Below are 133412 nucleotides of genomic sequence, written 5' to 3'. Positions count from 1 at the left end.
TCATGTACCTGAGTCATAAGGAAAGGTATCATACGTTCACAAGTGCAGTTATGGAGTACCTCAGGCTCAGTACAGGGCCGTACTCTTCACGCCTTAACATGTTGACCCTGGGGAATATCATAAGGAAACACGGTATTGCTTTCACTGTTTGTTGATGATACTTAGCTCTCTATTTCTCCTCGTCGGTCCCGGCGAAACATACCAATTAGAAAAAATTACGGAATGCATATTCGAGATCATAAACCAAAGGATGACGAGTCAATTTCTTACTGCTAAAATTCTGAAAAAAAAAACAGAGTTGTTAACTTCAGGACCTAAAGCTCTGCATGTAATGACCTAGAACGCTGTCTACGATTTGATCTAACCTGTATTGCTCTCCTGGGTGGGTTGTTCGGCATGCTTAGTAAAACAAACACCAGTTTCGTTCAAAATGCATCAGCTAGAGTTCTTACTAGAACCCAGAAGGATGATCATATGGAGCCCTGGCCGGTCCAACACTGTTAAAATCTTGCTTATTATTACTTATAAAGCCTGAATGGTTTAGCACCTCTCAGTATTTGAATGAGCCTCTGTTACATAGTAGTCCTCCACGTCTGCTGCTGTTTCTCAAAACTCTGGCAACTTGATAATACCTAGAATATCAAAGTCAACTGCGGCAGCAGATCCTTTCTCCCTATTTAGCACCCAAACTCTGGAATAACTACCTACCTAACATTGTTCGGGAGGTAGACACACTCTTGCAGTTTAAATCTAGATTAAAGACTCCCATCTCTTTAACCTGGCTTTACACATAACATACTAATACACTCTTTAATATCCAAATCCTTTAAAGGATTTTAGGCTGCATTAATTAGGTAAAACCGGAACCGGGAACACTTCATAACACCTGATGTACTTGCTACATCGTTAGAAGAATGGCATCTACGCCATATTAGTCTGTTTCTCTCTTATTCCGAGGTCACCGTGAGTCACCAGATCCAGTCTGTATCTAAGTCAGAGGGTCACTGCAGTCACCCGGATCCAGTATGTATCCAGCCCAGATGGTGGATCAGCACCTAGAAAGGACCTCTACTGCCCAGAAAGACAGCGGAGACCAGGACAACTAGAGCCCCAGAGACAGATCCCCTGTAAAGACCTTGTCTCAGAGGACCACCAGGACAAGACCACAGGAAACAGATGATTCTTCTGCACAATCTGACTTTGCTGCAGCCTGAATTAAACTACTGGTTTCGTTCTGGTCAGAGGAGAACTGGCCCCCCGACTGAGCCTGGTTTCTCCCAAGGTTTTTTTCTCCATTCTGTCACCGGATGGAGTTTTTGGTTCCTGTGCCGCTGTCGCTTCTGGCTTGCTTTAGTTGGGGACACTTCATTTACAGCTTATATCAAGCGTTGACTTGATTGCAAATTATTGCACAGATACTATTTAAACTGAACTGAGCTGCATGATGACATCACTGAATCTCAATGATGAACTGCCTTTTAACTGTCATTTTCTGCATTATTGATACACTGTTTTCCTAATTAATTACTGTTCAGCTAGCTTTGGACGCAACCTTTTTGTGTTAAAATCGCTATATAAATAAAGGTGACTTTTGACTTTGACTTGAGCTAAATTGACCTGTTTAAACCTTACATGGTCATTGTTGGTTAATTAACTCTTTTGAATGCCTATGCACCAAACGAAGATTGTCCACAATTTTCAACAAAAAAAAAAAAAAAAGCTTGCACATTTTGTAGCAGATCATTGGGAAGGCTTTTTTTAATGGGTGGGGATTAAATTGCGTACTGAATAATGAATAGATAAATTACCATCATCCTCAAAACCTCAAAGCAGAATGTCGAAAAGTCTTAATGATATATGATGAAGGAATTAGGATTGATAGATGCTTGGCGCACCTTCATCCAAAAGAGAGAGACTTCACCGTTTATGTCACAGTGCATGGAAGCTATTCCACGGTTGGAGATCATTTTTTGGTGTCCACAAAGGACACATACCGAGTTTAAAAACGGTGCTATTGAGTCATAACCTCTCAGATCATAGCCCAGTACAAATGACACTTTTGATTTGGGATTGGGGTCGGGTATGAAGTATGAAGAATTAATGTCTTTCCATATTGACAGATGTTAATATAAGAGAGGAAATAGGGTCAGCGATAATGGAATATTTGCTGTTTAAACGACAATGGAATGGGTCTCACCTACAAGTTTATGGGATGCAGGAAAAAGCCACAATAAGGGGGAAAAATAATATCTATAGGATCAAAGATAAGAAAGGCAGACTTAGAAAACAAGTAGAATTAAAACTGAAATCAAGAGATTAGAAATGAAACATAAACGAAGCGGGGAAACAAGAAGTTTTTAATAAACGTAAAGAGAATAGAGCCACGTTAGATGAGATTCGACCTATAAGGCAGAGGTGCCCTTAGGTTTATTGATAGAAAATACCATGAATTGGCAAACAAGGCTAGCAGGTTATTCATCATTTCACTACAGAAAGCACAAGCTAGTCGAGCAATTCCTAAAATTAAACAACCTCATTCCAACGATGTCGAAACTAGTCCAAAAGCAGTAGCAAATACCTTTGCCAGATACTATGAACAACTATATAAGGGTCAACATCAGGAATCGAAAGAAGAAAAAATACATGATTTCTTTAAAAATCTTAAATTGGACAAGCTGACGGCGGATGAAGCCTCTGCGTTAGTTAGAGCCATTAGAGAAGAGGAGGTGAAGAAACAATTATCAAATTAAAAATAACAAATGCCAGGAATAGACAGGTTCGCAGGAGTGTTTGTGATGACCTCACTCCTAGTACTATGTAAGTTATATAATTATGTGCTTAAATTCAGGGAACCCCCAGAGTCATGGTCTGAGGGCTATCATCACAGTCCTACATAAGGAAGGAAAAGATCTGTTTGCAGTGTTCTAGTTATCATCCTATTAGCCTCCTGTGGTGTGGATTATAAAATAGTTAAATCTATTTTAGGCAACTAGAGTACAAAAAAATATATTAGGAAATTAGTTAAAAGCAGATCAGACGGGGTCATCTCAGGTTGCCAAGGACAAATAATATAAGGAGAGCATTAAAACCTTCAGTCACTCATGGCAAAGGGGACTCACAATGTCAATTGCCTCTCAGCTTACATGCTGAGAAAGCACTTTGATCAGGTAGATTTTTTTGTTTTTTTTTTTTTGGCCAATTTTTAGAACAAACATTAACTGAGATGGGCTTCAGTGAAAAATTTTCCTTCTGGTTTCGGCTGTTGTACAAGAATCCCAAATCAAAAATTAGAGTTAACGGACATTGCTCTGATTTTTTTGATATAGAGAGAGGTGTAAGACAGGGTGATTCTCTCTTAACGCATGTCTCCGATTGCTCTCAGTACTCGAGGCCTCTAACGGAGGCAATACGACAGGATGTCCAGATTGAGGTAGTTGAGGATGGGGTTGGGGGGGGGTGGAGTTCATAAAATTTCCCTTTTCGCTGACGTATCCTACTTTTATAAGACATCCCCTTACTTCAATACCTCGACTAATGCAATGCTTAAAATATTATGGAGATATTACTGGATACAAATAATCAAAATTAAATCAGAGGAAAATGATGATATCAGGAAATATGGCCCAAACAACTAAATGAGATGGTGTCATTTCACTGGTCTAACAAGGATTTTTTTTTAGCACCTGAAACTACAAGACTTTTCGAGGGCAAACTATAATAAGCTGATTTAATCAAATAAGGGGAGGGATCTAAGTTCGTTGGGAAGTTTTCTTCCTTATCTCTGTTTGGCAGAGTTGAGACCGTAAGGATGAACTTGCTCCCACGTTTCCTATTTTTATTCCAGTCGTTGCCCATGAGATTTCCAATTTCCGCTTTTAATATGTTAAACAAATTAATTTCTCAATTTATATGGCAACACAAAAGACCCAGAATTAAACTTAAAATACTTCATTTGGCTAAAGATAAAGGCGGTTTGGCTCTGCCAAATATAAAATTTTATTATTGGGCAGCTCAACTAGCAGCAGTTGTTGACTATGGGTGTTTTTGGATCAGGGGAGATGAGGAAGCAAAGTGGACCCAGATAGAAGCAAGGGGGAGTTAAGGGTGCACTAACTGTCTGCCCTACCCTTTATGGATCTAAAATATGTAAAGAAATGAAGATTGAAAATGAATGGATAAAACATACAATAAAGGTTAGGTGGGCAGAAGTAAAGACAATGCTTAATGATGTGGGGAACAATTTCTTAGAGCTATGCCCATAGTGGGTAATGTAGATTTTCCACCTTCAAATGTGTGACCATGGGTATTTAGGAGATGGGCAGTTAAAGGTCCTCTTTGTTTTTTAATCAGCTCTTTGAAGAAACACACACTTAAAGTCTTTTTACACAACTTCAGGAAACAATTCGATCTTCCCTCAAGTATTTTTTTATAGATATTTGCAAATTAGCCATTACATTACAAACTCATAAGGGAAATAAAAAGAAAGAATTGGCAAAATCCCAAATGGCCATCATAGAACAATATTTTATCACGATTTGAGAAAAAACACCTCCTGTTGGTAAAATGTTTTCTCATCTTTATAAAAATATTGTTAGCAGACATGGATGGAAAACACTTATAATATTAAGGAAAAGTGGGAAATAGAAAGCTAATATAGTAATAGAGGATGAGTTATGGGGATAAAACTCTGTTATAGGTGCCATAAGGGAATTAAAAGTCAACAGTGGAAGGAATTTGACTGGAAAATTAAAATACGTTATTTTCATACTCCTCTGGTTATCTCAAAATTTGTAAAAGACCCCTCTGCGGCTTTATGCTGGAGACAATGTGGTAAAACAGGTTACCATAAACATATATTTTGGGACTGTCCGGTAATCCTTGAGTATTGGAAAAATATTAAAGAAGAGATGGAGAAAATTGTAAAAAGAGAAGTTCCCTCAAATGTACAGATTTTCTTACTGGGTGTTATATCAGTTGATGTTTTCAATGCAGACCAAAGATATATTTTACGTGTATTACTACTAATTGCCAAAAAAAAAAAAGTTTGTGAAATCACCAACTGTAACTGTATGGAAACAGAGACTAAAACAGATTTACATGATGGAAAAAATTACCGCATCATTACAATTGAAAACTGACCTTTTTAATCAGAGATGGCATATGGTTAAAGAATATTTAAATCTATAAATTAAAGGGGAAAGAAAAAAAAGGGGAAAGAAAGAAAAGAAAAGAGAAAAATAGTTTATATATATCATTATATGGCTATATATCATTGTATCATGTTTGTTTAGATGTGAACATTGCAGCAATATATATATATATATATATATATATATATAATATATATATATATAGAATATTTATTTATTATTATTATTAATATATTTCCATTTGTATTGTTATTTTATCACTTGTCTCGGATAATGTTTTTGTGTTTTGTTCTGTGAAAAATATAAATAAAAAGTTCTAAAAAAAATAATTTGTTGGCGTCAGAACTGAGATTCCACCGTTGCTTTGGTGGTGCTGGACATTAAGTCCCACACCCAAACTTTGGTTCTAGTCGGAACAAACACTCTGGATATTTTGTATGAAGAACATCTGAAACTAAGATCCTTCCCTTTCCTTACAGATTTGTATGGTTATAGGGCTGTCCTATACACTCTTGAGCTACGGCACAAACGCTGTGAAACTGGTATTCTTGGTCATGTCAGACTGAAGAGTTGGACACCTGAAGTCTTGACCGCTGGTCAAACACTTGTCTTAGAGGGTGCAATTCATGTATTGGAAACTCCAGTTGACAAATGGGTTGTGGTGGAACACCCAACTGTATCGTCCTTACCAGGGGGAGTTGTAGTGAAGTGTTGTTTACTTACTCTTCCTCCTGAGAAGTCAGGATGTCTTCCTGTGTTCCTCACTAATGAGGCCGATCATGATGTGATAATCCCACAAAGGTGCATCATTGCTGAAATGCATGCGATGGAGTCCGTGCTTTCATCTAACAGAGCCGTATCCAAGTCTGACTCGCAGAGCATTGAACCTGAGATGAGTAAAGAGTCAAAGGTGACTTTGAACTTTGGTAATTCGCCATTGTCACAAGAGTGGAAAGATCGGATTACCAGTCAGCTTAATGAAATGCCTGAGGTCTTTGCCTACCATGAACTAAACTTTGGATTGGACTCAGAAAGTAAAGCACCGTATCAAGCTGAATAACGAGACCCCATTTAAGCAGAAAGCACGACCCATTCATCCGCAAGATTTTGAAGCTGTGCGCAAACATCTTCAAGAGCTTCTGTCGAGCGGTATTATCCGTGAATCAGAGTCTCCTTTTTCTTCACCCATAGTGGTGGTTAGGAAGAAGAACGGCGATGTCCGACTTTGTATTGATTACAGGAAGTTGAATCTGCAACCGATAAAGGACGCATATGCCTTGCCTAACTTGGAAGAGATATTTGCAGCTCTGAATGGTTCAAAATGGTTCACCGTGCTTGACTTAAAGTCAGGATATTATCAAATTGAGGTAGAGGAAGCCGATAAACCCAAAACCACTTTCGTGTGTCCCTTAGGATTTTGGGAATTCAACAGGATGCCTCAAGGAGTGACCAACGCACAGAGTACCTTCCAACGGTTAATGGAGAAGTGCATGGGGGATATCAACTTGAAGGAAGTACTCGTGTTTCTAGATGACTTGATTGTATTTTCCAAGACCCTGGAGGAACACGAAAGGCGCTTACTGCAAGTGCTTACTCGCTTGAGAGAATATGGATTGAAGCTGTCACCAGAGAAGTGTCGGTTTTTCCAAACTTCTGTGAAGTACTTGGGTCACATTGTGTCCGAGCGTGGAGTAGAAACTGATCCGGAGAAGATAGAGGCCATAAAGACCTGGCCACATCCTAAAACCCTTAAAGAGTTATGGTCATTTTTAGGGTTTTCTGGTTACTACCAGAGATTTATAAAGGCAAGGCAAGGCAAGGCAAGGCAAGTTTATTTATATAGCACATTTCGTACACAATGGTAATTCAAAGTGCTTTACATAAAAGAAGGTAAAGTAATCATGAAGAAAAATAATAACAAAATTAAACAAGCAATTTTAAAAACATAAAACAAGCAAATTTAAAACATTGGAAATGATTCAAAAATTGACTTATTTAAAATGAATTTAAAACAGTTGAAAATAGAAAATGATTTCACATAAAGGACTATTCCCAGATTGTGAAGCCCTTGAATGAATTGACCTCTTGATATTCTCCGTTGAGAAAAGGTGTCAAAAAGCTTGGTAAAGAAGATCAGTACCACAATCCCAAAGAGCCATTTGGTGGTCGTTGGACCCCTTCTTGTCAAACAGCGTTTGAAACATTGATCATCAAGCTCTCTACTGCTCCTGTCTTGGGTTTCACTAACCCTGAGCTTCCTTACATTCTTCATACAGATGCTAGCACCTCAGGATTGGGGGCTGCACTGTATCAGGACCAGGACGGGCAGCAACGAGTCATTGCTTTTGCCAGCAGGGGGCTATCCCGGAGTGAATCTCGTTACCCAGCGCACAAACTTGAATTCTTAGCGCAGAAGAATCCATGACTACCAAGTGGGCGGTAACAGAGAAATTCCATGACTACCTTTACAGCAGTTCATTCACGGTTGTTACTGACAGCAATCCGTTGACTTACCTGTTGACGACTGCCAAGTTAGATGCTGTCAGCTACCGATGGCTTGCTGCTTTATCCACGTTCTCATTCACACTCCAGTACCGAGCTGGTAAGCAGAATGTTGATGCGGACAGTTTGTCCAGACGACCGCACGGGGAGTTGTCAGATGATCAACTGTCAACAAAGGAAATTGAAAGTATTGAAAAGTTTGTTCAGTATCACACAGCTGATGCCAACGCCTCCTGTATCACTGATTTTGATGTGGTTAAGGCCATTTGTGAAAAACACCTTGTACAGCAGAACAATGATCCTGCTTACTCCTTGGTCATGTCTGTTGCTATTCATCCCGATGCAGTACTGGACTGTTATGTGCAAGAGGATGTTCTAAATGGGTCATCAGCTATACCTCACTTGACTAAAGAAGAGCTAGCCGAAAAGCAGAGATCTGATCCAGTAATTAGGGAAGTGTTAATGTATCTGGAATCTAACGAAAAACCTCCTCCAGTTGTTAGGAAGGAAATTCCAGATTTCCCTTTTTACCTGCGAGAGTGGGATTGCCTAGAGATGAAAGAGGGAGTTTTGCACAGAAGGACAGGATGGAGATTCTATCACGTACCAGTTGGTGTTGCCCGAGGAACTCAGATCCTATGCCGTAAACCAATTACATGATCAGATGGGTCATATGGGCATAGAAAGGACCCTGGATTTGGTCCGAGCGCGGTTTTATTGGCCGAGAATGGGTTCTGAGGTAGAACACAGAATAAAGACCTGTAATCGCTGTGTGCGGAGGAAAGCCTTACCCCAGAGAGCCGCACCTTTGGTGAATATTCAAGCATCACGACCACTTGAACTTGTCTGTATGGATTTTCTTTCCCTCGAGCCCGATAATGTCTGTATGGATTTTATTTAATATGCTGTTGCTATACCAACACCCGAACAAAAAGCCAGGACTGTTGCAAAAAGTTTATGGGAACAGTTTATCATGCATTACGGTTTCCCAGAACACTTGCAGAGTGATCAAGGGCCAGACTTCGAGTCACATACGATCAAAGAGCTTTGTGCAATAGCTGGAATACAGAAAATTCGCACTACACCTTATCACCCTCGAGGGAATCCAGTGGAGCGATTCAATCGCACACTCTTAGGTATGCTGGGAACTCTGGAGGAGAAAGATAAGAGTCGTTGGAAGGAATTTGTCAAACCCTTAGTTCATGCGTATAACTGTACTAAGCATGAGAGTACAGGATTTTCTCCGTATGAATTAATGTTTGGGCGACAACCTCGGTTGCCACTTGATTTGGCATTTGGGTTGCCTAGAGAAGGAATCTTACAGACATCGCATTCCCAGTATGTGCAGCACTTGAAGTCACACTTAAAAGAGAGCTATGTGATTGCTACAAGCAATGTGCTGAAGCTTGCGGAAAGGAACAAAGTTCGCTTTGATAAGCGTGTGACTGAGTCTACCTTGGAGGTGGGAGACCGTGTGTTGGTGCGAAATGTTAGGATCCGTGGGAAACATAAACTCGCTGATAAGTGGGAGTCTGAATTCTATGTAGTGATGAAGCGAGCGGACAATTTACCTGTCTATACAATTTGTCCGGAGACGAAGGATGGTCCAGTTCATACTCTGTATAGAGACCTACTACTTCCATGCGGGTTTTTCCCTGTTCCTGAAATTGTGGATCCTATTGTACCGAAGCCTAGGATTAGGTTGAGTCTTGGTTTGCAAGAACAAGAGGAGCTGACTGTTAATTCAGAAATGGACGATGAAATCTCTGATTCTGCATTTTGCAATTATCCAGTTGAGGAAACAAAGTTCATAACTTACCATGATTTTCCTAGACAAGGGGATGTCTTACCTGTTGTAACTCCAGGAAGTTCTTTACCTGTGGGTAGTATGTAATGGAAGTTGTTTACTTGTGTGTGGAAGTTTAGGATTTAAGTTAACTTGATTTTTTGGAGTTAGTTGTTTGAATGTAGGCAACACTGTTGTGGAAACTGAGTGCAGACATTCTACTAGGGAAAAGACAAAACCTAGGATACTTACCTATCCAAGTCTTGGAAATCCCCTGATCCAGGTAGCCCAATCTTTGTTCCAAGGATTGAATACTGCTTTTGTAACTTCCTTGAGTGGTATTGCAAATCCTAGTGAGTCAATTGCAATATCTCAAACACAGATTGTGTGAGGGTTATATTACCTTAACTTGTGTTCCAAGGATGTACACAGTTAGAAGGGGAGAATGTAACCCTGATTTAATTTCAGGATTAATAATAAGAATTGAATATAGTTTAAATTAATTATAACGTATAGTTATAGTTAAATTATTTTATTTGTTGTTGTTTTTTGTGTTCTTAAGTGATTATCGCATTTTTGTCTAGTGTGTTTTTCTGTGATTTTCTGGTGCGTACAGTAGCCGTTCCTGTATAAATATATAGCTCAAAGTGTAAATAATTTAAATGCTGTTTTGTTATTAGAGTCTGCTAACTAATACAGACACTTAATTTTGAATCATATAATTTATGTCACCCACTACACAAGCAATATTATGTCTAAATTGTAAGTCACTTATTGCTTTACTGAACTTGTATAAAATTATTATTAAATGTGTTCATGCTGATATCTGCAGAAAAATGGTACTCTGTGTGGGATATAGATTAAGTTAACTATATTAAATGATAGAAATATAAAAAGCATAGAAGCATTTTTGCCATCTACAATTTAGAATGCCTGGAATTTTGAGTTTTAACAGACTAATAAATCAACGTTCGTGCCTCTGTGTGTGATTTGGCAATATAATCAACTTGATAATTTCCGATCGCACATCATTACAACAACACTTACCATATTATCACAGACGATGGTGACGCACACCCCTGGCTTGACTTGAGTGTTAAAATGAATCATCCGCGGTTGTGCGCGCACTTGTTTGTATATGAGCGTGAGTCTAGCTTGCAGATGCCAGACCACTGATTCGTCAAACCTGCTTCCCTGCAGTTGTTACCGGCTCCCGACCTAGGGGAATCTGTGCTGGCACAAGCCAAATCACACACCAAGTTGTGAGTGATAAGGAGACGAACACGTTATTGCCTTGCTCGAGTGCAGTTTTAATATGACAAAGATAATCATTGTTGAAATATGGACACATCATAATTTGTCTACAAGCAAACCAAAATTCTCAATAAAATAACATTCAACTGTCACTTTAACAATACTCCTATGAATAAATTCAAGGCAATGTAATTAGATTTCCCATATGAAAATAGGCATAACTGCATGAACAAAAGAACCCAATACAGTTGAATATACCTCTGTATAATGTAGTATTGGTAATACTTTGAGATATTGATGTAATACAGCATTTACTCAAAGAAAACATTTCTTTACCGTAAGTAATACCGACTTGTATAAATGCAAAAATGATACCAATCACTCTGGTTGAAACAATGTCACTTTCCCATATCTTTATGGATAAATACATGATATATACAATTAACTCAATTTCCCTGTAACACCTTTAATAATCTCAAACGCATTAATATACAAATTATTATGGTTTAGAACCATAAAACTGGTGTTAACACATTAAACAATCCCCATCACATCTTACTATTCAAATTGAATATCCCATGTAACAATATTATGCCTTCACTAGGGTTGGGAACCGAGAACCGGTTCTTATTCAGAACCGGTTCTGTTTTTTGAAAAGAACCAGAACCGTGAGCAATTTCTAAGTTTCGGTTCCAAAAACGGTTCTGGTGCGACACGTGACCAAGCGCTGTGAGCAGCCTTGCGCTGGTGTTCTGACGATTCGGCGTTTCCCGTAAAGGATGTCACAAACCAAATAACAGAAACGTCACCCTGCCTCTTAAATTACTGACCACATTTTTTCTAATGACGCACACTCCACAGACACTCGTGCCGCGTCATGTCTTTAACTGCCGAATACATGTTTCCTACGACTGTACTGCACTCGCGCCTTTGATAACTGTGCACATCGTTTTGTCTGACTGCACATGTACCGGCAGCGTGCAGCAACGGCCGCCACAAAATTACATTATATTTGTCCCATATTGTCATTAATATACATACTGACTTCAACTTGGACCACTAAATAAATAGACTGCTATTGTTATGTAAGTATGAGGGTTAGAATATTTAGTGTACAGGTCATTTCAAGAGTGCTAAACAAAGTGATATAAAATATTTATTTTCATGCATTTTAAATGTTTAAAAATGTGGAAACCACTCATTGCATCACAGCATCTCCTGACTGCATTATTATTTGTAAAATAGGGGCTTTATGGAGTTGGAGTGTATACATGGTTATAAGTATAACAGTTTATATTTCATTAATTTAGGCAAATGAACAAGTGTCTTAGCCCTCAAGGGACTATTTGGCCAACCTTATTCCTGCTTGAAAAGCAAAATGTTATTGATAGTGTAAAAAACATCAACTTTGAAGCACATGCTGATTGATGGACTTGCATTACTCAACATTACTAACTACCTTCCAGCAACACTACATTCAATGAAGGTAAAATAGTAAAAAAACATAATAATAGTTTATTTAAATGGAATCGGAACCAGAAAATTTGTATACTGTGATATATATGTTGAATTTTGACATTGACAACCTTTAAATTAAGTTAACAGTAAGTAATAAACAGTATTGAGCATTGAGTATTTGAGTATTGTGCATTTTTCCTTACTGCTATTTTTTTAATAGTTGTTTAATGATTTTAATGGAAACGGAATCAGAACCGGAACCGTTAGGCGGAACCGGAACCGGAAAATTTCTAACGATTCCCAACCCTATCCTTCACATGCATTTACTAATAGAATAGCTGCAAAAATACATACTAGATTTGATTAATAATACTTATGTACTGCAACGAAGTATTATTACTTCTTTGTTACATTACACCACTGTGAAAAACTGATTAAAAATACAAATATAATGACATGAGATTTGATGAGGTTGTGTGCGTGTGAACATCAGAAAGAGTCTCTCTATCATTTAATATCACACAGAGACACTGAGGAATAATCATCAAACCTAAATCCAGCACAAAGGGGTTCAGTGAATGTGGTGTTGAATGTGTGTAAGTGTGTGAGTGTGTGTGTGTCAGAGACGCTGAAGAAGGACAGAGTGCCAGCCGACACGTCCACATACACTCCTGCTCTGTTATAGGATGATGGGGCAGCAAGTATACCAGTGTAGTTATTATTGTGATGGACAATGGATCCTATTTTAGACTTCATCAGACTCCAGGTTTTGTCATTAGATCCAAACACACAGTCATCAGTCCCTCCTTTCCTGCTGATTCCTTTATATGACACTGATATTTCAGCATAATCTCCGCTCCATTCAGCCTCCCAGTAACAGCGTCCAGTCAGACTCTCGACACACAGAACCTGAGGATCCTCATCAAATCTCTCTGGATGATCAGGATACGGCTGATGCTCAAACAAACCTGTGATCTTCTTGTTCTCATCTGACAGTATGAGTCGAGAGTTTGCTGTGTTTGGATCCAGTGTGAGATTACAGGCATCTGAACACAAGAAGAGAGAAACATCAAGAACAACACAACAGTGAAGATTTCTGTGTATGTTTATATCTTTGACTATATTTGCAAAGTCCAGAATATCTTCACTATTTACAAATGTGCTCAATAATATAAATGAAAGCTGTTGAACAGCGATTTGGTCCTAGACTTGTGGAGCCTGAATCAAAACTCTGTGAAAAACCCGTCAGGCCTAAAACAGTGTAAAATAGGGTGTCAAATGTACCGGTACTTCAGTAGCAAGACGATACTTCAATGTTAATGCATAATGATCAGGGCTTAAAAACAAAAAACAAAAAAATAATAATAATTCAGTTGGTTCACTCAGAGCAAAATCAGTATTTTAACGTTTCTGTTAATCCTTTTGTATTATTACTGTTCTGAAACCGGTTTGAGTAGAAAAAAAAGGTTAATAACATTATTTTATTGAGGAGCTAAGCATGGCATGGAGCATCACAACAAATGCAATAATGAGCAAGTACAGCAATTTTAGGATGATTGTAATTGAAATGGGGGAAAAATCATAAATACAAGCACTAGTATTATGATTAAATGGCTTTTCACTTTTGACCAACAGATGGCGCTGTAATCAAATCATTTTGGTGTGTTCTGTGTGATGTGCCAATGGCACACACAAAGTTTGGTGTCAGTATGCCAAAGCATTGCAGAGATACAGGCTGAAGTGTCATTTTGGCAGCATGCCTGAAATTCGTCGCTGTGGTATGCAAAAACGGTTTTGTCTATCGATACAAATTCCATAACATTTTGTCAGAACAGTCTGAAGATCATCTGATTCAATTTTGGTGAAAATTGGACCAACGGTTGATGAGGAGTTTGAAAAATTAGGTTTTCAACATGAATCAAAATGGCGGACAGGAAGTTCAGCGTACTCTGGCATATTTGGTATCTATGTTGTCGGCATAAGCCAAGGAATACTTTGAGACCAGTTTCATTGCAATAGGCTAATGCAATAAAGCATTTTTATAAATGTAATTATTAATGGTTAATGAATAGTTTGTTACTCTTGACCAATAGGTGGCGCTGTTACCAAATTGATGTGGCGTGGTCAGTGTGAGGTGACAATGGCACATACAAAGTTTGGTGCAAATATGTCAAAGCTTTGCCGAGATACAGCCTCAGATGTATTTTGGCATCTTACGAACAAATTCGTTGATGCGCTAAACAAAAACCGTTTCGTATATCAACACGAATTCCATAACTTTTTATCAGCTTGGTCTGAAGATGATCCGAACCAAATTTGGTGAAAATCGGACTAACGTCTAGGAGGAGTTCGAAAAAGTAGGTTTTCAACTTTAATCAAAATGGCGGACAGGAAGTATGGCCTATTTTGGCATAATTGGTATCGATGTTCTCGGCATGAAACAAAGAATATATGGAGACCATTTTCATTTCAATAGTCTAATTTATTTAAAAGTTATTAGCATTTTTTAGATATTTCATTATAACTTTTGACCACAAGGTGGCGCTGCCCCCAAACTTTTTGAGTAGCTTCAGGGCATGGAGCCAAACATTTTTAGGGGCCAAGCACCGAAGGTGCAGAGGCACCTATTGAAATCGTTAGATTTCTTCTTATTATTATTATTATTCTTCCTCTTCCGCCGCAAGTCTATGGCAGCCCATAGAACCGGTTGCGGGAAAGTTGTGAAATTTGGAACACTAATAGAGGACAGTGTCAACATTAACCATAGCAGATTTGCAGTCTCTTACTCAAACTCTCTAGCGCCACCAGTTGTCCAAACTTTAAAAAAATTTATGCTAATAACGTTTGAACCATAAGGTACAGAAGGAACATTATATTTTTCTCTGAATCCTTGGCTTATGGAAATTTGATTGAACCCCAAAATTCAAAAATCGCAAGGTTTAGTTTTTTTTCTATTTTTAGATATTCGAAAAAAGTACTTTTTCTATCTCTTCCTAGACGGTTAGTCCGTTTCTCACCAAAATTAGCTCAGATCATCTTCAGACCATGCTGGCAAAAAGTTATGGAATTCAAGTTCATTATTCAAAATGTTCTGGAATAACACGCAAACGAATTCAAGAAAAAGCACGCAAAAATAGTTATGAGGCTATATCTCCGCAACGGTTTAACGTATTGAGACCAAACTTGGTGTCTGTTGTAACAAGCATAGCCTGAGGCTACCTTCAGTGTTTCGGCGCAGTGCCCCCTAGTGGTCTGGAGATACGAAAAATGCATATTTTTGCACAGAACTTCTGAATGGTTTGGTAAAAAATCACAAAACTGGTCTCTTCAGATTCGGTGCATCATGTTGAATCGAATGATACCCAGTTTTCCCATGTCAGCCATTTTGGGCGACGGCCATTTTGAATTATTATCTAAGTTGCTGTATTTCACAAACGCATTATCGTATCGTTACGAAACTAATTACAAAAATGTTCGACACCGTGCCCTGATGGTACTCAAAAACTTTGGGCACAGTGCCACCTTGTGGTCAAAAGTTATAAAGAAATTTACAATAAATGCTAATAACGTTTGAATACATTGGACTATTGGAATGAAACTGGTCTCCTTAAATTCTTTGGATCATGCCGAGAACATCGATACCAATTACGACAAAATTGGCCTCCATTTTGATTTATGTTGAAAACCTAATTTTTCAAACTCCTCCTAGAACGTTAGTCCGATTTTCACCAAATGTGACTCAGATCATCTTCAGACGGTGCTGGCAAAAAGTTATGGATTTCGTGTCGATATACGAAACGGTTTTTGTTTAGCGCACCAACGAATTTGTTGTAAGGATGCCAAAATGTATCTGAGGCTGTATCTCTGCACAGATTTGACATATTTACACCAAACTTTGCATGTGCCATTGTCACCACAAATTGATCATGCCACATCAATTTGGTAACAGCGCCACCTATTGGTCTGGAGTAATAAACATTCATTAATTCTTAATTATTAGCATTTTTGAAAATTTCATAACTTTTGATTGCATTGACCTATGGTAATGATACTGATCTCAAAATATTTCTTGGGTCATGCCGACAACATACATATGAATTATGTCATAATAAGCCGAACTTTCTGTCGGCCATTTTGATTTATGTTGAAAACCTACTTTTTTGCTCTCCTCATCAACCTTTGGTCCGATTTTCACCAAAATCGAATACAATCATCTTCAGACTGTGCTGACAAAATGTTATGGATTTCATGTCGATAGGCACAACCGTTTTCGTACAGCGCCGCTATAAACTTTAAGCACTGTGTCAAAATGACTCCAAAGCTATATCTCTTCAAAGCTTTGACATACTGACACCAAATTTTGTTTGTGCAATAGTCACCTCACACTGACCATTCCACACTAATTTGGTAACAGTGCCACCTATTGGTCAAACGTGATAAGCCAATAAATCCTATTACTAGTTGTTGTCTTTATTGTTTTCAAGCCATTTTGTCTAAAATAATCTTAAAACGATTTTAATTACTCATTCCCGCCGTTTGGCTGAAGCTTGCTCCTGTAGTGCTTGGCCCCGTAATTGCTGCTTGCAGCTATATTTGTAATTATTTTTGTAACGATACGATAATGCGTTCAAAAAATACAGCATTTTAAAACATAATTCAAAATGGCCGACGCCTAAAATGGCTGACACGGGAAAATTTGATATCATTCAACTTGATATGACCCACTGAGTCTAAAGAGACCAGTTTTGTGATTTTTGGCCAAACCATTCAGAAGTTATAAGCAAAAATATGCATTTTTCATATCTCCTGACCACTAGGTGGCGCTGCGTCGAAACACTGCAAGTAGTTTCAGGTCATGGTGGTTATAAAAAACACCAAGCTTGGTTTCAATACGCCAAACCGTTGCGGAGTTATAGCCTCACATGCATTTTTGCGTGCTTTTCGTAGAATTTGTTCGCGTGGTATTCGAGAACGGTTGGACGAATCAACTTGAATTCCATAACTTTTTGCCAACATCGTCTGAAGATGATCCGAGCAAATTTTTCATGAAAATCGGACTAACCGTCTAGGACGAGTTCGAAAAAGTAGCTTTTTCAAACAATTGAAAATAGCAAAAAAACTAAACCTTGCGATTTTTGAATTGTGGGGTTCATTCGACTTGGCCTGAGCCAAGCTTTCAGAGGAAATGAAAATTTTCATTTTGTGGCTTACGGTTCAAAAGTTATTAGCACAAAAATATTGAAATTTTGGACAAGTGGTGGCGCTAGAGAGTAGGAGATAGAGACTTCAAATTTGCTATAGTTAATGCTGGGACTGTCCTCTATCAGTGTGCCAAATTGTACAACTTTCCCGCAATCGGTTCTATGGGCTGCCATAGACTTGCGGCGGAAGAAGAAGAAGAAGAAGAAGAAGAAGCAGAATAATAAATATAGCTGCAAGCAGCAATTATGGGGCCAAGCACTACAGGAGCAAGCTTCAGACGAACGGCTGGAATGAGTAATTAAAACCGTTTTAAGATTATTTTAGGCAAAATGGCTTGAAAACAATAAAGACAACAACTAGTAATAGGATTTATTGGCTTATCACGTTTGACCAGTAGGTGGCGCTGTTACCAAATTAGTGTGGAATGGTCAGTGTGAGGTGACTATTGCACAAACAAAATTTGGTGTCAGTATGTCAAAGCTTTGAAGAGATTTAGCCTTAGAATCATTTTGACACAGTGCTTAAAGTTTATAGCGGCGCTGTACGAAAATGGTTGCGTCTATCGACACGAAATCCATAACTTTTTGTCAGCACAGTCTGAAGATGATTGTACTCGATTTTGGTGAAAATCGGACCAAAGGTTGATGAGGAGAGCAAAAAAGTAGGTTTTCAACATAAATCAAAATGGCCAACAGAAAGTTCGGCTTATTATGACATAATTGATATGTATGTTGTCGGCATGACCCAAGAAATATTTTGAGACCAGTTTCATTGCAATAGGTTAATGCAATAAAAAGTAATTCACATTTTTAAAAGTGTAATTATTAATGGTTAATGAATGGTTTATTACTCTTGAACAATAGGTGGCGCTGTTACCAAATTGATGTGGCGTGGTCAGTGTGAGGTGACAATGGCACATACAAAGTTTGGCGCAAATATGTAAAAGCTTTGCAGAGATACAGCCTCAGAGATATTTTGGCATCTTACGAACAAATTCGTTGATGCACTAAACGAAAACCATTTCGTATATCAACACGAATTCCATAACTTTTTGTCAGCACAATCGGAAGATGATCCGAGTCAAATTTGGTGAAAATCGGACTAACGGTCTAGGAGGAGTTCGAAAAAGTAGATTTTCAACATGAATCAAAATGGCAGACAGGAAGTATGGCCAATTTTGTCATAATTGGTATCGATGTTCTCGGCATGACCCAAAGAATATAGCGAGACCACTTTCATTTCAATAGTCTAATTTATTCAAAAGTTATTAGCATTTTTTTAGATATTTCATTACAACTTCTGACCACATGGTGGCGCTGCCACCAAACTTTTTAAGTACCATCAGGGCATGGAGCCAAACATTTTTGTAATTATTTTCGTAATGATACGATAATGTGTTCAAAAAATACAGCATTTTAAAACATAATTCAAAATGGCCGACGCCTAAAATGGCTGACACAGGAAAATTGGATATCATTTGACTCAACATGACCCACTGAATCTAAAGAGACCAGTTGTGTGATTTTTGGCAAAACCATTCAGAAGTTATAAGCAAAAATGTGCATTTTTCGTATCTCCTGACCACTAGGTGGCACTGCGCCGAGACACTGCAGCTAGTCTCAGGTCATGCTTGTTATAACAAACACCAGGTTTGGTCTCGATACACCAAACCGTTGCGGAGATTTAGCCTCAAATGCATTTTTGTGTGCTTTTCGTCAAATTTGTTCATGTGTCATTTGAGAACGGTAGAACGAATCAACTTGAATTCCATAACTTTTTGCCAGCATGGTCTGAAGATGATCTGAGCTAATTTTGGTGAAAATCAGACAAACCGTCTAGGACGAGTTCGAAAAAGTAGTTTTTTCAAACAATTGAAAATAGCGAAAAAACTAAACCTTGCGATTTTTGAATTTCGGGGTTCATTCGACTTGGCATGAGCCAAGGATTCAGAGGAAAAAAGAATTTTCATTTTGTGGCTTACGGTTCAAAAGATATAAGCATAAAAATATTGAAATTTTGGACAAGTGGTGGCACTAGAGAGTTGGAGTTAGAGACTTCAAATTTGCTCTAGTTAATGCTGGGACTGTCCTCTATCAGTGTGCCAAATTATACAACTTTCCCGCAATCGGTTCTATGGGCTGCCATAGACTTGCGGCAGAAGAAGAAGAAGAAGAAGAAGAAGAAGAAGAAGAAGAAGAATAACGCCAACGATTTCAATAGGTGCCTATGCACCTTCGGTGCTTGGCCCCTAAATATAGCTGCAAGCAGCAATTACGGGGCCAAGCACTCCAGCGGCAAATTGATGAGCTAAGCTTGGCATGGAGCATCACACCAAATGCAACAATGAGCAATTACAGCAATTTTAGGATGATTGTAATTGAAATGGCTGAAAAATCATAAATACAAGCACTGGTATTATGATTAAATGGCTTATCACTTTTGACCAACAGGTGGCGCTGTAATCAAATCATTTTGGTGTTTTCTGTGTGAGGTGAGAATGGCACACACAAAGTTTGGTGTCAGTATGCCAAAGCATTGCAGAGATACAGGCTGAAGTGTCATTTTGGCATCATGCCTGAAATTCGTCGCTGTGGTATGCGAAAACGATTTTGTCTAACGATACAAAATCCATAACATTTTGTCAGCACAGTCTGAAGATACTGTGATTCAATTTTGTTGAAAATCGGACAAATGGTTGATGAGGAGTTCGAAAAAGTATGTTTTCAACATAAATCAAAATGGCGGACAGGAAGTTCAGCGTACTGTGGTATATTTGGTATCTATGTTGTCGGCATAAGCCAAGGAATATTTTGAGACCAGTTTCATTGCAATAGGCTAATGCAATAAAAAGTTATAAGCATTTTTATAAATGTAATTATTAATGGTTAATGAATGGTTTATTACTCTTGACCAATAGGTGGCGCTGTTACCAAATTGATGTGGCATGGTCAGAGTGAGGTGACAATGGCACATACAAAGTTTGGTGCAAATATGTCAAAGCTTTGCCGAGATACAGCCTCAGATGTATTTTGGCATCATACGAACAAATTCGTTGATGCGCTAAACGAAAACCGTTTCGTATATCAACACGAATTCCATAACTTTTTATCAGGTTGGTCTGAAGATGATCTGAACCAAATTTGGTGAAAATCGGACTAACGGTCTAGGAGGAGTTCGAAAAAGTAGGTTTTCAACTTTAATCAAAATGGCGGACAGGAAGTATGGCAAATTTAGGCATAATTGGTATCGATGTTCTCGGAATGACGCAAAGAATATATGGAGACCATTTTCATTTCAATAGTCTAAGTTTTTCAAAAGTTATTAGCATTTATTACATATTTCATTATAACTTTTGACCACAAGGTGGCGCTGCCACCAAACTTTTTGAGTAGCTTCAGGGCATGGAGCCAAACATTTTTGTAATTATTTTCGTAATGATACGATAATGCTTTCAAAAAATACAGCATTTAAAAACATAATTCAAAATGGCTGACGCCCAAAATGGCCGACACGTGAAAATTGCATATCATTCGACTCGGCATGACCCACCCAATCTAACGAGATCAGTTTTATGATTTTTGGCCAAACCATTCAGAAGTTATAAGTAAAAATATGCATTTTTCATATCTCCTGACCACTAGGTGGCGCTGCGTCGAAACACTGCAAGTAGTCTCAGGTCATGCTTGTTAAAACACCCACCAAGTTTGGTCTCAATATGCCAAACCGTTGCGGAGTTATAACCTCACAAGCATTTTTGCGTGCTTTTCTTAGAATTTGTTCGCGTGGTATTCGAGAACAATTAGACGAATCAACTTGAATTCCATAACTTTTTGTCGGCATCGTCTGAAGATCATCTGAGCCAATTTTCGTGAAAATCGGACTAACCGTCTAGGACGAGTTTGTAAAAGTAGGTTTTTCGAACAATTGAAAATAGCGAAAAAACTAAACCTTGCGATTTTTGTATTTCGGGGTTCATTCGACTTGGCCTGAGCCAAGGATTCAGAGGAAAAAAGAATTTTCATTTTGTGGCTTACGGTTCAAAAGTTATTAGCAGACAAATATTGAAACTTTGGACAAGTGGTGGCGCTAGAGAGTTGGATTTAGAGACTTCAAATTTGCTATAGTAAATGCTGGGACTGTCCTCTATCAGTGTGCCAAATTATACAACTTTCCCGCAATCGGTTCTATGGGCTGCCATAGACTTGCGGCGGAAGAAGAAGAAGAAGAAGAAGAAGAAGAAGAAGAAGAAGAAGAAGAAATATAGCTGCAAGCAGCAATTACGGGGCCAAGCACTCCAGAGGCAAATTGAGGAGCTAAGCATGGCATGGACCATCAGACCAAATGCAGAAAGGAGTAACTGAAGCCATTTTAGGATGATTCTAATTGAAATGGCGGAAAAATCATAAATACAAGCACTAGTATTATGATTAAATGGCTTATCACTTTTGACCAACAGGTGGCGCTGTAATCAAATCATTTTGGTGTGTTCTGTGTGAGGTGATAATGGCACACACAAAGTTTGGTGTCAGTATGCCAAAGCATCACAGAGATACAGGCTGAAATGTCATTTTGGCATCATGCCTGAAATTCGTCGCTGTGGTATGCGAAAACGGTTTTGTCTATCAATACAAAATCCATAACATTTTGTCAGCACAGTCTGAAGATCATCTGATTCAATTTTGGTGAAAATCGGATTAACGGTTGATGAGGAGTTCGAAAAAGTAGGTTTTCAACATAAATCAAAATGGCGGACAGGAAGTTCAGCGTACTGTGGCATATTTGGTATCTATGTTGTCGGCATAAGCCAAGGAATATTTTGAGACCAGTTTCATTGCAATAGGCTAATGCAGTAAAAAGTTATTAGCATTTTTATAAAAAAAGTAATTATTAATGGTTAATGAATGATTTATTACTCTTGACGAATAGGTGGCGCTGTTACCAAATTGATGTTGCATGGTCAGTCTGAGGTGACAATGGCACATACAAAGTTTGGTACAAATATGTCAAAGCTTTGCCGAGATACAGCCTCAGATGTATTTTGGCATCTTACAAACAAATTCGTTGATGCGCTAAACGAAAACCGTTTCGTATATCAACACAAAATCCATAACTTTTTGTCAGCTTGGTCTGAAGATGATCCGAACCAAATTTGGTGCAAATCGCGACTAACGGTCTAGGAGGAGTTAGAAAAAGTAGGTTTTCAACTTTAATCAAAATGGCGGACAGGAAGTATGGCCAATTTTGGCATAATTGGTATCGATGTTCTCGGCATGACCCAAAGAATATATGGAGACCATTTTCATTTCAATAGTCTAATTTATTCAAAAGTTATTAGCATTTTTATGATATTTCATTATAACTTTTGACCACAAGGTGGCGCTGCCCCCAAACTTTTTGAGTACCTTCAGGGCATGGAGCCAAACATTTTTGTAATTATTTTCGTAATGATACGATAATGCATTCAAAAAATACAGCATTTTTAAACATAATTCAAAATGGCCGACACCTAAAATGGCCGTCACGGCAAAATTGGATATCATTCGACTCGGCATGACGCACCGAATACAAAGTGACCAGTTTTGTGATTTTTGGCAAAACCATTCAGAAGTTATAAGCAAAAATATGCATTTTTCATATCTCCTGACCACTAGGTGGCGCTGCGTCGAAACACTGCAGGTAGTCTCAGGTCATGCTTTTTATAACACACACCAAGTTTGGTCTCAATACGCCAAACCGTTGCGGAGTTATAGCCTCACAAGCATTTTTGCGTGCTTTTCGTAGAATTTGTTCGCGTGGTATTCGAGAACGGTTGGACAAATCAACTTGAATTCCATAACTTTTTGCTGGCATCATGTGAAGATGATCTGAGCCAATTTTCGTGAAAATCGGACTAACCGTCTAGGACGAGTTCGAAAAAGTAGGTTTTACGAACAATTGAAAATAGCGAAAAAACTAAACCGTGCAATTTTTGAATTTCGGGGTTCATTCGACTTGGACTGTGCCAAGGATTCAGAGGAAAGAAGAATTTTCATTTTGTGGCTTACGGTTCAAAAGTTATTAGCATAAAAATATTGAAACTTTGGACAAGTGGTGGCGCTAGAGAGTTAGAGTTAGAGACTTCAAATTTGCTATAGTTAATGCTGGGATTGTCCTCTATCAGTGTGCCAAATTATACAACTTTCCCGCAATCAGTTCTGTGGGCTGCCATAGACTTGCGGCGGAAGAAGAAGAAGAAGAAGAAGAAGAAGAAGAACGCCAACGGTTTCAATAGGTGCCTACGCACCTTCGGTGCTTGGCCCCTAATAACGGAAGAGTATACAATAGGTGCCTAAGCACCTTCGGTGCTTGGCCCCTAATAACGCCAACGGATACAATAGGTGCCTACGCACCTTCGGTGCTTGGCCCCTAATAATAATAACGCCGACGGATACAATAGGTGCCTAAGCACCTTCGGTGCTTGGCCCCTAATAACGCCAACGATTTGTATGGTTGAGTACGAGTCTTTTGTGTTTGGACAATAATAATAATAAGAATCCTAACGGATACAATAGGTGCCTAAGCACCTTCGGTGCTTGGCCCCTAATAATAATAAATATAGCTGCAAGCAGCAATTAAGGGGGCCAAGCACTCCAGCGGCAAGTTGAGGAGCTAAGCATGGCATGGAGCATCAGACCAAATGCAACAGTGCGCAATAAAAGCAATTTTAGGATAATTGTAATTGTAATGGTGGAAAAATCATAAATACAACCTCTAGTAGCGTGATTTATTGGCTTATCAAGTATGACCAATAGGTGGCGCTGTTATCAAATCGATGTGGTGTGTTCTGTGTGAGTTGACAATGACACACACAAAGTTTAGCCAAAGCACTGCAGAGGTACAGGTACAAGTTCCATTTTGGCATCATACCTCAAATTTGTTACTGTGGTATGCGAAAATGGTTTTGTCTATCGACACAAAATCCATAACTTTTTGTCAGCACAGTCGGAAGATCACCTAGTTCGATTTTGGTGAAAATGGAACCAACTGTTGAGGAGGAGTTCGAAAAAGTAAGTTTTTCGAACAATTGAAAATAGCGAAAAAACTAAACCCTGAGTTTAGAGTTTTGGGTTTTTGAGTTTTGGGGTCCGTTCGACTTGCCATGAGCCAAGGATTCAGAGAAAAAAAGAATTTTTCTTCTGTGGCTTACGGTTCAAAAGTTATTAGCATAATGTTTTTGAAAGTTTGGACAAGTGGTGGCGCTAGAGAGTTTGAGTTAGAGACTTCAAATTTGCTATGGTTAGTGTTGACACTGTCCTCTATCAGTGTGCCAAATTTCACAACTTTCCCGCAAGCGGTTCTATGGGCTGCCATAGACTTGCGGCGGAAGAAAAAAATCACGCTAACGGATACAATAGGTGCCTAAGCACCTTCGGTGCTTGGCCCCTAATAACGCCAACGATTTCAATAGGTGCCTACGCACCTTCGGTGCTTGGCCCCTAATAATAACATCAACTGATACAATAGGTGCCTACGCACCTTCGGTGCTTGGTCCCTAATAATAATAATAAGTACAGTGTTTTCTTTACTCAAAAATAATAATAAAAAACCAAACAAAAAAAACAAAACAAAACAAAGAGAGGCTTGGTTTGGTATCTTGCGTCTAGTCATAGCCAATACATCATCATCTTTTCTCACAAGATTTTGGCCAAATGTATTAAACGAAAGGAAAAACTATCAATGCTTTGAAGACATTAATATTTTTTTAAAGATATTTAAAACTGTTTGCTGCATGGTTAAAAAAAACGCTACTCATGTAAAATTCCATTTTGAGAGGAAAAAACATAAGTCATGTAAGCTGTACATCACATTTTATTATTACATTCAGAAATAATAGGCTAAAATACTGGTAAATAAAGCAAAATGTTTACAAACATTATAAACACAACTATGCTATTTCAGTTTCCTTTTCTCCACAGTGTTTTGTGATTCTGCAATCGCTAAATCCAACGTAAAAAATCAGCAACACGTTGCATTTTTTTGTGATCCTGGATGCAATTTCACTGTAAATTAATAAAATAAGGTTTCACAAAAAACAAAATTATATTATTAACTAAATGATACCTAATTTTACTGAAGTTGTAATGCATTATTTTTGTACAAGATACAGATAACGTGCACGTGATATCAGTGAGTTGTGTGTGAAACAGCGAAAGCAAAACTTTCTCACCGTAGTCTAACATAACTGCCCAGCAAAGCAATTTCATAATGCATTACACCAGAGTGGGGATAAATTGTTTTGTAGTCCTTATAATAAAATATGGATGATGACCAGGGCCAGATTATCCAATGGCCTTTATGGGCATGGGCCCCAAACAAGGGGAAGAAAAAAAATTGTGTCTTTACACCAACTGCAAATAGCGTGCTTGTTGGCAAATGCTATTTACACTGGCTCTGTCCACCAATGTCTGGTTGGGACACATTCAATTCAATTTCTTCTGTGGCATAGAAAGTAGAGCGTAAGACTTTAAAAACTAGCTTTTGATGCGATCAACCTGGGTTCGAATACGCCATTTGCCGAGCTATTACTTACACTCTATGGGCCTCATTCATGAAACAAGAGCAGAACATATTTGTATACATTTTTCATAAAGCTGTTCTGATGTGAGCTTTAGAATCCATGAAAATGTTCATATTTTCAAAACGTTAGTTCCTACGAAAGCAATGTACAACTGCTCCCTACCACATGTAATGGTGCGTAGAACGTTTTGTGTTCTTTTTGGCAAACTGATGACACTGAATTTTGATGCACTGCCATTATAATATTTTACATGTATGTATATACAGTAGGTGGACATCCAAAACATTACTTCTACCGCCGCTCGTACCGCCGCCGCGGCGTCTGCAAAGTGCATTTGCAGCTTTTGACCGCTGAATGGCGCTTTAATCACAAGTTTTCAAACAAGCGCATCAAAGCACATTTTCGAAAATAGACGTCAGCTTTGCCTCACCGAAGTGTTATATTTGACTGCAGTCGGGGAAAATGAAAGAAAAAATATTTAATATTCACAGATGAAAGTTTAGTCCTTATGAAGATATGTGCGTTTCTTAGAACGAATTCAAGCAGGATAAATGTCAAGCCTATGAGCCTGTGCTTATATTTTCTCTACACCATATTTTAGACTCATTTAAATAGTGTGCAGTATTATTTATATAATATGAATTATGTGTTATATTTTTAGAAAGAAAATGTGGTTTACTTTGCATCGGAGCATTAAAAGTGGTAGCCTATTGTGAGCTAGGCTTGGGTGTTTTATAAATTATTTTCTTTATTTTAGTAAAACGTAAGGCACTGTATAATTTCACTCCCATTATTTAGGCCTAATTAAAACAAGAAACGAATAAATTTAACCTGCACGATTTAACTAAATCATTGCAACTCTAAAGAATGGATGGATTAATACAACGTCCTCACTTACCAACAAAGTGCACACGGTGTAAAAAAAAAGAGCTTCATTAATTGACAACTTCAGTGATTTTAAATGGAGTCTTCTTTGCTTGCTTTCATACAATTTAAGTAAAGTAAAAAATAAATAAATAAATAAATAAATAAATTGCAGCCGCATTTAAATGCATAATATAAAATGTATAATATTCCGTAAAATATCAGTGCAAGATTTGCTCTGCATGATGCTGAGTGCACCGTGCATCATTTATTCTTATTTGTCTACATATTTTATCTTCATTACAAATCTTGTTTGGTTTAATTTTGGATAATTGCATGTAAAAAATTATTTACTTTGTAATGCATATGCAAAATGTGAATTATTATTCATATTCAAGTGTTTGTGCAAAAATTATTAATGCGCATGCATGACAGGGAGGAGCCCTCTCGATCACGTGATTTTTTTCCCTAATAATGAAATAACTAAAAATCTGGGTGTCTCACATACATGAGAAATATATCTACAGAAAGCTTGAAATGTCTTTAAAACGAATCAATTCAAAACGAAAGCATTATGTAATCTGTGAAGGTTATATTTCTGTTTAAAGGCGCGTCCATGTGGAGAGAGTCAGCACTGTGAATTTCATCTTGCAGCCGACAAGAAAACATTTGTTTATTAATAAATAATTAAAATGTCTCATTTTTTTCAATTATTGGGCTACGTCTGCCTGTGCTTTGTGGCAAACTTAATGCATGTGCTTGAGCGCAGAATATATTAAGGCTCATTATGGATTATAGATGTAAATTTCATATAAACCTCTGATTAGTTGAATAATGACAAATGAATGACTAGTAACTAGAAAAATCTTACGTGGGAGGCAGACCTATTAAATACCCTCTAGACGTCTCTGTTAAAGTTTTTAAAGCATTTTATACGCGTTTGCATAAATTCTTCTTTCAGAACGGTCGGTATGGAGAGAAGCTTTAACACTGATTCTTCCTCTGAAACACAAAAAACGAAAATTGAAATTGATATTTTATGTTTTGGGAAATGCCAGCCCTTCTCTGCAGATATTGTTGCTTCTGGTTTGTGCATTGTAAACAGACTACAATAATAATAATAATAATAATAATAATAATAATAATGTCTCCAATTTTTTTTTTCATGTCTGTAACGCATGTGTATTCCCAAATCTAAAAAAGCCTATAAAACATCATAGACGGATCATACTGATGTCTGGACTCTGTTTGGGATTTAGAAAAACATAAAGAGATGGTTCAATATATTGGTTATGAAAAGGCTACATTCTATGAGAATTTATATTTCATAGTCTAAAAAATATTGTTTAGACGAAACAAAATAAAATTAACGCAACAGTTTTCGAATTTATTTTATTTATTTATTTATTTATTTATTTATGTATTTATTTATTTATTTAGAGTTAAGGCAACTACCTCTGAAATTAAGTTATAATAACCAATAAACTATATTGCGCTAGTAGTCAACATTTGAAGTGGATCAAAACCTTTCTTCAAAGTTGCCCTAAAACCAAAATGACAAGGCAATCGTCCTATCTAAACCTGTTCTGCAAGTTTGATACCCTCATAAGACACTGTCCACATGAAAGACCAAGAAATTCACACCTTTATCTCGACCCCCACAAGCTATACAGAACTACCCCTAACCCCCTCCAGCTGAACTGAACTCGGTCTGTTTTTTGGCTGTGAGGAACGGTGTGTTGTCATATTACTGGGTTGAAACATGCCTGCACAGATGAACTGCCTTTAACTGTCATTTTGCATTATTGACACTGTTTTCCTAATTAATGTTGTTCAGTTGTTTTTACGCAATCTTTTATGTTTAAAGTGCTATATAAATAAAGATGACTTGACTTGACTTGACTTGTTGCCTTATTCCACTAAAAGGTCTTCCATCAGCCATGGAGACTGCTGAAGCCCTATTTAATCAGGTATTCCGGAACTATGGGCTACCCGAAGACATAATCTCGGACTGAGGACCTCAATTTATTTCCAGAGTTTGGAAGGCTTTCTTCTGTCTCCTAGGTGTATCAGTTAACCTAACATCTGGCTACCATCCACAATCGAATGGTCAGACTGAAAGGAAGATTCAGGAGATCGGACGCTTCCTGTGGTCGTACTGCCATGGCCACCAACATACTTGGAGCCGGTATCTTCCCTGGGCCGAGTACGCTCAAAACTCTCTCCGCCAGTCCACCACAGGCCTAACACCTTTCCAATGCGTGCTTGGCTTCCAGCCACCTCTGTTCCCCTGGTCAGAAGAGCCCTCTGAGGTCCCAGCAGTCAACTATTGGTTTCAGGAGAGCGAGAGGGTCTGGGACTCGGCACATGTCCATCTGCAAGGGGCAGTTAGGAGGCACAAGAACCAGGCAGACGTTCACAGAGCAGTAACACCTACATACCTCCCTGGGCAGAAGGTCTGGTTCTCTACTAGGGACATATGCCTCCAGCTGCCCTGCCGCAAGCTGAGTCCCAGATACATAGGGCCATTCACAATTTTAAGGCAGCTCAATCCTGTCACTTATCGTCTAAAATTACCCCCAAATTGCAGAATTACCCCTACCTTCCATGTATCTCTACTAAAACCTCACCAAACTTAAAATCTCAAGGAGTTTATAAGTTAAAAAGGATAAAATGTCACAGTGCATGTTAAATAGCCTAAATGAACTTGTGTAAACAATATAATTAGAACTAACAATATAATTCAATTTTTTTTTTTAAAAATGAACAATTCCTGTATAAAATGGGACATCAACCTTTATATCAAACATTTTGAAATCGTCTACAGCTGAGCAACGTGCGAGGCAGGTTGAGCGTGCGAAGTGAATGTGCTGCACAAAGTCATTTACAGATGCAATGAAAAAAAAAAAAAAATAAAAAACCCTGGATAGCCTAGATTAGGCCCAGAATAATTATAATAACTGTTAACCCACAGTAACAAATTGTAACCGATTAATTGCCTATTTTCGTTTGCTGCATGTTTTTTTTTTTGTTTTTTTATTATTTATTTATTTATTTTTTAAAACAGGCTAAAAAATAAATAAAGATTGTGAGAGGAAAAAAATATATGTCATGTATAAGTTGCATTTTATTACATTCAGAAATAATAACGGCTGGCCTAATAATGTTATAATGTACCAACAGGATATTTTTAGTTATCTTCACTTTACAACAAATCCTTTAAATTTAACAAATTTATCAGAACTATAAGCTAAAGCTAACACCGCTCCGGCTCTCTTTACCCAGCATTTTCCTCGCTAATGTGCGGTCACTGGTGAACAAAATGGATGAGTTACGACTTTGCATCACCCACAGTAAGAGACTTTTGGACTTCAATGTAATGGTTTTCACAGAAACATGGCTACACAGCGACGTACCCAATAATGCTATTGAGCTAGCTTGACGCTACACGCTCCAGGCAGATAAGACAGCAGATGACTCCGGCAAGACAAGAGGTGGTGGATTGTGCATTTATGTCAACAAAGCTTGGTGTACGAACACTGACATTGTTGGGAGACACTGCTCAGCTAACCTAGAGTTTCTCATGGTTAAATGTAGACCTTTTTATCTGCCGCGGAAGTTCACTTCCACCATAATAACCGCAGTCTATATTCCACCGGATGCTAATGCCAAGCTTGCTTTGAACGAACTTCATGCAGCCATTAGTAAACAACAGACTGCTCACCCGGAGGCTGCTTTTATTGTCGCGGGTGATTTTAATCACTGCAAATTAAAGACAGTGCTCCCCAAATTTCACCAGCATGTTTCCTGCCACACCAGAGGAGACAAAACTTTGGATCATGTTTACACAAACATTGATGGAGCTTACATCGCGACGCCCCCCCTCCCCCACCTCGGACAGTCTGATCACCTTTCTTTGTTTCTCACCCCTAAGTATTCACCCCTCATCAACTGTGTGAAGCCATCAATGAGGACCATCAAAGTGTGGCCAACTGGAGCAGACTCTTTACTTCAGGACAGGTTTCAACACATTGACTGGAGTATGTTTGCTTCTCAGGCTGCCTGTTGGTCTCACATGGACATTGATATCTATACCTCCTCTGTACTGACTTAAATCAACACCACCATTGACAGTGTTACATCAGAAAAACAGATAACAACATACCCTAATCAGAAGCCATGGATGAACAAGGAGGTGCGACTTCTGCTGAAAGCCCACAACACTGCCTTCAGGTCAGATGATGCTCAGGCCTACAGTAAATCCAGGGCTAACCTGAAAAGGGGCATCAAAAGGCCAAGTACTGCTACAAGCTGAAGGTAGAGGAACACTTTTCCAACTCTGACCCCCGACGCATGTGGCAGGGCATCCAGGTCATCAGTGACTACAAGTGAAGTAACTCCACTCCAACGGTCAGAGACGTCTACTACCTTAACCCTCTGGAGTCGATTAACGCGTATACGCGTTTTGGGGTATTTTCTCCTGATAACCCCGAAAATAACTTAAATTACACTTTCAGTTTTGATCGTACAGATAAGTGCAATACATCAATCGAATCTGTAAAGGGTCTACTTTTTTTTTGTATACAGACATAATAACAACAAAACTTTGTGCACTTATAAAATAAAGATAACAAACAAGGAGTGCTGTCTGCAGCCTTTGTCTGCGCTGATCTTCAGATACAAATGCGTCATTAAAATGAACTGTAACTCAGTGAATACTCAACGAAGAGATATGAGACAGATATCTATAGAAAGCCTGACATGTCTACTTTTAAGCTAAACAAGTGCTGCTGAAAACAAATATTCTGTGATAAAGTAATCCATATGAAAAACAACGCGATGTCCGTTTTTCACGTCTCCCTTCATTATCTTATAATGCGACCACGCCCCCCGCGCCGAGCGCGCGCTTTTGAGATTCAAATGTTTCACTGAAGCGCGCGGCTTTTGAATACGCCCACACAACAGAAGACAACGCAGCGAGATTGTTCTTCAAGTTTTTATTATTTTACTGTTTGCTTCGCGATGAGAGAATAAGACATATTCACCCCCAAAAGATGTGATGTGGTTGAGGATTTGAGATTTGGATTTCCTCAGAAAAAAGAATGAAGCACTTTATTCAGCAGAGATCATAAACATGAGTAAGTCTCTTTTTTATTGATTTATATACTTGTACTAGTTTTCACATAACGTGTAAACATTTTACTAGTTAGACTTTTTTCCAAAGACTTTTTTTCCAAACTATAATTCCTGACTAAATGTATAATCAAGTGAAATATTATGAAGTTTCAATAACAATATACACTACTATACCATTCAAAAGCTTGATGTAAATAATATAAATGTACCAATAAATGTAACTGTAACAAATGTAACAATCATTGCTGTTCTTTCAATTTATCCCCCCTAAAAAACCTAAAAAAAAATATTCTCAGCTCTTTCAACATTAATAATAATAATAATAATAATAATAATAAATAACATGATGATGATGATAATAATAAACAATAAATTTTTTTTTGTAGAAAATAAGATTGTTAAAAGGATTTCTGGAAGGATTGTGTGACTGGAGTAATGATGCAAAAAATTCAGTTTGAAAGTCAGCTTTGGATTTTTTCCTAATAAACTGTTAAACTGCACGCACAAGTGAATATTAAATTATGTTGTGGGATAATTAAATATATTCTAAATAAACTACAAACATAAAATTATATAGATTTATTTTTGTCCTCACATTCTTTCTTGTAACTCATCCCTCTCAGTGACACAGCTGACTGAATGGCTCATTATGCAGCTCATTATGCAGGCCTTTGTCTTCTCAGGTGTGAATTCATGATAGTTGACACGCCTACTCGCATATGACTTTTACCAACAAAAAGTGTCTTAGAAAATTTAAATCAATATATTGTTTTCTGTAAGTGAGTAAACAAGATGATTTTCACATCATTTAGAAAAAAAAATTCTAGGCTACAAGCTCCAGTTCTCAAAATATCTGGGAACCAATTTTCTGTATGTGTTTTTTATTGCCTTATTGAAGTGATTTAACATTTTTAGTTTTTCCACTAACCACGCATAACATTTTTTTTTTCTCAAAACACAATCATGTACATACATGGCTGCTCACATATTATTATAGCCTAGTTTGTGCTGATTACAGTGAGATTAGACTTTTGCCATTTAGATATTTATAAGAAACTGAAAAAAGCACAAATGTCAGGGCATGACAAAACTTCTCCAGGCCCCAAAAATACCCTTAGACTCCAGAGGGTTAAGGAGCTAAATGACTTATATGCTCGCTTCAACAGCGACAGCAAGGAGACGGCCACCAAAATCACACACTCAGCAGATCACCAACCTCTCAATCTCACCTCCACAGATGTCTACACTGCATTGAGCCGGATCAACGCACGCAAGGCTGCCGGCCCGGACGGCATTCCTGGACGTGTGCTTAGAGCATGTGCAGAGCAGCTTGCAGGGGTCTTCACAGACATTTTTCAACCTGTCCCTCACCCAAGCAACTGTGCCAACATGTTTTAAGTCCACATCCATTGTGCCAGTACCGAAACACTCCTCCCCAATGTGCCTGAATGACTATCGCCCTGTAGCACTCACACCCATCATTATGAAGTGCTTTGAGCGATTGGTCCTAGCACACCTCAAAGACTGCCTCCTACCCACACTGGACCCACACCAATTTGCCTACCGCAGAAATAGGAGCACAGAGGATGCAGTATGCAGAGTGCTACACTCTGCACTCACACACTTGGACAATAACAACACATACGTTAGGATGTTGTTTGTTGACTTCAGCTCAGCATTTAACACCGTCATTCCCTCCAATCTGACCACAAAACTTGGAGACCTGGACATTAACACCTCCCTCTGCAACTGGATCATGGACTTTCTGACCAACAGGCCTCAGCATGTTAGGTCAGGCCACACCCACTCCACCACCATCACACTTAACACCAGCGTACCACAGGGCTGTGTGCTGAGTCCATTCCTCTACTCCCTCTACACCCACGACTGCAAGCCTGTGCATGGATCCAACTCCATCATTAAGTTTGCAGACGACACCACGGTGATTGGCCTCATCAGTGACAACGATGAGACTGCCTACAGGGAAGAGGCACAGCACCTGGCCACATGGTGCGCTGACAATAACCTGCTCCTTAACACCAGTAAGACGAAGGAGCTCATTGTGGACTTCAGGAAGAAGAAAGGAAGCACGCATGACCCCATCCACATTAACGGGATGGTTGTTGAACGTGTCTCCAGCTTCAAGTTCCTGGGAACCACAATCACGGAGGTCCATCACTGTCCTGGACCACAAACACCTCCAGCCTGGTCAAGAAGGCTCACCAACGCCTCTTCTTCCTCAGAACACTGAAGAAGAACCAACTGTCTTCAGCCATAGTGGTAAACTTTTACCGGTGTGCGATCAAGAGCATCCTGACCAGTTGTATTACAGTCTGGTATGGGAACTGCTCAGTTGCTGACCGCAAGGCACTGCAGAGGGTGGTGAAAACTGCCCAACGCATCACAGGGACACCACTTCTTGCTATTGAGGACATCCAGAGGAAACGCTGTCTATGTCGAGCTCACAGCATTCTTAAGGACTCCTCTCACCCTGACCATGGACTGTTTAACCTCCTGCCCTCCGGGAGGCGCTTCAGGAGCCTCCGGACAAGGACCAGCAGATCCAGGAACAGCTTTTTCCCTACAGCTGTCTCCTTGCTGAACTCTGCCCTCTGCCACCCCCCACACCATACACACAGACTCCTCCCCCACTTCATCACTACATCTGACCGATTTATTTATTTATTAACAACAAGCAAAAAACAGTAAACTTGCTATTACTTGCACTACTGTCTGTTCATCCAGAAACACTGAATAATCCATTTGCACAAGGAATATTTTCTATGCACTTTACTGACCATTGCAATAGTGTAATTATGTTCATATGTTCATAGTTCTGCCTATAGTGTACATACACTTTCACATATTCCATCTGTATAGTATGTTCATAGTACACCTATCTGTATATCATGCTTATAGTATTTAAAATCTGTAAATTATGTCCATAATACTTAACTGTATAGTTATTGTACATATTGTAGACCTTGTATATTCTGTACTTACTGCTAATTGCACTTCTGGTTAGATGCTAACTGCATTTCGTTGCCTTGTACCTTACATGTGCAGTGACAATAAAGTTGAATCTAATCTAATCTAATCTAGGTGTGCTATTTGATAGCAACCTTTCCTTAGAAAGCCACATTTCTAGCATTTGTAAAACTGCATTTTTCCATCTCAAAAATATATCTAAATTACGGCCTATGCTCTCAATGTCAGATTATTGTAATGCTTTATTGGGTGGTTGTTCTGCACGCTTAGTAAACAAACTCCAGTTAGTCCAAAATGCAGCAGCTAGAGTTCTTACTAGAACCAGGAAGTATGATCATATTAGCCCGGTTCTGTCAACACTGCACTGGCTCCCTATCAAACATCGTATAGATTTTAAAATCTTGCTTATTACTTATAAAGCCCTGAATGGTTTAGCATCTCAGTATTTGAACAAGCTCTTGTTACATTATAGTCCTCCACGTCCGCTCCGTTCTCAAAACTCTGGCAATTTGATAATACCTAGAATATCAAAGTCAACTGCGGGCGGCAGATCCTTTTTCCTATTTAGCTTCCAAACTCTGGAATAACCTACCTAACATTGTTCGGGAGGCAGACACACTCTTGCAGTTTAAATCTAGATTAAAGACCCATCTCTTTAACCTGGCTTACACATAGCACACTAATACGCTCTAATATCCAAATCCGTTAAAGGATTTTTAGGCTGTATTAATTAGGTAAACCGGAACCGGGAACACTTCCCATAACACCCGATGTACTTGCTACATCGTTAGAAGAATGGCATCTACGCTAATATTAGTCTGTTTCTCTCTTATTCCGAGGTCACCATAACCACCAGATCCAGTCTGTATCCAAGTCAGAGGGTCACTGCAGTCACCCAGATCCAGTACGTATCCAGCCCAGATGGTGGATCAGCACCTAGAAAGGACCTCTACAGCCCTGAAGACAGCGGAGACCAGGACAACTAGAGCCCCAGAGACAGATCCCCTGTAAAGACCTTGTCTCAGACGACCACCGGGACAAGACCATAGGAAACAGATGATTTTTCTGCACAATCTGACTTTGCTGCAGCCTGGAATTGAACTGCTGGTTTCCTCTGGTCAGAGGAGAACTGGCCCCCCGACTGAGCCTGGTTTCTCCCAAGGTTTTTTTTTTTCATTCTGTCATGATGGAGTTTTGGTTCCTTGCCGCTGTCGCCTCTGGCTTGCTTAGTGTGGACACTTCATTTACAGCGATATCGTTGACTTGATTGCAAATTATTGCACAGATACGATTTAAACTGAACTGAGCTGCATGAAGACATCACTGAAATCAATGATGAACTGCCTTTAACTGTCATTTTGCATTATTGACACTGTTTTCCTAATTAATGTTGTTCAGTTGCTTTGACGCAATCTTTTTTGTATAAATCGCTATATAAATAAAGGTGACTTGACTTGACTTAATATTCTGGCGCTCTCTCATGACGGCTCGTGATGTGCGCTGTCATCTAATGGAGGCGTAACTTAGCAATTGTCTTTTTCTTATTTATTTTTATTACTCAAATTATTCTTATTGTATTTTTCTGGTACTCAAATAAATCACTTATATGATGTCTAAGTTTCTGTCTATTGTTTTATAATTGAAAAACTATGCAGTGGTATGTTTAATGACTAAAATAGTTTGTAGAACCCTTCAATACAGTTGGCAAATATTTTTTATATTTGGGGTGGGGGGGCGGGGGGACTAGACATAGTATCAGAAAAATGGTTGCAGGAATCTCATTTTTCATGGCATATTCTTCAGATTTGAAATAGAAACTCATGAGACATGTGACTTTCAACCCATTACATTTCTAGATTGCTCCAGGACTGATTTCATGTATTTTTATATCAAATTAAAAACAAATTCAGTGTGGTACAATTTTTTTTTCAAGGCACTTCAGTGTCTATAGCTTTTAATATTTTTGAGCATTATCAACTCTGGTTGATAAAAGTAAAGCCCAAAGGATCTTCTTTCCAAAAACACCAAAAATTATGTGTGTAACAAACATAAGTAAGGAACTGTTGCAATTTTAAATTAAGTAGGGCACTTTCAGCTGTGAGTCCCATAATGGGGGGTCTGGTTAACAGGTTAAAGAGAAGGGTCTTTAATCTAGATTTAAACTGCAAGAGTGTGTCTGCCTCCCTAACAATGTAAGGTAGGTTATTCCAGAGTTTAGCCGCTAAATAGGAAAAGGATCTGCCACCTACAGTTGACTTTGATATTCTAGGTATTATCAAATTGCCAGAGTTTTGAGAACGCAGCGGACGTGGAGGACTATAATGTAACAAGAGCTCATTCAAATACAGAGGTGCTAAACCATTCAGGGCTTTATAAGTTATAAGCAAGATTTTAAGATCTATACGGTGTTTGATAGGGAGCCAGTGCAGTGTTGACAGGACCGGGCTAATATGATCATACTTCCTGGTTCTAGTAAGAACTCTAGCTGCTGCATTTTGGACTAGCTGGAGTTTTTTACTAAGCGTGCAGAACAACCATCCAATAGAGCATTACAATAGTCTAACCTTGAGGTCATAAACGCATGAATTAACATTTCTGCATTTGACATTGAGAGCAAAGGTCGTAATTTAGATATATTTTTGAGATGGAAAAGTTTTACAAATGCTAGAAACGTGGCTTTCTAAGGAAAGATTGCTATCAAATAGAACACCTAGGTTCCTAACTGATGACGAAGAATTGACAGAGCAGCCATCAAATCTTAGACAGCGTTCTAGGTTATTACATGCAGAGTTTATAGGTCCTATAATTAACACTTCTGTTTTTCAGAATTTAACAGTAAGAAATTACTCATCATCCATTTTTTATATCGAGTATGCATTCAGTTTTTCAAATTGGTATGTTTCACCGGGCTGCGAAGAAATATAGAGCTGAGTATTATCAGCATAACCGTGAAAGCTAACACCGTGTTTCCTGATGATATCTCCCAAGGGTAACATGTAAAGCGCGAAGAGTAACGGCCCTAGTACTGAGCCTTGAGGTACTCCATACTGCACTTGTGATCGATATGATACTTCTTCATTCACTGCTACGAATTGATGGTGGTCATATAAGTATGATTTAAACCATGCTAATGCACTTCCATTAATGCCAACAAAGTTTTCTAGTCTATGAAAAAGAATGTTGTGGTCAATAGTGTCGAACACAGCGCTAAGATTCCAATAGCACTAATAGAGAGATACAACCACAATCAGATGATAAGAGCAGGTCATTTTTAACTCTAAGGAGAGCAGTCTCAGTACTATGATACGGTCTAAATCCTGACTGGAAATCCTCACAGAATAATAATAGAATAATAGTACCCTATAATTCAAAGTGATTATTGTTATATATGGCTGGGTGGTATGATGGTAAGTGTCAAATCGACAGAGATTTCCTTTATATCAGGCACAGCTTTTAGTGGGCAGTGCTGTTTAAAGTTATCACATAGCTGATAGTCATAAAAAGAGTTATTAAAAGCACAGCATCGGACTGACTGTGGATTTGTGTTTCGTGCACTTTCCGCTTTCCACCTTGGCGCATGCGCTTACCAAAATGTCCATCTTTGCAAGTAATGATGTAAACACAATCAGTTATGTCTTAAGTGACCAAACTCTTGGAGGAAAAATGGTTTGTGATGTGTGTCAATACTTGATCCGTGCATTACTCTAGGCCTACTGTAGTGTCTTGATATTAATGAAAGAACAGCAGCAGCAAAAATACGAAAGTTCCTATATTAAGCACTGTTTTTATCTGTACCTTTATGTTGTAGGCCACTTATTCATCCTGTTGTCATTTGTTTCTTTGCAAAATAAACAAGCTTCATACATTTTGTTTGTTGTGTCATGTACGACTATTGTACATCTAACATAATACAATATGGTAAATGTGCTATCATAATTAGACAAATAATATTGGCAATTTTGTCCAAATTTTTGAAAATTACCACCACAAAATCAGACATTTTGATAGCAAAAATCAGGAAAAAATTTGCGAAATCCTGGAGGTACTGACAAATCCTCTAAAGTTAACAGAATTTAGGCTATATAAACTCAAAACAAAGCCAAAAAATATATATATATTTAAAGCGAAACTGAAGCCTGGCTCTTTCATTTGACATGAATGCAAATGATTCCATGTTAGTCGCGAACATGGACCTTTAATATCTCGATGCAAACTATTGCCTTAGCTTTGTACTTCAGTAGACATAAACATCATTGTTCACTATATCCCATCCAAGTGCACACACAGCAGTAAGTAGTGAACACACCTGGAGCAGTTTTACATAATGTAACGATACACTACTTAAATAATTTTTGAGAGCAAATGAGCCCCCTGGTGGTGACTAGTTAACTAATTAAAAATAGACTCATGAACTGGAAAAATCATGTTTCTCTTTAAATCTAGTGTTTTGCACAGGTTTCTGTGATGTTTGTTTAAGGTATAAAAGATATCATTAACCTGAGAGAAAAACAATAAAAGTCTATGAGATGAGCTCAGTGATACAGTCAAACAACAATCGGTGTGAGTGAGTGAGTGAGTGTGTGTGTGTGTGTGTGTATATATATATATATATAAGATTGTGTGTGAGAGATAGAGAGAATGTGTGTATAAGTCTGTGTAAGAATTGAATTTTGACAACCCTTTTATTACTTTTTTCAAAACTCACTCCAAAATCATAACCATAAAAACCATTCACAAATCACAACACAAGTGTGATTTCACCATTTTTTAAAAAACTTGTATAACTTCTTGATCTCCCTTCTGTTCGATTCTATTTCTCCTAGTTACATAAATAGCTAATTTTGCAATACCAATAATGAAATTAAGCAACTGACATTTTAATTTTTTCCTCATAGTATACATACAATGTAAAACATACCCCAAAAGAGTCAAAAATAGACTCTAAAATACTAAACAAAAAAGAAAGTCTGTTACAAAACATAAAACAATGAAACACAGTCTCCCTTTCATTACAAAAAAGGACAACTCTCACTTACATTTGGGTTCAACATTGCCACAAAAGAATTAATGGCTACAGCTCCATGAAGTATCCTCCACTGAAGATCACCAACCCTTTTAGGTAAGGGAGGTTTATAAAGAACCCTCCACACTGGTTTTGTTATCGTGATAATCTCCAAAGTATCTCTCCATACAGTATCACTTCTATTGTTTAACCATTTAACATTTGTCACTTTCACAATATTTCTGTACAATACTTTTCCAGTCGCTGCAAATCAATCAATTTTATCTAAAACCGTTCAATAAATCGTACAGACTTTACTTTTAAAACAATTGAAACTGCTTCAACATCTTTAAAATCAGGACCTGCAATACTTATAATGTGTTTCAATTGTAGAGATCCACTCCTGTAAAGCAAATCCTTAATACCTGGCATTTCTTCACCAGAAACATCGAGACATGCACCAAACACAATGGGCTCCTCAAGAAGCCAGTACAAAGACATCAAAAGTTTCATTCACTGTTGTTTAAACAAACTCCATATTTTAAAAAGACTTTGATAAAAAACAGGAATTCCTCTGAAATCAAGTTTTTTAGAATCCATTAAAAACAAGACAGAATCCAGGCCAAGTCCACTCACTCTGCGTAGAATACGTTGAGCTACTGGTATCCATACCAGTCTTTCGGATCCCAGCAAAAAATTCTGCAAAAACTGAAGACGATATGCAGCACATCTACTTGCCAGATGCACTAGACCTTGGCCTCTATCTTCTTTGGCCAGAAAAAGAACACTTTGAGGGATCCAATGTAAATTGTCCCCAAAAAAAAGTCCACCATTTCTGCTTGAATTTTTGATAAAAAGCCAACAGAAGGATCGACGCATGCAAGTCTATGCCACAGGGAAGAGGCCGCAAGATTGATTATAAGTATGCTTCCTCTAAAAGACAATTGAGGAAGCAACCATTTCCATTTTTTCAAACATCCTGTTACTTTGTCTGTGTAATGAACAGTCCACTGAAGGCGAGCTTAGTGAGAACCCAAGTGCAGTTTATTTACAGAGTGATCCAAAACATCCAAACATAATCCAAACAAGAAACAAAGACTTGACTAGACTTGAGCTGAACAGACTTGACTTGATGAGGCATGAATCAGACTTGACAGAAACAGACTAGACTCACCAACAGCAAGTTACTACATTAATACACGACAAGAGACAATGGCAATGACATGGCTACTTATAGTAAACAATGAGGGTCACATGACAAGAACAAACCAGTGGGAAACAAGACACATCACTAAAGCAGTAGGTGCGTTCGACTTCATGAAGCGCTGCACAAACCGATCGGAATCTGACTTGAAGCAGTGCATGCCGGTTAGAAATTTTGTCCGACTTGAGACGGCGCCGACGCCACATGACTGTCACGTGTTTCATCAAAGTAACGCAAGAGCATTTCGAGAGCAGCCGGCTGATTCAGCCGCCGCAGTTTTTCCAGAGCGACTGCACGAGCGCTGATGACAACACAGCTGCTTCACGACTGGCCAGATTCACCGCATTACAACGATCACGTGTATTTCGGGTTTATTCTAATCTTTTCAGTTCCAATAATGGCCACAAATCTGTATTTTTAGAATGGTAAAAAAGTTTTTACTGTAGTCGCACTGTTGTATTGAGTAACGTTTATCATACAACGCAATCATAAAAGCATATATTCCCCCACTTTATTAGTTTTTAAATAGTATATGATTATGTTGAACTTTATTCCTGAAAAAAATCGTGCTTTATTAAGCAGTATGTAAAAAGTGTTTCTGTTGCTCATGAAAACGTTTCTAAAATGTCTGTGTATTAGACAAATATTGCATTTAATTCACATCATCTGTGATAAAGCATGCAAGAGAGAGCAGCCGCTTGCAGTCAGGGGCGGAGTTGAAAACAGACACGTCAAGCCAGACACTTTCTGCTCCCGTTAGTGACACTCACGTGGTGTTTGCATACTTTATCACAGATGACGTGAATTAAATGCAATATTTGTCAAATACACAACGTTTTAGAAACGTTTTCATGAGCAACAGAAACAGTTTTTACATACTGCTTAATACAGCGCCATATTTTCAAGAATAAAGTTCAACATAATCATATACAGTACTATTTAAATACTAATAAAGTGGGGGTATGTGCTTTTATCAGTGTTGTATGATAAACGTGACTCAATACAACAGTGCGACTACAGTTAAAAGCTTTTTACTGTTCTAAAAACAAAAAAGATTTGTGGCCATTATTGGAACTGAAAAGGTTAGAATAAACCCAAAACACACGTGATGGTTGTCATGCAGTGAATCTGGCCAATCGTGAAACAGCTGTGTCGTCATCAATGCTCCTGCAGTCGCTCTGGAGAAACTGTGGCAGCTGAGTCAGTCGGCTGCTCTCGAAACGCTCTCACGGTACTTTGATAACACACATGACAGTCATGTGGCATCGGCGCCATCTCAAGCCGGACAAAATTTCTAACCGGCATGCACTGCTTCAAGTCAGATTCCGATCGGTTTGTGCAGCGCTTCATGAAGTCGAATGCACCTAATGAGCAAACAGAACTGATAATCACATGACAAGACAATAGGCTTGTTTGAGATGAGCAAAATTTGCACAGAACCGATCACCGGTGATCACCGCGAGATGCATGGTGGTAAGAAAAGTGTCCGAGTTACGTCCGCCTTGCTCTGATGTCATGCTGACGTGTGCCAAAAAACTCTTACGACGGCGAGGTGGCTGTGTCGGAATGAGCAATCGAGTGCAGTTGCTCTCCACCGACTGCGCTGATCAAAAGCATGATGGGAAACGACTGACTGACGACACAGTTTCATGCTCATTGGCTGAGAATGTCAACTGATACATTTTCTCTATATTCTAAGAATTAGATTACCCATTTATTTATTTATTTATATTTACATGAACTAAACAAAACAAAACACGCCTAGTGAAGTTAAGAATTAGGACATGCGTTTATTTTATTTTATTTTTCTTTTAATTAGAATTCTTCCTTGTTGTAATTTTCACTTTATTCTATTGTATGTTTGTGTGAATTAATGAATCAAACCATTAAAAATATACATGCACACATACATATCTAAATGGACTGTTTAGCCATTATGCCTCATCTTTGTGTGGTTTCATCTGAGAAGTGTCAGGGTCTGGCTTAAAACAAGGAAAGAAATTCTGAAGAATGTTTGCTACAAAACAGCTTTGACTTGCATAGTTTGGAAAAAAATACTATGGACGTGATCTGCATATGATGACAAAACAGTGGTATTTCGATTACATCCACTTCGTCTGCGATAAAAAACGCGAACGCGATCTCCTCCATTGCTGACGTTTGTAGGCGACAAAACAGTGAGATTTAGGAAGTGTTTGACTTCAAAGGTCTTTTTTGACCCCTCCCCTTACTACAGCCGCCTACTCTCGCCTATATTTCAGGCGAGGCAAGGCACATCTCAAACAAGCCTAATAACCAATGAGAACGTGACACATACACTAGGCAGAGATACATGAGGGCAAGGGAAGCATGACACAAACAGCATAAATCAAATTACAAAATAAAAGACATGAAAACAATGAACAAGAAACAAAACCCAAAACAGACCTTACAGTCTGCCATTCCTTCCCAATTGTTTGCATGAAATAATCATTGCCTAAAAAAAACACCCAGGTATTTTAAACCATCTCTTTGATAATAATAATAATAATAAAGCCCCTGGTAAAATGGGATTTCCTCCTTCCCAGTTACCAATCAATAGAGCATCACTTTTTCTCCAGTTTACAACAGCTGAAGAAATCTTTTTAAAATCATTAACAATTTGTTTTAATTTTTGAACATCATAATCATTTTTAAAAACAATAACATCATCAGCATATGCAGATAAATTAAAAGTACTATTATACTGTGGCAATGTCAAACCCTTTAACTTGCTTCGTAACATAAAAATCAGGGGTTCTATAACCAGGACATATAATATTCCAGACATGGCACAACCTTGTCTAACCCCTCTATGTGCTTTAAAAGGGGTACACAAACCACCATTAATTTTGATCACACTCTCAATTTCACTCTTCTCTTGATCTAAAGAAATAAGGCCAGTATTAATACCAAATATTTTTGAAACTTTCAACACATCTCTGACTAGGGTTATGTTGTCAAAAATTGACCTATTTGGTATACAATAAGTCTGATCGTAGTGTATCACCTTTCCAGCTACCTTACTTAATCTTGTAGCTAAAACTTTGGACAGGATTTTATATTCAATGCACAAAAGAGAAACAGGTCTCCAATTTTTTATATTTTGGAGATCACCTTTTTGGGGCAATAAGGTGATAACCGCCCTTCTGCCACTAAGTGGAAGAAAACATTTAATCAGGCTTTCATTAAACACTTCTAAGAGATCTTCTCCTAGAATGGGCCAGAAAGTTTTATAGAATTCAATGGGTAACCCATCAATTCCAGGGGATTTCCCATTTTCCATACTCAACAATGCCGTCGAGAGTTCTTGTACTGTCAGAGGTAATTTCAAATTTTCATTACTCTCTTCATCAAGAACTGGCAGACCTTCAAAAAAACTACTAGTAGTCAATATCTTTTCATTAATTAAATCAACTGTGTATAACTGATTATAACACAGTACAGCAGCTTGTCTTATCTCAGAAGTTTTAGTTAACTCCTGTCCTGTATCAGAAACAAGGAATTAATTATTCTGGTATGACTATTTTTTTTTTCCATACCAAAGAAAAATTTAGAAGGTGCATCCATTTGTGTAACTTTCTGGAAATGTGAGCGAAACAATGCTCCCTGTGCCATAATGTCCAACAAGTTTGTCAATAAAGTTTTCTTTGATGCAAGAGATTCAAGGAGTCCTTTTCACCTGTAGATGCAGACAAACTAAGCAAATCAACTATCTCAGTCTCTAAAGTATTCAAAGATCGAGTTTTTTCTCTTGTAACATTAAAAGTATACTGCTGGCAAAAACTTTTAATTTGTATTTTCCCACAATCCCACCACTGTTGTAAAGAGCTATATAAATACGTTTGCTGTTTAAAAACATCCCAGAAAAAAAAATTAAAGAATCTTAGAAATTTTTATCATCAATCAAAGATGTATTAAAATGCCAACAGGCACTATTTGACTTTACATTGTTCACTATTACAGAACAAAGAACAACACTGTGATCTAAAAAATCCTACAGGATTAATTCTACAAGATTTAAAAAATATATATATACTGGTGCTTAAAGATGTAAAATCGATCAAGAAGTGCCAAAGACAATTAATTATCTTTACAGTGAACCCATGTGTATTGTCTTTGTTTTTTATACATATTTCTCCAAATATCACATAGATCAAAAGTTTGAACTAATTGGTTGATAACCCTTTGAGATGCAACATGATTCTAACCAACATGGTTCTAAATGATTTCAGTCTAATTTATCATTCTCAGTACAATTAAAATCCCCACCTAAGACTAAAATTTAATCTGTATTTACACTTTTCAAAGTAGTATTGACTAAATTTAAAAACAAAACTCTTTCTGCTCCATTATTAGGAGCATAAACATTTAAAAAGACTATAATATTTTTTTTCAAATTTAACTGTAACTTTTAAAAAACTACCTTTTTCAATTTCAACAAAATTCATAAGATGCTGGAGACACATTTTTAGAAAATAATATTGCAACACGTCCACTAATAGAGGATTTATGACTAAGAAAAAGTTGAACACCCCACTCTCCTTTCCAGTCCACTTCATTTCTTATATCACTATGAGTTTCTTGTATAAATATGACATCAACAGACTTCTGGCTTATAAACTCATACAACATCATTTTACGAACATCTCTAGCTCCATTTAAATTAAGAGTTCCAATTTTTAGCTGACTTATAGTATTATTGAGGTTTAAGAAACTAAGAGGAGAAAAAACAAATACTATGCATATGGTCAAAAACACCAACTGTAAGGATTAAAACCATGTCATTTTTCTCATCTCTAAGAATTTGTTTTTTTAACTTGTTCACAAAATTCCGTAAGCAGTACACTTCAAGATCAGAGAAAGCCCCTTCTCTCATCAAATATCTGGTGTCCCTCACAAACTGTGCACGATTAGGAAAATAATCCTCAATCTGTACGCCTTTTAGCCCTTTTGTTTCCTGAAGAATAAGACTAATGTTCTCAGCTTTGTACCCAACATTTACATTCTCATTTTGAGAACAAGCAGAAGCCTCTGAACACACTGAAGCACTAGAATCAGAGTCATACTTATCTGAAGCTATGATTTCATCTTCACCATCACTTTTTTTGACTTGTTTATTGGTTTTATCGTTTCGATTTCTTTTTCTTTTTATTGGAATTTTGAAGATTGATTCAACTTCCATGTTCAGTTCACAATCATTCAACCTCAAGTCTTCATTTCCATTTTCTCTGTCTTGTTCTACAAATGCGGACGATAACGTTTTACTCAATTCAGCTACGGTCTCTGCTGCTACAGGCTCCACCACAACACCTCCATCAACAAAAGGAGAATCAGACATCAACGTTTCCGCGCTGATTTCTCCCTCAACCGGCTCTTCTAACAATACAGCCGCAGCTGTACTGTTTCCCGCCTCCAGCGAGGCAGCCACGGATGCACTAGTTTCAGCTTCATCCGTATCAACATGCTCTGTTTTTGTTTTCTTTATCAGGGCAACTACGAATAAGATGCCCAATTTTTTTTACACCCAAAACATTTGATAGTCATATCAGACGATACAAAGATAGCATAATCAAAACCATCTATTTTAAATTTAAAAACCAGATCAAGTTCATCTTTGCCATTATTCAGAATCATAAACACCTGTCTCCTAAAAGACACAAGATGTTTCACTAAAGGCGATTTACACCTGAGCGGAATTTTTTGATGGGAGAGACTATTTTCCCATATCGTGACAATTCTTGCATGATTACATCATCTTTCACAAAAGGAGGGACATTTGAATGTACTATTTTCTTTGCGGGAGTACTCAAAGGAAGCACCGGCGTAAGTGAACCTTTAATTACAACACCATTTTGCATTTCATTAGCCTTCTCAATCGTGCTAAGAAAAAGCACAGTCGCATTATTAATTCGCGAAGCTGACAGAATGTTTTCATGACTCACAATGTCTCCTACCGCCAAGCATATTTCTTCCACTCTAACATTAGAATCTATCTTAACTCCATGACACCGAGTTAAACTTTCATAAACCTTTGTGTTTGGAGTTGTCATGCTTTCCAGCACAGTGCTGGAAGCAGACTATCCTCCCAAAACTACAATGGGAAAAAAAGAAAAAAAAACACATGAGGATAAAAAAGGTTTGAAAAAAACACTCTCACAGACAGCTACCACTCTCATCTACACTCACCACGCCCACGTCCGGATTTTAAGCCCCCCCGGATTTTTGGAGTTGCGCTGAATCCATAGACAGTAAAAGAAATGGACAATAATTGAATAATTTTGTCCCGTTGCTTTTATGGACTCTCTATGGGCTTCTCCCTTGACTTCATGCCTCCACGTCCCCCCGATAGCCTTATAGACAGTAAAAGATTGCCTGCGAGCTTCTCCTCCTGTCCATACGGTAATTTCTCTACTGTGCGACAGAGAGTCGCAGGTTATGACGCAATCATTAGCTTATTTTTACAAAAACTGCTTCTACGGGGCCATAACGTAAGATACAAGGTAATGGGGCCTTTTATACATTTTCGTGCTTCTTTAGAAATAATGAATGGACAAATGGAGTCTTTAAACGTCTCAGATGTAAAGTTATTCGCTGTCAAAGTGACGCCAGAATGAATGGGAGTCAATGGAATGCTAACAGCAGGTGGGGGTCCGCTAGCCAATGGCGGCACCCAGGGATGCTACAATAAAATATGAAACCCTGCCCCCCCGGCTGAATCAGCCTAAAAAAATCTGCTCTAGAATCTTTATTAGGATGCAGCAGCATAGCGTCTAATGCCGTAAGATCTCTGGTCAAACAAACGATTGGCTGAAAGCGGTGTCAAATAAATATCTGATATATCATTGGTTAAAAATGTAAACAAGCCTCCATGTGCTGGCTACGTCATATCATCACGTTAACATGCTGAAACGTCAGACCTCGTTTAATCCAGAATGGACAAAAGAGCACAAATTTATAGCAAAAAGCAGTAGAAACGCTTTTCATGGATTTTGCACACTGTGTCGCTATGAAGTGGGCGTTAGTAGTTAAGGGAAAGCAGCCATTGACCAACATGCCAGCATGGAAAAACATAAAAGTAACCGACGAGCTGCATGTACGTTTTCCCTGAGGTCATTTTTTTTGAGAAGCAACATCACCTCAGGATGACAAAATCTCCGCTGCAGAGCTTTGTAAAGTCTATCATGCAGTCAAGCATCACCAGTCATACAGGAGTGTAGACTGTGGAGTGAAAGTTGACAGAGATCTTTAGTGACTCATCTACAGCTAAGGGAATGACCTGTGGGAAAACAAAAGCTAAGGCTTTGTGTGAGAATGTCCTAGCGCCCAGAGGCATACTGCACATCTTAAAGGCCCCTCTGCAAAGAACAAGATGGGGCCCCTCCCACCAGCAGTGATGTCATGTACGAAAAGTTATTGTGCACCAGCTGCAAGTATACTACCGAGTCCGTCTCTCCCATTTACATGGTGGTGCATTATCATTGCATTGATGCATTTCATGTAGGCTAATGGCCAACACGTTTCAGTTCAAACACTGTCCTACATAAGACTCGCTAACTGTTTAAAAAAAACATACAAGCAAAAGTCATGTCTTTCAGTAAATGAAATGAAAAAAAAAAAAAATCCTAGCCGAAAAACGTATTAAAGGAATAAATATATGTGCTACATTTTGAGAATAATTTACCAACTTTTGCAATTAACTTATTTATTCTTTTTATTAACTGACAACCACAAACAAGCAAAAGTCTACTGAATCCTTTGCGCTCTCCGAGCATTTTGGTGCGCAAAGTCTTTGACTGCAGCTTATTGTCAATGTTGTGAGCGCGGGGAATCCTAATACTTAGAGCTAAACTGGGGAGTCTTCTTTCTTGTAACATTGTGCACCAGAGAAACGTCTTGATCACTTTCAATTTCAAGAATGAACGATTAATTGCATGACAAAATCTGGTGACAAGTCAACAGTGAACCGCTAAAGCATTTGACATTGAAACAGAGAAGAGCAGCAGGGGACCAAATTAACAAAACGAAAGGGAAAAAAAATTGTGCTGAGTTTCTATTCATTGTGACACCATCTAATGTTCACGTAAAGGAATATGAGGCGGAAAGCCGTTCTCTATTTTGCAAAAGTTTACGGTTTTCTTTTTCAGTCTTTCTTTCTTTATTAATTTTTATCATTATAATTATTTTGCCAAGGCTTTACAATGATGAATGATGTATTGCTTGTGTGACCAACCAGTGTTTGTATCTGACAAAATTATGATTAACGGTTGGGAAAACAATGCAGTGATCGCACTGGCGCCTCATGCGCGCACACAACATTTTGCTCCCTTGACTTCCCTGTTCATTATCAAAACAAAACACATACAAAGAAACATATAAACGTTACAGTTCTCAATTGAAATAGTCCGTTGTTGCATTCAGTGTGACAGAGCATCACTGTGCTGTTATAGCCTTTGTGAAGGATGATGATTTACGTAGATAATGCGAGCTAAATGTAAAACCTAGGCTATATGTAATAAATATTATTTTAGCATCCAAATATGTTGCGAATATGGAAACATTTGTATTTGTGCAGAACGAGAGGTAGCCTATAGGCTTCAGTTTCCCTTTAAATTAATTTGTCTTTGGCTTGACGTTTATATAGCCTAAATACTATTAAAGACACAGGATTTGTTGTGGAGGGAAGGGAATAAAATATAAAAAGGAATAAAATAAAGGAATAAAAAGCCTGTGTTTATAATGTTTGTAAACATCTAGATTTTCCGGTATTTAGCCTACATTATTTCTGAATGTAATAAAATGTGACATAGGCCTATATTTTTTTCTTCTCAAAACACAATTTTATACAAGTAGCGTTTCTTATCCATGCAGCAAATATTTTAAATATGCTGACAAAAATGCTTTAATGCCTTTAAAGCTTTGACCGTTTTTTGTTTCGGTTTTTTTTCGTTTAAAACATCTGGCCAAAATCTAGAAAAGATGATGCTGTCTATGACTAAGTGCAATTTAGGCTACGAAATTGAGACTCTCTTCAAGGTTTTTTTTTTGTTTTTGTTTTTTTTGTGATGCTGTACTTTATTATTATTGTTATTATTATTATTTGCAAAGACAAAGTTAAAAAAAAAAAATGCTAACCACGAAATGAAGATAACCATGAAATGAAGATAACCATTTTTTTTCTACTTGCATGAACAGAAATCGGTAAAATACTGATTCTGCTCGGAGTGAACCGATTTTTTTCTCTCTCTCTCTCGTTTTTAAGCACTGCTTAAAGCATATGGAGCCCTGCACATTCGTGAGCACGAATTTGTTTTCTTGTTTTACTAAATCGTGCGCACAATTTACTTAAAAGGAGGGAACAAGTTAGTAAGTTGTGTGCACGACTTAGTAAAACGAGGGAAAAAATTATATTGTGCGCACCTAGGCTATTTTTCCCCCTGCATGTCAAATGTGGGGCTCCGTTCATGAGCCACTTTAAGCGTGTAAATATATATTTAGTTTGATTTGGGTTTGTTTTTTTTTTTTGTTTATGGAGAGATGTGTGTGAGAAAAAAATAGATTTTCCCCGGTTGTTGTTTTAGAACATTAAGCCCGCTCCACTTCACTACCTTTGTGCTCAGTCTCACATCTTTTGCAGTGTCTAGAAGCACTGCCTTTTATAATGTCCTGCGACGGGGCCCCACAAAAGGCCGGGGCCCCCACGCACCACAGGACCTGCGGGGGTGTCCCATATGCCACTGCTAGCGCCTACTCTGTACATATAAATTCAGATTACATCAAATTAAACAATCTGCCTTTTTCAGTTGCAACTGACGCATCAAACAAAGGTACGACCAAGTGTTTCCCGATTGTACTGAGATATTTGCACTTTGAGGAATGTGTGCAACATGCACTGTTAGATTTTTATAGTGACTGCAACGAAACTTCAGAGGTTATAAGAAACCAGCTGCTGGCTAAACTGGAGATGTCTGGTCTTTATGTGAAAAACATGTCTGCATACAGTATGCAGCAGGCAATGCCAGTGTCAACTATGGAAAACCCAACAGTGTTTATCAGAAATTGAAACTGGCTTAGAAGGATGTGCTACTCGCAAACTGTTTAGCCCATATCCTAGCAGGCAGCCTGGATTTTGTTGTTGAAAATGCTGTGATCAAGGATTATAGCCATTTTAGCATGTCAGCAAGCAGAACAGCACAGTTGAAGGAATTCTGTGAGTTTGTGTAAGTGGAAGAATGCAACCTGCTACGGCATGTCGTCACAAGGTGGTTGTCCCTGCTTCCATCTATTGACAGAATACTGACCAGCCCCTGACCAGCTACTTTCAGAGTGTAGGTGAGGAGCAATGCTCCCAGTTTTTGTGGAAATGTTTTGGAGAGGAAAGCATTGAAGTGTCTGAGACATATTTTCTTTTCCTCAGTCACATTATAAAAGTGTTCTCAGACACCATTGAAGCACTTGAGGCCAAATCGTTCAGCATAACGTGTGTTTAAGGTAGTGACTGAACTGAAACAGAAACTTGAGGGAAGGATGACGGACAGGTTCTTTGGCTTTACTGTGAACAGCAAACTCAAGCAGCTTCCCCCTTACCTGGCAAATAAATGTGTGGAGGATTTTCTTGGTTTCTATGAAAGAGCCAAGAAATACATAAGTGAAAGATATGACTTCTCTGAGAACAGCTTTCATAGCAAAGTGGCAAAGTTTGACCCCACAACTGCTGTGTCATATGAAGAATACAGGGATGCTGTCCAGGCCTGCAATCTGAATATAGATTAGAATATTTTCTCCATCCCATGCATCAATGCACACACAGAACGAGTCTTTTCAATGATGACATCTGCATGGAGAAACGAGAGGAATCATCTGGATGTGGACAGCGTCAAGGCTGAGCTCCAAGTTTGTGTCAATTTCACCTTTCCCTGCACAGATGTGTACAAGAAGTTCCTTGGAAGCAAAAAACTCTTGGATGCAGCCAGGAAAGGGCAGAAGTATTGCAGATAGACAATCAACTATTTGGTGAGTACAATAGTCTTATGTGTTCTATGTAGTCTTATGTGTGTTCACAAATCTGATGCAGCTAGTTTACTGTGTATTGTATTTAATGAAGCAAATATATATAGGCTACACTCATTTCCTGTAGGAAGCTCTTAAGCCAAATTGATCTCTAATGTAGCATTTTGATTTTATGAATGGGCTATATGAAATATGAATATGTATTGGGTTTAAAACAATACAGATTTTTGAAGGCTGATAACACTATTTTTGCTATGATTTTATGTGTACCACTCCCTGTTTTTATGTGTACTGCAGGAGATGAACAAGCCCAAGGGCAATGGGGGCTTGCCTTGGCGGCCATGAAGACCCTAGAGGTGCTGTTGTCACCTGAGCAGCTGCAGAGGGTAAACTTCTTTGTAAAGAACTGAAATGTGTATTTATTTATTTTTCGTATTCATTATTTGTTTATGTATTTCTGTTATTTCCAGAAATCCAGAAATGTTATGTTTTCTGGCACTGTGCCAGTCTGCCAGATTATTTTATTTATTTATTTATTTATTTTATTTCCAGAAGTCCAGATATTTTATGTTTTCAGGCACTGTGCACTTTGCAAGACTTTTTTGAAACAGACATCACAATGTCTTGAATAAATACAAATACTGTGAACAAACACTTTTTTGCCTCTTCTGTTACACATAGGTCTACATCAAATTGTCCAGCAATGAATAAAGTAGGCTTTTTCAGAATCACTGTATCATGATATAATGGACAAAATTGTATTACAAGTACATTGTAGTTGCGAGTACACCAGAGTCCTATGAAATTATTCTTGCCTCACTAAATGCCGCAAAGTGTCCTCCATTTTGGTGTTATGGAAATGGCCACCCTAGTGTGTGTGTGTGTGTGTGTGTGTGTGTGTGTGTGTGTGTGTAAGAGTGTGTGAGAGAAAGAGAGTGTGTGTGTATAAAAGTGTGTGAGAGAAAGTGTGTGTGTGTGTGTGTGTAGACCTACACTTTTGTGGTCCTGCTTTCATCCTGATCTCTCCTCCATGATCCACACTATAAACACACAAACACACATTAATGTAGATCTGCAGCATTCACAAACTTGTTCAGTACGTCAGTATTAGTGTTTGACATACTTGAGTATCTGCAGTTTATAGTTTGGATCCTGCAGTTTGTGGTTGAGCAGCTGGACTCCTGATTGTCCTGGGTGATTGTAGCTCAGATCCAGCTCTCTCAGGTGTGAGGGGTTTGAACTCAGAGCTGAAGACAAATAACAACAGCCTTCCTCTGTCACCATACAGCCAGACAACCTACAGACACACACAGACAGATCATCTACAGACACACACAGTCAGATCATCTACAATAGGGTGACCAAACGTGCCATTTTCCCAGGACATGTCCTGGCCAGGATTTCTATATAGCCTAAAATATCAAGGTTTTGGCTTTGGTTTCCTGTATTCATACTTAATGAAGGTAATGATCGTTTGACCAATAACATGCAGACATTGTACGTAATCAACCAATCGTGGTGCCTGAGAAGGTGGGATCTACAGAGAACGGTCAAAGTGATGCAAATATGTGTACATATTAGTGTTCGATTAGAAACAGCACTGAGCATACCGATTGGTGTATGACATCAAAGTACTTTGTACTTTGGTCTGCACAGCCAAAAGCCAAAACCTGGATATTTAAGGCAATATAGAAATCCTGGCCAGGACATGTCCTGGGAAAATGGCACGTCATCTATAGACATACACAGATCATCTACAGACACACAGTTACAGACACACAGTCAGATCATCTACAGACAAACACAGTCAGATCATCTACAGACGCAGTCAGATCATCTACAGACACACAGTCAGATCATCTACAGACACAGTCAGATCATCTACAGACACACAGTGTCAAATCATCTACAGACACAGTCAGATCAACTACAGACACACAGTCAGATCATCTACAGACACACACAGTCAGATCATCTACAGACAAACATAGTCAGATCATCTCCAGACGCAGTGTGATATCGTATAGAGACACAGTGTGATATTATATAGAGACAAGTAAGGTTCACTAAGTAAGATCGTTTAGATAATCTACAGACACACACAGTCAGATCATCTACAGACAAACATAGTCAGATCATCTCCAGACAAACATAGATCATCTACAGACACACGATCAGATCATCTACAGACACACAGTGTTGTAGCGTATGAGGCCTGAACCAGACAAATTAAAGATTTGATTGGGAGCCTGGTTGAAACATGAGCCGAATTCCACAGAAAGGCAGGATTTTGTAAATCAACTCCTAGCACCACAGTCCGAAGCAAGATAACTAACCAACTCTTTCAGAGAACAGCTTTCAACATTAACACCATTAGAACAATTATTGACTATTTCAATTCGGAGAAGAGATTGTCAAATTTGGGGCAAGTAATCCAGACTGATGGTCAGAGAGATGCACAGCGTTACCATCACATGTAAACCCATGATAGTAATCATGATCACAAGCTCTTTGGATTGACTTCCCCCACCTCGAAGGAAACCAGGCTGAAATTCCTAAGGAGACCTGTTAACCTCTCTGGTCTTCACAGGACATATCCTTACTCCACAGAATGGCACAGAGAATGTCTTCCAATGCATATATGCACTAAAATGAACTCAAAAAAGACTTCTAAATGGATATCAGTCCATTGCTTAACTCCATATCATTTATGTAACCCACACATTTGATTATAATGTTTCTAATCACTTATTGTGTATGTCTTTTTAAATAACTCTTGAATAGCTTAAGGGATCATATTCATGTTTAGTATGTGTGTGTTCGAATCTTCTAGCTTGAAACATTTCTGACCATCAGTTATTTGTCAAATGTATCATATTCTTGTTATAGGAATCATGTCCAAATTATACCCTGCAAGAGCGGGAAAATTCGGACCACGTGCTTGATAAGATAACATATGATTTATGAATGGGGTGGGACAAACATCGCAACACACCGAGAAAAGACAATATCTAATTGGTCAAGACAACATTTGAGGTGTGGCCAAAAGGCCAGTTTAAATACTCAGGACAACATCAAATTTTGCTTTTAGCTTTTGCTTTAGCCTCTGCTTTTAGCCTGCTTTTTAGCTGCTGCTTTTAGTCATGCTTTGTGATCACTTTTAGCGTTCTTCGAGCGCTGTTCCAGCGTGCTTCGGCCTGCACGCCTGCTGCTACTTAGCCACGATGAGAAGAAACACCACCTAGTCTCGTCAAACTTTACTTCTGTTCTTTTACTTTAGTTTCTTTTCTTTTCCGTTTGAGAGTTTCGTGTTCTGAGTTAAGTTTTGTAATGCCGTGTCTCCGAGTCTGACCTCGAGTGCCTGTCTGAAACTTCAACCAGCCCACAACTCTGCATCGTCAGCCAACGCCCAACCACGGGCTTCCCAAGACGTCACTTCAATGACTACTGAACTTCCAGCCAATCAGCAACTTCGGGAAACCCTCTTTTCAGCGACAACAAAGGGAACCCCGTTAAACAGGCAATGCAAGTAACCTCCAGACTCACATCTGTACTGGTGTTATCTAATATAATTTTAACTTCATTGAGGAACTCAGTGCGAGGGTTAATTAAGTGACTGATGGTTGTTCATGTCTATGCAATTTCACGTATTGCTGTAAACTTGGGATTTCACATTTTCATCCTCTTAAACTCATTCTTTCCTAACTTTCTATCCTCCTGCAACTTGTGTGAATGTGTGAGTGCGTGTGCTTATGTGTTAGATTAGTTTATATGTCTTAGATTTATCTAATAAAGCCTTATTCATATTGAAAAGAGAAGTATCTTGTGTTTTGTGCTTACAAGTTAATGTCTTAAACTGCCGATCTTGTTACTGTGCTAATTAATAGTGTTTTCATTATAGTTTGGAGATTAATATCCAGCGCAGATTTGATGTTAAACGGCTCGTTCAGTGAATCGCTGGCCGTTTCAGTGATCAGCCGTGAAACAGTGATTCTGTTTAAATTCCCTTTAAAATCTTAAATGATTCCCTTTGAGCTAAATTGACCTGTTTCCCTTACAGTGTCAAAACATCTATAGACACACACAGTCAGATCATCTACAGACACACGGTCAGATCATCTACAGACACACACAGTCAGAACATCTACAGACAAAAACAGTCAGATCATCTACAGTCACATGGTCAGATCATCTACACACACACAAAGTCATATCATCTACAGACAGACACAGACAGATCATCTACATTGTGACCAGTTGACTGTAAATGATCTCTTATATGTTCTTAATACCTCAGTATCTGCAGCTGACAGTTTGGACTCTTCAGTCCATCAGAAATCAACTTTACACCAGAGTCCTGCAGGTCATTGTTACTCAGATCCAGCTCTCTCAGGACAGAGTTTGAGGATTGAAGAACTTTTGACAGTCTCTCACAACACTGAGCAGTGAGATTACAGCTAGCAAGACTGAAAGAGAGCAGAACACACACACGAACAGTCAGATAATCTACAGACATACACAGTCAGATAATCTAAAGACACACACACACTAGTCAGATTATCTACAGACACAGTGAGCGTGATTTGACCAAGTACAACATGTTCCTGGATCAACATCCTTGTTGATCCTGGAACATCATTCCAATCAACCAATCAGAATTGAGAGATAACTTTTCAGGAAATGTCCATTTTAGGTTTACAATCAGGATTAGGTGCTTCTACACACTTGTAAATCAACAAAAGATGTTGAACCAGGAACATGTCTTACTTGGCAAAATCACGGCAAACCTACAGACACACAGTCAGATCATCTACAGGCACACACTGTCAGATCATCTACAGACACACACGGACAGATCATCTACAGACACACAGTCAGATCATCTACAGGCACACTGTCAGATCATCTACAGACACACAGACAGATCATCTACAGTCACACAGACAGATCATCTACAGACACACAGTGAGATAATCTACAGACACAGTCAGATCATCTACAGTCACACAGTCAGATCATCTACAGGCACACAGTCAGATCATCTACAGTCACACAGACAGATCATCTACAGTCACACAGTCAGATCATCTACAGACACACAGACAGATCATCTACAGACACAGAGGCAGATCATCTACAGACACACAGTCAGATCATCTACAGGCACACAGTCAGATCATCTACAGTCACACAGACAGATCATATACAGTCACACAGACATGTAACACTAATGAGCGGATGGTATTCAACCATCTGTTTCATATTAATGAATCCTGAGTCTCTAACACGTCCTGCACTCAGAGAGAAGAACTTCAAAAAAACAAAAAAACAAAAGATAAGGACTTTTGTTTTTACGACATCCTCCAACATAAAACCCCCCCTCGGGCGCCGCGATGTCGATAACATCCCAGCCCTCGTGACATTTATTACACCTTCGAGATGATCCAGAGACACTCTCGTGAGCATCAAAGGAAAGAAACACCCGCCCTTTTGGTCACAGCACGACGACATTCCAGACACACACACACACACACACACACACCCACACGAGCATTTCTGGCTCACACATGAACACTTTTGATAAACTACCTCTAAATGTATTAAATGTATCTCTTTATGTGCTTAGATGTCTTCACGTGATATAGTGGAATAGATATAATGTTTACTGTGTGTTTAATCAAACTTTATATGCCTGTAGTTAGGAACAACTCTGTATCTCTGTATCCCTGACTCGCAAAGTTATAGTTTATGGTGTCTGTATGATCGTAGAAACCCGACTGTGACGAATCTCAACGGCAAATTACAAAAAGATGCATTGTTTCAGAAGTACAATCTTTCTGAGGAAAAATGTGTAATTTTGTCATCGCCATGAATTAGACCAGTGGGCGGAAATCAGCAGACAAAGAAGATTTTTCCCGCCTCAGTTTCTCACACCTCATTGGTTCATAAGGTGACATAGGTGTGAACCAACCTTTCAATAAAAACAAAAGAAAACCCTTGCTCGTGGCATTCCGCCAGAGAGAGAGGGGGGTTTCCCAGTTCGCGATCGGACTTCTCAAGAAGTCCCTCCGTTTGTTCTTCTTTACTTTTTCGTTTTATCTTAGTTTTTCTTTATTGTCTTCTGATATTTGACTTCGTTCAATTGTCCTCACGAGGCAAACGAACTTAAGTCTAGTCATCTTTTGGCAAAGTTTACATTCGCGTTAACCACGAACTCACGCACCATCAGCTCCGGAGCGGACAACGCAGAAGCTACAACAACGGACAACGCAGAAGCTACTACAACGGACAATTTGAGCTCAGCTACACACAAGAGCCAGATCAAAGCAAGTACTTTCTTATATCGCAACTTAAAAATTGCTGTTTAAGGTTGTCTAGGCTATTCCACTTTTGTGAAATTATCCAATGACTTGGAGTCTCTCGTAAAGTTAACTGTTTGAAAATTGTCACTCTGAGATCTGCCTTCCCTCTCTCTCTCTCTCTCTCTCTCTCTTTCTCTCTCTCTCTCTTTCTCTCTAACTCTTTCTCTCTCTCTCTTTCTCTCTCTCTCTTTTTCTCTCTCTCTTTTTACTATTTTCGTTTGATTATCTTGTTTAAACTGTATTGTTTGTTTGCTATATACTCATATTTACTCTGTGTGAATTGTAGTTATGTACTCTTTAGTCCGCTTTTATTAAATACAATAATTTGCTTGAATTGAACCGTTTTATTGCTCATCAAGATTGAAGTCCCTGAATCGTGTGATCTAAGCTACAAGCTTTGTTTTCTAGTAATTACTATTCAGTAATTTAAAAACTACAGACACAGAAAATATTGTTCTTCCTGATCAGAAGAATAATATTTCTTGGAGTTTGTAAGAAGGGGTATTTTTATTGATATTTGATAAGGGAGTCTAGCATCCAGTTCGCGGGACGAACAGATTGTCTAGATAACTTACATTAATTCTAGTAAAGATTACCTTTAAATGATTAAATATTCCATCTTTGGGTAATTTAATATTTGTAAGCAATAAGCACATCATATTCATAGACTCATGAATATTCACTTCATTTGAGTTAATTATTTCCCAGAAAGTGATTGTTGCTACATATTTTATGGTGGAGTTATTTTGGGCAGCGTTCAAACTTTGTTTTTGGTGAGCAATATTCATATTCATATTCATGCATATTTTTGGATGTTAATATTATGCACGCGCCATTTTGAATTGTGAGTTAAGTCGCGCTTCGAGCGAACTCATTCGGCACAAAAGCCAGCTGTTCAGCACATTAACAGTTTCTAAAAAGAAAACCCATAGTCACTGTTATTTTTAATGAAAGTACACTGCAGTATAATGTTAAAAGTCTACTGTTAAGAAAGACCAAGATCTCTCTGCAGTGAGAACATTTTAATATTAATAACCCGCCTATTAAAGACGAAGAAAAATCTCTTTTTTTAGGACGAGACGTAAAATCTGATCAGAGCGAAGTTCCTTTGTTTCAGTCGTTAAAAGGCCTTGTAATTACTTGTATCGTTATTGAATTCGTGGTAAACCACAGTGATATTCAAAAATAAACGATAAATCTCCTGGTCTAAAAATTGGCTTAGCTACCCGATTTTAAACCTAAAAACATTTAAATCATAAGTGCTATTTTGATAAATGTGTATGGGAGTGCAACAGACGGACAATTCCTGTTGCTCACATTTGTGTGTTTTTGCAGCGAAGAAATCCTGCCTCACGCTCTTGTGTAATATAGCACCGCAAAGGTCCTAAAAGTTGTAGATAACAACACTCGTTGTGATTTTGACGCAGAAAATCAGCCGACAAACGCTCAGATTCTAAATCACATTGAGGTTGTCTGTAATTCCGCTGACTAAACACCAGAGGGCGTCCTTTACGTATTTAGAAGTCTCAAATTACGCCTCGCCTTCTGATTTCAGCCTGCATGAGTGCAATTACGCCATCTCGTGGCTGTTTCAGATAATGCACTCTCACTGCTTATTTTAAATCTCACTGTGGTTGTTGCATTAGCCTGTCTAAATTCTCAATAATTATTTGCATTTACAGCTTTGCTCGTGCGAATATTATTTTATGTTAGACAAATTTTCCTGCCTTTGACTGTTTACATTTACTTTGAGTTTGGTTCGAACATGATTTGAATTAAAATTTAATTGTTTAATAGTGTAAATTAAATGTCTCAGGTCAACCACTGATTGACTTACTTAGAAGGAAGTGAGCCATCTAGTGGCCGTCTCCTGTTAAGTCGGTTCACAGCGTTCAGCTCTCTGATCTCTCTCTTTTCAATTCTGTTTTGAATTGCATGTTTCTACCCTTACCCCTTTTTGATTATTTCATAATTATTAATGATACCTTACTGTTATCATTGATTGTTATAGGATATTATTCAGATTTTCCTTTTAATTCTTCTTACATGCTTATTTTAAATTTCAATTTAAACCAGTTTTTGAAAATTTTTAATTTGAATTAAGTTTTCTGCTCACCTGGTGAAGCACAGAGAGGGAGTACGCCCCCTTGTGGTGAAAACCAGCTACTGCGTCCTCCTCCTGTGTTCCATACTGTCTTTTCCTCTTTTTGATTTTTTTTCTTTTTCTTCTCTCTCTTTTGGATTAGGTTATTTTGGATAATTACCATCATTATCATAATTCCCTTTTTGTTTTATCATAATTAGGTACAGCTGTTGCCTTTAATTTCTACATATATATTCACTCAGTTGATGTTAAACAAAACAAATCTTAATTCACTTTAAGTTTCCTTTGTTCATCCTTTGTGTATTTGATTGTGGATAAAACCCATCCACTTATTATAAGGCACAGAATATTAGATATTTCCCCGGATATATTTTTAAGTGTTTGGTCCACTTTTCCTCTCTAAGCCACACCCTTTTCCTAGGTCTCTTACTCCCATAGCCACACGTGCTGTAGGCCCTAGCAGAAACTTTTGCGAAAGGTAGCAGGTTTAGCCCCTTTATTTTCTTCCTAACACTTCCAGCGTTCGTATTCATTCCATTTCATTGCAGACCAATTTATTTGGTGTTTTGTTTTCACTGTGCTCTTTCCTATCTTCAATTTATTTATTTTTTCCCTTTTCATGCTGTTGTGATCTTGTTTCTTACAGTTCACCGAGAGACCCCAAAGAGAGCTAAGTAGTAGAGCGACAACCGAACAGCCGGTGTCACCAGGTGACCCACGAGGCTACCACCTGTCAAAGTCTCTATTTTGGGCCGACCCGTAATTGAACCCGCCTAACTGTCTAACTGTCTGCATCAGTTAGCCGAAATTCTTATAGACGGCATAGCCCGTACGATAGCTCGTTAGCCAAAAAAAAAAAACTTGCATTGGCCTCTTTGTGTGTGTGTGCTGTGTTTCTCTCGTCCGCAGTGAGCCAGGATGTCCCGTTCATCCAGTCCCGCAGTCCCTTGGGACCAGCTAGCGACATGGCTGGAAACGATGACGACCCCCTTCCTGCCCACAGGCACCAGGGACCTGCATCACTTGAGCCAAAGACAACTGGACACTGAGATGGACCAGCTGATGGCACACGATCCGACGCAGAGTTACCCCCACAAAGAACTCGCCAGGATCACCGGGACCCTAGCTCACCTCCTCATCGCCCAGGCACGGCTCAGCGAAAAGAGCTACCTCGACCTGGAGCAGGAAGCTGCAACTCTAAGACTTCAAGCGGTGGAAGCCCGGAAGCATCAGGCTCACACCCAGAGCCGTCTAGATAAACTACTTCTCGAGACCCAAGACCAGCACGAGAAAGAGGATGCCACAGACCCAGGGCTACAGGAGGAAGTAGACAGACTTCAAAATGCCCTGGAGAATCTTCGTCTGGACACAGACCAAAGAGAACATTTTGGAGAGAGAAGCCCGAGAGGGACTCGAGGCAAAGCTCCGACAAGCTGAAACCCTCCTTGAAAGGGCTGAAATTGAACTGAAAGAAAGAGATGCTAAAGCTAAAGCCTATGAAAATCACCTGAACATGGCCCGAGCTGAAATCCATGATCTTACACAGCATAAAAACTTTCTAAAAGATGAACTTGACATCGTTCACAGGGAACTGAAACATTCTTATAGACTGCAAAGTGAACAAAAAGAGGAAACACACTCCACAGAGTTTCCCCTGGCCAGGGGACCCAAGCCTTTCAGCCAAGAACTTAGAGCTGAAAAAGGGAGTGAAAGCCTGCTTTTCAAAATGTCACCAACCAGCCTGCACGAACCCCTGTCAGCAGCGGGGGAGGGAAAACCCTTCCAGAAAGTCCTGGTCACCAGCCACAGACACATGGCTCCCAAAGAACTGGACAAGCTGGCTAGAAACATCCCTACGTTCAACCCAGATCCTGCAGGAGGCCATGACATTCATGCTTACTTACAGGACATAGACTTTCACTTACAAACTGTCGCCAACGTAACCACTTGGGACAAACTGTACCTGCTCAGAATTACGTCCAGTCGTGAGGTACGCAGTTTCTTAGACCGTCAACCAGAGACTGTCAAAACAGACTACCAGCAACTGCGAAAAGCTTTGGTGCGTGAATTCTCTGATCCAGAATCAGACCAAGGGTTAGTAACTGCAATGGACCTCAAGCAAGGTCGACTTGAAACCCCACCAAATTTCTATAACCGACTGCGACGTGCCTACTTCGGAGCACGAAATGAACCAGGCATGGAGGAAGACATTAACTTCCGAACTTTGTTCCTTCGAAACCTCCATCCTACTGTAAGCCACCATTTGGGAGTATTAGCGTGCCCGCGTAGCATGTCAACGCAACAGTTACGCGACTTAGCCCATAAGGCTTACACCAAACAAAAGACTGTGTCAGAAAAGACTGTAAAACACCCAACTATTTGCCCTGTCTCTGAGTCCTATTCAGAGTTGACCCTAGAGGGCGCCCAACCGCACCACAGTTATAGACCCAACAACCGAGAGTCAAGACCGTTCCAAGCCAGCAGAGAGGGCAGCGTGGTCGTGGTGGTGCCCGTCCGAGGCAACAGAACGACCGCTCTGGAGGATCCTGGGACCGGCCTCGCCCCTCCCACAACCAAAAGGGGGAGGGCACCTGGGAAGCCAGCCGGCGACTCAGAAATAGCCGACCTACAGCCTCCAGAACACCAAGCCCAGGGAGCCGGGGGGGGGAACACTCTCAACGTGATGCTTGGAAGTTCAAGGCTGAACCCACATCTAACAAGGAAAGTGCAGCCACATCCGAAGCTGCAGAACTTCTGAATGTACTGAGAGAGTTCCTTAAAAAGAAACCTCACAAGGAAGACAAGAAGGATAAACCAGACACCGCATGACTAAACCTTATGCCTGAAACCAACACCCTTCCCGACGTCTCAGCAACTGAACCAAGCACCCAGAACACTGTTTTGCAACCACAAACTATTGAACTAGCTGTTGCATCATCAAATGACAGCAGCACCCACTCAGTCCAGGTGACGTCTGCACCTCCTGACCAAGAAAGCATCATCCCTCACACTGAGGTACCAGAAAGTGCTGTTTTGGTTATCTGTACCCACAACGAAACACACAAGACATACCCTGACTGCTTATCGATTGACACACAAGCCCCAACACCAAAACTCCTGGGGAACCTGATCGAGAAGGGAGTGGCTCGGAAACTCTACCTAACTATCACCTTAGAAAAGGAAATGAGACTCGAAGCCCTTGTGGACACAGGCTCAGACCTCACGTTGATTTCGGCTGAACTATTTGATCAGCTCAAATTTGAAGCTCAAGGACAGAATCGAACTCTTAATTTCCACACTTGTGAGCTGAATGTACAGTCATACAGCCAAAATGACATCCAGCTTAGAAACGTAGCTCCCATCCACCTGACTATCGGTCCTATGAGTCTAGTACATCCTATTTATGTCTCACCAATGAACACTTATTCATTTCTCATCGGCAAAGACCTGCTAGATCGCTTTGAGCTTTTACTAGACTTCAAACAGCTGAAAGTCTGGGCTCAAGTGCGAGATCCTCTTCCCCTCCAGCCACACAGGTCGCCGGCGCCAGACTTTCAGGTCACCGAGGTCATGGGAACTCCCACAGAGCCAGACTGTCAAGTCACCGAGGTCACGGGAACTCCCACAGAGCCAGACTGTCAGGTCACAGAGGTCAAGGGAACCCCAGCAGTCAGCCATGGGTACGCAGCCTCAACTACAAGCCAAGGCTCAAGTTCGCTCCTCTGCACCTTCAAGGCCACCAAAGACTCTGATACCTACAGCCCCAAGGTCAAGACCGAACTGCAGCTGCATGATGTAACCACAACGGACATTATTCTGGCCATATGGGCAGACAACTCAGCCATTAGTCTCTCCCTTTACAACGCAATCATTGAGAAGACACCGGACCTTCCGTATGCCAGCAAGCGCACCCGTTTCCCCTTGAACCCACACCCATCCTCTATGGTGTCTGCCAGAGGGATCTGCGCTTTGTATGTGAAATGGAATTACCGGTGCCTGACTCATTATTTCCTGGTCGTTCCGGACCTGCCCCACGATGTTTACATTGGAGCAGGACATCTTGATTCGCCTCAAAGCTCATGTGGACATCTTTAATGAAGTTGTATGGGCCCCATTGACTTTGCAGCCACGCGTTTCCATCAACCATGACAACCTCATGTCAGGACAGACCATCCCAGAGGTCTGCACCTTAGTCAACGAACAGGAAACGGTGGTACCAGCTTACACCAAAGGGGTCGCTATTCGGCTCAACATGCGATGTGGTCAAACCTTAAACCACAGGCTGGGTTTCTTCCAACCTTCACCTGAATGTATGGAACTCGGACTCACACTGGAAGCCACACCCCTCACTGAAGTGTCATCTCGTGTTGTCTACATCCTTTTCAACAACTGCACGGCAACTGACATCAACATTCCCAAGGCCTACCGGCTGGGATGGCTAGTGAGCCATGACTTTCATGACTTTGAACTTTTACTACCTGTCATTGGGCCCATTCCACCTGCACTGATACCCGAAGGCAGTATAGACAACACATTGTTCACTGCACCCTTCAAATTCATCGCCATCACATCTGTCATGTCAGTGACCAAAGACCAGGTGTGCAGAACGGAGCTGACTGAGGACCAACACCTTGCAGTATACACAGTCTCCCACCAGAGCGTCGGTGAGACTGTTGAACCTACTACACCTCTCAATACCAAACTGACTGATGACACACCGACGGAGGAGCCTTACCCAGGTTTTGAATCTCAAGTGCAGCAAATTCTACAAGATGCTAATGCACTTGAGAGCGATACGGATCGTCAAGGACTCAGACAAGTTCTGTATAAGTTCAAAGAATCCTTTGCCAAAGACTCTTTAGACTGTGGTCTCACCAGCCTCCACACGGTACGCATCCCTACGCACCCTGATGCTCCTCCCACTTTTGTCAAACAGTACAAGATTCCCATCGCCTCACATGAACCAGTGCAGGAGATCATCGAATCTATGCTTGAGAAAGGTGTCATCCGTCCATGCAACAGCACCTACTCAGCCCCCATCTGGCCCGTCCTCAAACCTAACGGCAAATGGCGACCCACCATTGAATACAGGAAACTGAATCAACAGGTGCCGCTGTCACGATGGCCCATGACCCAGCTAGAACAAGAAATACCCCGAATCAGAGGAGCCACAATCTTCTCTACACTTGATGTGGCCTCTGGATTCTGGACCATTCCGGTGCACCCGGAAGACCAACACAAGCTGGCGTTTACATTTGGCAACTGACAGTTCACCTTTAACAGGTGTCCGTTTGGCTACGCCAACTCACCAGCTGAATTCAACATCTTTCTGAACAAGGCCTGCCCAGATGCTAGAATGAGAGGTAACCTGATCTTTGTAGATGATGTTCTCATGAAAAGTACAACGGTGGCCGACCACCTGAAAGAAATAGACTATGTTCTGAACCAATTATCCACCGCCGGAGCCAAGATCGCCCTCCACAAAGGACAGTGGTGCCGAACTAAGGTTAACTACGTGGGCCTGCTCATCGGATCCCAAGGCATTGAACCACAGTCGAACCGTATTCATGCTATTCAAAAAACATCAAGCCTCCCACTAATGTCTCTGAGCTGCGGAGTTTTCTAGGGGTATGCAATTACTCTCGACAGTTCATCGAAAACTACTCAGACATTGCCAGACCTCTGACAGCTCTGCTAAAAAAGGACTGCCCTTTCGTCTGGTCGAAGGCTCAAGAACACGCCATGAAAGAACTAAAAAGACATTTATGCACAGCTCCATGTCTTGCTTACCCCGATCCACAAAAGGAATTCTACATGGAAGCTGGGTTTTCCGACCAATGTCTAAGTGCTGGCCTGTACCAACGGCATGTCCAAGACAAGAAAGTAGTTGCCTATGCCAGCAAGGCACTGCTTCCACCAGAGTGTAAGTTCTCAGACTGTGAAAAAGCTCTGCTCTGCACTGTATGGGCCATTCAGCGATTCTCCAATTACATTGGAGCACAAAAAGTTATCATAGAGACTTGCCACCAGCCAGTAATGTTCCTCAACAGCCAACGAATCTGAGATGGCGTGGTCACCAATTCACGCATAGCCACATGGTTAATGGCTCTCCAAGGACGCAATGTTGAGGCCCGGTATGCACAGAATCACAAGTCTGCACTGGGCAATGGCCTGGCTGCATGCCAAAACTGCTCTGATAACATACCTCCAGAAACAATGGGCGTGCAAGAACCCCAACAACAACAACCAACCTGTCACAGGTACTTTGAAGAGAATGCGTGTCAAGGCATGCTCACAGCCTATGTCGATGGATGCTCCTACAACCACGATGGCATCCTTAAGGCAGGTGCAGGAGTGCTGTGGGTCAACGACCAGCCGTGCCCCTCACAACACTTCAAATTAGGTCCCCAGTCTTCACAGTATGCAGAAATAGCAGCCATTCTCATAACTCTGCAGATCGCATCAGCCCATGACATCAGAGAAATCCTCATCTGTACAGACTCTAACTATGCCAGACTCAGTTTTGTGTGCCGCCTTCCAGGTTGGAAACAGAATGGTTTCAAAACGGCAAACAACAAGCCAGTCAAACACCAACACCTGTTCCAGGAATGTGATAACATCACAAAAACACACAATATAACTGTGTACTGGAAGAAGGTAAAAGGACACTCGAAGTTACCAGGTCTGGACAAAGACCTAAATGATCAAACTGACGCCCTCGCCAAAACAGGCGCACTACATGGGGAGGTGTGGTCACTTCCAGAACCCACACCCAGCCCCAATGTTGCAGTGTTAACCCGCAGCAAACGACCTTCACCTGTGGCAGTGCCCCGCCTCACAGCCGCTATCGCTAACTCCACAGATTTCCAACAACGACATTGCAGATATGCAAGCTTCTGACACTGCCATAAAGACAATTCTTAACCACCTCTCTGACCCCTCCAACCACCCTATCACGCAGGCTGAGCTCACTGATGACTCGTGCCTCCGACACCTATATAACACCAGACACATGCTGCGCGTACAGGGCGACATTCTGTGGTTTGCACCTGATGACAACACAGCGCCACGGCTCGTGGTGCCACGATGCCAAAGGGGGATACTACTAATGTACGCCCACGACACACCATGTGCTGGACACCACGGTACCAGAGCCACGTATGACACACTGACACAGGTGGCATTTTGGCCCGGCATGCAGCAAGATGTGGCAGAGTACGTCAGAGAATGTCTTGTGTGCTGCCAGTTCACACCAGCAAACCCAAACCACAGAGCCCCATTGCAACGCAGAGGGATCACGTTCCCGTGGTCAGACCTTCAAATTCTTTGGGTGGGGAGGGTGCCCAGGTCAACAAGAGGCAACAAGTACTTTCTCACTGTGGTGTGCCAGTTTACCAAGTGGGTAGAGTGTCTGCCAGCACCCAATGACACTGCCCAAACCACGGCATACCTCCTGATGAACCATATCTTCTCCCGGTTCGGATTGCCACTGAGAGTCAACTCAGACAGAGGTACCCACTTCACGGCCGAGATCATGCAACAGATCTGGAAATGCCTAGGGGTACAAGCTAAACTTCACATCAGCCACCATCCAATCGCGTCCGGCCAGGTAGAGAGATCGAACCGAGCAGTGGTCGCCATGCTTAAAAAGTATGTGTCTGCTAACCAGAAAGACTGGGATGTGAAACTACCCCTTGTGCTGATGGCCATCAGAGCCACCCCGCAGGAATCAACACGGGTGTCCCCTTTTGAACTCATGACTGGGCGGCAGATGACCCTGCCACTACACTTGCTGTATCAACCAGGAGACTCCAACCTTGTCACTGCTTACACCACATTCCAGTATCTTGACGAGCTCCATAGACACTTGAAAACAACTTTTGCTTTTGCCCAGCAACACCTGCAAAAAAGCGCTGAAGGTCAGAAAGCATATTACGACCGGAAAGCATCACACCAAGAACTAAATGTGGGCCACAGGGTCTTGTATTACAGCTTCACCCCGCCAACTCAGATGGGCCCCCAGCGGCTGTCAAAGAAATTCCTACCACACTGGACGGGACCCCATGAGATTATGAACAAACTCTCCCCAGTTGCGTACCAAATCCAGCTAAACCGGAGATCGAGAGAACCAGTTCTCAAATGGGTCCACCGTAACCAGATTAAGAGACATGTGGCCACTAGCAGAGAAAGACAGGGAGGGGCCAATGCAAGCTAAACTCAACCGCCACCATCGAAGCGGAAAGACTGTCCCATCCTTCTTCAAGAACTACAACTTCACCCTAGGTCCAGAGTTAGAACTATGGATTGAAAAAGGGGGGCCTCAGCTCATTGACATTGCTCCCGTCGACGCAGCCCTCCAAGCCTTGTCTCGATCAACCATCCTGAACACCTCACCTGTTGTCCAAGCCTGGACTGCAGCTGACACAGCACTGTGCATCTCCATGGTCATCGGCCACACCCTGACCCTTGGTGTGGCCTTCATCCTATACAGGAAACTCAACGAGATGCGAACCTCTGCAGCCAAACTCAGGACAACCCTGACTGGAGGTCTCCGATGGAAACCACGGAAGGAAGGTACCACACCAGAAACTGATACGGACCTCATCGAGCTGGGTCGTCAGCCCTAACAAACACCTGCTCTCCGACCGTCATGATTCACCTGCCATCCGACCATTGTGATGGGTGTGGTCCGATAATGACCACAGGGCATCATCCGACCACAAAGGGGGAATGTAACACTAATGAGCGGATGGTATTCAACCATCTGTTTCATATTAATGAATCCTGAGTCTCTAACACGTCCTGCACTCAGAGAGAAGAACTTAAAAAAAAACGAAAAAACAAAAGATAAGGACTTTTGTTTTTACGACATCCTCCAACATAAAACCCCCCCTCGGGCGCCGCGATGTCGATAACATCCCAGCCCTCGTGACATTTATTACACCTTCGAGATGATCCAGAGACACTCTCGTGAGCATCAAAGGAAAGAAACACCCGCCCTTTTGGTCACAGCACGACGACATTCCAGACACACACACACACACACACACACCCACACGAGCATTTCTGGCTCACACATGAACACTTTTGATAAACTACCTCTAAATGTATTAAATGTATCTCTTTATGTGCTTAGATGTCTTCACGTGATATAGTGGAATAGATATAATGTTTACTGTGTGTTTAATCAAACTTTATATGCCTGTAGTTAGGAACAACTCTGTATCTCTGTATCCCTGACTCGCAAAGTTATAGTTTATAGTGTCTGTATGATCGTAGAAACGCGACTGTGACGAATCTCAACGGCAAATTACAAAAAGATGCATTGTTTCAGAAGTACAATCTTTCTGAGGAAAAATGTGTAATTTTGTCATCGCCATGAATTAGACCAGTGGGCGGAAATCAGCAGACAAAGAAGATTTTTCCCGCCTCAGTTTCTCACACCTCATTGGTTCATAAGGTGACATAGGTGTGAACCACCTTTCAATAAAAACAAAAGAAAACCCTTGCTCGTGGCATTCCGCCAGAGAGAGAGGGGGGTTTCCCAGTTCGCGATCGGACTTCTCAAGAAGTCCCTCCGTTTGTTCTTCTTTACTTTTTCGTTTTATCTTAGTTTTTCTTTATTGTCTTCTGATATTTGACTTCGTTCAATTGTCCTCACGAGTCAAACGAACTTAAGTCTAATCATCTTTTGGCAAAGTTTACATTCGCGTTAACCACGAACTCACGCACCATCAGCTCCGGAGCGGACAACGCAGAAGCTACAACAACGGACAATTTGAGCTCAGCTACACACAAGAGCCAGATCAAAGCAAGTACTTTCTTATATCGCAACTTAAAAATTGCTGTTTAAGGTTGTCTAGGCTATTCCACTTTTGTGAAATTATCCAATGACTTGGAGTCTTTCGCAAAGTTAACTGTTTGAAAATTGTCACTCTGAGATCTGCCTTCCCTCTCTCTCTCTCTCTCTCTCTCTCTCTCTCTCTCTCTCTCTCTCTCTCTCTCTCTTTCTCTCTTCCTCTCTATCTCTTTTTACTATTTTCGTTTGATTATCTTGTTTAAGCTGTATTGTTTGTTTGCTATATACTCATATTTACTCTGTGTGAATTGTAGTTATGTACTCTTTAGTCCGCTTTTATTAAATACAATAATTTGCTTGAATTGAACCGTTTTATTGCTCATCAAGATCGAAGTCCCTGAATCGTGTGATCTAAGCTACAAGCTTTGTTTTCTAGTAATTACTATTCAGTAATCTAAATACTACATACACAGAAAATATTGTTCTTCCTGATCAGAAGATTAATATTTCTTGGAGTTTGTAAGAAGGGTATTTTTATTGATATTTGATAAGGGAGTCTAGCATCCAGTTCGCGGGACGAACAGATTGTCTAGATAACTTACATTAATTCTAGTAAAGATTACCTTTAAATGATTAAATATTCCCTCTTTGGGTAATTTAATATTTGTAAGCAATAAGCACATCATATTCATAGACTCATGAATATTCACTTCATTTGAGTTAATTATTCCCCAGAAAGTGATTGTTGCTACAGACAGATCATCTACAGACACACAGTCAGATCATCTACAGGCACACAGTCAGATCATCTACAGACACACAGACAGATCATCTAAAGGCACACAGTCAGATCATCTACAGACACACAGTGAGATAATCTACAGAGACAGTCAGATCATCTACAGGCACACTGTCAGATCATCTACAGGCACACTGTCAGATCATCTACAGGCACACTGTCAGATCATCTACAGACACACAGACAGATCATCTACAGACACACAGACAGATCATCTACAGACACACAGACAGATCATCTACAGTCACACAGACAGATCATCTACAGACACACAGTCAGATAATCTACAGTCACACAGACAGATCATCTACAGTCACACAGACAGATCATCTACAGACACACAGTCAGATCATCCACAGTCACACAGACAGATCATCTACAGTCACACAGACAGATCATCTACAGACACACAGTCAGATCATCTACAGGCACACAGTCAGATCATCTACAGTCACACAGACAGATCATATACAGTCACACAGACAGATCATCTACAGACACACAGTCAGATCATCTACAGGCACACAGTCAGATCATCTACAGTAACACAGACAGATCACCTACAGACACACACAGTCAGATCATCTACAGGCACACACAGTGAGATAATCTACAGACACAGTCAGATCATCTACAGTCACACAGACAGATCATCTACAGGCACACAGTCAGATCATCTACAGACACACACAGACAGATCATCTACAGTCACACAGACAGATCATCTACAGACACACACAGACAGATCATCTACAAACACACACAGACAGATCATCTACAGACACACAGTCAGATCATCTACAGACACACAGACAGATCATCTACAGACACAGAGGCAGATCATCTACAGACACACAGTCAGATAATCTATAGACACACAGTCAGATCATCTACAGGCACACAGTCAGATCATCTACAGTCACACAGACAGATAATCTACAGACACACAGTCAGATCATCTACAGACACACACAGACAGATCATCTACAGTCACACAGACAGATCATCTACAGTCACACAGTCAGATCATCTACAAACACACACAGACAGATCATCTACAAACACACACAGACAGATCATCTACAGTCACACAGACAGATCATCTACAGGCACACAGTCAGATCATCTACAGACACACACAGACAGATCATCTACAGTCACACAGACAGATCATCTACAGTCACACAGTCAGATCATCTACAAACACACACAGACAGATCATCTACAAACACACACACAGACAGATCATCTACAGTCACACAGACAGATCATCTACAGGCACACAGTCAGATCATCTACAGACACACACAGACAGATCATCTACAGACACACAGTCAGATCATCTACAGGCACACTGTCAGATCATCTACAGGCACACTGTCAGATCATCTACAGGCACACAGTCAGATCATCTACAGACACACACAGTCAGATCATCTACAGACACATACAGACAGATCATCTACAGACACACAGTCAGATCATCTACAGGTACACAGTCAGATCATCTAAAGACACACACAGACAGGTCATCTATGGACACACACAGACAGATAATCTACAAACAGATCATCTACTGTCACACAGACAGATAATCTACAGACACACACAGTCAGATCATCTACGGACACACATCAACATTGTGACCACTTGACTGTAAATTATCTCTTACATGTTTTAAAATACCTCAGTATCTGCAGCTGACAGTTTGGACTCTTCAGTCCATCGGAAACAAACTTTACACCAGAGTCCTTCAGGTCATTGTTACTCAGATCCAGCTCTCTCAGGACACAGTTTGAGGATTGCAGAACTGATGACAAACTCTCACAACACTGAGAAGTGAGATTACAGCCAGCAATACTGAAAGAGAGCAGAACACACACATGAACAGTCAGATAATCTACAGACACACACAGCCGGATCATCTACAGACACAGTCAGATCATCAAGACACACACAGTCATATCTAAAGACACACACAGACAGATCATCTACAGACACAAACAGATCATCTACAGTCACACACAGATCATCTACAGACACACACAGTGAGATCATCTACAGTCACACAGACAGATCATCTACAGACACACACAGATCATCTACAGACACACACAGTCAGATCATCTACAGACACACACAGATCATCTTCAGACACACGGTCAGATCATCTTCAGACACACGTCAACATTGTGACTGGTTGACCGTAAATTATCTCTTATATGTTCTTAAGTACCTCAGTATCTGCAGCTTACAGTTTGGACACTTCAGTCCATCAGAAACAAATTTTACACCAGAGTCCTGCAGGGCATTATTACTCAGATCCAGCTCTCTCAGGACACAGTTTGAGGATTGTAGAGTTGAAGACACAATTTCACAATGCTGATCTGAGATATTACAGTCAGAAAATCTAGAAGAGATTAATTGAAATTGAAGAAATAACAAAACAATAATTTTGTAAATTTTCTGCGGATTCACTACTCACTGTAAAAACTAAAAATGACACTGTCAGCAGGTATTTCATAATAACCAAATTCTAGACCACAGCAAAAACATTTATAATTGCTGCAACATTTATTTTAAACGTGTCAGAGGGGGCGGAGTCAGGGGACAGACTTGAGAGTCGGACTTGTAACCCAAAGGTCGCAGGTTCGAGTCTCAGGTCCGGCAGGGATTGTAGGTGGGGGGAGTGAATAACCAGTGCTCTCTTCCACCCTCAATACCATGACTGATGTGAGACCCTTGAGCAAGGCATTCCGATTCCAAATTCAGTATGAGAAACACACGTCACTTCACTTACTCACTTTAGATTCATTATTAAATATGATACATTAGTTTATGATTAAATACTCACAGAGCTTTTCTGCAGTTGATCACGGCTGCTACCAGTCTTCTTCTGCCCTCATCTGATGTGTTGTATTTCTTGAGGTCCAGCTCATCCAGCGGCACCTCTGACATCTGAAGCATGTAGGAGATTGTAGAGCAGTGAGCAGCTGAGAGTTTCTCCTCTGAGTGTTTGTCTGATTTCACAAACTCCTGAATCTCTCTGGACAGAGTCTGATCTTTCACTTCCAGCAGACAGAGAAACAGACTGATGGACTGACCAGCTGAGAGATTACCATCTAGATTTCGTTTTTTGAGTGGATATGTATATTTTTTCTTAAACTTATTCATCCCATCATCATCACCAGTGTTAACCTTGATCTTCTCTTTAATGTACTGTGTGGTTGTCCTGATGCTCTCTGAGCTGTTCTCTGTGTGTGTCAGTAGATCCTGTAAGAGTCTCTGATTGGATTCCAGTGAAACGCCCAGCAGGAACCGCAGGAACAGATCCAGCTGTCCATTCTCACTCTCAAGGGCTTTATCTACTGCTGATCTTAGTAGATTATACAGAGAGTCATCAGATCTGTAAGACCTGAATTCATCCAGTGGCTCCTTGTTCTTTGTTAAGCAGCAGTAAAACACATAGAAAGCAGCAAGAAACTCCTGAATGCTCAGATGAATGAAGCTGTAGACTTTCCTCTGATGAATCACTGATTCCTCCTTAAAGATCTCAGTGCAAATCCCAGAATACACTGAGGCATCAGTGACGTCTATACCACTCTCAATCAGGTCCTCCTCATAGAACATCACATTGCCCTTCATCAGCTGTTTGAAAGCCACTTCAGCAAGTTTCACAATCACTTCTCTTTTGGACTGCAGGAGTTTCTCTGGATCTCTCTCTTCATACTTCTGCTTCCTCATGTTGATCTGAATCAGCAGGAAGTGGATGTACATTTCAGTCAGAGTTTGAGGGATTTCTGCACTCAGATCTTCTTCCAGGAGCTTCTGAAGCACAGTGGATGAGATCCAGCAGAAGACGGGGATGTGGCACATGATGTGGAGGCTTATTGCTCTTCTGATGTGTGAGATGATTCTGCTGGCTTGATGCTCATCACTGATTCTCTTCCTGAAATATTCCTCCTTCTGAGGCTCAGTGAATCCCTGAATTTCTGTCAGACGGTGGATGTATTTGGAGGGGATCTGATTGGCTGCTGCTGGTCTGGAGGTGATCCAGATGAGAGCAGAGGGAAGCAGCTCTCCTTTCATGAGCTTTGACATCAACACAGCCACTGACTCGGTCTCATTCACATCACAAACTTTCTCATCATCTGAAAACATCAGTGTGATTCTGCTTTCATCCAGACCATCAAAGATGAACACAACCTTACACTCCTCATAAATCTTTGAGTCCAGATCTTGAAGATCAGGATGAAAGTCCAGCAGAAGTCTGTGAAGACTGTACTGATGATCTCGGATCAAGTTCAGCTCTCGAAATGGAAGCACAAACATGAAATCTACATCCTGATTGGCTTTTCCCTCGGCCCAGTCCAGAATGAACTTCTGCACAGAGACGGTTTTTCCGATTCCAGCGATGCCTTTAGTAAGAACAGTCTTGATCTGCTCTTTCTCCTCACATCCTGCTTCGGCTGAGGCTTTAAAGATGTCATTGTAGTTGATCAGATTGTCCTGTGAGTGTTGTGTTCTGGCTGTTTTCTCCATCTGTAAAACCTCATGTTCTTCATTCACTCCTTCTCTCTCTCCCTCTATGATGTAGAGCTGTGTGTAGATGCTATTCAGAAGGCTTTCATTCTCCTGGAGTTTCAGTCCCTCAAATAATCTCTCATACTTGTTCTTCATGCTGGTTTTGAGCTGCTCTTTGACTCTCTGTAGTTCATCATTCACTGGTTGATCATGTTTATTCAGGAACGCTGTAATGCTTGTGTTGTTCAGACAGAAGACAGAGGTGGCTCCTAGAGAGATGCTTCGCTCTCCATCTGCTCTGCTGAAATATCAGAAGAAGAACAGATTAAAAATATCTAAAAATGAAGGATGTGTAAATTAACATCTAAATCGACAGAGATGTCAGTCTTGTATTTTCAGTATAATTTCAGTTATAGATTATCTGTTTAACACTTTTTGTAAGGCACACTGTTCCAAAGCAGAACAGCAGAAAAATGCAAAGAAAAGGAAAAGAGAGTCTTACAATCTTCCAGCGAACAGCTACAGATGATGGAGGAAAGGAACAAACTCACTGAGAGCTTTTTTTGGGATAATTTTTTTATTTATTTTACATATATAGGGTCACATACAATTATCCAAAATCCTTTTCACAATAAACAGAACAAACTGACCGTCTGAACCCTCCCTCCCAGTGGTCTCCCAGCGGTTCAGGCCACATTACAATACATTGCAATCTAATCAAATTACATAAATAATATAAACTTAGGATAAGTAGAGTAGCACCTACAGATGGTAGACAACCAAAATGCGTAATGCCGCTGCGCGTACCGCCGCCGCAGGGCCGCGGCGTTAACTGCAAATCAGTCGCGTGTTAAAATCATTCGCGAAACTACCGCCAGGTGGCGCAAAGGGACGGATTGCGAACTGAATGTAATTGTAAAATGAAAGGAAGATGTAAAACAACAATAACATTATAATATACATTATAACATCCTTAAAAGCCATTAAAAAATAGCATAGTCTTAGGCTACAGTCTACTCATCAAAAAATAAAAAAAACCTTTACACAAAGGCTCTTATGCATGCTCTTGTTTTTAAACAGTCATTTTATATATATATACGGATTAAAATGTTTTCATTTCGGTTCATTCTTGGTTTAAAAATAATAATAATAATAATAATAATCTTCAGTTTCCATTTATAGAGCGAAATGAGAACGATCCAGCATTTACAAATAATTCTTATTAACTCTGTTATTATTCTTGATTTTTCAAACTGCTAACACTTTGCATTTTTGAATTATGCCTTTTCTGTGTGACCAATAATTGTGAATTGTGACTTTGATCGCGCTGGTGCCTCACGCGCACATATTCATTGGAAACAGCAGTCATTCACCGAGCCATGCGGCGCGAGCAGCGGTCCACTTTGGCATATTTTTGCTAATTATGATTTTTTTTTTTTCGATACTGAAACACGTGTGAAATCCAAAGCCTATTTGACCTAATGAATAAGAGTTTAGCTTCAAATGGGCAACATGTTTGGATTTGTCCCGAATGAGAGAGATAAGCCCAACATAATGTATCACTTTAAATTATTTGTAATTATTATTTTTGTTGTTGTTTATAAGCCTATATTATTATATAGCCTGCTGCAATTATATTTATCCATTAGAATTATATATTTGTAATTCTTGTTCTGTTCTGATAATTTTTTACATTTAAAGGATTTGTTGTAAAGTGAAGGGAACTAAAAATATCCTGTTGTTACATTAGCCTATAGCATTATTAGGCCTGCCGTTATTATTTCTGAATGTAATAAAATGCAACTCTCACAAATGTAATTTTAATTTTTTAGCGGGTTTTCGTGTATGTTTTTATCCAGCTTTATTTTTCCATTGCATCTAAAAATGACTGTGCATCACATTCACTTCGTGAACAAACAAATATAACTTCAGATCTGCCTCCTGCGATGCTCAGCTGTGGACAATGTTTGATATAAAGGTTGCTGTCACATTTTATACAGGAATTGTTCATTTAAAAAAAAAAATCAAATTATATTGTTAGTTTTATGCTAACATGCACTCAAGTCTTCGGATACTATACAAGATACAAGTTCATTTAGGCTATTTAACATGCACTGTGACATTTTACCGTTTCAACTTAAACTCCTTGAGATTTTAAAGTCAGTTTAATAGTTTTGAAATTCAAGTTGAATCTCGAAAAAAAAAAATTTAATTAAATTATTTCTATGAATTAATAAGTTAGCATTTCTTTTTCATCATAGCATTTTTTACGAGGTGTATTCGTTTTCTGAAACCAAGCACCCACTTTTTTTCTTTTTTAAATCTATGAATCGCTCGCATATCTCCTACAACCTACAAATAAGGGCTAATAGAGGTTCTTTCTTTAATTATTTATTTATAATGTTTATTCTTGAAGAAAATAAGTATTTATTCTTTAATAAAATAAAGGGATCCAAATATTTGTAATGTACAATAATATAGGCTTATATCTGCCTGCAGTTAAAAAGTTATATTTGTTTTGATTCATCCATTTATGTAACAATTAGCCTATTCTAAAAATAAAAATAAATAATGTCATAAAAAATGCCATCGGTCTGAGTAAATTTTACCATTATAGAATTGGGGTAGTAATTTAGGAGGTGAAAATACAGTGAAATTACAAATGGCAAGGGATTTTAAAGCATGACAACTGAAGGTCTATGAAACATTTGATGCATTTTTTTAAACAATGGCACTTAAAGTTTTCAACTATTTCAACCATATAGCCTGTGAATAAATAAATAAAATGCATACTTTTCAGTGAAAGAACACTGAGAGTGTAGGTCGCTTCTGGTGTTTGGATTTGTACTTCAATATAATGAGCTCCAAGTTTAAGAATAGCCTACACTAGGTTTTTTTTTTTTTTTTTTACTCTCTATTTAACAGCATTAACCTACAATGAAATACGTCTTCCTTCAGGCAGACTGAATGTTTTCCTGTCTTGCTAAATGTTGGGTCAGTTTGCGCGAGTCCCGCGCGCTATGAAGCGGGAGCAGCTTACAGAGGATTCCGCTTGGTCTTAAAGCCTTCCGCAAACGCCTACGTTCACAAATAACAATGATTTTGGCAAAAATAATGATTAATTATCAATTGATAATTTGTTATTATTTTGTTCTAGTGAAAATAATAATATGGGCTGCGGGAAAATAATGAATAAAAAGAGTAAGGCTGCTGTGAGTGCAGGCATGTTTCAACCCAGTAACATGACAACACACAGTTCCTCACAGCCAACAAACAGACAGAGTTCAGTTCAGCTGGAGGGGGTTGGGGTAGTTCTGTATAGCTTGTGGGGGTCGAGATAAAGGTGTGAATCTCTTGCTCTTTCATATGGACAGTGTCTTATGAGGGTTTCAAACTTGCAGAACAGGTTTTATGACAACTTTAAAGAAAGGTTTGATCCACTTCAAATGTTGACTACTGTATAGCGCAATGAAGTTTATTAGTTATTATAACTTAATTTCAGAGGAAGTTGCCTTAACTTAAATTAAAAAAAAAAACTAAAAAAAAAACTGCTGCATTAGGGCTGGGCGATAGGCCTATGGCCTAAAAAAAAATCCCCGATTTTTTTTCACAAATAAATCCGATTTACAATTTAAATCGATTTTTTTTTTTTTTTTTGCCTCCCTACTTAAAATCAATATTCAAATGACAAAGAATTTGTTCAAAACAAGTTTTAATACAAAAATATATTATTTTTTAATACTAGCCCATCATGCATCTAACCATCCACTCGGCGTTAAGAGCTGTTCAGATTAAAACTGGCAACTCCGCAGTGAGTCAGTGTCATGGACGGAGGACAGACCAAGTGTAGGCCTAAATTAATTTTCTAGTCTATATTTTCATCTCGTTATGTCGCTGGTTTAGGTTATGTATTTATTTTTATTTCTTATATCAATTATTTGTAAATATAGCAGACACTGTCTAACTGTGTCTACACCGGACGGCCTTGTTCATATTGGGCGAAACATCTCTCTCACTCGGCAGTACAGTAGGCCTATGTGAGCAGAGTGGAGCAGCAACAATTTCCCTCCGCGCTCTGAGCATTTAATAATCACTACGCTCCGAACTCACTGATACCAGAAACACTGCTCCACCTTCACTCCGTGGCTAAAGTTGAAATGTTATGTTCATAATAGCTTATAAAAATAAAATTAAAATAAATAAATTAATTAAATTACAGGAGAGTTTCAAAGGGGATTAGGCTATTGTGTGCAAACTTTTTGTCCTACCAAACGCCAAACTAATAAAATTGTCAGCATTATGTGTGTATAATTGATGATTTCTTTTGTGAGGGTTTTGCTTGTGATGAAAATAACAGTTTACATTTTCGTCAATTTTATCTACAGATCGATGCATTTGTTACAGATTTCTGCTCATTCAAAATCAGATACAGATGAAGTAGCCTACTGTAAGATTACATTTGTTTGAATGCATTATTGCGACAGCGATTACGTGTGAATGTGCTGTATCTGTTTAAATCATGCTTTAACCCGAAAATAATCAGTAAAAGGAAGACAAATTCCTTGAGACTTAGCCTGTAACATCCCGCTCGACTATTGCCGTCATTATAGTCTTCTGATCGGAGAGATTATGTGTATCAAGATATAGCTAAATATGTTTATCATGTGAATTCTTGCTAAATATGCAGTTATATTACGGGCTATTGGCATGACTTGTACTCGTGATGGAGCGGTGCTGGAGCGAGTGAAAACCACGATGCTCCGACTTTTAAAAAATCTGCTCCTCTTCAGTCAGAATCACTCCGCTCCACTTATACTCTGCTCGACAGCGTGTCTCAAACACGCGGGGAGGGTTGAGCCCAATCATTCTCAAAACATAAAATATTTATTTTATTTCAATTTTCGTTTTTGTGTTTCAGAGGAAAAATCAGTGTTAAGGCATCTCTCCATTACAGGCCGTTCTGAAGGAAGAATTTATGCAAACGCGTATAAAATTCTTTAAAAACTTTAACAGATGTCTAGATGGTATTTAATAGGTCTGCTTCCCACGTAAGATTTTTCTAGTTACTAGTCGTTCATTTGTCATTATTCAACTAATCGCAAGTTTATATTAAATTTACAACTATAATCCAGCCTTAATATATTCCACGCTCAAGAATATGCATTAAGTTTGCCACAAAGCACAGGCAGAAGTAGCCTAATAATTATGAAAAAGGAGACATTTTAATTATTTATTAATAAACAAATGTTTTCTTGTCGGCTGCAAGATGAAATTCACAGTGCTGACTCTCTCCACATGGACGCGCCTTTAAAGAGAAATACAACCTTCACAGATTACATAATGCTTTCATTCTGAATTGATTCGTTTAGAAGACATTTCAAGCTTTCTGTAGATATATTTCTCATGTATGTGAGACGCCACAATTTTCAGTTATTTCATTATTAGGAAACAAATTACGTGATCGAGAGGGCGCCTCCCTGTCATGCATGCGCATTAATAATTTTTGCACAAACACTTGAATATAAATAATATTTCACATTTTGCATGTGCATTACAAAGTAAATCATTTTTTAGATGCAATTATACAAAATAAAACCAAACAAGATTCGTAATGAAGATAAAATATGTAGACAAATAAGAATAAATGCTGCGCGTCGCACTCAGCATCATGCAGAGCAAATCTTGCACTGATATTTTACGGAATATTATACAAACCTGCATTTAAATGCGGCTGCAATTTATTTATTTATTTATTTTATTTATTTATTTTTACTTAAATTATATGAAAGCAAGCAAAGAAGACTCCATTTAAAATCACTGAAGTTGTCAATTAATGAAGCTCTTTTTTTTATTTTTTTTACATCGTGTGCTGATAAGTGAGGACGGTTTATTAATCCATCCATTCTTTAGAGTTGCAATGATTTAGTTAAATTGTGCAGGTTTAATTTATTCGTTTCTTGTTTTAATTAGGCCTAAATAATGGGAGCGAAATTATACAGTGCCTTAAGTTTACCTAAAATAAAGAAAAAAATGTATAAAACACGCAAGCCTAGCTCACAATAGGCTACCACTTTTAATGCTCCGATGCAAAGTAAACCACATTTTCTTTTTAATAATATAACACATAATTCATATTATATAAATAATACTGCACACTATTTAAATGTGTCTAATCTAAAATATTGTGTAGAGAAAATATAAGCACAGGCTCATAGGTTTGATATTTATCCTGCTTGAATTCGTTCTAAGAAACGCACATATCTTCATAAGGACTAAACTTTCATCTGTGAATATTAAATATTTTTTCTTTCATTTTTCCCCGACTGCAGTCAAATATAACACTTCGTTGAGGCAAAGCTGACGTCTATTTGCGAAAATGTGCTTTGATGCGCTTGTTTGAAAACCTGTGATTAAAGCGCCACTCAGCGGTCAAAAGCTGCAAATGCACTTTACAGACGCTGCGGCGGCGGTACGAGCGGCGGTAGAAGTTATGTTTTGGATGTCCACCTACTGTAGATCATCAGAGGTTTGAAAAACCAAATTATACCCCAGATTAAATTCTACCATCTTGTAGCATTTCTGTCTATCCATCTGCAACAGCTTTCCATGCATCAAGGTTTGAGGCTCTAGCTTTGTTTATTCTGGCTGTTGAGAGTTCTTAAATTACTATATCATGAAACTGTAGTAGCCATTGTCGCACAGATAAGGTATGGGGAGGGAGCCATCTTTGTGCAATTATCTTTTTGGCAGATGTTAGTTCTGCCAGCCAGACCTTGCACTGCATATCTTTTCCTATCATATCAGACAGTATTGATGAGATTTTTTCCCAAAACTTAAAAACTTTTTCACATTCCCACACCATATGCATGAATGTTCCCACTTGTTGGTAGGGACAAAAGCTACAGTTGGGACTAGGAGATGATTTAATGAGGAAATGTTTCTTTGGTGTCCAGTACAATCTATGACAAAATTTGAAATGAATTAATTGGTGGTTTGGATTTTTTGATACACAGAATATATTTTTCAATACCGTCTCCCAATCAATCTGGTCCACAGATAGCTCCCTTACCCAGATCATGTATAGTGGTAATTGCTTTTGCTTAACTTCAAGAAGGCGAGGATAGACAGCAGACACTACATTTTGTTGAGAAGGATTAGAGAGCCAAATGTGAACTGGATGTGCTTCTAGAACTGACCCCCAAGGGACTCCATATGCTCTGAGGTCTGAACGTAATTGCAAGAACAAAAAAAAAAAAGGATGATGCAGGTACATTAAAAGATTTTGAAAGCTAAGCAGGCCATTATCATCCCATATGTCAGCAAGAGTCCTTATTCCCTGCTTTGACCACTGTTCAGATATGAATGGTTCTGAACCACATTTAATGGTCCTATTACGCCATAAGGGAGTCTGTAAGTGCCATTTGTTCTTGTAACTTAATAAATTCTCCACTGCTCTGAAAGTGTTAATGGTGTTTGTTACAATGGGGCCAAATGATTGTTTGCAGTACTTTAAGGAGAGTCCAGAGAAGAGTACATCTTCAAGTCTAATTGGTCTGACAATTGCTGCTTCTATTTCTCTACAAGTTGTGGAATTTGTAGAATCAAACCATGTCTTGACTGCACGCAGTTGGAATGCTTTATGATATTGCTCAAAATTGGAAAGGGAGAAACCTCCCACCATTTTTGTACGCTGTATTGTAGCCAATTTTAACTTTGGTTATTTGCCATTCCAGAGAAAAGTGTGAATTAAAGAGTCAAGTCTTTTCCACCATTTTAAAAGAGCTGGCAAAGGAATCGTGGCACTAAGAAAATTAACCCTAAGTAATATATTCATCTTTACAGTCGAGACTTTGGATTGCAATGATGCAGGAAGTGTCCTCCATCTGTCAGTATCTCTTTTAAGCTTTTGAAAGACTGTAAGAGCCATTTTGGTCTTTACTTTGAATGGTTATGTACAGGTATGTCCAGTAGGGGTCACTCTTGGTTGATTGTTCACAAAATATAGGTGGGAACCTTCCTTCAGGTAACAGGTGTTGCTGGAGGGAAGGTGCACACAGTTTTTGACCACTACGCAATGTTGTTTGTACCATGCTATGCAAGTCATTGTAAAGGTGAAGGACTGGTGGATTTGCTGACTGTTTGTTTGGATTCTTGCCTATATGGAAATGAAGACCAGTAACGGTAAAATAAATCTACAACAATTAGCAATTTTAACATCTCGTGTGGACATTCCAGTTAATAGTAATCCAAGCGTGCACGTGCATTACAAGCACCATCCAGCATCCCTCAGCAGCTTAAAGTATTAGACTTGGTCGCTTACAAAGACTTTATCAATTTATATGTACAATTTCTTTTAGAGAAGGCCATATAAAAATCCCTAGGTAAGTTATTTGATTTGTGATTGGGATAGTTGTTGTTATCACGATACTCTGAGCTTTTTTATTTAATGGTAGAAGAGATGATTTGGACCAATTGATCCTATATCCAGATTTCCCAAAACAATTAAGTGTTTCAAGTATGATTGGAATTTTAAATGTCATCTGCATAGAGAGATATTGCATGTTGGGTATCCTTAATTGCAATGGAACAGATTTGATCTTGTCTTATTTTTTGAGCTAGAGGCTCGTGGGACAATGCAAATAACACTGGTGAGAGGGGGCATACTTGCCTTGTTCCTCTCAAGATATCAAATGGTTGGGAGTGTAAGCCATTTGTTGCTATCATTTCTGATGGATTATCATAAATTATTTGTATCATATTAATACATTTCTTGTCAAACCCAAATTTACCTAGCACCTTCCATAAATAATCCCAATTTAATCTATCAAAAGCTTTATCCGCGTCTAAGGATAAAACTGCACAAGGTAAATTTTTATCTTTATTTTCATTAATTACATGTAGCAACCGACATATATTGTCAGCAGCCGAACGATGTGGAATAAAGCCAGATTGATCACTATGAACTAACTTACAGATATATTTTCCAAGACGTAAAGCTAAGACCCTATCATATATTTTTAAATCTGAATTTATTAATGAGATTGGTCTTAAATTTGAACATTTAGTATGGTCCTTATCTTTCTTCGGTATTAAAGAGATTAGAGCTGTATTCATTTGTTTTTCAAAGTGTCCCTTTTGGATTGTTTATTGCAGCATGCATAATTGGTCCTAATATAGATTAATTCTGGGGGGATCCCATCTGGCCCAGGTGCTTTTCCCTTCTTTGCTGTTTTTAATGCCGCATACAGCTCTTCAAGTGTTATAGGTTGGCTCATTTGTTTAGATTCACTTTGTGTTAATTGTGGTAGATCAATGTCATGTAGAAATTTATAACATTCAACCATATCTATACTATCCTTTGGCTGATATAGATCTTTAAGATGCTCTGCAAACATGCTATTTATCTCTCTAGGATTGGTTATTAGGCCTTTTGTAGGTGAATAAATGGTATCAATAATAGCCCTAGCTTCACTTTGTTTTAGTTCTAACACCAATAACTTGCTGGTTCTTGGCCCATTATAATAATAATTCTGCCAGACTCTATGCATAATGAATTCAGCCTTTCTTCAAAGCAGATCATGTAAACTAGACCTGGAACTCTTTTATGCACTTTCAACAGATCTTGAGAATTTCTTCTTCAACTCTGCCTCCTGGGAAAAACAACTTTGTTCTAATTCCTCAATTTGTGCTTTTCTTACTTTGTTTAAATGAGATGAAAAGATAACAAAATCTCTAATAAAGCCTTTTGTAGCCCTCCATACCATCATGTGGTTATTCACGCTGTTAAGATTTATGTTCAAAAAGTCTTTCAACTTATTTCTAAAATCTAATAAAAACCCAGAATCTTGTGGAAGAGTTGTATTGTAAATTGCCATCTTGGAGTTCTATCATGTGAGCAGTAAATAAACTTTGTCAGCAGTGGGTTGTGGTCAGATATTACAGCAGGAAGGATTGTAATGCTCTCAAAACACATCCTGAATTTATGAGAACATAGAATATAATCTATTCTAGAATGTGTCTGATGTCTCGAAGAAAAGAAAGTGTAATCTATAACCAATGGATTATGAACACGCCATACATCTACAAGATTAAAGGTTTGCATAAAAGACTTAAAATTAGCTGATGTTATCTCTTGTGATTTAGTAAATATAGTAGTGGATTTATCAAACATCAAATCTGCAAGTGCATTCACGTCTCCTCCAATAAAGAGTGCATACTCATTTAAGAGCAGCAACTTGCATGTTAACCATTGAAAAAAGTTTACATCAAAAACTGCTGTGGCATAGACAGAGACAAAAGATATTCTTACCTTGAATATTTGTACAAAAATAGCTCAATCTACCAGATTTTTCATTACTACATTTTTCAATAACAAGAGGAAGGTTTCGTTTAATGAGTATAAGAGACCCCTTTGTTTTTGTGCCATCACTGGATGCAGCAAAGACTTTATAAAATTTGTTTTGTATATGAACAACATCGGTTGTTTGTAAATGAGAATCTTGGACTAAAACCACATCTACGTAGCATCTGTGTAAACTATCCAAAAATGTAGTTATCTTTATAGGACTATTAAAACCTCTGATGTTGACAGATATAACTGAAATCTTAACTATTATCAAAGAGACTATATACTTGAACTATATTAAAGGTCAAATAATAATTTGTTTTAAACGTAAGTTCTTTGATTGCACATTTCGTTACTAACATAAAAGAGAAACTACATGGCTGGGTAAATCAGAAAAGACTGGATTCCTCCTGCCCGCAACTCCTTCCGTATATCAACAAAGCTTCTCCGTTTTTGCGAAGTATAAGCACTGTAGTCAGCGAAGAAATTCAGCCGATTCTCGCCATCCAGAATTGGTCCCATCTTGCTCACTAGACCCATCTAAGATACCCTGATGGTCTTGATATCTCAGCACTATAAAAAATTATAGTGCGACCCGTCTCTGTGGACCTCTGCTGTCCATAGATGTGGTGGGCTCGTTCGATCTCTATCTGTTTGAGAGCAAAGGGATCCACTTTGGAAGGATTTCTTGAAGAAAGCGTATCGTGTCACCTCCCTCACGGTTTGGTGCAAGACCAACAATCCGAACGTTATTGCGTCTTTCTCGATCTTACAATTCTGCCAGCTTTACTTGAAACTTAGATACATCCGATTTGCAGCCGATAACGTCTTGTTTCAGGCCTCTCGTCTCGTGTGGGAAATAGTCCACCTTGTCGATAAGCACACACACGACGGTCAACTGTGATTGAAATTCCGCAGTTAAAGACTGTATGGTCTGTGTCACATCTTTCATCGCAATATGCACTGCGTTCCAGACAACTTCTTCCAATGTGTCTTGTTGCTTCGTTAATGCTGTCGAAATGGTGTCCGCCTTGTTTTCGTTGCAAGTTGAGGATTTCATCCTTTTTCCAGTTGGGGTTTTCACAGGCGACGGTGCAGCTTTCTTGTTGGCATTCATCTTGTTGAAAGGTATATTTAGAATGTTCAGTTTGAATGCTTAAACCTGTTAAATGTTAATAAATAAGGGAGTGTGCTAGGAGCTCTAAAGATCTGCAGCCATCACATACGAAGCATCATGTGATCTCCAGTGTATATATCTTTTCATGTTCTGGCAGCAAAACAGCTGAAAGACTGGCTGTTAATATGGTCACTTTAATATTTAAAGTGAAGTATTTTAGATAATGTCTTTTCCATTCTTTCCTTAAATCCAACTTTTGATTATCACGAGATTTTTTATATCACGAGAGGCCCTCATTAAAAGTGAGGATTTACCCTCTGCTGAGAGGGTTATAAATATTTATAACCCTTACAGTGGAAATCCTTGTTCAGAATAATTCTGTTTTTTGTCATAAATAGTTTAGAACAGTGGTTCTCAACTCCAGGCCTCGGGACCCACTGCTCTGCACATTTTGAATGTTTCTGAATCTGACACACTCAGTTCAGTTCATGGATCTCTCTCCTAATGAGCTGATGATCTGAATCAGGTGCGATAAATAAGGGAGACAAACAAAATGTGCAGAGCAGTGGGTCCCGAGGACTGGAGTTGAGAACCACTGGTTTAGAAGTTGTTTGGGTTTTAAATCACATTGTTCTGACTTTCATGGGTACATCCTGTCAATATATAAAACTATGTTTAAGACATACCAAGAATATAAGATAATGACTCTCAGTCTGGTAGAAAACGAGGAGTAGCTATTTTGAAACCTAATTCACAAACCTTTGAGTTTATGTCTGAAATTAGAGATAAGGAAGGAAGATTTATATTGGTAAAAGGAAAATTAGATCAAAAAATGGTTACTTTATTTACAGTTTTTCTCCATTGGTTTGGCTCATTTCTTGAAACCGAAATTACATTCTCAAAAAAACATGGACAAACCTCCAAACCACTTGGCAATTGTTCACAACAGAATTGATTTTCTGCAAATGTCTAAGTACATGTCTCAATGTCTCAGTACATCTTTGCAAATGATTAAGTACAGGTAGCCTACATTTAGCACAATTTCCAAGTGAATAGATCTTGTTGATCTAAACTGATTGTTGATTCTCAGTCTAATGGTTGTTTGCTCCAAAACGTCTGAGCGTCATTTCATTTTATAAGTCATCACATGCACAAGAGTCTGTTCAATTGTCAAAATTAGTCAAGAACATAATACCATGAATACCATATATGAATCCTTGGAACATTTGATAAATTTATTACAGCAATTGACAGTCAGGTGAAATTAGAACTTGTCTAATGAAGGAGGAGTTTCACACATCTCAGATGACCAGTCAAACAGTATGTTTAGTTACCTGACAGGTGCTGTCCATGAATCCATGTGAATGCTGCCAAACATGTATGTAAAGAGCTTAACCATGCAGGACCAGTACAATTTCTGAACATGGAGGCACCTGGCCAAGTAAATGAACAAGGGCAGCTGCCTGCTTGAGGAAGAGGAGGAAGAAGAAGAGGAGGAGGAGTGGAGTCACGTGATGCTCTTGTTCTAAGTGGCACGTTTTCGCCGAGCTCCCGCAACCATCGCGCTATTTTCTCATTTTACATTAAACTGCGTGGCTGCTTATTTCTTTAATTTTCATTATCCAACCCGTAAACATGTCAGGATTAGGTCCCGCGCCTTCTCAACAAGAAACTAGAAGGGGCCGCACGACAGCAAAAAGCCAACCGCCTACTAATCAGGGTAACAAAGATGGTGGTTCTTCAGCTGAACAGTCCAGTCTGGTACAGGCTGTAACTGATAATCTAAGCGCCTTCCTGGACGAGAAATTCACTCGTTTAGAGTCGACGTTGGACACCATTACAACCCGATTAGAGGATAACACGAAGCGTATCACGGAGGCGGAGAGCCGTGTCTCCCAGACCGAGGATAAAGTGGCGGAACTTCACAACAAGATATCGACATTGGAAAAAACTGTACAGTCCCTCTCGGAGAGAGCAGAAGACGCTGAAAATCGCAGTCGGTGGGACAATATTCATATCATTGGTCTGAAGGAGGGCGCGGAGGGTCACCAACCTGTTAAGTTTTTTGAAACCTGGCTGCCCAAGCTGCTGGAGATTGAAACAAAACATGGCGCTATTAAAATTGACCGGGCGCATACAACACTGGGCCTGCTCAAACCGAACCGCGCACGCCCTGTGCTGATTAAGCTTCACAACTACTCGGACAAGAGTAAAATTCTGGCTGCTGCAAAGAAGAAGGAGTGTCTCGCATATGAAGGAAGTGACATTCTCATCACGCAAGACCTGTCAGAGTCAGAGAGGCTAGACGGGCATACAACGACGTCTGCGGTCAGCTTATTCATAGAGGTGTCCGTTTTGTGATGCGCTACCCTGCTAACCTCTGTTTCAACCATAATGGATCTGACCACTCCTTGCATTTTGCACAAGATGCACAGGCGTACCTGAACGGATTGGACTAAAATATTATGTTGACATGACTGGCTGGGATGAGCGCTGCTTCACATTACCACAGTTTTCATGGTACATTTAAAGTCTTTTTATTTTTTCTCTACTGTTCTGAACCAGTTTAGATTCGTGGTGCATTTAAAAACTTTATCATTTACTGCTCAGCAGCAATATGATGTTGAGTGATGTTGCTATGCAGCTGATTATTCCTATCCCAGTATAATGTTTATTTATATATATATATATATATATATATATATATATATATATATATATATATATATATATATATATATATTTTTTTAGATAGAGTTAAACTCTGTCTTTCGGTGTAATGTGGCTGCTATTTTTCACATCCTCCACACTTTTTTTTCAAGCTTGGTTGGGGGGGAGGGATGTGCTTATTATGCAAGGTTTGCAATCTTTTTTGATATCGGGGCAGGGATGTTTTGGTTTAGTTTGGTGTGTTGTTTTGTTCATTATTATTATGACCATTCTTTGTTCTGTTTTAACACCCCAGAGCTCTTTTATACCCGTTGTTTGGTTTTGAGACACTTTCTATCTTATGGTAAAATTTGTCTATGAGTGATCTTAAATTAATTAGCCTCAATGTTAAAGGCATTAACCATGTTGTCAAAAGGCAAAAACTTCTCTCTTTTTTTCAGAAGGAGAAATGTCAGATTGCGTTGCTTCAAGAAACACATCTCTCTGACATAGAGCACATGAAGCTGCGTAGAAACTGGGTTGGCCAGGTTTTTTTCTCCTCTTATAAGTCCTATAGTAGGGGAGTTGCAATCCTTCTTCATAAAAATCTTTCCTTTAAATTAGAAAAATCGATTACAGATAATGAAGGTCGCTACGTATACGCATATGAGCCTAAATTTTTTCCCAAATTTCTTGCTGACATTTCTTCATTCTCATGCTCTCTCATACTCTTGGGAGGGGATTTTAACTGCGTACTAGACCCATCCATAGACCAGTCTCCTCCAAAAGGTACCAAACCATTAGACTTTTGGAATTTTGCAAGGATCTGGAATTGTTTGATGTTTGGAGGTCTGTTCATATGAGGGGGAAAGATTATACTTTTTTCTCCCAGCCTCACCAAACGTTTTCGCGTATAGATCTATTCTTGTCATCACAAGGGATATTAAACAGAACGATGGATTGCTCCATTGGAATTAGGACTTTATCTGACCACTCTCCCGTTACAATAATTGTTCATCCCCCATATTGAGATCCGTACAGTAGACAGTGGCGACTGAATCCTTCATTACTGAGCTGTTCTAAATTTATGCAATATCTTAAACAGCAGTGGGAATACTTTATTGATATCAATACATCTCCTGAAGTTAGTCCATCTATCTTATGGGAGGCAGCAAAAGCCTACCTGAGAGGTGCAATTATATCTTATACCTCAGCTAAAAAGAAAGAGGCTATGAAAAATATAACAGAGCTTGAGAAAAAAATTCAGACTTTGGAGATAGATTTCAAAGTGTCACCCTCCAGAGGCATATCCCATCAGCTTAATGCAGCCCGTTCTGCTTTAGATTTGTTATTAACTAAGAAGGCAGAATCATCTATTTTTTTTTTACCAAACAAAGACTTTATGAATCAGGGAATAAACCAGGCCGTCTTCTTGCACGGTTGGCAAGGGGGAGGGCAGAGACCAATCTAATTTCATCTTTAAAGGATAATTCTGGGGCTAATAGATTTGAAAACAGGTACATTAATAAAATTATGAAAGAATTTTATCAAAATCTTTATTCATCAGAATGCCACTCCGTAGAGCAAAGGATGAGCCATTTTCTTGATAACATTAAGCTCCCCTCTCTCACACTGGAGGAGCAAGTGGACCTACGTAGGCCAATTACAGAAGAGGAAGTTCTTGACACTATAAACTCTCTGAGGGGAGGGAAGGCCCCTGGGCCAGATGGCTTTTGCTTAGAATTCTATAAAAAAATGGGAAAAGAAATAGTAGGATCACTTACTGAAATGTTTACAGACTCATTGAATAATGGTCAGCTTCCACCCACTTTAAATTTAGCAAATATTTCACTTATTCTTAAAAAGGATAAACCACCCGATGTATGTCGCTCTTATAGACCTATTTGTTTAATTGGAGTTGATGCTAAGATACTCTCCAAATTGCTTGCCAGAAGACTTGAGATGGTTCTCTCTAATCTTATAAACCCTGATCAGACTGGCTTTATTCAGAAGCGTTTTTCTATTACAAATATAAGAAGGCTCCTGAATGTAATACAATATACAAACCAACAGCATTGTGAGGCTATCTCTGTATCTCTGGATGCAGAGAAGGCTTTTGACAGGGTGGAGTGGGGGTATCTGTTTGAGGCTCTACGGAGATTTGGTATAGTTGGTGACTTTCTGAAGTGGATTCAAACTATCTACCATTCCCCTATGTCCTGTGTTATTACTAATGGTTTATGGTCAGATCCCTTCCTTCATGCTAGGGGCACCAGATAGGGTTGCCCGCTGATCCCGCTCTTGTTCGCGCTGGCCCTGGCACCTCTAGCGGAGGCTGTCAGACAGCATAGAGGTATAACGGGTATTTCAATAATGGGTGTAGAGCACAAAATAGCACTGTATGCAGATGATATTCTTTTGTTTTTATCATCACCCAAATTATCTATACCAACAATGCTGTCCTTATTTGATGAGTTTGGTTTTATCTCAGGGTATAAAATTAATTTTAGTTAATCTGAAGCCTTACCTTTAGGCAATTTTAATACAGAATCTTTGATTAACTTCCCCTTTAAATGGTCCAAATCCGGATTTGTGTCAACTGATTTGAATAAATTATGGAAACTTAACTGTGCCCCAATTATTCATACTGTTAAAAAAGATTTAAACCGCTGGCAAGCTCTTCCTCTTTCGCTGCTCGGTAGGATAAGTTTAATCAAAATTAATATTCTTCCTCGATTATTGTATCCTCTTCAGATGTTGCCCTTATGGTTAAGCAGGAAAGTCTCTGCAGAGCTGGAAAGTGCTTTTTCTAGATTTGCATGGAATGGCAGGAAGCCTAGACAAAAGATCAAATCTTTACAGTTGCCAGTAGAACTGGGTGGTTTAGCTATGCCTAATATTCTATATTATAATTGGGCTTGCCATGCCAGACTCATTTGGGAGTGGTATAGGTCCTACTGTGATCTGTGTCCTAGTGTGGATTCCTGGGCTTGTTCCCCATTCTCTATTTGGAGCCTGTTTGCTTGCCCCTACAAGCATGTGGATATAGTGAGGAAAAATCCGATACTTCACAATTCGGTTAAAGTTTGGCATCAGATCTTAAGGTTCTTTGGGGAAGGTGCAATTTTGTTTAGGTTGAGTCCAATTTATTTGAATCAGGACTTTGTCCCGGGTTTGGGTTTGTCTATCTTTAAAGCATGGCACATGAAAGGAATCCGTGTAATAGGGGACTTGTTCCAGGATGGCTCCCTAATGTCCTTCCAACAATTGCGACAGAAGTTTGATCTCCCGATGCAACAACACTTTGGTTATTTACAAATTCGGCATTGTTTTTTCAAAGCAAAAATATGCACTGGATTCGCCAGCTCTTAGCAGTTTGGAGGGTTTCCTCCTCAACACAACTAATGCTGCTCACTTTTTGTCTAGGTTTTATTATTTTATATACTCACATGCCCCTGGACTCTTGAATACAATAGCTCACAAATGGGAGAAAGACCTATGCAGTGAATATATAGATGATGACTGGCAGGAAGCCATTAAAAGTGTAAGGTCCACTTTTACTTGCAACCGGCTCAGAGAAACTCAATATAAGATATTGCATAGATTACATGTAACGCCAGTTATAATGAATAAAATTGATCATACTATATCTGCCCTGTGTGTTAAGTGTTGAGTTGGGGACATACTTTCACTGTTTTTGGAGTTGCGAGTATATCTCTAGATTTTGGAGCTTCATTACTTGTGAAATTAACACCATTCTTAAGATAAAATTGAAAAAAGATCTTGGTCTTTTTCTTCTGGGGCTTCCATCCAAGAGACAGGCAATGACACTTACACTGGATGCAACAGGATACAAACTGTTAGATAAACTACTACTTGTGGCAAGGAAATGCATCCTTATTAGATGGATCAATGACACTCCCCCCTCTGTGACTCAGTGGTATAAAGAGATTTTTGCCCCATGAGAGACTGGCTGCGGTGCATAGGGGTAATGCACAGAACTTTTATAACCTATGGTCTCCGTTTATAGATCACCTGCCTTTGGATGTGAGAAAAATAGTCATATGTGCCAATTAGGGCTCCCTGGGGTGTGGTGCCCCTCCTTCTGGAGGTGGGCATTGCAACTTTGCAACTTACAAAGAATGGTCTGGGTTCTTTTGTGTTCTGATGTTCTTTTCGGTTTCAGATGACATGTATCAGTCTCCACTTTAGGCTGGAATCTTTTGATGATAGATTTATGTACGGGAAATATTTTAATGTGCCTTTCTGTAGGTTTTGATTGCTAAACTTTGTGTCTAACCTAATCACCAACATTATTATTTGTAATTGGTATTATTTTTATTTCTATTATTGCTACTGTAGTCTCTTTATCTATTTATTTATTATTTTGAATATGTTTATGGTTGAAGCCAAACCAATAACTTGAAGATCTTCTGTTAAGGTATTTATATTTCCCTCGGGAAGACACATTGTATATTGTACATGCTAACACTGAATAAACATGTCAAAAAAAAAAAAAAGAGGAGGAGGAGTAAGGGTGTGTGGTGGTGGAATAGGGGGAAGAGGCCGAGGAGCACGAAGACACCATGCTGTCCCGGATGAAATTCGGGCCACAATTATAGACCATGTCATCAACCATGGCCTCACAATGGCAGAGGCAGGTCGCCGAGTGCAGCTTAATGTGCCTCGCTCTATAGTCTCCTCCATCATCCAAACCTTTCGCAGGGAAAACAGGTATGTAGTCAGTCAATGATAGAATTATATGTTGTATAGGACAGGACACTGTGCATAGAGCAAGAAATATATTTACACATTTACCTATTCATTTAGTGTGTGTGTGTGTGATAGGCCTACAGTAATATCTTACCTCAATGGGATGTTATAATGTTATAAAAATGACAAGAAAAACATTGGAGAAAATAAACTATGGAATAGTTTATTTTCTACAGTATTGATGATACAGTTTACAGTAGTATTCCAGTCACTGTGCAGTGATGCATTAGAATTGTGGCAAAGTTACTGTAAGTAAAACAACAATACTGACTTCAACATTTTGCCTAAAAACTGCAGCTTACTGTATGATGCAATTATAATTATAATCCTTATTTTGAAGAATATAACATACAATAAGAAAATGAGTCAAAGAGCTGCAATTAGTGCCTCCCATGTAAATCTATCTAATACTGTGGGTTTTACTGTAACATTTCAGTAAGTCTAGTCATTGATGATTTTTTCCCCTTCCCTTTCTGTCAAATACCCTCTGTAGTACCTCTGCATAGGGGTACATGTACCCCAGGTTTGGAACCACTGAAGTAGTGGCCAGTAGTATATTGAACTTGTGGAGAGCATAGAACATTCCTATGTAATTGTCTGTAACTGTAGTGTATGACTCTTCTGTGTGACTGATTTGATGTTTTCTTTTTTTTACGCTATTGTAGAGAATAATGGCATTGGAAGGAAACGAGACCCCTCACAGCCTCGTGTTTGTGGATGAAGCTGGCTTCAACCTGGCCAAGGGCCAAAGACGTGGCTGTAATATTATTGCCCACCGGGCCATGGTGGATGTCCCAGCGAGGGGGCAATATAACTATGTGTGCTGCCATATCTGAGAATGGTGTGGCCACTCACATCCCCAGTCTTGGCCCATACAATACACAGAAGCTCCTCATCTTATGTCATTACAATATACAATATGTCATTGTATGGGACAATGTGAATTTCCACCGTGGCCCGCTCATCAGGGCCTGGTTCACTACTCATCCAAGGATGGTCATGGTGTTCCTACCACCTTACTCTCCTTTCCTCAATCCTATTGAGGAGTTTTTCTCCGCTTGGAGGTGAAGAGTGTATGAGCATCGGGCTCAAGATCAGAGGTCCCTGCTCCATGCAATGGACGCTGCGTGTGAGGATATTACAGGAGATCATTGTAGGGAATGGTTGCGACATGCATGCCGTTTCTGCCCTTGTTGCATCGCAACCTTGGAGGCTACTCTTACCCTAAAATCCTATTTCTTTTTTTCAGTTTTATACACAATTGTATTCTGTTAGCTAGACAAAAAACAGTACAGTAACCATTGTCAATGAAGGACTGGGCTAAGACTGAAAGGTGGACATGAGGGATATTTCAGTGGTCCTCTGCCACAAAACATCTAAACATTTTGACTTGCAGTGCTTACACAATGCCAAAGGGACAAAGAATTTGGGGGGCACTGACTGTTTAAATGAGAAGGAAATTTAGTTTTGACACATGAGTGAACTGTTTTGGGAGAGGTATGAGCTTTTGCAGGTGAACCATGGTGTTGTGGTGAACCATCCACGTTATTTTGGCAAAAGCACCAAGAGTGTTGAGAATGTCCAGTCTGTTTCAAGAAATGAGCCAAAGCAATTGAGAAGGATCTTTGCCATTTCTGTGGCACTGACTCTTTATATGGGAAAGGAATTTAGTTTTGAAGCATGAGTGAACAGTTTTGGGAGAGATATGAGCTTTTGCAAGTGAGCTATAGTGTTGTGCTGAACTGTAAGACTGTTTTCCCAAATGATTTTAGAGTTTTGAGAATGTAATTTCTGTTTCAAGAAATGAGCCAAACCAATGGAGAAAAACTGTAATATCTAAGCACCTCCTGGCAGTGCGAAATTATTATTCAAGAAAATATACCAGTTGATAGCCTCAAAAACAAACAGTACTTTAATAAGTGGAGGAGACTTGAATATCCATCTCCAACCTAAACTGGACCTGTCTAGCACAAAAAGAATGAAGAAAGCAACCTCACAGGCTTCAATGGTGCAGAAATGAATAAAAGAGTTAAGGCCCGTTCACACCAAGCACGATAACTATAAAGATAACAATATGAATATAGTTCTAAAAAAAGTCCTTAATATTAAAGAATAGCAGAGTCCACACCCCAACTATAACGATAATGGCACAGAGAAACGATATCGTTGGAATCATTTCAAAACGTTTTTTCCAGCTGATGAACGATAAAAACATTGACAGCCAATCAGAATCAATCCTGCTATGACGAGCTCAAGAATTTAAAGTGGCAGATTGGCATACACTCTGAATAAACAGACGATATTGTCTGTTGGTGTGGACGCTAATATCGTTATCTTCATAGTTATCTTTACAGATATCATTCTTGGTGTGAAAGGGGCTTTAGGCCTAATTGAAGTCTGAAGGGAGTTAAATCCTAAAGGTAAACAGTATACATATTATTCGACCCCTCGCTTAGTTTATTCCAGGATAGACTATTTCTTCACATTGTTAAAGATTGTAATATTGGCGTGAGAGATATATCAGATCATGCTGGTGTTTATCTTAAATAACATTTAGATCACATGCCAAAAAATAGAATTTGGCGTTTTAAACACAATATTAAATGATAAAACAGTACAGGAGGCACTGAAAATTGAGTTTGAGCGCAACCTACAGGACAATGATAATGGAGAGGTTTCACCTCATGTATTATGTGATGTCTTTAAGGCGGTTGTACGGGGGAAAATTATTCTCTTGATTTCCATGCGGAAAAAGACCAAGCAAAAGAAATTGCCGCAACTACAAGAACTACAAGAACAAATTAAAAATTTGGAAGATGAACAAAGAATAACAGAATAACAACTCAAACCTGCTGGCTGAACGCGTACAAGGCTGTACCCCACCCCCACCTAGGGTACTCAGATCACATCTCTGTTATGCTAATTCCAGCATACAGACCACTTCTGAAACAAGCCAAACCGGTTCAAAAACTCATCACAGTTTGGCCAGATGATGCTACAGTAGGTGGCCAACCTAAATGATCGTTCTGCCACCCTGAGTGCCGCCGCCGTGTCTTCAAAGTGCATTTGCAGCTTTTGACCACTGAGTGGCGCTTTAACCACAAGTTATCAAACAAGCGCATCAAAGCACATTTTCACAAATAGCCGTCAGCTTTGCCTCACCGATGTGTTACATTTGACGGCTGCAGTCGGGGAAAATTAAAGAACAACACTATAGTTAAAATATTTAATATTCACAGATGAAAGTTTATTTCTTGAAGTTATGCGAGTTTCTTAGAATGAATTCAAGCAGGATAAATGTCAAGCCTATGAGCCTGTGCTTATATTTTCTCTAAGCTACACAGTATTACACCATATTTTAGATTTGACACATTTAATAGGTGTGCAGTATTTATATAATATGAATTGTGTTGTATTATTCTAAAGAAATTGTGGTTTACTTTGCATCGAAGCATTGAAAGTGGTAGCCTATTTTAGTGAGCTAGGCTACGTGGATTAATATGCAAAATGTCAACATTCTCACATATTAGGCCTATATTTTAATTTATATTTTTAAAATTCCTTTAATAAAACAACATGCATTTTTGTCACTCACATACTTTTTTATTCGTTACCTGTCCTTTATTTTGACAGATAACTTCTTGGGGAAAAGATATTTGTCTGTACACTGATTAAGAAATTGTTGCGTTTTATAAATTATTTCCTTTATTTTAGTAAAACGTAAAACACTATATAATTTCGCTCCCATTATTTAGACCTAATTAAAACAAGAAACGAATAAATTAAACCTGCATGATTTAGCTAAATTATTGAAACGCTAAAGAATGGACTGATTAATAAAACGTCCTCATGTTTAAACTCAAGTTCTCTCATTATAATCAACAAAGTGCACACGATGTAAAAAAGAGCTTCATTCATTGACAACTTCAGTGATTTTAAAGGGAGCCTTCTTTACTTGCTTTCATATAATTTAGGTAAAGTAAAAATAAATAAATAAATTGCAGCCACATTTAAATGCAGGTGTGTATCATATCCCTTAAAATATCAGAGTGCAAGATTTGCGCTGCGCCATGATGCTGAGTGCACGCGCAGCATTTACACTTATTTGTCTACATATATTATTTCATTACAAATCTTGTTTGGTTTTATTTTGGATAATTGCGTGTAAAAAATGATTTACTTTGTAATGCATATGCAAAATGTGAATTATTATTCATATTCAAGTGTTTGTGCGAAAATTATTAATGCGCATGCATGACAGGGAGGCGCCCTCTCGATCACTTGAATTTTTCCCTTATAATGAAATAACTTCAAATTGGGGTGTCTCACATACATATATAGCTACAGAAAGCTTGAAATGTCTACTTTTAAACGAAAGCATTATGTAATTTGTGAAGGTTGCATTTCTCTTCGTCCAATGAGAGAGAGTCAGCCCCCTGAATTTCATCTTGCAGCCGACAAGAAACCATTTATTTATTAATAAATAATTAAAATGTCTCCTTTTTCACAATTATTAGGCTACTTCTACCTGTGCTTTGTGGCAAACTTAATGCATGTACTTGAGCGTGGAATATATTAAGGCTCATTATGGATTATAGATGTAAATTTAATATAAACCTGTGATTAGTAATAATGACAAATGAACAACTAGTAACTAGAAAAATCTTACGTGGGGGCAGACCTATTAAATACCCTCTAGACATCTCTGTTAAAGTTTTTAAAGCATTTTATACATTTTTGCATAAATTCTGCTTTCAAAACGGTCTGTGATGGAGAGATGCCTTAACACTGATTTTTCCTCTGAAACACAAAAATGAAAACTGAAATAAAATTGATATTTTATGTTTTGAGAATGGCCAACCCTTCTCTGCAGATATTGTTGCTTCTGGTTTGTGCATTGTAAATCACAGAAACTCTACAAAATATATTGTCTCCCAAAACTCTGGTGTTTTTGTCACGTCTGTAACGCATGTGTATTTCCCAAATCTAAAATAGCCTATAAAACATGTTCATAGACGGATACTTTACTGATGTCTGGATTCTGTTTGGGATTTAAAAAAAAAACATTAAGAGATGGTTCAATATATTGGTAATGAATAGGCTACATTCTGTGAGAACTTATATTTCACACTCTAAAAAATATTGTATGGACGCAACAAAATAAAATTAAGGCAACAGTTTGCTTTTTTTGAGTTAAGGCAACTTCCTCTGAAATTTAGTTATAATAACTAATAAACTATATTGTGCTATACAGTAGTCAAAATTTGAAGTGGATCAAAACCTTTCTTCAAAGTTGTCCTAAAACCAAAATGACGAGGCATTTGTCTTTGTAAACCTGTTCTGTGTGTTCGAAACCCTCATAAGACACTGTACATATGCAAGAGCAAGAGATTAACACCTTTATTTCAACTCCCACAAGCTATAGGCTACAGAACTACCCTAAAAAAACCCAACCCTGTCCAGCTGAACTGAATTCAGTCTGTTTTTTGGCTGCGAGGAATGGTGTGTTGTCATGTTATTGTGTTGAAACATGCCTGCACTCACATGAGCCGTACTCTTTATATTCATTATTTTCTCGCAGCCCATATTATTATTTTCACTAGAACAAAATAATAACAAATTATCAATTGATAATTAATCATTATTTTTTTGTGAAAATCATTGTTATTTGTGATTGTAGGCATTTGAGGAAGGCTTTAAGACCAAGTGGAACACCAGAAGCAACCTACACTCTCTACGTGTTCTTTCATTGAAAAGTATGCATTTTGTTTATTCACAGGCTATATGGTTGAAATAATATTTTCGTGCCATTGTTTAAAAAAAATGCTTTATTGACTAACGTTTCATAGACCTTCAGTTGTTATGCTTTAAAATTCCATGCCATTTGTAATTTCACAGTATTTTCACCTCCTAAATTACTACCCCAATTCTATAATGGTAAAATTTACCATTATTTATTTATTTATTTATTTATTTATTTATTTATTTATTTATTTATTTATTTATTTTTAGAATAATTGTAGCCTACATAAATGTTTTTTTTTATGACATTATTTTTGTTTTATTTTTTTTTTAAAAATTTTTAGAATAATTGTAGCCTACATAAATGGGTGAAGCAAAACAAATATGATGACTTTTAAACTGCAGGCAGATATAGGCCTATATTATTACAAATATATTATCATTACAAATATTTGGATCATCCCTTATTCTTTCCCTTATTTTCTACAAGAGTAAACATAAATAAAGAATAAAAGAAATAATCTCAATTAGCCCTTATTTTCCATTTCTGAAGTTAATTGGCAACTCTAATGATGATAAAAACAAAACAAAAACAAAAACCCCTTGTAGGAGATATGCGAGCGACTAATAGATTTTAAAAAAGAAAAAAGTGTGTGCTTGATTTCTGAAATGGAAAATGAATACAGCTCGTAAAAAATTATATGATGAAAAAGTCATGATAACATATTATTTATTCATACAAATAATTTAAGCAATTAAATTATATATATATATATAAGCTTATATATATATATATATATATATATATATATATATATATATATATATATACTAGATTCAACTTGAATTTCAATACTATTAAACTGACTTTAAAATCTCAAGGAGTTTATAAGTTGAAACGGTAAAATGTCACAGTGCATGTTACATAGCCTAAATGAACTTGTAACTTATATAGTATCCGAAGACCTTGATTGCATGTTAGCATAAAACTAACAATATAATTTAATTTTTTTAAATGAACAATTCCTGTATAAAATGGGACAGCAACCTTTATATCAAACATTTTAAAATCGTCCACATCTGAGCAATGGGAGGCAGGTTCTGCGCCAGAGCGCGGAGTGAATGTGCATGCACAAAGTAATTTTCAGATGCAATGACAAAAAAAAGAGAGAGAAAAAAAAAAGATAAAACCACACATGAAACTTGTAAATAGTTAACAACATAGCCTAGATTAGGCCCAGACTCTGTTCCTAAGTATATAATGTAATTTTTTTTTACCCACAGTAACAAATTTTAACCGATTAATCGCCTATTTTCGTTTTCTGCATTAAAAAAAAAAAAAAAAACATGCTAAAAAATAAACTACGTTTGTGAGAGGGAAAAAAAATATAAGTCATGTATAAGCTGCATTTTATTACATTCAGAAATGACAACGGCAGACCTAATAATGTTATAGGCTAATGTACCAACAGGATATTTTTAGATCCCCTCACTTTACAACTAATCCTTTAAATTTAACAAATTTATCAGAACAGAACAAGAATTAAAAATATATAAGTCTAATGGATAAGTATAACTGCAGTATATAATAATATAGTAAAATAATAATTTAAAGCGAAACATAAGGTAAGGTTGGGCTCTCTCATTCGGGGCAAATCCATAGTTTCCATATTCGTGATGTTACCCATTTGAAGCTTAACTATTATTCATTAGGTAAAATAGGCTTTGTAGTTCACGCGTGTTTCAATATCGATGGAAAAAAATCATAATGAGCAAAAATATGCCAAAGTGGACCGCTGTTCATGCCGAATGGCAAGGTGAACGGCTGCACTGTTTCCAATGAATATGTGCACGTGAGGCACCAGTGCAATCAAACAGCTGAAACAGAACATTTTTGGTCACACAATAAAGGCATAATTCGAAAATGCAAACTGTTAGCAGTTTGAAAAATCAAGAATAATAACAGAGTTAATAAGAATAATTTCTAAATGCTGGACTGTTCTCATTTCGCTCTGCATATGAAACCTGAAGATTTTTTTTATAATTTTTTTTAACCAAGAATGAACCGAAATGAAAACATTTAGCTTTTAATCCGTGTGTATTTGTGTGTGTGTGTGTGTGTGTGTGTGTGTGTGTGTGTGTGTGTGTGTGTGTGTGTATATATATATATATATATATATATATATATATATATATATATATATATATATATATGTGCGCGTGAGGCATGAGCCTGTAATGACTGTTTAATAATAATAGCATGCAGTAAGAGCCTTTGTGTAAAGGTCTTTTAATTTTTTATGCGTAGACTGTACCCTAAGACTATTTTTAATTATTTTTAAGGATGTTATAATGTTATATTATAATGTTATTGTTGTTTTACGTCGTCCTTTCATCTAATTTACAAACCAACATTTTACAATTACATTCAGTTTGCAATCCGTCCCTTTGCAGCACCTGGCGGCAGTTTTGCGAATGATTTTAACACGCGACTGACTTGCAGTTAACGCCGCGGCCCTGCGGCGGCTGTATTACCCATTCTGGTTTTCCACCTACTGTGCCTAAAAACTGCAGGACTGCTTTCAGTGCACAGACTGGAACATTTTTAAAGAGGCAGCCACTTACAACAACCTCACAGACCTCCAAGAGTACACTGAAACTGTGAGTGCTTATATCAAAAAGTGCATTGATGATGTTACAGTCACCAAGACCATCACCACACGTGCAAACCAAAAGCCGTGGATGACAGCAGAGGTTTGTGGGCTGCAAAAGACCAGAGATGAAGCATTCAGATCAGGAGAAAAAGCAGCCCTCAAAACAGCAAGAGCCAATCTGTCCTGTGGCATCAAAAATGCAAAACTGTCGTATGCTCAAAAAATCAACAATCACTTCACAGACAGCAGAGACACACACAGAGCCTGTGGCAAGCCATTCAGACCATCACAGACTACAAGCCCCCGCCACAGGCCTGTGATGATGACGCATCCCTCCCGGATACACTCAACCACTTTAATTCACGGTTTGAAATGCAGAATGACACACCTGCACAAAAACTGCCCATACCTCCCAACGACCAGGTGCTCTGTCTGTCTCCAGCTGAAGTAAGGAAGACCCTATCTAGGATTAACCCACGCAACGCTGCAGGACCTGACGACATACCTGGCCGTGTACTGAAAGACTGTGTTGCACAGCTCACAGATGTCCTAACAGATATATTCAACACCTCGCTGAGCCAGGAAGTCGTCCCCACATGTCTCAAATCCACAACCATCATACTAGTACCAAAAAAAATCACCTGTGTCCTGTCTAAACGACTACCATCCCATAGCGCTGACTCCAATCATGATGAAGACTTTTAAGAGGTTAGTCATGCAAAACATCAAAACCAGCCTCCCCAACACACTTGATCCGCTCCGGTTTGCATACCGTCCAAACCGCTCTACAGACAATGCAATCTCCTCCACCCTCCACCTGGCTCTTACCCACCTAGAAAATAGAGACTCCTATGTCAGAATGCTGTTCATCGACTTCAGCTCAGCATTCAACACAATAATACCACAACAGCTCATAAACAAACTAAACCTGCTGGGCCTTAATAATTCCCTCTGTAATTGGATCCTGGACTTTCTAACTGGAAGACCTCAGTTAGTCCGTGTTGGCCACAACACCTCGAGCACTACCACACTGAGCACAGGTGCCCCACAAGGCTGTGTGCTCAGCCCGCTGCTCTTCACGCTGCTGACCCACGATTGCACTGCCAAGTTCAGCTCCAACCACATCAACAAGTTAGCGGATGACACAACGGTGGTAGGTCTCATCAGCAACAGCGATGAAATGCACTACAGAGAGGAAGTGGCACAACTGGCTGAATGGTGTGGCACTAACAACCTGTCCCTCAATGTAAGACAAAGGAGGTTGTGATGGACTTCAGGAGAAACTCCGTTGATCACCCCCCACTGACCATCGACAGCTTGACTGTGGAGAGAGTCAGCAGCACTAAATTCCTGGGGGTGCACATCACAGAGGATCTCACCTGGATCACCAACACCATGTCACTCTCCAAGAAGGCACAACAGCACCTACACTTTCTCCGCCGGCTGAAAAGAGCAATTCTCCCTCCACCCATCCTCACCACATTCTACAGGGGAACCATTGAGAGCGTGCTGACCAGCTGCATCTCTGTCTGGTATGGAAACTGCAGTGCTGCTGACCACAAGATCCTCCAGCGGGCAGTGAACACAGCCGCAAAGATCATCGGTGCCCCTCTCCCCTCCATCCTGGACATTTTCTTTGCACCATGCTCCAGCAAAACCAACAGTATCGTGAAGGACCCCACCTATCGCTCCCACAGTCTCTTCCAGCTCCTACCATCAGGAAGATGGTACCGGAGCATCAGAGCTCGCTCCGCCAGACTGCTCAACAGCTTTTTCCCCCAAGCTGTGAGAGCCCTGAACTCAAATCCCCCCGCCCTCCTCTGAAACCCCACACAAAACCCCCTACCTCCTGTAACATGGACTATCTCACCTCCTCCACACCCCGCAACCTTACCACATCACAGAAAAACTGTCTGAAACATGCTTTTTTGTCAAATTCTCCTCTATGCGCACTAGACACTTTTCACACACACTGCTGTGTGTACATAATATTTTTTTGAATGAAATATGTTTACATGCTCATGCACTATTAATCATGCACTGTTCCCCAGCCAGCTGCTTGACTTACAATGTTTCTCTTTGCACATGTACAGTATTATGTGAAGCATTCGTACAGTCTATATATACATTTTTTTCTGTTTCAGTCTATGTATAGGTAAACATTTATATATAGTATATTCATATTAAAAATCTGTCAGTAGGACTTCCGGGAAGATGGCGGCGTGAGAAGTCGTAAAGTTTCTGCTCCACACATTTCTTATTATTTAACGGCTTATTAAGCACTTATTAGGTAACATAGTGTGAAAATACCACTCGCAACCCTTAGTAGAATAACATGCCTAGAAACAATACTAAAAAAACGACTGATAATACTGAGGATGCGGGTTATACGCAGAGTGTGGACGGGGCCGCCTCGTGCCAGGTGGATATCAGAGAGATCTTAGGCGACATTCGATCTGAGGTAGCGGCGCTCAGAGTGGAGATTCTAGCAGAGCTTAAATCATCTATCGCTGCGGTGAAAACTTCATTATTAGAGCAAGAAACAAAGCTGAAGGATGTGGAAGATTCCCTTACCAATGTGGATGGTCGTGTTACTGCCCTGGAATCTACGTGTTCAAAGCTTTCGAAAGATAATGAAAGACTGAGGGCCAAACTCGACGACTTGGAAAATCAATCCAGAAGAAATAATGTTTGTGTGATTGGTATCCCCGAGGGCTCCGAAGGTACTCATCCCTCTGCATTTATTGAAGAAATGTTACTCAAAGTATTCGGGGAGCAGAGTTTTGCCAAGAAGCCGGAGGTGGACAGAGCTCATCACTCCCTAGCCCCGCCGCCGAAAGCTAATCAGGCTCCCAGACCATTCATCGTCCGATTGCATCATTACCAGGTGAGGGAACTGATTCTTTGGTTGGCCATGAGAAAGGGGACAGGTGTTATACAAAGGATCGAGTTTTCACTTTTACCCCGATGTCAACACGTACGGAGAGACTAATTTTAGTTTGGACTGATCCACACTCTTAATTTCACATTCAAAATGTCGTTTGTTCTTGTTTTCAACGACAATTTAGTTCCAAGGGACCAGAAACAAGTGCTGGTGAGTTATGGTTCTTAGTATACCAGCAGATGTTTGCTGTTTGAGGGTGTTAATACATCGTTTGCAACAAGGGTGGGGGGGAGGCGGGGATAATTGCACAGCCTTTTTTTTTATTTTTTTTTTCACAATGTTGTTCGGATTCAATGTGCGCACGTGGTTTGCTATAACAGATTCAGTACTATTGTCTTTATCACTTAGAATTACTCCTTGATAATATGTCCAAGTTCATTAAAAAATATGTACATTTTATAACGTGGAACGTAAAAGGCATGACAAATGTCATTAAAAGAAATACGATTTTTTTCTCACTTACGACAATTGAGCGCAGACATAATTTTTCTACAGGAAACCCATATTCTTAACTCAGATGTAATTAAATTAAGACAGAGTTGGGGAGGTCAGGTATTTCACTCAAGTTTCAATGCAAAAGGCAGAGGTACGGCTATCCTCATTAGAAAGGGCATTTCTTTCACCAGTGAAAAGGTTATCAGTGACTCCTCTGGTCGCTTTGTTATCGTTACAGGCCGCCTGCTGGACAAACAAGTAATTTTTGTTAACATTTATGCTCCAAACTTTGATGACAGTAATTTTTTCACCAAGGTCTTCACATCTATTCCACCAGCTGACGATTATTCATTAATAATAGGTGGGGACTTTAACTGTGTTCTGAACACATTATTGGATAGATCCTCCTCCAAAGTTATACAGCCTTCTAAGGCAGCTACAAACATTAAGAATCTCTGTGATCAATTTGGACTAGTAGACCCCTGGAGATTTCTTTCCCTTCTTCCAGGACATTTTCCTTTTTCTCGCCTGTTTATCACTCATATAGCCGCATTGATTTTTTCTTGGTTGATAAGAGTCTCATGCCTTTTATCTCATCTAGAAGTAAGTATCATAGCATTGTTATATCTGATCATGCCCCCTCCTCTTTTTACCAACTCAGAATTCCTCCTTTAAACTGTGGAGATTTAATTCTCTGCTCCTAGCAGATGAAGAATTCATTAACTATTTACCCAAAGAGATCCATATTTACCTAGAGTTAAATGACAAGTTTGACATATATATGAGTATATTATGGGAAGCATTAAAAGCATACTTGCAGGGCAAAATAATCTCTTTCTCCTCCTATACCAAGAAGCAAGAACTCTCAAAGCTCAAGTATATTTCAGAACCCATTAGCAGGCTTGATGTACAGTATGCCATCTCTCCTAGCCCCCCCTTGTATAAAGAAAGAATAAGCCTACAGTCCAAATATAACTTGTTGCATGGAACCCATTCTACCTACTATAATTTCAAATGACCAAACAGGGTTTATTCGAGGCCGTAACCCCTTTAATAATTTGCAATGCTTATATAATGTAATTTACACAAACTCTTCCCCAGGCGAACATGAAGCAGTGATCTCTCTCGATGCTGAAAAGGCGTTCGATAGAGTAGAGTGGGAATACCTTTTTGCCACACTCAAGCAGTTTGGTTTCCCAACAGACCTAGTTTCATGGGTTAGACTGTTATATACCTCCCCGGTTGCCTCAGTGTGCACAAACAATGTACACTCTGAGTATTTCTCCTTACAACGGGGCACCAGGCAAGGGTGCCCCTTCTCTCCTTTGTTATTCGCCATATCAACTGAACCCTTGGCTGCTGCACTCCGTCAGTCTCCTAATTTCAAAGGTATTACACGTCATGGTACGGAGCATAACATTTCTTTATATGCGGATGATGTTTTACTATATGTAACAAACCCAACCTCCTCAATACCTAAAATTATTTCACTTTTAAAAGAGTTTGGCAATATTTCTGGCTGTAAGCTTAACATGAGTAAAAGTGAGTTTTTCTCAATCACTCTGACCTCTATTCCATTTAGAATAGTACATGAGGGCTTCAAATACTTGGGTGTACAAATAACAAGGTCATTTAAAATTTGTTTAAAGCAAATTTTTGCCCACTTTTGGATCAATGTAAGAAAGATTTTGTGAGATGGTCTTCTCTTCACTTGTCTTTAGCAGGTAGCACCAACCTAATCAAAATGTTTGTTCTTCCTCGGTTTCTTTACTTATTTTCAAATATCCACATTTTTATCAGGAAAGCTTTCCTTACTAAATTGGATAGTTTAATTGCCTCCTTCCTGTGGGAGAATAAGACCCCTCGCATTAGAAAGATTTTCTTACAGAGATTAAAATGCCAAGGAGGGATGGCGCTACCTAATTTTTTATTTTATTATTGGGCAAGTAACTTTCAGAAAATAATTTATTGGTTATCTGATGTACCTTTGTGGGTGCAAGGGGAACAATCTTGTACTAACTTCAAACTTAGCTCCCTAGTATGCTCTTCACTCCCCCTAATGGGGAAAAATTATATATCCTCCCCTAATCCTGTACTGGCTCACACTCTAAAAATTTGGGTCCAGTTTAGAAGACATTTTGGTTTACAATCAGCTTCTATTCTAAGTCCCATTGTTTCTAACTGTCTATTCCCACCATCCTATATGGACTCTGCTTTTTGTGTCTGGGAGGAGAGGGGGATTAGGCTCCTGAAAGATCTATACTTAGATAATGCTTTTTGCTCTTTTGAAGATCTTAGAAGTCATTTTTCTTTACCTAGGTCCCACTTTTTTAGATTCTTGCAGATTAGGAGTTTCATCAAGAAGATATTTGTCTCTTACCCAAGAATACCACCTTCCTCTCTTATCGAGACACTGCTTGATCTGAACCCTCATAGCATTGGATTCATCTCAAGCATATACTCTATTATAACATCTATAAACCCACAGAACATTGATGATATTCTTAATGCCTGGCAAAGTGATTTGGGCAGAGAAATTGCAGATGGAGATTGGGAAGACGCTTTAAAACGGGTGCACTCCTCCTCACCTTGTGCTAGGCATGGATTAATTCAATTTAAGGTTCTTCATAGGCTCCGTTTTACTAACTCCAAATTAGCCAAGATTTACCCTAATGTTAGCCCTGCGTGCAATAGATGTTCTCAATCTCCTGCCACAACTGCCCATATGTTCTGGTTGTGTCCTGTCCTGAATGAGTTTTGGAGGGGAATTTTTAAATCATATACTCATACAGTATGTATAGTATTCAGATTGACCCTGATCCCTTAATGGGGATTTTTGGTGTTACGTCTGAGGGTATAGAACTCAGAAAAGACATTTGCTCTGTTATAGCCTTCACTACACTACTGGCGAGGCGTTTAATATTGTTTCATTGGAAAAGGGCAGACCCTCCAACACATAGTAGCTGGATAAAAGAAGTAATTTCTTACATTCAGTTGGAAAAGATTAAATACATTGTTCGAGGTTCAAAATGTAAGTTTCAAAACATATGGTCCCCTTTTATAAGATATTTTGAAGACCTCCCCGGCCTCTGAGATAGGAGTTATTTAGCTTAATCCTTCCTTCTTTTTGCAGCATCTCTCCATACTCCGCATTATTTGTACATATTCCCCTTTTTTTAAGTTTATTATTTATCTTATGCATTTATTTATCAGTGTGAATATAAAGCTTTTATGCCTTTTCTGTCATAAATCTGTTACCGTTAAAACAACTTGTATTATTTTCCTCCATTATGTTTTTCTGGACCAGTATTCTCAAAGTGTGTACTTATGTTTCCTATGAAAGTGTTCCTCTTCTTTTGGGAGTCTTTAACTTCTCTGTTTATTTCTTTATATTGACTTCTCATATGTTCCCTAATTACTGTCAAGCTTTTCAAGTCTAAAGATAATTTATGGACTGTACAAACATGGAACACTGTTTTTCCTCACAATTTTATTTTAGTTTTTATTTTAATTTTTTTTTTATTTTATTAATTAATTTATTTATGTATTTAAGTCGTGTGTATGTGGGGGGGGGGGTGGTTGTTAATGTAATTGTAGATGCTAAAACCCAATAAAAAGTATTTACAAAAAAAATCTGCCGATAGGTTAGTTGTGTATAGGTACAGTGTTTATGTGTAGCATAAATATAGTTTGTATTTAGTTTCTTTTAGTTTATTTATAGGTAAACATTTATATATAGTATTTAAAGTCAAAATCTGTCAGTAGGTTAGTTGTGTATAGGTATAGTATTATGTGAAGCATTCGTATAGGCTGTATTTTTTAGCTTATGTATAGGTAAACATTTATATATAGTATATTTATAGTCAAAATCTGTCTGTAGGTTAGTGGTGTATAGGTTTATACTGTTTTACTTCATTGTTGTATGTCTGTATTTATGTAGCACCATGGTCCTGTGAGGCACGACATTTTGTTCCACTGTATGTCCACACATGTAGCGGAATGAATGACAATAAAGCTCAACTTGAACTTGAACTAACATGATTCTTCTTCTTCTTCTTCTTATTATTATTATTATTTTGTCTCTGTACCCAATATTCGTAAAAAATGACAAATGCTATAAAAATTAGGGATGAACCGATACCACTTTTTCCAGTACTCGCCCGATACCGATACTTTTATTTTTGGTACTTGCCGATACCGAGTACCGATACCGATATTTTTATTGCATTTGTAATTTTTTTAATATTGGGTACAGAAACCAAAAGAGTATGTGTAATGTTAGCTGGTTGACTTGATTTATTAAATAGATACAGTCAAACCAAAATTTATTCAGACACCTTCAACACTTTTTCTCACAGTTTGTTCGCTATAGTTTTAGAAGACGGTAATAAAATATTATTTGTTCTGATAGTTTAAATGTTTTTTATCAAATTTTTTTAGTGTTAGATAACTTTGATAGAAAGGTATGTAATGGATTACAATCAACCAAAAATTATTCAGACAGCTGTTAGTATGACAGTATTTACACAACTATCAATACTTAGTTGGGCAACCCTCAGCCTTAATGACTGCCTGTAGTCTCCTGGGTGTGCTGTCATCCAGGTTCATTCAAACCTGAACTTCAGTTTTGTCCCCAGACTTGGTCTGAATAATTTTTGGTCCCAAATTTGTATCAGTTTTACTGGTAGTCCACTGTTTGAAGAATTTTTGGGTATAATTTGTCACAGTTTACTTTATTTTGCTATCCTCACTTACATAAATGAACCAATAGTGTCCTGCACCCACTAAAAATATAAAAGATTATATCTGGTCTCTGAATAATTTTTGATTTTACAGTATATCCTTCTGTTATTTTCACACTTAATTATGCCCATTAAAATATATTTTATAAGATTTGTTACTTTCTTTGTTCATGTTTTTGCTCTATGGTTCATCATTTGTAATAGAGCTGCTCCATTGCAGCGACTTAGTACTGTAATGACGCGCTTTGATGTAATAATGCAGGGAACCACTCGTTATAAATCTCTTGTGATATTTTTCACAAATATTAGTCGGGGTTTTTTTTTTTTTTTGTTGTTTTTTTTTTCTGATTATATTCCAAAGCCACTCATATAATGCAGAAACACTCAAGCAAGCAAAACACGCGGAACGCGTGCATGAATTTGTACTGTTGCAGAACTAGAGGGACAGTAGTAATGCACTGCCTAGCGCACTACACACAGGCTGCTAGATTCACTTTCGCCAGAGTCATGTATGCCTAAGGTTGAAAATAAATGATGTTTATAGTGAATGCCCCTATAAATTGTCTTTTTTTACGATTTAGTTTTAATCCAAATGTGTGTGCTAAGTGAGTGAACATCAAAGATCACACAACAGAAGTGCGCGAGCATTCTCTCTCTCTCTCTCTCTCTCACTTCCGGTGCGGGTGTTGAGCGCGAGTGGATGGAGTGGCGTGAGCGTGGTATAGAGTGGCGTGAGTGAATTCTTCTCTCTTTATTCTCTACGCTGGTTTTGTTTGTTTTTTTTTTTTTCTGGTTTTTGTTTTTTTACTCTCTGTGTGTGTGTGTGTGTGTGTGTGTGTATGTGTGTGTGTTTCCTTGTCTCGCTGTTGTTACGCATAGGGCTGCGTGCTATCCGTTTTTAGGAAGCATGTCGGCCCAGGCATTGTGCTCACTCACGAGACGCCACGCAATTAAGGTGGCATCCGTGGTGAGTATCGAGGACTGTTGCTTGGCTGTTGGGGATGAACAATGCGATTGTGGTTTTTCTGGATAGCGTAGATAAAGCGAATGATTTGGTAGAGCAGGGGATTGTAGTTGAAGGAGAATTTGTTTCGGTCCTCCCACTTTCTTTACCTGCCAAAAAAGTAACTCTATCTAACGTGCCACCTTTTGTGAGTGATGAGATTTTAACGCAAGCTTTGTCGCGTTATGGCAAGTTGTTGTCTCCAATAAAAAAGATACCGATCAGTAGAGAATCGCCTTTATTGAAACATATAGTTTCATTTAGGAGATTCGTCTACATGATCATCCCTGATGATGTGGACTTAGACTTAACACTTAACTTTAGGATTTATGATTTCAGCTACAGCATTTTTGTTACTACTGGAAAGATTAAGTGTTTTGGGTGCAAAAAAACGGGACATTTAATTCGGAACTGCCTGAGTAAAAATATTGAAGGCGGAAAAGAGAATGAGAATGCTCAAAGTAGCGAAGATAACGGTGTAGTGGAGGCCGCTGTAGCGGTGACGGGAGAAGTCGCGGCTGTGACAGAGACCGTTCAGAGCGCTCCGGGGGAGATTGAGGCAGAGGCGGCCTCATCTCGGAGTGGGCAAACTGAGTCAACTCCCAGTAATATACCCTCAGCTACTGTTTCTCTGACAGATAAACAACAGGAAGGTAGTACAACCAATGAACAGATGCAAGTTGTTGTTAATGAAATTTGTGAGGAGGCACAGTTAAAAATGGAGGATGAACAGTTTCTTTTTTAGACCCCTCAAAAAAGAAAAATGAAAAACAAGTCACTAGATGCGAAAATAAGCAAGACTGACGAGTTACAAGGTAGTGAAATGCAGGACACAGAGAGTGACAGCGACTCCTCTGAATGCAGTGTGAGTCTCTCACAAAGTGAACAAATTTCTCGTAGTTATGAACTTGAGGATATAAAATTGTTCCTCAGATCAACAAAAAATAAAAGAGGAGTACAAGTACAAAAATATTTCCCTGATCTAAAGCAATTTGTTGATAGAGCGAAAAGTTTGATGGCTAGAGACTGCTTTACCAACAAAGAAGTTTATAGATTGAAAAAAATTGTGAGAAACACCTGCGTTGCTTTAAATAATGATACTGTTTGTTCTGAAAATTAGGAATATCTTTCTTCTTTGGCTTCGTAGGATGTATCTTTTCTTATTTTTCCTTTTTATAATGAGTGAAGTGCATCTTGCTTTGAATGTTAATGGTGCAAAGAATAAAAAAAATTTAGTGTAAATTTTTGTGAAAATTTTTTGAGAAGTTGAGTATAGATGTAGATTTTTTTTTTTTTTTTTTAATAGTGGCTCATATTATGTTGTTTATTTGGTGTAGATTGGCAATGGAATATCTGTTTTAAGTCACAGTTCTACTTTAAGTGGTGGAGTTGCCATTTTGTTAAATAGGAATTTTAAACCAATTTCATATGACGTAAATGAGATTATTAAAGGTAGACTGTTAAAAGTTAGAGCTACCTATGAAAGTTTTGTTTATGTACTTATTTGTAGTTATGCTCCAACTGCACCTGTGGAAAGATTATTGTTTTTAGATACCCTCGGTTCAACTTTACAAAACTGCTGTACTGAGGAATTTTTGTTTCTAGGAGGTGATTTTAATTGTGCTGAACTTGATATGGACAGAAATCATGTTGAACCTCACATGGCTTCGCGTAAACATCTAATTCATTTAATTGAAAAATTTGATTTGTGTGATGTTTGGAGAGCTCTAAATGGTAATGAGAGACAATATACATGGGCTCACACACGTGATAATTGTTTATCTCTAGCCAGATTAGACAGGTTTTATGTTTTAAACACCACTTGAACGTTTAACAAATGTTATATCACACCATTACCATTTTCTGATCATAACATGGTGAGTTGTAAATTTATTTTAAGTTCAGTAAAACCTAAAAGTGCTTACTGGCATTTTAATACAAATCTTTTCAATGACAATTTTTTTTATTGAATCATTTAAGTTTTATTGGAAGTTTTTCAAAAAGACCAAATCTTCTTTCAAATCTTTACAACAGTGGTGGGATTATGGTAAGGTGCAAATAAAACAGTTTGCACAGCAATACACTCGAAATGTCACAAAAGATTTAACTCGCTCATTAGAAGTGCTTGAAAAACAAATAATGGATTTGCAGAAACTGACTCAGACCTCAAATGATATTAATTGTTTGGAAACCTTTTTAAGGAAGAAAGCTGAACTTAAAGACCTGTTAGATCATAAAACACAGGGGGCACTGGTCCGGGCAAAATTTTTGAATATTGATCAGATGGATGCACCTTCGACATATTTCTTTGGCCATGAAAGGAAAAATGGACAAAAGCGCATAATTCATGCCTTACGTTCTGAGGAAGGTACTTTGTTATCCAACCCCAGAGAGATTCGTGAAGAAGCAATGCGTTTTTACCAGTCCCTGTATGGAAGTGAGCTTGAGCCTGAAGATAGGGGAAAATATTTTTTCCTAGAAAATCTTCCAAACATCTCAGAGGAGTCCAAGAAAGAGCTGGAAAGTGGCCTGACCTTGGGAGAGTTGTATGGAGCACTCCAGAGTATGGAGTCTGGAAAAACTCCGGGTATTGATGGGCTGCCGGTTGAATTTTTGAAAACCTTCTGGTCTGAGATTGGAGTTGACCTGCTGGAGGTGTTCAATGATAGCTTACTGAAGGGTAGGTTGCCATTGAGCTGCCGGAGAGCAGTGGTTACTCTTCTCCCAAAAAAAGGAGATCTCACTGAGATAAAAAATTGGAGGCCGGTCTCACTTTTATGCAGTGATTATAAATTACTCTCAAAAACTTTGGCAATCAGGTTGGCTAAGGTAATGGGACAAGTGATCCATCCGGATCAGTCCTACTGTGTACCTAATAGGTCAATCTTTGACAACATTTCTTTTATTAGGGACATTATACAGATGTCCAAATTACTTGATATCAAATGCGGTCTGTTGTCTTTAGATCAAGAAAAAGCGTTCGATAGAGTGGAACATTCTTATTTGTGGAATTCCTTGGAAGCCTTCGGTTTCCATGAAAATTTTTTAAGAATGCTAAAAATTCTTTATAGTGACATTGAGAGTGTGATTAAGATTAATGGTGGTTTATGTGCTCCATTCAAGGTTAATAGGGGAATTAGACAAGGATGTTCTTTATCAGGTATGTTATATTCTATTGCTATTGAACCACTACTCCAAAAAATTAGGAAGAGGTTGGATGGGTTAAGAGTACCACAGTGTGATTTTAATTTTTGTTTATCAGCTTATGCTGATGATGTTATAATTATAATCAATAAACAAGAAGATATACATGTCCTATCAAAATGAATAGATGAATTTGGAAAATGTTCTTCAGCAAAGGTTAATTGTTATTAGGGGATTGGAATGATGGAAAACCAACTCTACCTGAAGGCTTATGTTGGAGTAGATGGGGCATAAGATATCTTGGAGTGTTTTTAGGAGATGAAAGTGTTTTGCAAAAAAACTGGGATGGGATGTTACAGAAAATAAGAGGTCGACTAGACAAATGGAAATGGCTTTTCCCTAACATGTCCTTTAGAGGTCGAACAATTATTGTCAGTAACTTGGTGGCTTCACTTTTATGGCACAGACTGGCATGTATTGACCCCCCTGCAAAATTGATGGCTGAAATTCAAGCAATCTTTGTTGATTTCTTTTGGGACAAACTTCATTGGATCCCGCAGAGCATGTTGTATTTACCTAAAGATGAAGGTGGTCAAGGTTTAATTCATTTACAGAGCAGGATTGCAACTTTCCGGTTACATTTTATACAAAGATTTCTAGATGGACCAGTGAATGTAAGCTGGAGGGCAATCAGTGGCATCATACTACAGACTGTTGGAAGTTTCGCTCTGGACAGATCTCTGTTTTTGATGGACCCCAAGAGTTTGAACGTCTCACAGCTGCCTCCTTTTTATCGGAATCTTTTATCGGAATGGTTTCTCCGCTGATGACACCTAATTTATTTACCTTATATCTTCAAGACTTAAATCCTCATATGCACATTATTGCTGTTACTGTATTTCAGTGCGTTGTTGCAAAACTTAATTGTAAACTTTTCATGATTATGAGGTTTTTAACCTACTAAAGTTATGATTACTGACTTTATATATTTGAATGTTTAATAGACTTGACGCCATTACGTCATCGCCAATGATGTCATAACGTCGAGCGAAAAGAACCGGTGAACCGTTTTTTTCAACCGGTTTATTGAATCGAACTGTCCGAAAGAACCGGTGCGCGGAAAAAAACGAACTTCCCATCACGAGACTGAGCTCATGCATCATCTTCACGCCAGTTATTCAGCCAATAAAGTTGTAGGCCTATGTATTTCAAAATTGTGTCTAGTACTATATAAATTACAAAGGTTTAATTGGCATCTTTATTTTCAAACGACCCGACCGACCGCGACCCGAATATCATTAAAAATATTTTTGGATGACTCGTAACCGCGGGTGACCGCAGGCACCCGCTCATTTTGGATCAACCCGCGCATCACTGATATTCACTAGACAAGCTCACGCATCTCCGCCGCTGCGCGCTCAATCCACTCAGAGTGCTTTATCAGCTCGCGCACGTCAGCTATACAAGCTTTAATACTGAATGTTTAACATTATATTCATTGCATAGATATCCTACGTTGACAACCTTAATCTCTAATAACTCCATTCTGCTGTCTGTTGTTCTATTGTCGATGTTTCTTTGTCTGAATATGGTGCTTTTTAAGTTCTGTGAGGTATGGGAGTTTGTTGTTGGTACTTTTTGTTTAGTATTATTTTTATTGCAGGAGCTCATTATCGGGCCGATACCAGTATCGGTGCATCCCTAATGAAAATACAGGTATCGGTATCAGCGTGTACCAAAAATGAAAGTATCAGTATTGGACTCATTCTGAAAAAAGCTGTATCGGTGCATCCCTAGTAAAGAATATTAAAAACCCAATTATAGGGAAAATAAGTAATTGTATAAAGGATATTCAAAATTCTTTCAAACATTTTTTAAAAACTCTTTATTCTCAATCAAACACACAATTTCAAATTTTCTTGATTCATTGGACTTACCATCAACTGGCTCAGAACAAAACAAAATATTAACAGCTGAACTAACGCAAGATGAATTAGATAAGGCAATAAATAGCTTGAAGACAAATAAGTCTCCCGGAACGGATGGATATCCGTCTGAATGGTATAAAATATTTTGCTCTGAATTAACACTTCTCAGATCGTTTAACCATACACTTAAAGAGGGAGAGCTTTTGCAGTCTTGGAAAGAGGCAATCATATCGGTGATACATAAACAAGGAAAGGACAGTAAAGAATCTAGCTCATATAGACCCATCTCAGTTCTTAATGTAGATTATAAACTGTATACTTCAATTCTAGCAAAAAGATTAGAAACCATTCTACCAGATTTAATAGACCATGATCAGAGCAGTTTTATCCGAAACAGACAAATCCATGATAATATCAGACGTACACTTCAGATAATGAGTCATATAACTAAAAACAAAATTAGTGCAGTCTTTCTTAGCCTAGAAGCAGAGAAGGCCTTCGATTCTGTAAGCTGGCTATACTTACATCAAGTGCTACACAGGTTCGGTTTTAAGGAAAAAATGTATTAATTCTATTAAAACATTATATTCGGCTCCCACTGCAATATTAAAAATAAATGGTTATTTATCTCAGAGAATTACCTTGGAGAGAGGAACTTGACAGGGATGTCCACTGTCCCAATCCCTATTTGTGCTATTTATTGAACCCCTGGCCCAATTAATCAGAGAAAATATGGACATACAGGGCATAAATATTAAAGGTAAAGAAGAGAAGATAAGTCTTTATGCTGATGACATCCTTGTTTATTTGAGTAACCCCAAAAATACAATACCTATGTTGTGGTCCTCCCTCAAAGCATTTGGGAGCCTTTCTGGCTATTCATTGAATGTTAACAAAACACAAATCTTAACATTTAATTTCTCACAACATTTTGCATTTTGAAAGGACAGTAAAGAACATTTGTCCACAGTGAAATAGTGAACTGTGCCACTACATGTTTATCCTCACCTGGGGTCAGAGGTCACTCCTTCATCACTGAATGCAGGAGGAAGATTAATGGATCTGTTACTCTTCAGAGACACACAGCTGGGATCTGCAGATGAAGATCTCTGACTCCAGAAACTGACAAAACACACAGAAATCATTCTTCCTTTAGTTGTGTCTGCTGTTTCATTTATTATAAGTCCGTCTCTAACAGCTGTTTCACAGTCAGTGTTTCTAATGTGTAACTGAGTCACTGCTGATTGTGATTCCTCTGATCACCGTCATGTTACGAGCTTTTATGATCCTCAGCAAAACCCTGTGAATGCTAAACACCATTGTCTCTGTGTGAATTGGTAATTTTGTTGAAAGAGATGCTTTCATCTCTGTTGCTAATGAGACCCACCACAGTCGTGTCATCCGCAAACTCAGCACACATCCTTGGGGGGTCCCAGTGTTCAATGTGATGGTGCTGGATGTGTTGCTGCCGACCCGTACTGCCTGAGGTCTTCCAATCGAAAGTCCAAAAGCCAGTTGCAGAGCGAAGTGTTGAGTCCCAGCTGGACCAGTTTGTAAATGATTTGTTGAGGTATGATTGTGTTGAATGCTGAACTGAAGTTTATGAACAGCATTCTGACATACGAGTCCTTTTTGTCTATATGTGTGAGTGCTGAGTGGAGGGTAGTGGCGATGGCGTCATCGGTCGAGTGGTTGGACTGATATGCAAACTGGAAGGGGTCCAGGGAGGGCAGATTTGATATGGTGCATGACTAACTGTTCAAAGCACTTCATGAGTATAGGAGTAAGTGCAACTGGACGGAAGTCATTGAAAAAGGATGGAGATGGCTTCTTCTGGACTGGAATGTTGGTGGTAGCTTTGAAGCATGTGGGAACAACAGGCTGACTAAGCGAGATATTGAAAATGTCTGTGAAGACATCAGTGAGATCCGCTGCACAGTCTCTCAGTACACGCCCAGGAATGTTGTCAGGACCCGGAGCTTTGCGTGCATTGATTCTGCTGAAGGATCTCCTCACGCTGTCTTGGGTCAGTGTCATCACCTGGTCACCGGGAGGAGGTGAAGTCTTCTTTGCAGTGGTGCTGTTTTGTTCCTCAAAGCGAACGAAGGCGTTCAGCTCGTTCAGCAGGGAGATGTTGCTGTCACAGGTCCGCGGTGGGGGCTTGTAGTCCATAATGGTCTGTATCCCCTGCCACAGGCTCCGAGTGTCTCTGCTGTCGCTGAATTGATGGGTTATCCTCCTGGAGTACTGTCTCTTAGCCGTGTGATGCTGTGGGATAGGTTGGCCCTAGCTGTCCTCAGGCCCACCTCATCTCCAGCTCTGAAGGCAGCGCTCCGCGTCTTAAGGAGTCTGTAGAACTCCCCTGTCATCCACTGCTTCTGGTTGGCCCGGACAGTGATGGTCTTTGTGACTGTTACATCATCAATACACTTGGTGATGTAGGCAGTGACAGTCTCTGAGTACTCTTGGAGGTCTGTGGAGTTATTGTATGTGGCAGCCTGCTTAAACATATTCCAGTCAGTGGTGTCAAAACGGTCTTGGAAGAGCCTCTGACGACCCTTCCGGCCACACTTGAATTTGTTTATGAACTGGTTTGGCGACTTTAATGAACGGTCTGTATTCAGGCATTAGTATGACAGTGATGTGGTCTGAGGCACCAATGTGGGGGAGGGGGAGGGTTTTGTAAGCTCCTCTCTGTGTGGTGTAAACAAAGTCTAAAATCTTATTACCTCGTGTTGGAAAGTTAATGTGTTGGTGTATAAAGTGTCAGGAAAAGTTGTATGTATTATGTGTGTAATTTTAGGGACTAAACCTGAAAGCAGTAAAAACAACAGTGAGAGATGGAGAGTTTTGCTACTTGTCAGCTGAGTTGCCCCCATTTCCATGGTAACTCCCTCCACTCCAGTTTAAATGCATGTGGACTGTTCAAAGCGCGCGCCCATCAAACACATGAAAGTTACGCAGTGTTTACATAAATAGTACATAAAATTAGAAACTTGTCCTGAAACTTGATAACATATTAAGTATAATATAATATAATATAATATAATAGCTTTAAAAATGGTAAACATAGTGTAGAAACAAAATGCATTGCTGCATTGCAAAAACACACTGATTAAAAATTATGAGGCATGAATATAATTTCACAAATAGCCTATGTAAACACAAACGCAACAAATGTATTTTTAAAATATATTTCAATATATTTAACAGTGCTTCAAATATATGTGAATATATTACCTTTCTGTCCTGAAACCATATATGTTTGGTCCTCTTAGACAAACAAAACTTTTCTTCAGACTGTGAATGAAAGTGTGTAGAGAAACCGAGCAAAGGGCACTTCTTTATTTTGGTTATTTATTTTGCTTGTTATCAGAAATAATCTACTCTAGAGGGACTCTGTTGTTATTGATTGATTATTTGTGGAAGTGTACCGGATGTTAAGTTTGGGCCACAAAAGTGCACGTGCGCACTAACATTTGTTTGTTGTTGTCGTCATTGAATCCATCTATAGAAACTTTTGGTTTTGTAATTCAAAAGCAGAGCGCACACACAAAAACACACAGGAGTGTTTGAAAGAAAGTGACTTTGAGCGGATACAGAATTGAGTTACTACTGGTACTGTAAACCCCCCCAAACAATTAAAAAAACTCACCGGAGCTACACGAATCACACAAATGACCCATTTCATGAGTTCACGCTTGCATATAATTAGCTGAGGTATGGAAATGCGTATTTGGCATGCTGGCCGGGGAAGGGCTCCGAGCTCGGGAATGGCCTGAACCTAGATTAGCCACCCTTCCCCGTATAGTTGTATAGATGCTGATAAACCGTCAATGGATAGTGGTAAGTCAGCGGTATTTATACTGTGGTGTTGATTACTTGATTGTGGTCCACCGGTGTTGATTAGGCTAAGTATCTGACGCGCTCCTCCAGAACCTTGTTAATAAAACATAATTTTGAATTCAAAATGGTGAATTTCACCGAAAGGCATTACTGCTCATATATTTATCATTAAATTTATCATTCTTAGTGTAACGATGCTTAGAACTTAATCTTCTTATCGTTTTTCACAACTTCAGTTTATCATTGAAAACAGGTTTTCCAAACTGGGGTTCGTGAGGAAACTGCAGCGGGTTTGTGAATTGATGAAAAGCTAATAATAAAAAAATTAAAATAATAAAATTCACCTTCAGCGATGGAGTTAGTGAGGAGCAGAATTTACTACAAAATTTCACTTTTTCATGCTACTGTAACAATGTCTGACAGTGCGATCTGAATCCACGCTGAAAACACTGAATCATGATCCACATCTGAGTGTGTGACTCTGAAACATGCAGCACATGAACATTTATTCAAACACCTTCCACATTCACTAATCACACTCAGCCGTCTGACAATGAGATCAATCGCTTGACAATTATTAGATCCCTGCATTAATAAAGCAGTAGTTAAGTGTCTCACCTGGGGTCAGAGGTCACTGGTTCATCACTGAAATTAAAAGGAGGATCACGTATGGATCCGTCACTCTTCAGAGACACACAGCTGGGATCAGGAGATGAAGTTCTCTCACTCTCTCTGTTCTCCATTATCAGAAACTGACTTCAGACCTGCATATGGAAACACAAGAGAACAAATGACAAATAATATTGTGATTATTATTCCAGTGATTCCAGTGAAAACAAAACGTAATGCTACACACACAATGACTTTCAAGAGAATGTGGAGCTTCAGACGTTGAGCTGCAGCAGTTTGTGAAGGATCCTTTTCTTCTGATGTCCATAAAGTGATGGTCTACTGACTACAGTGGAAGAACTGCACAAAGCCCAGATCTGAACATACTGAACCCCTTTGAGATGAACAGAGATCCAGAGCTCATGACCATCAGCAGAATCTGACCTCACTGATGCTCCTGTGACTTACTGAACATTGAACTTCACCAGCAGGAGAAGAGCATAAATCCCTGTTCAGAGGATTGATGTGTTTCTGCTGCTGTAACGTGACGTCACTGCCAGCTTCTCTGTCACAAATCAACTAACTGATGACAACATTTGATGATGATTATTTTCACTACTGATCTTTAATTGATAAAGTGCTGGTGAAAAAAACCCTCAAATCTTATACATGCAACCTATTATATTTGTCAAATATTTAGTACAGTAGTTGCTCTTCCTCCACAACGAGTTTCAATGAATTCATTCATTTTTCCAGCACATTTTATTTTTTTAAAGTGAAAAAGGTGCTGTGCCTCTTATTTTCATATTATATTCATCAGTTTATAGATAAATCAGGCAGCTTCTATGAAGCAGTAATCATAATTCTTGAGATATCAAACCCTAAACATGGCTTCTCAGATTAAACATTTTTGGCCTGTAAATAATAAATATACTAGAAAATGCTGAAATATGGCAGAACTATTTCACAGAGCTTAGACTGATGTCATCAGCAGCTGATAATGAAGATGTGAAGAGAATTCATTCTGAATCAGTGTTGCTGATTCCCGCTTCATTTCATCGCTTGTCATGTAATGATTGTCATGTAATCATGAAACTGAACTCACAGCATATAGAGATTCATATGTCATGATTCAGCACAGTATCATAACTGGAGAGAGACTGAGCGAGAGAGAAAGACAAACTGGCCGAAATTTCATGCTGGAAATCCAAACATGTTATTGCAATAGTCTTTTATTTTATGTTTTGAAGTGATCTTAGCGTCATTACTCAAATTCCAGGTGAACGTGATTTCACCAAGTACAACATGTTCCTACAACATCCTAGTTGATCCTGGAACAACATTCCTATCAGCCAAGGGAGGGATAACTTTGCAGGAAATATCTGTTTTAGGCTTACGATCAGGGTTAGGTGCTTTACTCCCTTGTTAATCAGCTATCATTTCACACTGATTTTTAGGAATAAATTATGTTTAGGGGTAGGGATTGGGTTAAGTCTATATTTTTGGACAGTTACGTTGATCCAGGATCAACAAAAGATGTTGATCTAGGAACATGTCTTACTTGGCAAAATCACGGCGACCTAAATATCACAAAGCAGCAACTGTAATAAGGCTGTGTAGAGTATAATAGCAGAAAACACATCTGTATGTCAGAATCAAACTGTCACTAAAGGTGACCATCTGTGAATCGCAGCACGTGTTTTCTGTTTCAATCAGAAAATGTTTCAATGTAAATTAATCTCAACTAAAAGCAGAATCTCAAGAGCTCTATATCATTATAATCCTGAAGATGAACTCGAGCGATTCTTCCATTTTTACAAGTGACACAAATCACTAAATGCTGTTAAAGTTTTAAGATCAGATATAACACACATATATCCGAGACACGAATGCGACAATCTACAATAATATGAAATAATATTATAAGCCGATAATAATATAATCAATAATATCAATATCGAAATAATATCATAACTCACCTTAATTTGATGTTTATGAGAGTTTTTAAGTCTTCAGAATCTTGGCATTTTCCTTTTGAGTTAACTTTCGGTTTCGACACAGGAGTGAAGAAGGCACATGCGCAGAAAGACTCCTCCTTCTCAGGTTTATTGGGGTTGGCAAACAAAAATTTAATCTGTATCCTCTCACTTCAATTAGTCTAAGATGCTGAAATAATAAATTGTAACACTTATTTTCTGACTCCATTTGCTGTAAAGTATTTTAAGTTTTTGTTTTCTCTTTTGAAATACAAGGCAAAGTATTATGAATATGATTGATATCAAAATACAGTATATACAGTGAACTAATAGTAGTATAACATTAAATGGTTATATTGAAAACATGAATGGTTATATTAAACATTAAATGGCTTTTGCCATGTAAGTGAGAAACATTTAAATTGAACAAAGACAGGACAGACAAGACTGTCAGAGGAAATCCCTGACAAATATTAAGTCAAGTCAAGTCACCTTTATTTATATAGCGCTTTAAACAAAAAAGATTGTGTCAAAGCAACTGAACAACATTAATTAGGAAAACAGTGTGTCAATAATGCAAAATGACAGTTAAAGAAGTTCATCACTGAATTCAGTGATGTCATCATGCAGCTCAGTTCAGTTTAAATAGTATCTGTGCAATCATTTGCAATCAAGTCAACGATATCGCTGTAAATGAAGTGTCCCCAACTAAGCAAGCCAGAGGCAACAGCGGCAAGGAACCAAAACTCCATCGGTGACAGAACGGAGAAAAAACCTTGGGAGAAACCAGACTCAGTCGGGGGCCAGTTCTCTGATTTTGATATTCTAGGTATTATCAAATTGCCTGAGTTTTGAGAATGCATCGGACGTGGAGGACTATAATGTAACAAGAGCTCATTCAAATACTGAGGTGCTAAACCATTCAGGGCTTTATAAGTAATAAGCAAGATTTTAAAATCTATACGATGTTTGATAGGGAGCCAGTGCAGTGTTGACAGGACCGGGCTAATATGGTCAAACTTCCTGGTTCTAGTAAGAACTCTAGCTGCTGCATTTTGGACTAGCTGGAGTTTGTTTATTAAGCGTGCAGAACAACCACCTAATAAAGCATTACAATATTCTAACCTTGAGGTCATAAACGCATGGATTAACATTTCTGCATCTGACATTGAGAGCATAGGCCGTAATTTAGATATATTTTTGAGATGGAAAAATGCAGTTTTACAAATGCTAGAAACGTGGCTTTCTAAAGAAAGATTCCTATCAAATAGCACAGCTAGGTTCCTAACTGATGACGAAGAATTGACAGAGCAGCCATCAAGTCTTAGACATTGTTCTAGGTTATTACATGCAGAGTTTTTAGGTCCTATAATTAACAACTCTGTTTTTTCAGAATTTAGCAGTAAGAAGTTACTCGTCATCCAGTTTTTTATATCGACTATGCATTCCGTTAGTTTTTCAAATTGGTATGTTTAGGCCAAGAAATATAGAGCTGAGTATCATCAGCATAACAGTGAAAACTAACACCGTGTTTCCTGATGATATCTCCCAAGGGTAATGTAAAGCGTGAAGAGTAATGGCCCTAGTACTGAGCCTTGAGGTACTCCATACTGTATTTGTGATCGATATGATACCTCTTCATTCACTGCTACGAATTGATGGCGGTCATATAAGTATGATTTAAACCATGCTAATGCACTTCCATTAGTGCCAACAAAGTTTTCTAGTCTATGCAAAAGAATGTTGTGGTCAATAGTGTCGAACGCAGCACTAAGATCCAATAGCACTAATAGAGACATACAACCACGATCAGATGATAAGAGCAGGTCATTTTTTAACTCTAAGGAGAGCAGTCTCAGTACTATGATACGGTCTAAATCCTGACTGGAAATCCTCACAGATATAATTTTTCTCTAAGAAGGAATATAATTGTGAGGATACTACCTTTTCTAGTATCTTGGACAGAAAAGGACGATTTGAGATCGGTCTATAATTAACTAGTTCTTTGGGGTCAAGTTGTGTTTTTTTGATGAGATGCTTAATAACAGCCATTACTCAGTTTGAGTTCAGTGTTTCCTTGTTTGTGTTATGTTTGAACACATGGCTTTGTCTTTGTTTGCCATGTGCTCCTCTCGTCCTGCCACCCTGTTACTCATTATCACGCCCCCTTGTTTAGTCCTCGTTTGTGTGAGGTTTTGTCCACTGTTCCTCACATCTCTGTTCCCTTCTTATTGTGCTATCTTCCCACTTGTCTTTGCTGGTTTGTTTTGACTGTATGGGTGTATTTTGCTGCTTCCAAGCCTCTTTTATCTAGTTTAGTCTTTGCTATTTCCTTAGTATCTTACTCTACTGTTTAGCTTTTTATGTCTTAGATTTTGCTGTTTTTGGTTGCTGTTTCCTTGTTCCAGGAGTCTCGTTATCACCCCAGTATCCTCTTTTGTTGGACTGTTTCACTGCACTTTCCCTCTAGTGTCCTGTCTGTGTCAATAAACCCCTGTATTTTGCCATTCTGCGTTTAAGTCCTTCCTCCCATAGCGTGACAGAATGAACCGGTTACTACTGGACCCAGCAGAATGAGCATCCATATCCTGCCACACGTTAACCGTCTGGGGTCTAAGGGGTTTTGGGGGCCTGGAGAAGTTTTGACATCCCCTGACTTTTGTGCTTTTTTAAAGTTGCTTATAAACATATACATGGCTAAAGTCTAATAACACTGTAATCAGTACAAACTTGGCTACAATAATATGTAAATAGCATGTATGTACATGATTGTGTTTCTGAGAAAACAACGTTTATGCGTGGTTAGTGGAAAACAACAATTTTAAAGTCACTGAAATAAGGTCATAAAACACCTAGAGAACATTTGTTCACAAGAGTCTAGAATTTTTGCTTCAAAATGAATTTTTGTTTACTCACTCACAGAAAACAATAGATTGATTTAAGAACAGCATCGTTTGTAACATGATTATTGTATTTATCATCACTTGTGTGCTAAATAAAAGTTTTAATTTCCATATTTAATGACTCCCAGCTTTTGAATGGTATAGTGTATATTGTTACACTTGGAGTAAGACTGGAGTAATGATGCTGAAAATTTAGCTTTGATCACAGGAATAAATAAAATTTTAAAATATATTCAAATAGAAAGCAGTTATTTAAAATAGTAAAAATATTTCACAATATTAATGCTTTAGCAAATGCAACTTTATGTATTTTGGATCAAATAAATGCAGGCTTGGTCAGCAGAAAAGAATTCTTTACAAAATCATTAAAAATCTTATTGTTCAAAAGTTTTGACTGGTTTTGTGTCATGTTGAAATATATAAATTAAGATAACATACCTGGCACATACCTCATATTACTTTTATATCTTATTGGTGTCTATGTTATACGTTAGAACATTAAAAAAAAAAATCCTGGCATCGTGAAACATTGAGATGATGTAAATGAAAATTCATAATATTTCACTTGATTATACATTTAGTCAGGAATTATATTTTGGAAAAAGTCTAACTATTAAAATGTGTACAAGTTATATGAAAACTAATACAAGTAGATTAACAATAAAAAAGACTGTTTATAATCTCTGCTGGGTCAAGCAATCATTCTTCTTTCTGAGGTAATCCAAATCTTATTCCTCTCAGCGGTCTTACTGAGGTGAATTATGTCTTATTCCTCTCAGCGCGAAGCGAACAGTAACATTTAAAAAAACGTGAAGTACAGTCTCGCTGCTTTGTTTGCTGTGAAGTGGGCGGTTACCCACCGCAAGCTTCACGTAGACGTTTGTAATGAAACCATACGAAACAACAATTGCATCCCCTACGGATGCAGTGTTTCTGCAAGTGGTATACGGTGAGAGTACACTTTAGGACAATATAACGTTGCAGTCAAATTAATAATAATATAATAATAATAAATAATACACACACGATTATGTATTACAATGTTACGTGTCTGAAACAATAAGTATGTCGTGAAAGTATATCACCGCATGGAAATGTTGGGCATAGATGACGTAAACCTGAACTTGACCATGCAAACGATCATGCTTATAAAAAAATATATATATGTAACGTACAATTTCTCAGCATAGCGAAACTGGCATACAATGTTTAGCTAGCTTGATCTCATGCTTTTATCATCAAAAGTACATGTACATTTGCTGTACTGAAATCAGCTTCCATTCAAACACAGTGTATCTAGATGAGGAGATGCTGGGATTTCTCGATGTGGACAGAACCCAACTTGGCTCCCCTACACCAGTCCCCCCAGAGGTTATACTTTTTGGATGAAAGCCATACTGTAAGGGTACTTCTACAACTTCCACCTGGTAAGTTTTGTCAAGGACTTGAAATTAGAGTGGTACCTGCTTAAAGTGGTCACAGTTAAAAGTGATCCTCTGTTTATAGTGATCCAAAATCTTGGGACAGAATCATTCCTATATACATACTTGAATTTGGCTATAGTAGTCATCCATTTATATCAAAAAGGGACAAAATCATCAACTTAATTTGATCTGGGTGGACATAATCGCTATGAGAGGATCCCATTGTATTGTATTGTCAGCATATTGTTGCCATTTATTATAGTTAAAAGCTGTGCAGTTATATCCAATTGCATGCTGTTCTTGACATAGACAGTTACATGTCATTCTTGATTAAGGAGCGAACAATGGCAACCAGCCATTTTTGGAGTCACAAAGCTTGTGTGTGGAGGGAGAGTCAGGCGAGTCCCAGTCAGGCCCCAGCAGCACTGGATCCCAGTCAGAAACAGGCCCCGGCAGTCTATCACAGTCAGGGCAGGAGACAGTGTTCACTGTGGAGAGCACCCGGTTTCTCATTGAGCTGATGAGGCACGTAATAGATAAGATAAGTTCATGCAATGGAACCAGCTTGTCATGATCACGGTAAGTGATCATCCAGGTGTAGTGATCTTAAGTCAGAATCATTTCTTTCTTTTATTTTTTTTAATAACAATTTTTATTATACAGACAAAAAAGTTTACATTAAATCATTAAAGAGACAAGCATAAAAGAGAAAACATTGTCTGCACTTTTATCTTTTTACATATTTCTTTCCAACATATAACTAAATAAGGAAAGAAAAAAGAAAAAGAACCACAGCAACAACAGAGTAACCACCCAAATCCAATATTTAAATTTTTCAAGTGAAAGGAATGACATTAGATCCTTTAACCAAGAGGTAGTTGGAGGGGGGGTTGGACACTTCCAATGCAACAAGATGCACCTTCTAGCAATAAGAGAAGCAAAAGCAATAACCTCTGCTTTGTGTCTCATGATGGATGATGAGTGAGACACACCAAAGATGGCGACTAGAGGACATGGAGATAAAGAAATGTGCAGAGCCCTAGACATGAAGTCGAAAAAGAAGCCTAATATGAGGCCAGTTTTGGGCAGCTAAAGAATGTATGGGTGTGATCGGCAGGAGAAAAGGAGCATCTGATACAGGACTCCTCTGTTTCTGGAAACAATTTATGGAGTTTAGCTTTGGTAAGATGAATTCGATGAAAGACTTTTAGTTGAATGAGACTTACAGAAGCATAAGCACATACAGAAGTGGAATTAACTCTAGCAAGGGCCTTATATTTGATGTTTTGCTTTTATTTGATTTATACTTAATTTTCCCAAGTCATCTTTAGCCAGGAGAGAGAGGATGTACTAAATGAAAGTAACGTCTCGGTTACGTATGTAACCCTCGTTCCCTGAAGGAGGGAACGGAGACGTTACGTCAGTGACTGACGAATTGGGGATCTCGCTAGAGAGACGAATCGCCTTCGAGTGTTAACAAAACAATCCAATGAATGTTGGCGTGCGAGATTTGCATCGCGCACCCTGCCCCGCAGCACGGGTATATAAGGAGAGTGCGTGCAGTCGCACATTCAGTTTTTCGCTGAGGAGCCGAGATGGTGTGCCTCGGCTGTACAGCAGTGGTACAGCAACTGTGGCGACGGAATGTAACGTCTCCGTTCCCTCCTTCAGGAAACGAGGGTTACATACGTAACCGAGACGTTCCCTTTCAGTCAGTCACATTCAACGTTATGTCACTGACTGACGAATATTGCTGACCCCCTCCAGTGCCCTGTGAAAGCCGGCAAGTCCCCCCACACCAGTTGGGGAGGAAGACAGGACAGGGCTTAGGCAGGGGAATCAGCCACTGCTGTTCCGTACAGTGGGATTGGATAACACTGGGAAAGCGTACCCAAGAAGGGGAGCGCTACGGAACCACATCCTGCGCATAGGAGGTAACATGTGGAAATTACACATACGGACTGGCCATAGGGCAGTGCTACATATGGAAATCCCTGCGGTAGACTCAGCCCGCCTGGGGTGAGATCACTACGTAGCAGAGAGGGCAGAGAAATCTCTGCCAGGGAAAGACACGGGCTTACCGTGAGGGAAGCCGTACCGTGGAAGATACACATGTGGGATCACCCGAAGGGGGAATCACTACACACGGGCACCTAGCTCAGCACAAGGGCTGACCTTGGGCATACACACGAGTGCTGGACCTGGCGTCTGGCGCTCCGCCATGCCTGACTGCCGAGTGTGCGGGAGGAACTTCAACAGGCTTCGCCAAAAGGGAAACTGAACTGAGAAGCACATCAGGAGGAAGCCACAGATCTTGTAGAGTGTGCTCTTACTCCAAGGGGACACGGTAAGCAATGGGCATGATATGCTAAGACTATAGCCTCCACTATCCAGTGGGCAAGTCTTTGTCTGGAGACAGCCTTTCCCTTCTGCTGTCCTCCGAAGCAAACAAAGAGCTGGTCTGAGGTCCTGAAGCTCTGCGTAAGGTCCATGTAAATGCGCAAGGCGCGAACGGGACAGAGCAAAGCGATGACTGGGTCTGCCTCCTCCTGGGGCAGTGCTTGCAAGTTCACCACCTGATCCCTGAAAGGCGTGGTGAGAACTTTGGGCACGTATCCATGCCAGGGTCTCAGAACAACGTGAGAGTTGGCCGGCCCGAATTCAAGGCACATATCGTTGACCGAAAATGCCTGCAGGTCCCCGACCCTCTTGACCGAAGCCAATGCAGTGAGGAGCACTGTCTTCAACGACAGAAACTTTAGCTCTACTGACTGTAGAGGATCGAAGGGTTCCTGCTTCAAGGCCGTCAGGACCAAGATCCCAAGAGGGTACCAGGTGAGGGCACGGAGGGTTCAGCCTCCTTGCCCCCCTAAGGAACCTGATGACCAGGTCGTGTTTCCCAACGGACTTGCCATCTACTGCATCATGATGTGCGGCAATAGCGGCAACATACACTTTGAGAGTGGAGGGAGACAGCCTTCGCTCCAACCCATCTTGCAGAAAGGAAAGCACAACCGCGATTGGGCATCTGAGGGGGTCTTCCCGGCGGGAAGAACACCAATCGACGAACAGGTTCCACTTCAATGCATAGGCGTGCCTCGTAGAGGGCACTCTAGCTGAAGTGATGGTGTTTACTACCACTGGAGGTAAACCACCTAGAACCTCCAGTGGTAGTAAACGCATTCCGTCCAGAGGCCACACGCATTCCGTCCAGAGGCCACACGTGGAGATTCCACAGGTCTGGGCGTGGGTGCCAGAGGGTGTCGCCTCTCTGAGAAAGGACATCCTTCCTCAGAGGAATACGCCAAGGAGGGGCTGTCACGAGGAGCATCAGTTCTGGGAACCAAGTCCGACTGGGCCAGTATGGCGCTACTAAGAGGACCTGCTTCTCGTCCTCCCTGACCCTGCACAGCATCTGTGCGAGAAGGCTCACTGGGGGAAACGCATACTTGCGTAGACCCCGAAGCCAGCTGTGTGCCAGTGCATCCGTGCCGAGGGTCCCCTCGGATAGGGAGTAGAACAGCTGGGAGTGGCACGTGTCCGGAGAGGCAAACAGGTCTACCTGAGCTTCCCGAAGCGTCTCCAGATCAGCTGGACTGTCTCGGGGTGGAGTCGCCATTCTCCCGGAAGGGCGGGCTGACGTGAGAGCTCGTCGGCTGCACGATTGAGCTCGCCTGGGATGTGAACGGCATGAAGCAACCTCAGATGCTTCTGACTCCAAAGGAGGAGATGGCGGGCGAGTTGTGACATGCGATGGGAGCATAGACCATTGGCTCATATTGGCTGGAGGGACCGGCTCTATCACGTCCTTCGCCAGCAGGACCGCGATTTCCGCTCGCAAGATGCGAGCATCTTTCTCTGGCACAGAGGTGAACCGGATGCCCCTGAACTTGGGGGGACGCCGGGCGAACTGAATCACATAGTCGAGTCTTATGGTTCCGTAAACAAGCCAGCAAGACAGTCTGGGGAGCGCTAGCCAGGCCCTCAGAGACCGAACAAGTGGAACTGGGGGAACCACAGTCGTAACTGCGGTGGGGCAGTGAGGCGGAGCACAGGGACCCTTCCGGAAGGCACAGCGTCCTGGAGTGGGGTCTGAGATAGAGTGAAGCGACTCTTACCTGGCTCTGCGAATGGGCAGGGGGGCGTGAGAAGGCAGACCGTCCTCGAACCGGGCTCTGCTGCCTGCTGGCAAAAGGAGAGGGGGACGGGAGTGTAGAAGCTGCGCCTCGTGCACCGCCATCCTGGCCCTCTTGAAACCCAGAGAAACAGGAAACTGCTCTTTTACTGAATGTTTGGGTACCACTGGCTGCGGAGCCAGTGGCGGAACAAAACAAGAAGGAAACAAAAGATTCTCCACCCGGCCCTCCTCCGGGGGAAGGAGCGGTGCCCTCACCATCTCCTTAAGAGCAGGATCCTGAGACTCCGGGTTGCCCGTCTCAGGGGTGCTTTACGGGCCGGATCGGGGCAGAGACGGGCTGCGCCGCTTTCCTGGTGCCAGCTCCACGCTGTGGCCGTGAAGGCTGCTGCTGAAGCCGGGCTGGAGCGGAGGTGGAGGCAGCAGGAGGGCGCCCTCGGCGATGAGCAGGCGGAGGGGCTGCAGCCGGCGGCTGGGTGATGGCAGCAGCGGTCCGCCGGGGCAGGATGTGCTTGATCGCTTCCGTCTGCTTCTGCGCAGCGGAGAACTGTTGGGCAAAGCTCTCCACCGCATCGCCGAAGAGGCCAGCCTGGGAGATCGGAGAGTCCAAGAAGCGGTGCTTGTCGGACTCCCTCATATCTGGCAGGGTAAGCCAAAGGTGGTGTTCCTGGAACACTAGCGCGGACATCGTCTGACCCAGGGACCGCGCTGTGACTTTCGTCACCCATAGGGCAAGGTCAGTCGCAGTGCGCAGCTCCTGCATGACACCTGGGTCAGAACTACCCTTGTGCAGCTGCTTTAACGCCTTGGCCTGGTAGACCTGCAGGAGGGCCATGGCGTGCAGGGCAGAGGTGGCCTGTCCAGCAGCTCTGTAAGCCTTGGCCGTCAGTGTGGACGAGAACTAACAGGCCCTGGATGGGAGGCGTGGATTACAAGAGAAGAAGAAGAAGAAGCTTCTAGAGTACACCAGTTAACCTCTGGCGCATTACACTACAATAAAATCTTAGAAATATTGGCGGACCAGTAATAAAAAAGAAAACTTGGCAGAGCTAGACCTCCATCATGTTTTTTTCGTTGCAGGATAGTTTTATTCACTTTAGGAATTTTACCAGCCCAGATAAATGAGGAGATGATTTTATCTAGACACTTAAAAAAGATTTAGGTAGAAAAAGAGGGAGAGACTGGAAGAGAAATAAAAGTCGCGGCAAAACATTCATTTTAATGGTCTCCACTCTCCCAACAAGAGAAAGGGGTAGGCTGTTCCACCGTTTTAAGTCTAGTTTAATTTGATCAACCAAATTCGTAAAGTTATTCTTAAGGAGAG

General features: G+C 39.3%; 1 protein-coding gene and 1 long non-coding RNA gene across 2 annotated transcripts; both read right to left on the bottom strand.

Annotated features, from left to right (window-relative positions):
• Positions 1-12299: 12299 nt before the first annotated feature.
• LOC122134548 (NACHT, LRR and PYD domains-containing protein 3-like) lies at positions 12300-76017 on the bottom strand. The gene is made up of 6 exons (XM_042763247.1): positions 74394-76017; positions 74050-74354; positions 56424-56597; positions 53255-53428; positions 53125-53171; positions 12300-13196 (listed from the first exon to the last, which is right to left on the bottom strand). The coding sequence occupies exons 1-6, from the start codon at positions 75873-75875 to the stop codon at positions 12658-12660; spliced, it is 2721 nt and encodes a 906-aa protein (XP_042619181.1). The 5' UTR covers positions 75876-76017; the 3' UTR covers positions 12300-12657.
• A 42181-nt stretch (positions 76018-118198) lies between these two features.
• LOC122146073 lies at positions 118199-123706 on the bottom strand. Its single transcript, XR_006160756.1, has 3 exons — positions 123630-123706; positions 121660-121805; positions 118199-118317 (listed from the first exon to the last, which is right to left on the bottom strand). It is a non-coding gene; the product is annotated as an uncharacterized LOC122146073 (long non-coding RNA).
• Positions 123707-133412: the final 9706 nt, after the last annotated feature.

The sequence above is a fragment of the Cyprinus carpio genome, chromosome A9, assembly GCF_018340385.1.
Source record: "Cyprinus carpio isolate SPL01 chromosome A9, ASM1834038v1, whole genome shotgun sequence".
NCBI classification, from domain to species: domain Eukaryota; kingdom Metazoa; phylum Chordata; class Actinopteri; order Cypriniformes; family Cyprinidae; genus Cyprinus; species Cyprinus carpio.
Note: the sequence above shows the minus strand (reverse complement) of the source record. Positions and strands in the feature narration are given on the sequence as shown.

Bases quoted from the DNA above. Each gene is read 5' to 3' on its own strand.
- LOC122134548 (XM_042763247.1), bottom strand. From the start codon at position 75,875: ATGAAGAACAAGTATGAGAGATTATTTGAGGGACTGAAACTCCAGGAG. The intron at 74,355-74,393 runs GTTAACACTGGT...AATAAGTTTAAG, and splicing joins ACATTAAAGAGAAGATCAAG to AAAAAATATACATATCCACT. The intron at 53,172-53,254 runs GTATGTCAAACA...GTGTGTTTATAG, and splicing joins TATAAACTGCAGATACTCAA to TGTGGATCATGGAGGAGAGA.